Here is a 141316-nt window from a genome sequence, read left to right as displayed (position 1 = left end):
CAGCATGAAGGATAAAGAGAAGAAAAATGAGAAGAGATGATATGGGATACTTTTGCTTTTGAAGAAGTAACTTTCCACAAGCTTATTCTTGAACCGGGCTGGAGGGTTTTCTGGTTTCCTCCAGAGTATAAGGCCGACTGAAGAATTTGAGGGTCAAAACAAGTCCATCAAATCTAGAGTACGTTCGACCCTGCTGATATGGGATACTTTTGCTTTTGACAGAGTAGTGGATGTATCGGCACGTGTGCTGTTACGCTTGTCTCCACATGCTTCCTTGTATCCTTCTCACTTGCCCTATTTGTTCCTCAGGCAGATGCGGTATCTTCCCTGGAAGCATAAGATGTTGAAGATGAGTACTCGAGAGCAATGCCAGGTAAGTAATCAGGTAAGGGGTTCCAGGCAGTCAGTTCCTGGCTGGAAGCTTGATTCCAAGTGCTGACTGATTGCTCTCTTTCTCCTTGTCTTGCAGGTAAGAACAAGGCCAAAGGAAAAGACAGGGAAAAAGCATGATATGGGATACTCTTGCTTTTAACCCTGATGATATGAGATATTCTTGCTCTAGTATAGCTTGTTTACAGAGGTATTATCGGGGGGAAAGAAAGCTGAATATTTCGAAAGGCTTCGTTGGGAGTGCCCTCTCAGATAAGAGAAAGGGTTGAGCATTTTTGCAGGTCTGCCTGTCCGTTAAGGATGGAGGTCGACATATATAGGAGTCTCCCTAACATCAAGTAATAATGCTATTCCTTTACCCTGCTTGGTCATAGCACGGTAGTGGGAGCTGCCAGCTTCACATGTTTTAACTCTGTCAGAGCACTTTGAAAAAGTGGTCTGTGGTATCTGGAAAGCTGATGTTGCGTGTGAAGATTACAGATAAGCTTTATCCAAGGAGATCCAGCTCTTGAAGTTGGGAAAGTGGTGCCTCTTCGGTTTTCGAACAAGCAATCCTGTCGAGGATCTGGCTCTCGAGATTCGGAGAACGATGCCTCTTCGATTTTTGAGAAAGCAATCTTGCTGGGGGTCTGGCTCTCGAGATTCGGAGAGCGGTGTCTCTTCGATTTTTGAGAAAGTAATCATGGGGAGTCTGGCTCTCGAGATTCAGAGGGCGGTGCCTCTTCGATTTTGGAGCAAGCAATCTTGTTGGGAGTGTTTTCTCGAATGTGAGTAAAGGTTGGGCATGTTTGCTAGTCTACCTTGCCACGAAGCATAGAGGTTGACACACAGGGACTTTCCAATTATCCAGCAGTGGTACTGTTCCTTTACCCTCTCTTCGATTTTTGAGAAAGTAATCATGTTGGGAGTGTTTTCTCGAATGTGAGTAAAGGTTGGGCATGTTTGCTAGTCTACCTTGCCACGAAGCACAAAGGTTGACACACAGGGACTTTCCAATTATCCAGCAGTGGTATTGTTCCTTTACCCTCTCTTCGATTTTTGAGAAAGTAATCATGTTAGGAGTCTGGCTCTCGAGATTCGGAGGGCGGTGCCTCTTCGTTTTGGAGCAAGCAATCCTGTTGGGAGTGTTTTCTCGAATGTGAGTAAAGGTTGGGCATGTTTGCTAGTCTACCTTGCCACGAAGCACAGAGGTTGACACACCGGGACTTTCCAATTATCCAGCAGTGGTACTGTTCCTTTACCCTTGTGGGTAATAATATGGTAGCTAAACCTTCAAAATTTATGTGTCTAAACTTTGTTAGTGTTGTTTCTTTGCAATTCTTTTACCCTTCTTGGTCAGAGCGATGTAGCGGGAGCTGCAAGCTTCACGTGTCTCAACTTTGTCAGAGAACTTTGGTACCCATGAGTTACTGTTGCGTGTGGGAAGTGAGTGATTGAACAGTACGATTCATGTGCTTTCTACTTCGCCAGAAATCTTTGACAGAATGCCCATAATTTCCGCAAAGCTGAGTGTGCGTGTGACAGGTGCTGACAAGGCTGGAAAAGTAGGTGCCTCTTCGATTTCTGAGATCGGCCCTCGTGGTCTCTTAGCAACCCAGCTTTTGAGAAAGCAAGCCTCTTCGATTTCTGAGATCGGCCTTCGTGGTCTTTGAGCAGCCCAGCTTTTGAGAAAGCAAACGCCTCTTTGATTTCTGAGATCGACCCTCGTGGTCTCTGAGCAGCTCAGCTTTTGAGAAAGCAAACGCCTCTTCGATTTCTGAGCAGGCGCTTCTTCGATTTCTGAAGCTTCGTCGAGTGCAGATTTTTATAGGGGCTGACATTAAGTTCCAAAGCACACTTGAATATCCACCAGTAGAAGCTCCATTCTTGCACTTCTAAGATCTTGATTTGTCCGACCTCTTCTCTCTTCAACACCTTTGAAAATGTCTGGCCCCTCCGACCGTCGTTTTGACTTGAACCTTGTTGAAGAGGCAGCCCCGCTTTCTCCAGACAACATATGGCGCCCATCCTTCGTCTCCCCTACTGGTCCTCTTACCGTTGGGGATTCCGTGATGAAGAATGATATGACCGCTGCGGTAGTGGCCAGGAACCTTCTCATTCCCAAAGATAACAGACTACTTTCCAAACGGTCTGATGAGTTGGCTGTTAAGGATTCTCTGGCTCTCAGTGTTCAGTGTGCAGGTTCTGTGTCTAATATGGCCCAACGCCTATTTGCTCGAACCCGCCAAGTTGAATCATTGGCGGCTGAAGTGATGAGTCTCAAACAGGAGATTAGATGGCTCAAGCATGAGAATAAACAGTTGCACCGGCTCGCACATGACTATGCTACAAACATGAAGAGGAAGCTTGACCAGATGAAGGAATCTGATGGTCAGGTTTTACTTGATCATCAGAGATTTGTGGGTTTGTTCCAAAGGAATTTATTGCCTTCGTCTTCTGGGGCTGTACCGCGTAATGAAGCTCCAAATGATCAACCTCTGATGCCTCCTCCTTCTAGGGTTTTGTCCAGTACTGAGGCTCCGAATGATCCCCCTCCGGTGCCTTCTCTTTCTGGGGCTCTACCGACTGCTGAGACTTCTCCTAAGCAACCTTTGTGAAGGCTCCCTCTTGTTTGTTTATTTTAACTCAAGTATATGTACATATTTGTAACTTATCAGGGATATCAATAAATAAGCTTTCCTTCATTTCAACGTATTGTGTTAAATACACCAAAGTCTTCTTCGCTAAGTTCTTTGAATTTTCTTTTGTTGAAGCTTGTATGTTGAAGCTTTGTGAATGGAGCATGTAGGTTGAGGTAATGTTTCCTTAATTTCCCGAGTGAGGAAAACTTCTCGGTTGGAGACTTGGAAAATCCAAGTCACTGAGTGGGATCGGCTATATGAATCTTAGAACGCCATTGTGTTCTGTCCTGTGTCATGTCCTCCGTTAGATCCAAGTACTCTAAGTCTTTTCTTAGGGTCTCTTCCAAAGTTTTCCTAGGTCTTCCTCTACCCCTTCGGCCCTGAACCTCTGTCCTATAGTCGCATCTTCTAATCGGAGCGTCAGTAGGCCTTCTTTGCAATGCAATTTCTTAAAAACATTATTTTCCCTCAGACTGAACTACAATTCAGTAAAAACCTAATCATTTGCAGGATCCTATCAAAATTTATATCTAATAATAAGAGCAGATTAAATGTTCAGCAAAACCTCACATATAGTTGAGAATGCAAAGGTGAGGAAGTAGAAAATGTATTACTATTTGTCACAGGAACTTGTTTCATTAGCTGAATCTAAATAAGCTGAGCCAAAATCTCTGCAGATTTGTCTACTCTAAACAATAAAAACCTACTTCCAAAAACCATTGAAAACATAAGGATTAGCCAGTCAGAGTTCTAATGCTTCTAATATAATTACACACCTCCTAGATACAATTAAAACCTACTTCCTAAAACCATTGAAAACAGATATGTGGTCTACCAGATTTGGGAAAAATCCAATTGTGGGATTTTATCAAACAGTTGGGGGATGATAAAACACATGTCTCAAAAACCCTATTCAATCTGCAAGTAGCACATGGACTTTGGAGGAAGAGGGAAGAAGGAGAGGGAGCAGAGCTCCAAAATGTTTTTTGTATTGATTTCTTTCCTATAAAACTGATCTTTTCTTTACATCCAGAGCATGAGCTCATATATAAGATTCCACTTAAACAAATTGCCAGCCGGCAATAACTAATCACTCCCTAATACTCATATTTAATCTGCTAATACATCACTAATTGTGATCAAGGGAGGCAATTACTTTGTCCAGAAAGCCAAAATCTTATCTACCTACAAAAAGCCGAAAATAAAATAACATGAAAATTATCCAAATCCATATACCCTTCCAAAACCCTAGTCTAAGACCAACCCATATAAATTTGGAAAAAAAAAAGGAAAATTAATAAATAATCAAATTTACGTGAGGAGGAGGTGAAGAGGGTAACCTACCTTGGCTACGTCTAAGTTTGAAGCTTCTTCGAAATCAGACGACGTCGTGTCGAATGGTGTTCGGGCGAGCAGACCGGTTGATATTTTCGGCGGCGTTAGGATTTCTGCTGAAAAAGTACGGAAAAAGGAAGACGTCGACAGAAAGCTTGAGCGGCGCGCGCCAAGACGTTGGGACCGAAATTACAAAAAGAACTATTATTTCCACTCCACATATTAAAGGCTCTTTTTAGGGAATTTTACCAAAATATTACCAATTGTTTAAAAAAAAAAAAAACTTGTCTCGAAGCATGCCTAGGCGGCCCTGGAGGCTGGACGGCTGGATTTTCGTCTTTGTTTTGTGGGGTGGGAGTAGGGCAGCGTTGTGCCACGCCTAGGTGATTGAGGCATGCCCAAGCTTTAAACTTGAGCCTTTTTTTTTCCTTCAAAATCCATGTTTGTTTTTAAAATAAACGAGACTTCTAGTTTCAATGAAGAAGAAAGAGAGAGTTTCTCTCTCCAAATCCTACGTGACAAAGTCCAACTCTAACTTTTTTTTTTTAAATTGTTGCACATTCAAATTCCGGTACCTAGCATTTTGATTAGCAAAGTTTTATTTCTCTTTCAATTCCCTATAACTACTCCACTCAACCTTTATTTTCCTTTAAATGCCTCATGTTACTAAGTCTTTATTTCCTTTTAAAATTTCCTATAATTGCTTCAATCAATCTTCATTTCATTTTAGATTCCCTATAATTACTCCACTCAACCTTTATTTCCTTTTGAATTTCCCTATAATTGTGACAACCTTTATTTTCCTTGAAATTCCCTATAATTGTGGTCACTCGCCCTTATTTCTCTTGAAGTTCTCTATAATTGCTTACAATAAAATAAATAATTATAACATTTAAGACTTTTTGACATAGTTTCTAAGTACAACTAGACTTACTAATGAAAAAGATGATATTAACTTTGATTTGGCTATAATTATATTTGTTTTACAAAGTATTATATTTTATAAATATAATTATATATATAGTATATGTTAAAATCTTAGGTACCGTGAGGCTTCGCTTCACGCCTAGGAGGGGTTATTCATAGAACGCCTTCACCTTTTTATACATCGATATTACCTTAACTTGAAAGCATGTGCGCCAATACTACCTGAACTTTTTTTTTTTTTACTACTTGAGCTCTCTTAGATGCTAGAATTGACCACCTGCGTTAATTTTCATTCATTTTTATGTTAAAACATCTCAATTGTAAGGATATTTTAGTCAATTAACCTCATAGGGCTAGCTAGAATAAAGTGGCTCCAAAATAAAGCTACCCAAGTCAATATGACGACAAAATTGGGAGTTTGTATAGCCCAAATTCAGCAATTCCTTCCATGAAAGTTTGAAAAAATTAATATTTTAATAAAGTAAGGTGAAATATACACCCATTTGTTGGCCTAAAAAAAACAAACAAATATAGTAAACTCACTGTAAAAGAAATACCATATTTTTGCATAATTTCTACGCATGGTCTTTGTAATTCCATAAAGCATAAAACCAATTTAAAACACACAAATCAAACTTGTGCTTCATCAATTATAACATATAAGTTCTAGGAAATCAAGGCATATACCAAAATACCAAAATAAGCTTAGAATTCATGTTTGCAACATCTACAATGGGCAAAACAAGTCTTTATCTTGCTTAAATCCAAGTCTCAAAACACGAGCATTTCTTATATGGACATGCTCATATTAAACCCCAAATCTATTACATCAAGTACTTAAATCCTCGAGGATTTCCAAACCTTTCTCATCTTGGCAGAAGATCACCAAAGCCTACATTTCTTGGTTGTCTTCATTGTCCTAGAAGAAATGGGTTCATCGGGTTGTGACTCCATTGGCATGCTAGAGCTTGGGTGCACTTGTAAAGCATGGTTGGCTTCTTGGTGCACTATCAGTTAAATTTGCCTCATTGTTGCTTGAATTCTCATGGGAGTGTTCGTACAACAAGTCAATACATATGTAAATAATAATGCATAATCTGAGTCCCAAAATTTAACCAAGTCACTAATTAACTTAAGCAGTCCATAGGATGCAGATTAAAATTAATCATTGTTTTCTTAAATTACTTGGTACTACTGTTGGCATCTTCTTTTTTTTTTTTTTATGACGCAACCTGTTGCGTCCTTTCCCACAAACTTGCATCTTAATTTGACATTGAATGATCTTGAAAGCTTCGTTCTTATAGGTGTCGCCGGTTTCTCATCTGGTTCCATTCCCCTTACTTTCTTAGGCCTACTTGGTTGTTTATGATAAACAGAAGGCAAAATAGGAGGTAAGTTGGTGTGTCCATGACTCTTCATTAGCCATAGGGCGAATGAAAGGTCCATAAGCCCTCTTCCATGATCCCTGCCTTCATATAGTGACAGGATTTCATTTCTTCTACAAATGCAAGTTATTGCATGCCCACAAGGAATTTCAGTCAAGTTCCACCTTCAACATGTGCATATGAATAGGGTTTAGTTTGCACTCAGATGCTTGGGGTTCAGTTTCCATAGTATGGTTGGTGCATATGAGTGGGGTTCAGTCAAGTTCCACCTAGAACAACTGCAAATTGAACCCCACTCATATGCCTCACGTAAGTTGTTCATGAAAATGTCACATTTTGGATCCTCTGTGAAATGTTGTCTGCTTGTTTAAGCCATTTGTATGCTTCATCATCCAATTTTTGCAAATTGCTCGTCTCAGCATCAAATCAAGGGACGGTTATATCCGTCGCGACTGCTCACAATCTATTCTTCAATTATAAGCCATTGCATAGTGCATTGAAGTTGTTGTAAAGGTGCTTAACTAACACAATGTCGACTTCACTTATTTGAGATAGAAACTTTATTGTACCTATGGAATCACCACTTTGATTTTCATCAAGGTCAATCATCCGAAGGGAGGGCCTTCTTCCTTTGCATGCATGCTCCATCTCTAAAGACCAAGAACAACCTTTGTAGGTTTTGGTTACACCTAGTCATCGCATCAGTAGGTTGCCTACGTACTCCGTTTCCAATGAACATCAAGCCGCCGTAGTTGACCTTTGGAACTACGATGAGTATGGATGATGTGCTAGAGTGTTGGCCAAAACACTCTGAGGTGGTGGTGGTGCTTCTCTCTTTTCTACCTTTTTGTCTTGTAAAGACTTAAAGGGATAAAACACTAACTTTTTATCCTTAAAGCAAGTTCATCCCTAAAAATGTGCCCAGCCTATTTAATCCACTCAAATGAATAGTGATTGACCTCAATGACCAGTAATTAGTCAAATGTATCTCCATCCTTAAAAAATGTGCTGGCACAAATACATCTCCACCCCTAAAAAATACTCTGGCACCCAACCCATTAAAATATTATTAATTTTTTTTTTTTAAAATAATTATAAAAAAATTTAGTTTTAATTTGAACCCAACATTGACACAACGTAATATCTTCGATGAGCTTCCACGTAGCCATTTTTCACATAAAAGTATATGAAAGCTTTGGTTGAAAGTGTTGAAAATATTGAAATGTCGTGTAAGGTGGAAGATGATGGTTAGGTATTTATAGAAAAAATAATAACTTTATTTTTTATTTTTTTTGTATTTTAATAAATTTTTATTAAGTTAATTAATCTAGACTGCTGGATTTGAAAAAGATTCAAATCCAACAGCCCAGATTTGGATACGTGGCCAACGTTCATAATTCTAACCTTTCTTTTTTTTTTTACACTTTATGGGCGAAAATCATGGATCGTTGATCTTGGGATCGAACGGCCCAGAACACACCACGTCACTAACAGCTGGGTTTGAATTTCAATTTTTTTTAGCGTTGGAAATCCAACGGCCCAGAATGAGCCGTGTGGCTTCTTCCGCTCCTCTTTATTGTGCTTGCAACGGTGGGCCTTGCTGCCTTTTTTCTGTTGGGAACACGCGCCCACACACCTAGCGCAAAAAAATCAGCAGTACCTTGTGACATCATGTTGACGCCAGTGTGACGTCACATAGGTCGGGACATTGCTCAGCACGTTTTGGCCCGGCCTACAAGCTGGCTTGGGCTGGGTGCCAATCTATTTGGCTCGGCTGGAGTGGATTTTAGTAGTGCCAACCTATTTTTCGCAATTTGAACCAACCTATGTGCTTCAGCTAGAGTTGCTCTTAAAAGAGAATGCATGTAAAAGCGATTCCATCCCTAAAACTTTACGCCAGCACCTAGCCCATTTATCCACTCAAGTGAAAATTAATATACCCTAATGAACAGTAATACGCCAAAACATTTCCACCCCTAAAAAAATGCGCTGGCACCCAGCCCATTTAAAATACTTTATATTTTTTTTAAATAATAAATAAATAAAATAGTTTTAATTTCGAATAGGATTTTTAACCAATCTCGTCACGCCACGTGTCATTATCCGAACGTACTATTTTGTGAATAGATTTCCGCTAAGATTTTCAACCAATCCTGACACGCCACGTGTCACTTCCTGTTTACAATAATTTAGCCAATATTTCGATAAGATTTTCAACTAATCTTGTCACGCCACGTGTCATTATCCGAACGTGCTATTTTGTGGATAGATTTCTGATAAGATTTTCACCTAATCCCGACGCGCCACGTGTCACTTCCTGTTTACAATAATTTAGTCAAGATTTTGATAAGATTTTCAACCAATCACGTAGTGCCACGTGGCATTGTCCAGAACCTCATCCTTTATTTTTTTGTCCATATAAACCTTACATCCTCACACCAAACTTAATTCTTTTTTTTTAGCTTAGAATCATTCTTCATCGTTTCCAAATCTTGAGTTCTTACAATGTCTTCTTCAAGGAAAATGTATAAACAATTGCAGGAGCAACAGAAAAGGTTGTTGGCACAACAGGAAGAATTGGTCAATCTCGAGGAAGGTGGAGGTGGAGATGAGACTTTCGCAATGAAGGAGGATGAGGATGATCACCATAAAAGGCAGAGGGCCTCACATTCCTGTTGTGTCATGGAAGCTGTGGGTCAGATAGCCAACTCAGACGTGCTACAAAAATCGATAGAATAAGGGAAAGACGAGGTAAAGATCTATTGGAAGATTATTTTATTCCCAAAAGCGTATTCCTTGATCATGTTTTTAGACGTCGATTTAGAATGCAACGAAGTTTATTCAACAAAATTGTGAGTGCTGTTTGCAACCATGATCCATACTTTGTGCAAAAAGGGGATGCTTTTCATGTTTTAGGTCTTCTTCCCGAGCAAAAAATTACGGCTGCCTTGTGAATGCTTGCATATGGAGCATCTACATATCAAGTGGATGAGATCGTGAGGATGGGAAAAACAACTGTTCTGAAGTCCCTAATGCGGTTTTACTTTGCAATTAAAGCCCTATACACTAATGAGTACCTCCGAAAACCCACGCCAAGGGACATGCGAAGGCTTCTGAGAAAGGGTAAGATGCGAGACTTCCCTAGCATGATTGGAAGCATCGACTGCATGCACTGGCTTGGAAAAACTATCCAAGTGCGTGGCAAGGAGCTTATGGCGACAGAAAATGAGCCAAAAGCATCATTTTGGAAGCGGTGGCTTCATTTGATACGTGGATTTGGCAAGTTTTTTTGGTGTTCCACGAGCTTAGAATGACTTAAATGTCCTTACCCAATCTCCAGTGTTCGATGAACTGCTGTAAGGAAAATCGCTGAGATGCACATATTGGGTTAATGGTAATAAATACGAGGGACCATACTACCTTGCAGATGGCATTTACCCAAGGTGGTCAACGTTTTTCAAAACAGTGCCACATCCACAGAGTGAAAAAGAAAAACACTTCGCAAAATGTCAAAAGGGGTGTAGGAAGGATGTCGAGCGTTGTTTTGGTATCCTGTAAGCTCGTTGGGCGATTGTCAGGGCTACAGCTAGAATGTTTGATGTCAAGGCTCTTCAATCCATCATGATGACGTGTATTATTCTCCACAACATGATTGTTGAAGATGAATATGATTATGATGCCGTCAATGAATACGAGCCGGATCTGATGAACAACTCAAGAACACAAATCTACTGTGCTCATGATCGGACCGAAGATCCCGTGCAACACGAGCCGTTGGAACGGGATGGACGTTACAATGAATTGATTGTTCAGCAATACACTTCATTGCAAGAGCCATATTGGCACGTAACCCACCAGAATGACTTGATTGAGCACCAGCGAGGATTGCACGAAGAAACTTGCCAAGATAACTAAAATGAGGCTTGTGGTTGAAGAATGAAGTGTGTGTTTTTTTAAGTAATCTTATTTAGTGTGTTTTTTTTAAGTTTATATGGTGAGGTTATGTAATTTTATTTGGTGTTTTTTTAAGTTTATTTGGTGAGTTTATGTAATCTTATTTGATATGTTTAAATAAAGTACAAAAATAAATTTGAAATTGCATAAAGTTCTAAAAATAAATAAAAAATTACATAAGAAATTAAATAAAGTTCTAAAAATAAATAAGAAATTAAATAAAGTTCTAAAAATAAATAACAAATTACATAACAAATTAAATAAAGTACTACAAATAAATACGAAAGTATACAAAGTCTGTGGAGCTAGGATGTATGGTGTTAGGATCTTTGTTGCTAGGATTTCTATAGCTAGAACCCCTCAACTTGTTTCGGCATCTCTTGCACGCCTCCTTCGCACGACCTCTTTTTTTTCCGATGTCCAAAAATATTTTGAATTCAGAGATAGTCCTACTAGAGGCTTGTTCATAGTGTCACGATCTGCTTGAGCCATCATTTCTTCTGTAAGCATCTCATTTTCTTGATGAAGTGCTTCTCTAATCATCTCGTTCTCTCGATTAACTATTTCTCTTTGTCTCTCAACCGCCGCATCATGGGCCTCAGTAGCTGCTATTATTGCTGCCATAACAGCAGTCTTTTACTCATCTCTAGCCTTTTCCCACGCCATGTTTAGTTCACCTTGGTGAGCAAGTTCCTCCATATATTTAGTGTAGTCAGTTTTGGAAGAACTACCTTTTTTCTTTTATGCCTTTTGTTTGTACCATACTTAACCAATCCCGAAATTACCGAGCACCGGTCAACGTTATACCGTCAAGGACCCATAAGAGTTTCCCTCCAACCAGGAGGCCAATCACAGCGCGACACGTGCTGACATCAGAAGCCAATCATAATGCGACATATGTCAACATCAGAAGCCAATCACAACACGACACGTGTCAATGTCAGAACAAAGCTAGAAACTCTCTTTTATAAAAGGAGATCATTCTCCCACAATATTTCCTAATGTCATTTGTACTAAATCATTCACTAGTACTCACTAAAAGAGAGCTTGAATCTATGTACTCATGTAAACCCTTCACAATTAATGAGAACTCCTTTACTCCATGGACGTAGCCAATCTGGGTGAACCACGTACATCTTGTGCTTGCTTCCCTGTCTCTATCCATTTACATACTTATCCACACTAGCGACTGGAGCAATCTAGCGAAGGTCACAAACTTAACATTTTCTGTTGTACCAAAGTCCTTGCCGATTTTGTGCATCAACACCTTTTTACCTTAAGGCCTAAGGGACTGACGAGTCAGTTGGGTCTCCGGCACTTGTTCAGGCGTCCCTTCCGTGTCTTCATGTCAACTTCTTGTTTAGCTGTGTCTGCTTCTGGCGAAATGTGTAGACTCATGCCGTGGATGACAACTTCTGGACCGATTGCCACAATTTTGTATTTAGGGCAATCTTTGACAATTTGCCAACATTCCCATTTGTTGAATTATTTGTTCTGGTTCTTTGTATTGTAGAATGTTTGTGCTTGTAGTGTCTATAAAAATGTGGGATAAGATAGTATTAAAAAATGCGGGTGTAACACAAATAAATAAATTAAAATATTGATACGGGTAGAATGCATATAAATTACATAAGAAATTAAATAAATTAAAATATTGATGTGAGTGGAATGCATATAAATAAATAAAAATATTGTCACCTGATTCGCTACACTTGTCCTACTACGCAGATTACTGGAAGCATGAGAGATGGCGTTTTTCCAACAAGTAAAGGATGCGTTGAGTTTTTTCCAACGACCTTGACTAGTTCTGGCGTCTTTTCCATGTACATCGCAAAACGCTTTCGTAATTTGACTCCACATTTCTCGCTTATCCATCTCATTACCCGTAATCGGGTCATGAGTAGTGTGAACCCAACATTCACACAACATAACATCTTCAATGTGCATCCACGAAGACATTTTTTTTCTCTCAAAGTGTCATGCCCCAATCCCGACATACGTCCAGAATCGACACGTGACGTCATCAAATACTCGTATATCTCACATACCCCGCCTCTGGGATATGGCAAATTACAACTCGAGAATCAAATTGCAAAGTAATTTTTCGTTTACTTTATGGCTGCATCTAACCTTCTTGTTAGACTGCCTACGTACCCTCAATAGGGATCAAGTCATTCGTAGTTCACTATTTCACTACAATCGAATATTCATCACATAAATCGTTATGCCTCAACCATATATCACAAAGCATATCATAATTACAATAACCATAACCAACATCATTCCGTAATCACATCAAACAATAATGCCAACCATCATAATCATTAACATCACATACCACTCATCGAAATGCAAGGCTAGAGCGACATAGTTAGGCCGAAGCCTACGTCTCTAAAGCTATCTCAATCCAAACTCAATAAAACCCAAGGTGAATACGATCCCGGACCATCACTCAACGGAATCGCGAAGTAGGAGGGATTCCAGACTATCTCTCAACAGAATCTGAGTGGATACGATTCCGGACCATCACTCAATGGAATCGCAGAGTACAATGCATAACAACCACTAAATGAAACCCAAATTATATACGATTTCGGAACATCACTTAACGAAATCGCGGAGTAGAAGGGATTCCAGACCATCTCTCAACAGAATTCAAGTGGATACGATTCCGGACCATCACTTAACGGAATCGCGGAGTACAATGCATAACAACCACTAAATGAAACCCAAATTAGATACGATTCCGGAACATCACTCAACGAAATCGCATAGTAGAAAGGATTTTGGACCATCTCTCAACATAATTCGAGTGTATACGATTCCGGACCATCACTCAACGGAATTGCGGAAGGCCAACACCATAATGTACGACGGCTCAAAGAAATGAGACAAGCACAGGTTACTTAATTTACAAAAGCTCAACAAAGGGAAATTAGGCACAATTACTAAATTTAGAACTAATCAACGTAGTGGAAAATGAAACAATATCGAAGGAACAAATCCCCATCCCAATGGTTAACGGTCCACTTCTAGTCCTCATATTTCATCACACCATACCAATCATGTGAATCAAACAACATTTCAAATATGCACGTCAAATCACATTTCATCAAACAATTCAACATGCACTTCACAACAAGTTCAATACACATCCAAATATACATTTTGCCGATTCCTCTTGACTACCAATATCTAGTCACCCTTACATTTGAACGAGTACAATTTTTGTAGCATGGAAAATGTAAAAGTCAGATAAAAGTATGCTATCCTTTGAAATTAATTAAATGATAACCATATGTCTTATACATCCTTTTGTATCTCGACCTCCAAACATAAAAACCAAGAGGTATATACTCCTTACTGTAAATACCTATTATACTAATCACCTATCATGTTGTATATATATAAAGCAATGAACAAAAATAGGAGGAGCCATCGGGTTTCGCTCTAATTCAGGCTTTCTACTTTTCTGAACCATAAACCATATTAATTCTGTATATAACAACCTATATTCAGTCATTAGAAGAATAAAGAAATTTGAAATGTTTACCCCTATATGCAAGCTACAGGTTGACCACAAGTGAAGTAGTTATTCCTTGATCCTTTCTTCCATTTGAAATAAATCAACCAGCAGCCAAAGTAATATCATATATCCATTTGTTTACCACGTAACATAGACATTATTTTAGTATAATATATACTTCAAATAACGATACTAGTACAAAGCAAAAGCACTTTAAAGGAAAAACTCGGAGAAGAATTGGATAATGTAGAAATAAACACTCATTTTCTCCACAAAAGTTGCATAAAAACTGCTTCGATCAACCAAGTTTAGGCTCACTTTGAAAGCTCAAACCTGAACCAAATGGTACAAACTTCAATGGTTTTTGGAGGCTTGTTTTGTGCACTTTGAAATCATATAATATTGGTAGCGAACGGAACTCTGAATGGTAAGTTATTCCAACTATGAAATGGAGTTCCAAAACTGGAATTACAGAACTTGTTGCTGCCTAGCAGCCCTGTGACTCAACTTTGGACATGACTTTAATCTATCAAGACTCAACGCGGTTAAGTGAAATCATATGGGTTTTGATCATGGACATGTTTATTTCCAAAACACATAATATTAGATCAAAAGGAACTCACAAGGACATGGAAATCAAGTGCCAAAGTAGGCTACATGAAACATAGTTTCTCTCCGCAAAATGAATAAGTTTCCTGTAATTTAGAACCCATACTCGTTTAATCAAATTGACAATTTCAGAGCACTTCCCAAACTATCAAGGAATCATATTTAACTTCTATTTCAATGTGTTAGTGTGCCTATAACATGCCTAATTCTTACCTTTTTAACCAAGACTACAAACAATTCAATAAAATAAGTATGTACCTTTTCTCGTGTCTATACATTAATAAGGAAAGAATAGGACATATTACAAAGATAAGGAAATGAAAGGAGAATGGGCTCACCATCTTGCAAATGACCTCGTTGTTCCTTTGTTTGCAAGCACAACTTCAATCATTGTTCCAGTTCGCCCATTTGTATCTCGCTGCACAAGAGTCAATCGAACAGACAAGGATGTTGCTTCTATTTGCAACGTCTGGACATCATGTTCTCTATTCCTCAACCAAAACACACATGCTTCGCTGGAAAATGGTAGAAACTCGCCGGAAAAGTCAGGCCTCATTGGAGCTTCTCGATTCGTCATCACAATTTCATTTTTCAAAAATAGAGACAAGGAAGAAGTTCATGACGAGATGGGAATTACGGTGATGATAGTTTGGTGATTTGGGTTTACCCGCTCGTGCGGCTTTGACTCCCTGTCGGCCTTCTCTGTTGTATGAGGAAGGGAAGAGAATGATGGGTTGGGAGAGTTCTGGAGAGTTCCCCAAATGAGTGGGAGAGTCGAGAAGAGGTCAGAGAGTGCTTCCCCAAAACCCCACCACCAGAAAAATTAAAATCCTCTCCATCTTTTTAACTAATTGGTCCTTAACCCAAATATCTAATTGGTCTCTTACCCAAAAAGTGGGAGTTAAATAATTCCTACACTTTATAGCATCACAACTTCAAACGTTCGTAACTATATCGTTATAATTCGAACTCGCAAACGGCTTTCGCCTATGCGTTCGTGGTTTCGAGATCTATCCGAAAATATAAATTGTGACCTCAAAAGCTCAACGAGTTTTAGATAATTACTTTCCAAACTTCAAACTTAGTAACTAATTTAATTAAAATCTAAATCCAAATAATTTAATATAAATTCTCGAAAAATAATATAAAGTCTCAATAATACAAATACGTAGATTATAACAGTGAAATCTGAAAACGGGATTTCACACAAAGTGTAGGAAATATTGAAATGTAGATAGTGTAGAAAGTGTATAAAATATTGAAATGCGGTGTAAGGTGGAAGATGAGGGTTAGCTATTTATAGAATTTCTTTTTTAAATTTTTATGTATTTTTTTTTTAAATTTAAAAACAAATTAATTAATTTTAATGTAGTTAATTAATCTGGACCCTTGGATTTGAAAAATATTCAAATCCAACAGCCAACGAGCTGCCACGTGGCCAATGGTCATAATTCTGACTGTCGGGCCCTTTTTTTTTGTTGGGGAAAAAACATGGACCGTCCGATCTGAATGGTGAGTGCGCCTGCCAGCGAGCCCCGTCGGTGACTTTCTTGTCTCCTACCTGCGCCAATGCGTGAGTGAATGCCACGTGCCAACCAAATAGGCTGGTCCCTTGGTCAGTCAAAAATGGACTGGTCTGTTGCTTGGTTTGGGCTGGGTACCAGGCAAGTTGGTGGGTTGGAGTGGATTGACTGACCTCCAACCTAGTTTTTTGACTGGGTGCTGGCACACTTCCCCTTCGGTGGAAGTGCTAGTGGAAGACAACTCTTTCTTTTTAAGAATAAGAGACAACCCCTTACACATGCATGTGAAGCTTGCATATGTGTAAAGAAGGCCTTAAACTTCTTGTGGAAGTTTCAACCTTTTCACTCTTTCTCCACACACCACCACATAAAAGCAAGTTGCCTTTATCACCTTTTTGTATGTTATTTTCCGTCCAAAATGCGTATTAGGCAATTTTGAGCCATTAGTTTCACTCTAAATTATCTTAACTTGAAATAAGCTCAATGGGTTTGGGGCCCGTGGAGCCGGCACCCCCAAAAATTATTTCGAGACTCATTTTAAACATATTAGCATATGAAAGAATGTTAGAATTTTTTTTATTTTATTTTTAAAATAGAAGAAGAGATGAAGAGAGTAATAGAGAATGTAAGGGTGAGAAGTTTTTTTTTTTTAATTTTTTTTAATTTTTTTAATTAGAGATATGTTAGGATTACATGTAGGTGGAGTTTTGAAAAAAAAACAGCAAAATTTGATTGTGTTAAATTACATTTCTACCCCATATTTCTTATTCATGTTCTATTTTAATTAGAGGGTTAAACTGGTAATTTCATAGAGTTTTGGTTGACAATGAGGATTTTATTAATTAGTAGAGATAACCATCGTAATAATTAATTAAATAATTTAATTAACAGCTATTTTCCTAAACTAATTAATCTAATTAGTTAATTCCATCACCATAATCCTAGAATAGGATGTGGGATCTTTTAGGATCTCATTAATGAGGTTGTGAAATGAATTAGATTTTACTAATTCTTTTTTTGGACCAAAATATTTATCTTTTAATTTACCTCTTTGTAAAGACAACAATGTTCGTCTTTAAAGATCTTATAGATCATGAGAGATGCATATTCGCATGTCATTGACACACCCCGTCCTGGAGGAAGGCATGCTGGCCGTCACGTGAGAGTGACGTAACCATTTACACAGTTCGGAAGCTTTAAAGATACAATTACTAAGATATAACACCCGAGGGTGAATCCTACTTTTGTGAATTCTGTCAGAACACCGTTGGATTCCTCGTGGCCACCACAGCTCTGCTAACTTGAACCTGGAGGGGCGCAAAACAAAATTGAGTGGGTCAGTAAAACAAGGTTTTTCGAAAACATTTCATTTAAAACGTTTCTAACCCCTCGCGGTAAAACCTGTATACTTTCCCAGAAAATAACATAATAGTATATAAATCCTCATATGTCACAAATCATCAATCTATCACAAATCCAGAAATATGCCATGTCATAAATGTCAATAACGAAACATGGATGCATCAAAATAACAGGTGACATAATGAATCAACCGGAGACCCTGCAGTTGGTCCTGTACAGTTAATTCCATAGCTCAATATCCAACCCAGCCGGAGTCACCACGGTGACTTGTATGGCACTACTCTGCACATAAATCGGAACTACCTAAAGTAGTCTGTACGATAAGAAAGGTGTAAGAATACGCTCTAGTGCTTCTCTCATCAATCATCTGCGCGCATAATCTAAGGTCACCTACTAGTCGGAACCACCTCTAGTGGTCTGTACGACTAGCATGTCGGAACCCTCTCATGGTCTGTACGACATGCACCTACTTGGATCCAAGGTGAGCGTGCGGTGCGGTGAATAATATAAGCACTAACACCAGGGGTGCTGGTTATGAGCTTTCAACACAATTCACATCATCAATGATTCACATGAATAACATAAACTCACCTGATACTCACAAGTGCGTCCACAACACCAATTCACATATATATATGCATCAATTATCAATTCATATAACTCATAATATGCATGCATGGCATTTGAAACATACTTTCATATAAATTCAATTTCTGGGAAAATCAATAATATATAGGTATATACGGAAAACAAAACTACCCACTCACCTGGAGTTCACCCTACAACTCCCTAGCGCAACACATCAAGGTGTCATGACGATCGGCGCCTAGAACAATAATCAAATCAAACCTCAGAAATCATATCAGTATGACTTATATAAAATACGTCACTACGTAGTTTGATCCGGAAGGTCTGCAACTCAAATTTCCAATCCGTAACTTCCAGAGGTCCACAATATGTCTCTAGAATAATATCCTAAAATTTCATTACCATCCAACGGTCGGATCTCCGTCAATTGTCAAAACCAAGTGACGGTTAACATTCTATTTTATGAACTTATAACTCCAATTCCGGAAGATCCGTAAATCGGATTCCCAATAAGTTCCTATAATCCTCAAATATTACTTATTACAACGTATTAAAGTTTGGTGACGATCCAACGGTCGGATCGTCAACTCACAGTTTCACCTAACCACAAATCGTAACGAACTTAGGTTCAATTACTCAATTTACGTAAATCAATTATCAAAACTGAGCCTAAAACGTTAAACACATGTTAAGAATGACATTGGCGGGCCACTGGCCATGCACCGCCGCACGAGCCGCCGCGGGTGGCGGTTGGCCGCCCCGGCTCGCAGGAAAATCCAACTATTTCCAAAAATTCTCAAAAAATACAGAATTGAAGATCTCAAAGAGTAGAGCAAACTTTATACCTGTGGCCAAGGCCAATTTGTCCTGGAAACACTTCAATTTCATCAAACCCGTACGAAACCCTATATGTGGTGTTCTTCAATTCGTCCTCAATTCAACTCCGCTGCTCCAACCAACAATTGGGCATTGTTCTAGGCCTCAAGGGAAGTGTATGTGTAGTGCCAATTGGAAGAAATTGTTTCAGAATGGGAGAATCGACGCAAGACCCGCCGGAGTCACCATCGCCAAATGTCGCGGATTTGGCCCAATTTCTATCGAGTCTTGAGAGAAGAATGAAGGAGAAGAGATGTGGTGATGCTTGCAGGTGGAGATGGGACGAAAATCGCCTGAAAAACGGCTCAGAACCGTCGAAATTTCGCTGGGTCGGCGGGTTGGGTGCGCGCGGGTCGCCAGGATCCGGCCGATCCTCTCATTTCCTTTCTTCCTCCTTTCTCTCCTTTCCTTCTTCTGGTTGGCCAATCAGCTTCCTCTCTCATCTCCCCATTCGGCCTCTCCTTCTTCTTCTCGGGCAGCTTTGCCCAATCTCTCTTTCTCTCTTTCCTCTGTTCTTTCCTCCCGATGCCTTCTTCTTTCTTTTCCCCATTCTAATAATCAACTAATAAAAAAAATAATAATAACACATAAATATATAAGTATATATTAACCAAAGTAAAAGTACTTCTCACTATACGTTAGTCAACGAAAGTCAAAATTCCTTCACCTCTAGCGCATTTTTGTAAAAATCAGGGACGGGCTGTGACATCATGGTCCCCTAGTCAATGTACTAATTACAAGAGGATCTAGTTATTCCGTTGCAACTACAATACAATATGGTCATTCTCTAATATAATGCTCTCGATCACATTGGTTAGGCTATTTCATGTCAAGTGCCTAAGTGATCAACTAAAGATTCAACTCGATATATTTGGAACTTCATTCCAAATCACGATGCTCTGGCCGAAGACTTTTGAATCTTGTCGATGAGCATTCTCCTTCAATTGTGAAGGTTCGAGATTCTTTGTTGTACATTCACTTGCCTCTATGATTAGGTAGCTTTAACCCCAATGATGTCGTGGACACCCTCTCCTATCGGAGTTCCTTTAACATAATATAAAATTAAGAACCTAACTACAAGACAAATGTAACGCCTCAAGTTTAAGGACTAATTTACATTATTGCAATGATTGAGGTCTTATTGGCATGAGTATGTATCTAGTATACATACATAATATATAAAGACTTGATCACATTACCTACACACTTGTCTTAATGATTCTTGCTAATAGCTTAAGACTAACAATAAACGCAATCAAGTAATGATTGTATTAAATATAGTGAAGTATTGTAGCTGGCCACGACCATTAGCACCAACATTAAAATCTAGGTAGTAGGTTTTCAAATGTTTTTCTTTGAGTGTCAAATGCAAACCCTGCCACTTGGTATTACGGTCTGATAGTATTCCTCTTTATTTGTAAGTAAGAGGTCTTATATTTGATTCTCGCCAAAGACGAATTTGAACCACATTATTAGGGTTGGCCACTCCCCCACCCCTTAGTGTGGATACTATTGTTTGTAAAAAAAAAAAAAAGCAAACACCACTAAAAGTCCAAGGGGTCTATATGCAAATGGGTAATGATATGAAACTAAATTTGTAGACAAAAAATTATAAACTAAATAAAACGAAAGTTAATGATTGAATTATTATTAAGTGTTAATAAACGTGCTCATTTCTATTGGTGTGACATCATTTAATTTGTAAAATTTTATATTTCCGATATTACCCTAGGCAAATTACTCAAACAATACATTTTTCATGATTTGATTCACGAAGGGCTATCAGCTCTATACTCGCGTCCTTTCAGAAACCTTGTCAAGATAAACACCGTTGGATGAGACTAAATGGTTTGGGAAACATAACTTTGACCCGAACTAACGGTTTAGATCAAACAGAGCATAAAAGATTAAAGAGGTATTTGTTGATTTGCTACCAAACTTGTATGCAGTTGTCAACTTTAATTTTAACCAATTACTATTTTAAAGTTCAAAGAAAAAATTAGCAGCTCAATACAAATTTAAACGACAAATCGACAAATATGTCAAAATTAAAAAGCACATTCCCATGTCACATGGGCCCCTCTATGTGCACTGAAAACCGCCAATTCCAGGTCGACAGTGTGCGCAGCCACGCCGGACACACACCACTCGAGCCGGTTGCCAGCCGTTAAAAGCACGGCGTAGCAGCTGATGACGTGGAAAAATCCCAACCGTCATTTCCCGCTTCACACCAAAATGGGACCTCATCGACGGCTCTCGTCTTCGACTCTTCATCTTCAACCTAAAGCACCGAAAAGCGCTTTTCCGTATAAGTGCTTGCAGAAAACCAGCTATGGCGAAGGGCGGACGAGAACTGAACAAGTCAATTCCAATAAAAAGTTGAATGATTGAGATCAGAATTTTCAGAGAAGCAACGGTTTCAGTGTTGGGGAAAGCAAAAGCTAAAACGCCGCTGAGCTGATGTGAGCAGTGGAGAGGCGCTTTTGGCTTTTTCTTTTTAATGCATTGAGTATTTATAATTTCTTTTACTTTTTCTGTGTTGGTTTTCGATTCGTTTTTAATGGTGGTCGGTTCGGCTTTCTTCTTTTTTTTAGCAAAATTAGGAATAAACAAATCAAGCTTGAATTTCACGTTTGGAAAGTTGCAGTTTTGACATCATTGCCTCTGCAATTCTCTCTCTCTCTCTCTCTCTCTCTCTCTCTCTATATATATATATATATATATATATAAGCACATAGCTTTTACTCTCCATTGAAGCTTCTCGATGATTCTGATCTCTCACTCTCACTCTCAGTAGACTGTGTTTTCAAATTTCAGCGAAATGTCGAAGGTGAGAGGATCGAGCTCGTGGCGGGACGAGCTGGCGAGTCTGGTGAGTGACTCGGGGATAAGATTCTCGGCTTCCGATCCTATTGAGGTCTCCACGGCGTCGTTTGAGGCCGGTTTCGCCTCCGGCGGAGAATTGGAGCAATCGGAGAGCTTCAAGGATCAGATTAAGGGATTCGCGATCGCTTGGGGCGAAATACTTGTGGATTTGGCAAGAGGCTGTAAGGACATTGTGGAGCAGAACGTTCTGACTGAGGACTCGTACATTGTACGAAAGCTTCGGAAGCCCTGCGCCAAGGCGTGGGCGAAATTGAGATACTTGAATGAGTTTTTGCCGGAGGATCGCGATCCTGCTCACGCGTGGCCGGTGATATTGTTCGTGTTCATTCTTGCGCTTACAGGTATTTTGTGTTGCATTTGTTACATGCTGAAAGTTTGTTGGATTGATTGTGATAACTAAATAAGGGATTTGTTACTCAGAAGACTATTAATTTACTGTTTAAGTGTTCTTTTGTGATGAATGTTTTTTATATGTTAAGGAATGTTTAGGGAGGCGCTACACTTCTGATCTACATACTTTTTTCGGATAAAGCTTTCTCATTTTTCACGTTATATTTTTGCTCCTGATGTTTTTGAGTTAGTGGCTCGAGTTTTGTCTTTTGATACATCTTATTCAACCGTTGAACGATGAGCTCTTCTTGAGCTCGAGTCTATCCTCGCTTGATCATGGATCATGTGTGGCAACATTTTATAATATTTAGAGTAGTCGTCGTGTAGTTAGCAGAAAGTTGATGCTTAAGATGGCATAATTAAACTTTGGATGAAACCTTACTTCGATTTTTTAGTCCGTGATGCTATCATAGGGTTGCCATTTTTCTTTCTTTAATCCGCGATGCATACTTGCAAGTTTTGCCTCTGTGCATGCTCTCAAGTCTCAATTGTTTCTAGGTGATGCAACTTTGCTCTGTTGCATTACATTAAATCTTATGAGGAGTTAACGAGAAAGGTGCTCTGCGGTGCCTGGTCCAGCCTGGAGCCATGCTGCTATGTATTGGAAATCCTCTGGATATGGCGTGACTATATGAGTGGTGATATTAGCACTTAGGAGATCAACTTTGGTCTCATCTTTAACACAGTCTGGCTATATTAGTCTGCTGATTGATGCTAGATTTGGTGCAATGAGTAAATAAAAGAAAAAATTATCTTAATCAGTCCCAAACTGTTCATATGGGAGCGGTATAGATCTTCACTTGAATTCCTTGATGGAGTGGCTACAATATTCTTATTTGGCCTTTTGTATGTATTAGAATTATGATTTCATTAATATACAACTGTCCTGTAAAAGTTGTTCTAGATTGGTCATTGTTTTTCTATGAACTAAGAAAGTTTTTTTACTAGGATCTCCAAAATGTGAATTTGATCGCAGTATACATTTGTGTTCCTTCGTGATAGAAGCATGATATGATGTGTGTACATTTTTAAACATGTGCAGCTATGAATCTCAATACCAAGAATGACAGCTTGGTCCGATCAGTGAAGAAAGTACAAATACATCCTCCTAGTGCTAGTCATGTACTACTTCCAGATGGGAGACGATTGGCCTATCAAGAACAAGGAGTCCCAGCAAAGAGCACTCGATTTTTACTGATTGCTCCACATTCTTTTCTTTCATCCCGACTTGCAGGTAAATAAATCACTTGTACTGCTAAATTATTTTAGACGGTTAGAATCTTGGAAGCCATAATATATGCTCTTGCTGAAGATTATATGGACTTAATTCCCCCTTTTTTTTTCCAATTTCCTTTTCTTTTTTCTCAAAAGGTATACCAGGAATAAGGATATCATTGCTTGAAGAGTTTGGTATCCGCTTGGTCACATATGATCTTCCTGGTTTTGGGGAGAGTGATCCTCATCCCAGCAGGAATCTTAACTCATCGGCATCGGATATGCTATACTTAGCCAACGCGATTGGTGTTGATGAAAAGTTCTGGGTGCTGGGACACTCAAGTGGAGCCATGCATGCTTGGGCTTCTCTCAGATACATTCCTGACAGAGTTGCAGGTATATTACTCGTTTCTGAAAATGTATGATCATGGTTTAGATTCTATTTGTGTAAGATCCCACATTGCCCAGGGGAGTGATCCTTATATGTATATTCTCATCCCTACCTAGCACGAGGCCTTTTGGGTGCTCACTGGATTCGGAGTTCATCGGAACTCCGAAGTTAAGCGAGTAGCGCATGAGAGCACTCCCATGATGGGTGACCCACTGGGAGCTCTTGTGTGAGTTCCTAGAAACAAAACTGTGAGGGCGTGGTCGGGGTCCAAAACGGACAATATCATGCTACGACGGTGGAGCGGGCCCGGGATGTGGTGGACCCCGGGTTGGGATGTGACAATTTGGGTTCTGTAGATGCTGAACATAATTATGTTTAATCCAAACCTTATTTTATGCTCATCCTTATATTCCCACCATTTTTTTTTTTGGTGAAGTTATATTCCCACCACTTCTCTAAAGAGTTTATCAGGAATAACTTCTTGTGTTATGAATCTTGTGTGAACTTGCAGGTGCAGCCATGGTGGCCCCAATAATTAATCCCTATGAACCGGGCATGACTAAAGAGGAGATGAAAAAGACTTGGGAACCATGGGTTCTGCGAAGGAGAGTGATGTTTTTTTTAGCTCGTAGATTTCCAACATTTCTCTCCTCTTTTTATCGCCGAAGCTTCCTATCAGGAAAACACGACAGAATTGATAAGTGGTTGTCTCTCTCACTGGGGAAGAAGGTGAGCTCATTGTCATCTATCTTGAAATAGTCTGCAAGGTTGCAAACTTTTTTCTTCCCCGCAGTCGGTGCCAGCTTTAAACAGATTTCTCTGTTTCTCATTTTCCTTAGGCATGATCATGCATGCCAATATGTTTTTGTGTTGATAATAAGACTGCCTTGGATAGAGTAAAATTTTTGTATTTTTAGTCACTTTTTAAATCTGTACTTCCAGACCGTTTCGCATATGTTCAGGTATGTTCATTCCAAGATGTCAACTTTCATAATTATGTGCAGGATGAAGTTCTAATTGAAGATCCAAAAATTGAGGAATATTTGCAAAGGGATATAGAGGAGTCGATCCGCCAAGGGAGTATGAAACCCTTTATAGAGGAAGCTGTCCTACAAGTATCACGGTGGGGTTTTAGTCTGGCAGATCTGCAGGCACGGAAACAGTGTCAACGAAGAGGATTTCTTGCTTGGCTCTCGAACAGTGAAGCAGAATGCATGCTGACTGGATTTCTAGGCCAGATACACATATGGCAGGTTGGTGCATATATTTTTTCCTCGTCTCGCTTAATTTCCCATCCAATGTTCACTGCTCTGGCGTTTCTATTATGAATCTTGTGGCATTTCACTTTTGTATGCCGTTGGTTTTGCATGAGTCAGTTATATCTTATGCTGAAATTCATAAGTGAGGACTTAGAACTACTATGAACAATTCGACTTGGCCTGAGAATTTTGTTAATGACACTATGTCTAATGAATATTGTACAGGGGATGGATGATATGGTAATCCCACAATCAGTGACCGACTATATAGCACGGGTTTTGCCTGGATCTTACGTGCATAAGCTCCCAAATGAAGGCCACTTCTCGTACTTATACTTCTGTGATGAATGCCACAGACAGATGTTCACTACCCTTTTTGGAAGCCCTCAAGGTCCAGTAGTCAAAAAAGTGGATATAGATACAACGCCATCGAAAGGCAACTCAGAAGAGATATCAATGAATGCTTGATTCTCTCGCGACTTACACATCGTTTCTGATAATCGCTTCTTATTACCTAGAATTCTAATGTAAATACCATAGAATAACCGTAGGATGCTCCTCGTCTCCGTGGAGCGTGAAGTTAAGAGTTTGAAAAGTTTTGGAGGATTAGCTCAAATGCCATGCTCAATGTGTAATTTTCAACAGCAAATGAGAGTAATTGAACTCACTCGATGCCACAACATCCACTTGAATGAATGTAATGGACACACTGTTTCCGGTGTCTTAAGCCAATTTTATGCGTGTTTTGGTGGCACTCGTCTCTTCCAACAGTTGTCGATTCTCACAATCGATTTTTCTTCGGTGCCTATTTGCTAGTTCTCATACCTCTCTTTATTTCTGGTCATTGGGTTGAATACTTTAAAATAGAAACAACATAGATTATTAAACAAGGACGTGTTAATCATCTCCTAAATCACTTTAAAATCCTCTGTTTAAAATGACTCCCAGGGGAAATGGTTATATCGATAGGATGGTGTAGGAGGAGAATAATTGTATGTACCAGTAATCTAATTGATGGCTATGGGGTGCATTCACTCTTAAGAGAGGTTGTGTCTTAAAACAAATGCATGTTATGTAATCGCATCATTGGTCAATTAAATGTTTGCCCAACATTCAAAATTATCTTAATTGTTTAATAAATATTTGTCATGTAACGTCACTGGTCACCCCTTCCATGAGAGCGTATCTCTCCCACCATCTTAATTGTTTAATAAATATTTGTCATGTAATGTCACTGGTCTTCCATGAGAGCGTATCTCTCCCACCACATGCTAGAAGACGAGAAAGTATCCCAGAATTACCAAAGGAAATACGGTTGTTTAGTCTTTCAATTAAGAAGGGTTTATAGTGCATTCCATAGCTTATTCCATGATAAATGGTTTGTTTAGAAAACAAAATAAAATTGACACAAGTGTCATAGCCTCACAGCAAAGAATACGTGTCCTATTGAGGAATTCCTCCTTTGTTTACTTAAGCGAAGCAAACTAGCAAAGATCTCAGAAAAATGACTTCAATGCTTCAGAAATTTCATGAAGTTAAACGTACAAGAGTTCCGATTAGGGTCCAACTACGGGAACCTCAAATTATAATTTCCCTGCTATAGAAACTGCCTCGTTCATATACACCGAAATTTTTTGATCCAAAACAGGGATGACCCTCCTAAAACTCACTATGCGAAACCTTCGCCAAGAATGGAGACAAGTCAATACAATCAAAAAGCAGAGCCGGTACCCTTGGTTCTTCCAAGCATCATTTCTTTAGCTTCGTTAATTTTGGATGCAAGGTAGTGGCTACCCCCTGCATCTGGATGGTTAGCAACCATCACCCTCCGATGAGCTTCCCGGACCTTGTCTGTAGGAGTAGTCTCCCTGAGAAAATAAAGAATATATATGTACATCAGGTCTAGCGGATATATGCAAAAAGACATAAAACAGCACCCCAGAGCTTGCACTGTCTCAGTTTTACAGCTCGAGACTTGTTCCAATTGACCAGGACCGAGTGTGAACTGGTTCAGCCCATGTCAGGCGTAAAGATACGCAAGTTCGAAATTTTGATGAAAGAATGAACTTCCGAGCTCAATATCAAGACATGAAAAATTCACTAAAAACTAACATAGCTAATAGCTTTAAGCTATTGAAGACGATAATAGGAAACATGATAATATTATAGAGATAACGTTCTGAGGGATGTCAGAAACATGGCACAAGTTAAGCTTCCTGTCATTTACGCCAATAAAGAAATTTCTTGTGAAGAATCAAAGGACCTAGAACAGACAACCAATTTTGTGCTAGGCACCCACAAGCTTTCCAAAATTCTATTTGAGCAGAACCTAAAATCCATTGGATGCTAATAAGCTAATCTCAAGGCTCAAGTATACCATCACCACAAAGGTTAAAGGATCAGTAACAGGACGAACATTTTGACACATATATGCCTATAGAAAAGAAGAAAAAGTAATAAATTTCACAATTCTAAATAACTGAACTATGAAAAGAGGCAAGGCCCAAGGTTCTGAAAGAAGCGAGGAATATCAATAGGTACAATACAAAATAGAAAGACCCGGTTTCCACAACTACAACTAGGGGAAGAACTGCTAGTTACATAGTGGGTTCTAAAAGAAAATAAGCTCCTTCAGACTTGCTTACGGCTTAACCAGTCCAATGATCAAATAATCCTAACCTCATCCATCTATTCCATTCTAGATATGTAAGGAAGTAGAGCTGCAATTGCTTGAAAAACTCCACACCCCAATAACAGACCCATAGTTGGGGAAACATTAGCAACGGAAACATTTCAAAGAAATTTTTGTCATCATCGCCATAAAGAACATCAAACACCGTTTCTAGCATATAATATGTCACAATATAGATTTCATGACTCAAACAGAAGACAGCTTTATACATATTTCAAAAAGAGGCCAGGTGGTACCTCACTCCAAGTATGAGAGCGGCTTCCCTTTTGGTCATGGTAGACTGAAAACCACCCTCGTAGAATTTCCGCAGTCTAGCAGTAGGTGGTCTTGCTTTAAACGCTTGCCAAGCCTGAATGCCATATCTGCCAGCATAAGCAGCAGCAGCCACAGCAACTCCTCCTATCAACGCCGTGACCTGTTGCAAATATTACATAAGCATCACCGGTAGCATGTGCAACATTGTTAATAAAAAATAAATTTTGCAACTACGAGCGGTTAACTCTTCGCCGAACACTAATCAAAGTACATAGCTGTGAATTCAAACATAAAGGCTCAATCGGATACAATCTTTCATTGTTGCAGTCAGAGTTACAAAAAGCACAAAATTCCCTACTCAAATACGGACAGTAGACGCGTAAATTCTAACGAATCAAAACGAAAAACGACAGAAGTGTTGGATGATCGATGCCCAGGATACACCAAAATTAAAATTCTTAGAAATCGTCGTTCATTAGGCAATAACAAAGCAAATAATCCATAGAAATTAACTTATTGTTCTAACTTAGACAAAAGATTCTAAATTTTTCGGGTCCTATATCTTTTCATCTGAATTTAGAACAGACGCTGACGATAAACCCTAAATTTAGAATCTTCCGCATAATCCCAATCTATAAAATTACTACCCTGTTGGATATCAAGAAATTTGAGAGAGAGAGAGAGAGAGAGAGAATATATGTAGGAGAAAGATTGAGCGTGTTGGAAATAGGTCTCACCATTTCTGTAACTCTTTGGAGGTCGGAGAAACAGTTCCGTCTGCCTCAGCCAAACTAGGGTTTATGGTGTTTTGGTTTAGGAATTGATTTCTTGCAACAAAAATAATGTTTGGTGGTTAAATAAACGTAATTGCAAACGAGAAGACCGCCGACAACCACAACCGACTACTTGTAGAAGAAGCCAAAGGAAACACTTGTTTTTTATTTTATTTTGAAATCCAACTTATAAATTTTTTATTTTGAAATCTCTGTTTTACCCCATACAAAATGATTCAGAAAAATAAAAACGAAAATAGTGATTTAGTATTACGGTCTTGTGATATTTTTTTTCACTTATTTGTAAGTGAAATATTTTAGATTCGATTCTCGCCAAATGTAAGGTTAAACTACGTCATTATGCCGAGTTCATTGTACCTGACTTGGTATTGCATCTCCATTTAGGTTGAGGGGTGTGTCTTGTGTAGGAGCCATCCTTAAAAGAATGGTTGTTAACCCGCTGAGGAACAGATTGTGGAAGATATTGAATGCTTGGATTTGGGATGGTTCCTTTCCAAATCTGCAGAATATTGCTTAAAGTGTCTTGAATTGGTACCGCAGGGCGAATTCTACGGTGGCATCGCATTAGCTATAATGCTGTTCGATAACTATTTCATTTTCAGTTTAGAGTAGTTTTCAATTTTTTTTTTTTGAAAACTAGAAGTAATAACCAAGAGGATTTTCAGTATTCAATTTAGGCAATTGAAAATAATACAAAAGGGAACTGTCTACACCAAATAATGAAACAATAATCCATAAATTAAATACATATACATATATTTTATAATCACCAACCCGAGGAAACAAGAAATTCAACAGAACAGTCTTGGTCTTCTAAGAATTGGGTTCTGACAATGGCAAGAACCCAGATAAGAGATGTAATTATATCAGATACAAGTAAACAAATATGAAAAAATAACAACAAATGCCCATAGCTTGCAGCATAAGCAAACTCCTGGGATTAATTTTACCCCACACCACCGACTTTCGAGGAACAATTAATTAAAGAAATCAAACAATTCACGGATGGAATAAACCTTTATTTCTTTCCCTTTGGGTCCATGAAACAGCTTTTCTTCCACTCTTCTTTCTGTGCTGGAAATAATTAGCTTTCGACTCCAATATCACTCACTTTGTTTGCTGTAATTATACTGCTGTCAACCCTTGGTGGACCAGAATGCCGCCTTGGTCGCGCGGGGGAGGCTGGGAATGACAGCCGTTTCTTAGCTGACTCAGGCATCAAGTCCTTCTCGGTGATCCCATTCTTCTCTGCTGGGCTCTGCAGCCTGGACTTAGCTCTTGCGGATTTTGTTGGTACCATGTAACTTGGAACTGCTGGAGAACTATCTAGGCTTTCGTCATCCCTCACAGAGGAGCCAGCAATGCTGTGCCTCCTTAACTGAGTTGATTGCACACTGACCATGCTTTTCGTGTCAGAATCTGGGACCCTACTACCCCTTGGGCTTGCTGCTGGCTTTAATTTTCGAGCCACTTTCGAAGCTGGCCTAGAAGGACTTGAAGGGGACCGAAATCCAGGATGGCTTGGCTTTTCACTGGCTGTTGGGGATTGCTTGTCGGAATTGAGGAGGTAGCGAGCATAGGACTTGTTAATTTCTCCAGCAGAAATGCCGCGACTTGCACTCTTTACAGATGCATGGTCATCCTGCATGTCTTTATCTGTCATGCCACGACTCTCCCAAGGCCGGGCAGCCATCCACCTTTCCAACCAGCTCCAACCCCATGTGGGATTGCTTGGATCCATGAACATTGGGTTTACAGATTTTGTAGTATTCTTCCCATTTTTCTGTGGAGTGATACAGGGGTTAGACCCAGAATGAGGTGAATTCAAGATTCACGAAAACTTAAAATTAAATAAGCGGCTGAAATTCTTTTGGTTTCATAAATGGTAACCACGGACCAAGCAGTTTATATTCACCATATGTAATTCGTAAACATAGACACAGACACACACACACACACAATGACATGCACAAGGAAATGACCAATCAACTAAGAGCACAGATAAGCAAACTATACTAAAGGAAACCAAGTTATTTTTTCTTCAAAATGATTTTCCTAACCTTCGACTCTATAAATCTTAACTTAGCTGATTTAATTGCAATTGTGAGCTCTTTACGTCACCTGATCATGCATGTACCATATCATTCGACAAGACCAATAATGACCAAGATTACACCTTTCTCACTCCAAGTATGGAAATGATGTGATCTCAACCTAGTTAATAGTAATGAAATGAAGAAAGAATCCCAAAGGAATCAAGGCTGGAGAATATTGCTGAATTGTAAACAAGGGTTTGTTGCATACTAAAATATTTGGTTTCAGGCTTGGAAAATAAAACCTACAGGCTAACAAAACTCACTATAACTAATCAAATAGCATAGTGGTAACTAGTTGAATGTTCCCATGGCTTTCATCATTACATCATAATTTGGCACAGGAGAGGAGACTGCATAAGCTATTCCTAATCCTTTCAATTCATTTATGTTATGTAATATAATAGATTAGAATACCTGATGAGAGAATGCATAAGCGAGTGCTCTTTCCCTTCTCATTGCTGCCTCGTGTTTGCTTAATAGGTTTGCTTCAACTTGCTCCTTTGACTGTATGCTATCATCCCATTCATCCCCAAGCTGTATCAATTTTCAAAATGAGTTAACCGCTGAGGTTCATCTGGATGAAAAGTTATCTCAATAAAACTCCAAATATGTATCTGTTTGGGAATCTTTGCTTTGATTTCAACCTTTGTAATTGTCCCATTTGACTTGGCTGAGTCAACAATGCAATAATTCTAACTTGCATTTCTCACACCAGCATGAGAAAAAACTTTAAACCCGTACTTTTTAGTTTATTCACAAAGAAGCGTTTAGAAATTAGGTTCAAATGAAAACCTAGCCAGTATAACTTGTCTCCCAAACAGTTCATATGTTTAATTACTACGAAAATGAAATGTTAAATCCAAAGGAGAACTTAGACTTTGCAATCTAAAGGATTATAACAAACTAAGAGTGATAAAACAGACCCGCAATGTCTCAAGCTCTTTTGCATGTTTTAGTAGGAGTTGCCTTTGCAGAGCCTGATTCTCTTCTAACATCCTAATCCTCCTGGAACGTATCTGAGACTGCACACGAGATAGAGTCTGCATGCATCGGAGGGTATTTGTGGCTTGCCGTTTCACAACAGATCCCTCTATCAATGATTTCAGCCTAACAAGCCCTCTTAACGCCCTCAACGCCCTTCTTGCCTGGAAAGTTTGGAAAACAACTCAGGTTAATTCCAAAAATAAAAGGTTATATTTTAGCATCCATTTATAAACTTATGAACACTGCCATCAAGGATGTCAAAGGCCAAAATATAAATTTCTAAAATCATACCAGGTATCCTCGAAATGCCGTTTGAATCTTGATTGCTGCCACTTCCTCCCTTGATTTTCCAGCATACTGAGTAGTTGTAGGGAGTCTGACAACCTCCACAACAGCTTGAGTTGGAGGAGCCACAGAAACTGCAGCCTCAGCCACTGCGGTAGGGGTGACTGTGGTGGTGACTGGAACAGAGTAAGCATCATTGTTGTGCTCATTCTCCACATTGGTTAATTTCACCTCTTCTCGTGGTGGAAGAGGTGGCAATATAATGGACGGTTGATAAGAAGTAGACTCAAACTCTGGGTACTTTTGTTTCCCAAACCATTTCTTTTTTGATTGATCTGATCTCTGGAGAAAAGAAGTGACAAAAAACATCAAAGACTCGTATCGGAATATACAACTATACAACTAAACACAACGTTAGCTGAATTCGAACATCTTCAAACCTGCTCTTTCTTCTTAGAATCAGGGCTCAGAGCTTTCTTTACTGAAGAAAACCAACCTTTCTTCCCCATCTCCTTAACATTCCTCGAACTAATCCCTGTGAGAAACAAATCAAAGTTAACTTCCAAATTTCAATGGCATAAAAATTATGACTGCATCTAGTACATATTATCAGAAATTGTACAAGGAGGCACATCCATAACAAAATCAGCAATTTTAATGATCAAATCGATTATCGAATAAATCCAAGGGGAGCAAAAAAGGGAAGAAAATCAATTAATTAAGCTAGACAATGACTTTCCATGGCAGAATAGAAGTTTTCTGCGAAATGTCAGTAAAATTTAAGCAATCAAAGATGAAAATTTATAAAAATTATCCAGTTCAACAAGCAACTGGGTAACTTCGAAATAAAAAAACGAAGAAAACCCAGATGCCAAAATTGCCTATTTTTTTCCAAAAAGGAAAATTCACAACAATTATCAAGTCCAACTAGCAACTGGGTTATCTTCCAAATCAAAATTAAACAACACCGAGATATTAAAAATTGCTTCTTTTATCCAAAAATAGCAACCCAAACGCCAACAATCCAAGAAATACAACGAAAAAAACAGCGTTCAAACAGCATCACATCACATAGTGAATTCATAAAACAAAATCTACAATTGGGTCCAAATTAAAGAGCAAGTCAAAAGCATTACCCTGTAAGCAAAGTGGCAGATCTCAAATGGGAAGAGACCGGCCCTCCTCTTTCTCCTCTCACTATTTCCCCACCAACCAAAGAAAGTATTGCAAGAAACTTGAAAGCAATGAGCAACAGCCAATAGCCCTCCACCGGCCCTCCTGTCTTTCACTTAAAGGGAAAATAAAGTCAGATCTTGACAAGGAAAATTTCAAGGATTGAGAAGCAGAATATGATATGAAGAAGACCAGCTGGGTTCTGCTCTTGTGGGTCCTACGTTTTGGTTCGGGCAAAGTGGGCCCCAATTATTTAAGAATGGACCAGATGCCATCGTTACCGTCACGGTAACAACTAAGGACCCTACCGGAGGTCAATTTGTCCGTCTTTCACCGTTAGCTTATTTCTCTCGCTTCTCTCACACACAATACTTTACTGCGTAGTGGTCGGATTTTTGTATAGCTTTGGATAAAATCACGATCATTGTCAAACATGAGAGAATGTTGGATTCAAATTATCGAAGCTTCGTTGTGTATATAAATGTAAGCGTAATGTTGAGTACAGTAAAAAGATCGTTCATAATCCAATATTGTAAAGTTCGTGAAATAAAATAAGCTAAAAATACATTAAACATAAATTGCATACATACTTTGACTTCAAATGAACAAAGATATGTGTATGATGGGATCTTAGGCGAACTGTAAGCGTAGAGAAAATATTTTTTCTCTAACGTTTTGCACATTAAAATCCTAATATGTTAATATGCAAACCGATTTTGTAGTGTAAATGTAAATTATTATCACATGCGACAATAGACTAAAACGAAAACTATTTCTCTTGATATGATCAATAAGATAATACGGATACAATGCAAGGAGAATGTTGTATGTAATTAGTAAAGTTAGCTGAACTTAGATTTAATTAAACATGTCATATGCAATTGAATGTTTTTTTTTTTTTGAACAAACGATATTATTTACACTAAGGAGTAAGAGAATGGGTTAATGTGGGTCAAATTTGTCTTTGATGAAAATCGAACCTAAAACTTTTCATTTATAAATAATAAAAAATCACTAGACCATAGCATTAAGTGATGGATGAGTTTAATTTAATCGAGTTACGATTCATCAATTTTGATTGCTAACCTCTCACATTTGTTGTCACATAAGGAAAAATAGGAATTAAGATGAACGTACATATACCAAATTGTGGTTGCACGGTGAATGTCAGATGCGTTTAAAACGTTACCCCGAGTAGTTTACGTGTTTAAAACTCATAACTAACGTATTATTGAGGCAGGTTCAAGATTGGACCCCCAATCCATTTGCTTTTGATTTAATTAATTTGACTTAGAAAGTGACCTGTTCGTTAGCAACCCAACATGCTCATCATGCTCATCATGCTCATCATGCTCTATAACGCGTTTAGGAAGTGCATCCAAATTAATGCCTTCCATGTCTACTTTCAAACGTAAGACGTATTTAAGCATTAACTCTCAGGACTCGTTTTAAAAACATGACTATTTCAATTAAGCTGAACTTCAACTAATGTTTTAGTTGACGACTTGTGCGTTACAATATTATTTCCTTTTATTTTTAGGTGTGAGATTTGAAGTTTGCTTTTCGTGAACGACGAGTTTAATATCAATTTTTTGCGTTGACTTATTATATTGCTTATTACAAAACCAGCATTTTATGTAAGACATTATTGTATATCAAATATTATAGTTGGCGTTTAGTGTACCAGTAAAGATTGTTGATTCGACTCAGATGGTGGACTAGTGTCCAAACTCAAACACAAATTCTCCCTCAAATCAACCACGTCGACATTCAATCAAGGTTGGCCTGCCAAAATATGGCTTGAATAGGTTAAATTGTATACATATCAGGTCATCTCCAACCAAAAACGTTAAAAATAGCCTCGATCAGAAGTATAGTCAGTGGCGGAGCTAGAAATCGAGGTTAGGAGGGACCTTTAAGTTAGGTCATATTAAAGGAATTAAGCACAATATGAGTATAATGTGAGAAACTTTGGGGGTTGTATTGGCATGGATAATTATTTTGATACAAAGATATTTTACATTAAGAATGGAAGATTGAGCTAAGCCACAACAATTTAGCATCGCACTCATCATAATTGAACTTAAAATCACCTACTTATAAGTAGAGAAGAACACATGCAGTGCTAGTGACATTGTCATGAATAATTATAAACTAAAGAGAAATTATGAAGATTTAGAGATTTCATAGTGGTATTACAAAAATGTAGCATAAATGCAGAACCAATTGTTGAAAACATCGTGGCTTAAGTTAAAACTACCATGGCAACAACACACTATAGTAGACCTTATTTTATAATATTAAAAAATTTCAGCACCTTCATGCATTAAAACGGTGGCTTATAAAAGTCTTGTAAACCAACATACTAATGCTATGGTGAGAGCTGCAGAAGAGCCCTGGGCCTATCCAGGCTCTCGTGTGGCTTCGCCACTGAGTATAGTTTTGCAAAAAAGTTATTATTAAATGAAAAGTGTTAGGTCATACTGTGGATGTAAATTTCCGTCGTATTCTCCTTTGACTAAAATGCACCTGCAAAATAATAACTTTTAAGATTAAGGCCAAAAGCCTCATGCACCCACGATGAATGGAAGGGCTTTGGCCTAAGAATCTCATATGCCAAAGTTAGAATTTTGAAAAGAATGTGTTTAGGAGTTTGTCGTTAGCAAATGACTTAGCTTTTTGGTGGGATAATAAGGCTATTCATAAGGGAGTGGTCGTCCCTATTTGGAGAATAGTGGCCGGCCACATATGGTGAAATTGTGTGAATAATTGCAAGATATTATGTGAAATAACATCTTGCAATTAACATGACAATTAATCCTAAATTAAATAGGAAAATTGGGAGTTACCTTTTGAATAAGATTTGATGAGGAGTGATGAGAGAGATTTGAATAAATACCATTTTGATCACCTTTGACTCTTCCTTGATTAAGTCGTTATTGTCTGTTGTATGCGTGTGGAAATCCTGGTGTGTCTTGAGGGTAATTTTGTCATTTTCACACAAAGTCCATGTGTCACCTCTATAATTTTCTTGATTTTGCTCCATAAATGCCCCCACACATGTTGGGCCGCTTGTAGGAAATGGCAGTAGATGTAGAGATCTTCCCTTGCTTTAGGAAACATAAGATTGTTTCTTATTTTGATGTAGATTCCCAAATTAATTGGAAATTATATCCTTCTAGGCAAGGGAAATAAATTACTTCCAAAGTCTATTTAAGTCTACCTTAAGTAGATGATTAAATCAACTTCAGAGAGCAATTTATTCTACCTTACAAGAGAGAGAAAGCTAGAGCATATTTGTTCCCCCTCCCCTAGCAATCTTCTACACTTGCCCATGTAAATGACTGTCTTTCTTTACTTTATTCGTCTTCACGCCGCACCAAGGTAAGAAAAAATTAATTTTCCTTGTCTTCTAAATTTTTAGGAGCCTTGACGAGGGTCGAGGATGTGTGAAAAAATGGTTGGGGAGGCCACGGCATGGCTGCTGCCGTGGGTGGCTATTATCGGCTTGGTGCGATGGCGGCTCGACGTGGGCCGAGGTTTGGGTGCAGCAGCATAGACTGTGGAGACGAGCTGGGGCTCGGCTAGTATAGGCCAAGGGCCACTTGGCTTGGGCCAAGGCTGGTGGGCGCTAGTGCACGAGGTGTGGGTTGTTGGGCTCTGGCCCATGCAATTGGGCCATACTCCATTAGGCTGGCTCACATGAGAAATGATAGAGGGAGGCGCGGGGTGCCAGCCCTTTTCAATTGGGTTAGGCCGTGAGGCCTGCTGGACCGAGAAAGAGAATCGGTAACTAACACAGGCTGGGGCTCTCTTGGTTGCTGCCTTTAGGCCGTGGGGCCTACTGCAATTATTTTTTAATGCAGCCGTCTAACAATTCTTCCTTGCGTCTTTGTAGAATTTCTTCGAGCATGTCTTCTTTAAGCCACAAGAGTGATGATGGTGTGCCGCTGTTGTATCGTCAACATGGGTTTTTGAGTAAAGTGGGCTACTTCAAGGCTGCTCACTTCAAAATTAATTTTGATGACTCGTTCAAGATTTCCTTGAAGCATATAAGCATGTCATTCCGTCTGGGATGCGTGTGAAGCGTGTCAATGAGGGTAGCAGCAGTGAGCCATATAGTGAGGCTCGGAGAGTTATCAAGTTTCACCCCTACTACTTCATGTTGGGATTTACTTTTCCCATGCCGCGTTTCTTCCAAAAAGTGTTTTGCTCCATGAACTGCGCCCCCGCTCAATGTTCTCTAAATGCAGTTCGTGTGATGGTAGGATTCCTCAATCTAAGCCAATTCTTTGACTTGGATCTGACCGTCAATGAATTTTTGTACTTTTTTTACATATGCCATATTGATAGAGTTGGGCAACTGCAATCACACCATAGGCTCTTCGATCATTCGAGCAAGAGAGATCATGACTGAACCAATGAGACTTTGGAGATAAGTGGAGAATGAGAGTATGATTTTTCCCCTGAGCTACATGTTCCAACGATTTTCATCACTAGTAAGTAGACTGCTTAGTCTCTAGGCTGCTTTGTGCTTTTGCTAAGCTGCTTTATGATTTGTTAACTATCCTTCTCTATCTATGTAGATTCATAATTTGGCTCAATTCGTAAGACTTTTTCAGATATGAAGAAGGTGCACGTTGCTCTAAGTATCTCTGTTAAGTATCATGAATGGCGTTGGCTGCTTAGTCATCTTCGCTAGGAGAAATGTGGGTGCCCTTAAAAGATGAGATAAAGCTAATCAAGGCAGAGACATTGGCTTGTCTGATCACTATCATGCTGCCTACTGTGAATAAGGGTGGAAAGAAGAGATATTCCCCTCTCCCCACTCAAGAGATGACGGTTAAGTAAAAACCAAAGACTTTCTCCGCTGCTCGTGAGGGTCCGCCTGCTGCCAAGAGGCTTGTGATTGACTTAACTTCTTCCAAAGGAAAGAAATATGAAGCTACTAGATCTGAGCCGGTGACACTTGCCATGCTGAAGACAACTAGTACGATTGCTGATAGGATTGTTTTGCATAGAGGTTTCATCGTGCCCACAATGCCAAAGACTGTGCCAAGACATCTGTTGGGAGCTAAGTCCAGTTCACCTTTGGAGATGCTTACTACTATGAAGAGTGATAAGGTGGACTCTGCTGCTAAATTGGCGTCAAGGCCTATTCCTCTTGCTACTAAGACTGGTTTACCTGCTGAGAAAGAGAAGACTGCTCATGTGGGCAGTTGTGAGAAATCCACCAAGCCTGTTTCTGGAGAGGCTGCTGAGATCTGTACGTTTTTTAATCTAGATCTGCTTGAAGACATGGACACGTGTGCCAAGCTTGTTAATTGCGTTAGATGGGTTGTTTGCCCAAGTTCCTTTGTGAAGCATACGACCCAATATAAGAGGACTGCTCTGCTTGCCATGATGCAGAAAACGACGATTCTGGCAGCCGAGTCTATGCTTATTAACCAAGAGGATACCAAGGTTGCCCAGGAGATGACAATGACTATGGAAGCTGATGTTTATTCTTCTGGCTAGAAGATCAAGAGGTTGGAGTCTGAGCTCATTGCTTTGAAGGGGTCCAATAGCTCTGCCCCCACTTCTCTGCAGCTTGAGACCACTCGCTAAGAGATCATTAACTTAAAGACTAGGTTTGACGCAATCCAAGTTAAGGATGAAAGTGCAGAGAAAAAGATTAGCTATTACATACCTCAGATTCAAGATCTTAAGCGTGTCGTTTCTGAGCTTCGTTCTGCTGCTTATGCAAAGGATGATGAGTTTATTGTTGTTTATAATCAAGTAATCCAATAACCCACTTCAAGGAAGTCATTAATAGGTTTAAACCCCAAGTGTTGGAACTCCAAGGTGCACTGTAGATCAAAAAAAAAATTGAAGAAGCAAATGGATGAGCTGCAGCACGTCGGTATTGATCTGCTCGAGGAGAATGAGCAGTTGAAGGATGAGAAATATGGACTTGAGGCTTCGCTTCTTCAGAGTCAGGCCGATTTCTACAAGCTGGGTTACGTAGATCATCTCTTTGGTAGGCCGTTTGACTTTGAGTTTGCTGGGAAAGACTTCGAGACATTATCTATTTCTCCAAAAGACTTGCTTGCCTTTACTTTTGAGTTTGCTATTTGTTTATCAATTTTGCTAGAAAATTTAATAAACTTTTTTCCTTCACCTTTCTTCATCTTCGTTTCTTTTGTTTAAGCCCAACCTTTGTCTTTTAGACCAGCGGTATGCATGCTGTTTTTCTATAAGTAGACATACTTATGTAGCCTATGCAGCCGTAGGTGTCGGTGTAGAACTTTTGCAAAGTTCTTAGCTATAGGGCCGGCTGCCGAACGCTTTACTTACAGAAGTAGACGAGTCTGCGTGACCTTGGCTGTTAAGTTTGGCTTTCTTCAATCCTTTGAGCTATGTAGCCTGCATCACAACATACTAAAGATTTCTGGGTCATGAAATTCGCCAACCTTTTGTACCAAAAGTATACGATTGTATAGAATTTGGTAGGCAAAGGTCTGAGAGAACTTTTTACTCTTTATGTATCCAATTTTGTGGGCTGCATAGCAAATATCACAACACTTTAGGAATTAGTGTAGATTTGAACGATCATTTCACGCTTGGCAAATGTGAAGCTTATCGACTACGTAGCATGTCGACAATGGATATAGCTTTATACATGCATGTTAACTGTTTAACCTTTCACAAAAATGTATGGTTGTATAAATTTAGCTCTGCTTAGTGCTCGAAAAGATAGTTATAGGCAGTCTTCTGGAAACCGTAGGCTACCTTAGTGCACTCGGTAGCAGGGCAGTCATCCATAAAACATACTATATAATGTGCCTCATCCATCTCTAAGGTCCGGTTCCTCGCAGACTAGGCCAAGAAGCAAAAAATCCTTCAGTTAGCTAAGCCTTGAAAAAGACCATTATGGCTACTTCTAGGAATCCCAGCGCAAGCCATCGTGCACCTAGTTACACTAGGGCAGCTCGACTCATCCACATTTGGAAATTCGGAGTGTATAGTTTATCCTCTCGCATTTGAGAGCAAACCCATATGGGTGTTAGAGAAATTGTTTACCCTTTTTCACTGGAGAGTATGGTTGGTCCCTAGGGGGTGCAATTCCAGCGATAAGTCTCTAAGAAGGGCACAATTTTCTTTTGAAGTGCATGAGTGATCAGTTGTTGTAAGCATGCAGCTGAGCCAAATTGTAAATTACTTCTAAATTCCTTAGTGAAAAACGAGTGAAACGAACGAAAGCTTCACTGTAAGGTAGGAATTGCATAACAACTGGATAATCATCAGATTGCGATGTGGTGCCCATCGAGCTACTTAAGTTTTCGAGCTTTAATATAGCGAGAGGTCATGCATGGTACTTTCTCAAATTGTAGGCGTTCCACTACTTTTCGATCTCTTTGTCATTCATGATGTGAGGGTGTAGCTACTCTTGTCGCCTACTCTGCTAATCTGTACGGACTTTCTCAGATGGGATCCATCTCTTTGGAGCCTTCTCTGCGGGCAGCCGGGCTAAAACTGTCGAATCTTGTCCTTTTTGTTGTAGTTGGAGAGAAGTTGTTGCTGGTAGGCTGCGATGTAGGTGATGACCTTCTCGCATTCCTTCTCTACCAGATCTAAGTTTGTGGCCATCTTTTTTCTATTATGCTCGATGCTTGGCAGTAGAGTGCTGATACTTGGTATGATAACATTGAGAGAAATGATTACTTCTTAACCAAATGCCAAAGAGAAATGAGTCTCCCCGGTTGCTCGTCTTTTGGTTGTGCGATACGCCCATAGACATCCAGGAAGTTCGTTTAGCCATTTTCCCTTCTTGTTGGAGAGGTATTTCTTAAGGCATTCGAGAATCATCTTGTTGGATGCTTCGGCCTACCCATTGCCTTGAAGATACCTCGGCGTGGACATGCGCTGCTTGATGCCATATTTTTTGAAAAACTTTTCCAAATATTTGCCTACGAACTGCGAGCTGTTGTCTATGACGATGGATTAAGGAATGCCAAATCGACATATGATGCTCCTCCATATGAAACACTCTATGTCCGCTTGAGTAGTGGTTGTCATGGGCTCTGCTTCTACCCACTTGGTGAAGTAGTCAGTTGCCATGATCATCATGTTCTTACCCCCAGTAGCGGGTATCATTTGCCCAATTAGGCCGATTGCCTACTGCATAAACGGCCAATAACTCGTTTGCAGGTGTAGTTCGCTGGTAGACAGTGTTGGTACTAGCTTGTAGACATCCGGGAAGTTCGTCTGGCCATTTTCAATTGTTGTCGAAGAGGGATTTCTTGAGGTAGTCGAGAATCGTATTGTTGGATGCTTCAGCCTACCTATTGTCTTAAGGATTCCTGGGCTTGGACATGTGTTGCCTGATGCCATATTTTTTAAAGAACTTTGCCAAATCTTTGCCTACAAATTACAGGTCGTTGTTTGTGACGATGGATTGAGGGATGCCAAATTGACAGATGACGTTGCTCCATATGAAGTGTTATATGTCCGCTTGAGTAGTAGTTGTCATAGGCTCTACTTCCACCCACTTGGTGAAGTAGTCAATCGCCACGATCATCATGCCCATGCCCTTAATAGCAGGCAACATTGGAATAACCAAGTCGATTGCCCACTGCATGAACGGCCAATGATTTGTCTGCAGATGTAGTTTGTTGGCAAGTAGTGCTGGTACCGACTTGTAGCGTTGGCAGCTGTCACACTTTTATACTAACTCCTTAGCGTCTTGATGCATAGTAGGCTAATAATAGCTTGCGTTAAGAGCTTTCTGTGTTAAGGATCGGCCTCCAAAGTGATTTCCACAAACGCTTTCCTGGATTGAACTTAGAACTTTTAGGTTATTGGAATGCGCTTGGCATCAGAGATGTGGTCCAGTGTAGGATCTTCGGATAAGAATGTCATTCTACATGTAGTAGTGTGATGCCTTCTTTTGGAGTTTTCTAGACTCTAATCTTTCTGTAAGGGGTGCCATTAACTAAGTAGTCTATAATGGAATCTTGAAAATTTGGAGTTGTACTAACTTGTGACACCTTGGCTGCTAACTCCGCCTCTATGCTTGGTTTTTCCAGATACTTCATTAGAATAGAGCGTTTAGTTGGTGGTCAAGGGCAGAGTCTAGGCATGCTAGAGCGTTTACATGGGCGTTGTCTGCCCTTGAAACTTGAGTGAGAGTGTAAGTCTGAAACGTCTCAAGCTGCTTTCATACCTTCTTTAGGTATTGTGTCATCTTTGGATGTTTGTCCATGTACTCCCCGTTAGTTTAGCTGGTGATTATCTGAGAATCAAAATGAATTGTAAGCTTTTTCATCGCCATGTCTTTCGCCATTCAGAGGCCTGCTAGTAGAGCTTTGTACTCTGCTTTGTAGTTGGATGATTTGAAGCCTAGAGTAATCTCCTGTTCAAGCATCGAATCGTCTGGGGTGATAAGGACCAGGCCTGCTCTCAAGCCTTTGTAGTTGGATGCGTTGTCGACATGCAAATGCCAGAAGTCTCCATTGGGTGAGGCAAGTTTGGTTAGGGTGTGCTTGGTTGCCTTCAGGTTTTCGTTAGGCCGCGCTGTTATGTTACCTAGGCTAAGCGTGAATTCTACTATGAAGTCTGCTAAGGCTTGGGCCTTTATCGCCATGCGAGGTCGGTAAACTAAGCCATATTGGCCAAGTTTCAACACTCATTCATTACTCGTTGAGAAGCATCTAGACTATGTAGGATTGATCGTAAACGATACTGGGTCATGACGATGACTATATGAGCTTGAAAATATGGTCTAAGCTTTCGAGCAGTAACAACTAGCGCTAAAATCAATTTCTCGATCTTCGGATACTTGGTTTATGCATCGAGAAGAGCTTTAGAAGTGTAAAATACAGGTAGTTGGGCCATCATCTCTTCTCATATGAGGGCAAAGCTCACTGCTACTTCTGAGATTGCCAAATAGATGTATAAGTCATCCATTACTTTCGGCTTGGATAATAAGGGAGGTGATGTGAAATATTTCTTCAAGTCTTGGAAAGCTCTTTAGCACTCATCATCCCATTTATCTTGTTATGCCCTATTGATTGCTTTGAAAAAAGGCTTGCATCGATCAGTAGACCACGAGATGAAGCGGTTGAGCGTGGCTACTCGTCCGGTTAAGCCTTGGATCTCCGTCAAGGTAGTTAGAGATTTCATCTCTATGATTGCTCAGATTTTCTTGGGATGTGCTTTGATTCCTCGTTGGGTTGCTAGGTATCTTAAGAATCTGCCTGAAAATACTCCAAATGTGCATTTAGCGGAATTGAGATTCATCTTGTACTTTTTAAGGATGTCGAAAGTCTTCGCCAAGTTGCAAATGTGGTCTGATCGCTACATGCCCTTCACCATGATGTCATCGATGTAGACCTCCATGATTACTCTGATTTGCTTTTTGAACATCATGTTTACCAATCGTTGGTAAGTAGTTATCGTATTCTTGATGCCAAAAGCCATGACTTTGTAGCAGTATGTGTTTCATTCGATCACGAACGTGATTTTCTCCATGTCGGGCTCGTGCATGGCTATTTGGTTGTAGCAAGAGTATGCATACAAGAAACTGAGCAGCTAGTTCCTGGAAGTTGAATCAACAAGTAGATCGATTCAGGGAAATGGGTAAGGATTTTTCGAGCATGCTTTGTTGAGGTCGGTATAGTCTACGTAAACCTTTTATTTGCCATTCTCTTTCTTCATTACTAGCACGACGTTAGCAAGCCATGCTGAGTGCGCTACTTTTTATGTGAATTTGGCCTCTAATATCTTGTCGATTTGCGCTTCAATGATTGTCACTCATTCGGGTGTGAAATATCTTCTCTTTTGGATCATCGGTTGTGGCAAGCTATCTTAGGGTCGATGTCAGGCATGTTGAAAGGTGACCATGCGAAGATGTTATGATTTTCCCTAAGGAAGGCTGTGAGTTCCTCATTTTCTTTTGGGCTCAGACTTAAGCCTATTCTAGTAGTCTTCCCCGGCAGAGGTTCAAGAATTATGTTTTCGGCATCCTCTTCGGGTTTCCATCTCGTGTTGTATGCTGGCGCGTTAATTTGGACACCATCTTCTTAATCTGTCTGTTGTGATTGCAATTTGGTAGATTCATCGCCTTTTTGGACCTTAGTAGCCTCTATTAGGGTAAAGATATTCTTCTTTGTTTCATTCAGTACTTGTATAGTGCATCGTCGTGATGTGGACTAGTCAAACTTGATTTCTCCGACTATTTCTCCCAGGATGCGGAATCAAATTTTTTTATACTTGATGGAGATTACGCCATCCATCTTTATCAGCCAAAGCCACCTTAGAATCCCATTGTAGGGAGATGGGTCGCTTACTATTGCCATCTATCATTTTATCGACTATAGCATGGGCTAGTTGGACAAATATCACTAGTGCGTTGTCGTGTGGGAAATCGACGCATTCGCCATCCTGCTCGGTGAAGCCAACGATGGGTCCAGGGAAGGTGTCAACTGCCTAAACTTGGGAAACTAATAGAGCCTGTTGGATCTTCATTTTCTTGGAGTTGTTGGTGGCCCTCAATTGCTCGGACTCGGTAAAAATGTCATTGATCCGAATTATCTTGGTTGGCGACTCTTCATTGGCGTTTGTGTTCCTTCTAGGCTACGTAGCTGACTTGTCTAAATATATGTCGACCTTGCCTTCTTTCACCAGCTTCTATAGGTAAATCCTCTAAATGTAGCAGTCATCGGTTGTATGTCCAGGACCTCGATGGAATGCGTAGTACTTGGTATGGTCCAACTTGGAGGTATCTCCCTTCGATTCCTTCAGCAACTTAAACCATGCTTCGCTCTTGATGTCACAGAGGATTTGATATATTATGATCGAGAACTTTGAGTAGTTTTTAGGCGTCGAGCCTCCTTTAGTTCGAGATCAGTCTCTGCACTTGGCTTTCTGCCTGCTTTTGTTGTTATATTGTTTCTCATCCTCCTTCTTTTGAGTTACTGTCGATTCTTTTTTAGGTTGCTCAAGTGTCTTGTTTGCGTGTCTAGCCTATTCTTAAACTGCATGTTTCTCTGCCAAAGCTCAAGAGTCTGCCAGAGTTAGATCTTCTTTCATGATCAATTCTCCAAACAGCGGATGGTTTGCTAGGAGTCATTTTCGAATGATGCACTAGTTATTGAGTCGTTGCATCCTATTTCCTTTGTCTTCTCTACTTTGAACCTCTTCACATAGTTATGGAGCGACTCCTTTGGGTTCTTTTTGACGTTGAATAGGTGGTCAGACTTCTTCTTAATTGAGCGATAGGAGGAATAATCTTTGGTGAAAACCAAAGAAAACTCATCAAAACTACGGCTGGATTATGGCGGCAGGGTGTGGAACATCTCGTGCCTCGCCTTGTAAAGTGGTGGCAAATATCTTGCACATGATAGCGTCGTTGTTCCGATAGAGGATCATTAGGCCTTAGTAGTGCTTTAGGTGCCTCTCTGGGTCTCCATCTCATTTGAAGAATGTGAACTGTGGCATGCTGAATTTGCGTGGAGGCTTTGCCTGTTGGATTTTGTTCGTGAAGGGTGACCTACTTATGATGGTCATGTCCCATCGTAGAGCCTCGTCAATGACCTCGTTGCATTGGAAATCATGCAATCGCTCGGTCAGGAACCTCTCTACTTCTTCCTGAATTTACCTTTGTTGGGGGTAGCAGAGCTTTCGGTTACCCCAAATTATGACATGCTGGTCTAGGCTGATCTTCCATATGCTCAGCTCGTTTATGTCGCGGATGCAATGCATATTCCTAGTAAACAAGTGAGTTACTCGAAAGATACTGGTTGAACTTGAGCCGAATTGTATGATTGCTTCTATCCATCCTCGTGCTGCCTAATTCGATGTGAGGTGGAGGATACTCCTTGCAAGCCTAACTACGAATGAACATTTTGCCTAGAAGGTTGCTCATGTTGATTATTGAAGTGTGGCCCTAACCGTGAGTGTATGCTTATCCATAGGCCTAATCGAGAGTGCACACTTCTCCGTGCACTAAGATGAGAGTTTACGCTATTTCATGGGCCCAGTCGAGAATGTACACTACTCGAACACTCGGTTCGTGGCTGGTCGAGGGGCTATTTACCAGGATGTTGTTGAAGAGGTTCGTCGTCTACCCTTATTCTACTTCTAGACACTTCGTCTAGGGCACGTTGCATCTCGATACGCTGCAAGAGTTGATTTACCAAGGGCGTATACTGCGCGAGGGCGATTCTCAACTGTATGACTTCTTGGGACAAGTGTTGTTCACCATTTAGGTTGGAAAAGCTTGGACGGTATACGTCTTCTTGAGTAGTGGAAGTGTAATAAACTCCAGGCGCGAGATTTGAGTTGGGATATGTCAAATCTATGGAGAAATAGGGTAAAAATACCCTTGGTTCAATCATCAGTTCAGAAATATAAAGCTAGGGCGGTTGGATTGCTAGGTGGGCCATGTGTGTGGGCACTGGGCTTAGGCTCGGCTTTGGAGCACACTGGGTTTGCGCTGGCCTTGGGCCCCACGAACGCTGGTCTTGGACAGCTTGGGTCGTGCGCTGGGTGGATCAAAAATTCTAGGAATAAGAGCATATGAAAAATTTATGAACGAATGATAAATGAGAAACTTTGAATGTGAGAGTCTTCTTCGAGCATGTGAATCAAACTCTCGATGAAAGCACTAATTTGTGGATGCAAATTTCCGTCGTTTTCTCCTTTGACGAAAATGCACCTGCAAAATACTAACACCTAAGATTAAGGCCAAAAGCCTCACGCACCCACAATGAATTTGGGGGTGGGGGACTTTGGCCGAACAATCTTGATGCTAAAGTTAGAATTCTAACAATAATGTGTTTAGGAGTTTGTGGGTAGCAAATGCCTTATCTTTTTGGTGGGATAATATGACTATTTATAGGGGAGTGGCCATCCTTATTTGGAGAATAGTGGCAAGCCATATATGGTGAAATTGTGTGAATAATTGCAAGATATTATGTGAAATAATATCTTGCAATTAACATGGCAATTAATCCTAAATTAAATATGAAAATTGGAAGTTACCTTTTGAATAAGGATTTGATGAGGAGTGATGAGAGGTATTTGAATAAATATCATTTTGATCACCTTTGACTCTTCCTTGATTAAGCCATTATTGTCCATTGCATGTGCATGGGAATTCTGGTATGTCTCGAGGGTAATTTTGTCTTTTTACCCAAAAGTCCACGTGTCACCTCCATAATTTTCTTGATTATTTTTTGCTCCACAAATACTTATATGTCATCTCTAACCGAAGTAACCCTCTCAATAATTTAATAGTTTTAAATTTATTGGTTAATTTTGTTAACCTACAGTTGGATGTTTTCAAATGTAGTCGTTGAATTGGAATCAATTATTGCAACTAAGGAGTTGAGTCCCAAAAAAGGTACTAAGAGTGGGCTGCATTTGGCCAGCCTAATGACCATTTGGCCAAATAAGGCCTGATTGACTTTATAGAATTATAGCCTAGACATTGGTTAGAGATAAGGCTTTAGGCAAATCAGATCATTTTGACTTTTGAACCTTTAACCCTCTCGATTGGAGATGACCTTAAAATTTAATTCTATCAACCACTGTTTATAAGCACATCGGAATGAATGCCTTATTTTACTGTTCCTCACTTTCCACTGGCACAGTATAATGACAAAAATGACCCTGTAATTTTTTTTTTGCTTTTCCTTTTTTGCCCATGTCTTTTTGACTTAGTTTGGCTACCATTGGTTCTAATGTCTATTGTGTAAATTTGAGCACTCATTAATGACATTTTCATAAATTAGACAAACCTATATATATTATTTTTATGGAGAAGGAAACCCTAGTCTCTCATTTTCATCTATCCCCTTCTCTGTTATGATGCTGCCATATGGCATCATCCTTTAGGGACTAATGTACAATGGATGCTATAAGTTAGTTACAAGTTGTTAGAGTTAGTGGATTACTACAAATAAAAGCTTGTAAGAGAAGAAAGGAAGTGAATGAAATATTGTTGGTATTCTGTTTAGTTAGTAAGGTTCTAACATTCTCTCTCCAAACTAGATCTTCTCACTCTAGATACTAACTCAGTATCCAACCATCCACAATTTATAAACAGAGTAACATGACGAAATGACCCTTTAAATTTATTCTGCTTTTCCTTTTTTGCCCATGTCTCCCACTGATCTCTCACACTTGTCTCTCACAAAAAGCCTTGTGCAGAGGTCGAAAGTTTGAAACCCCCCACTGTCATCCTCTTTCACCTCTCCATAGGCCAAGATAACAATATCCTTCTCCACATTTCCTTGCAATATGAGCCAAAACCCTCTATAGATTTGTCCAAAATTTGACCATTATCTTCAATTGCATTCCTCATGATAGCAAACAATGTCATACACAGACATGTCTTCGACTGTGATGAAATTTATAAAATGAATATATTCTCTCCAGAATTGGTCATGGACAGTGACTGTCGATGCAAATTTCCGCTGTCTTCATTCTTGACAAAAATGCATCTGCAAAACAATTAACACATTTGATCAATGACCTAAGCCTCACGCACTCACGAGGTGGGGGGGGGGGGGGGGTTAGGCCAATGGATCTCTGATGCCTAAATTAGTTTTTTTGAAAAGAGTAAAGTGTTTAGGGCTTTTCAGGATAGCAAAAGCTTCTCAAATTTGGTAGAATATGGGGTATATATAGGGAAAAGGGTCAGCCATAGTGTTAGGGTTTTACCTTATGGAGAAATATTCCCAAGATATTAAATAAGAAATAATATCTTGAGATAATGGAGTAATTATCCCTAATTGATTTAAATTGGGATTACTTACTGAATTAGAGTCAATCTTCAATTGGGAATGTATTAAAAATAGGATTTGGGTAATTAATCATTATCTTTAATGCTCTGACTTTTCTTTGCCAATGGCATGTGAGTTGTGGGTAGTCATATTCAGCTGATGAGACCTTCAGGGGTGTGAGTTGTGTGTGGGAGTATCTGAGGAGCCTGACCATTTATTGAGGGCAATCTTGTCTCTCTTGAGCAAAAGTCCACGTGTCGCTTCTAGAATTTTGGGGATTATTTTAGGCTCCACAGTGACCATTGGTGTGAGGAAGGTGAGTGGTGTTTGAGGAATACTCGAAACATTGTTTCAAGTCCCATCTCATTCGTGTGTGTGTGTGTTTTTTTTTCTTTTTTTAGGAGAACTGGTGTTTATGTTTTGGGGAGTGTATGGAAATAATTTGTCCCACCGTCGTCTACGCGTAGACATATTCATGGAGACTCATCTCTCATATATGCCTAAACAAAGATTCCTTCATCAAGAATTGTTCAATGTGCATCACACATCATTCCTTATAACTACCCTCGTGATTTGATTCTCCACGCCAAGAGATATGTAGGGAATCCAACACAAATTCAGTCATACACCCCAATCAATCTCATTATCTCTCCCCATGTCCAACGTTAATGGATGATTCCGACGAGTATTGTCACCATTTGCAGTTGTGCACGAATTTAATTCCAACATGATGTAGGGATCATTAGAAATAATAAACCTAAGTTTAAGTAGAATATTTCGTAAACAACATGTAGTGTAAGGAAATGAAGCACAATTGAATTTTGAAGCACAACAAATAATGACTCAAAACGTATTAAAGAAATAAGAAGAAAGTATGCCGCATGATTGACTATTTGTTCATAATGACTAGAAAACTAATTAAGAAACAGTGACAAGTCAAAATGTATTGTAACGTAACTGAGTGATATCAATAACTAAAAATCTGGAAAATTAAAATCTTTGACATTCATCCCCATGAATACATTGATTTGGACGGGAGCATTTTTGCTCACCACCATAATTATGGTGTATGCTCACCATACACTTAATCAATTGACACATGTCATTTCACTTAACTCTAGTTAACTTTCACATTAAATGTTAGTTTTTCAATTTTGAAAAAAAATAACCAAGATTAAGTGAAATGACACGTGTCAATTGATTAGATGTATGGTGAGCATACACCATAGTTTATGGTGGTGAGCAAAAATGCTCAAAAATAGTCCAAGGATATAAACCGCAATAAAAAAATAAAAAAAAAGCAAATCGCAAGCTTTAAAGGTATGTGACTCGTCATTACACAAAAGGAAGGTTTTTTTATTTTTATTTTTTTACAAATAATAGATTTTGTTTAGATTAAATGTTAGACTAATCATCGACGGGATTCAAACACACGCCGTCATGTAAAGGCTCAACACCTTTCCACCATTAGACCATCTCCAACCCTTGGGCTAAAAGCCAAATTTTTTAGCCCGGAAAATTTAGCTTTTAGCCTAGAAACATCTTTTCTGCTCCAACCCTTCTACTCTAAAATTTTAGCCCGGAATTATTAAAGAATGAAATTAGACTAAATTTTTTTCTTAAATCAATTTTTTTTAAAAAATAAATATGTAGATTATTGTAAATTAATTTTATGAACATTTTAATCTAAAAAAATTTAAATTCCGATAAACATTTCGCATTTAGCCCGGGGGGAAAGCTAGGGGGTATTTGGCACAGAAATAGCATTTGGCATTTAGCCTAAAATTTTAGCATGGGTTGGAGAATGTTTGGGGGGGATAATTTGACTTTTAGCCCAGGATTGGAGATGGTCTTGTAGTAAAAGACAACTTGCCAAAAGGAAGGTTGTTTAGATCAATAGCTGGTCAACGGCAATCTATAAACAAAATCTTCAATATTAAATCTAATAATTAAGTGTGAAAATGATCCTAAATCTAATTATCTCTATATTTTTGTTCAAAAAAATTATCTCTATATTTTATGGCCAAAGTTATAATTTACATTTTTCATTGGGTTAGAGTACACGTAAAGCATTGAAGATTCTACTTTATTTTTGGTGGGTGATGCTTCCTATATTATCATGTTTTTAAATTTTGCTTTTGAAGAATTGTGTTTACGTTTTTTTTTCTTGTAAGTTTACATTGGTTATCTTCAAATTGACTCAAAAGTGATGAATTACTCTGGTGGTTCGGTCTTCCTCTTCAATCTACTTTCGCCTCCAAACATTGTAACATCTCACATCGACCAACAAATAGGGGATGATACGCCTTATATGTACATCCCCACTTCCATATAGCACGAGGCTTTTTGGGAACTCACTGGTTTCGGATTCCATCGAAACTCTGAAGTTAAGCGAGTTTGGGCAAGAGCAATCCTAGGATGAGTGACCCACTGGGAAGTTGCTCGTGAGTTCCAAAAAACAAAACCATGAGGGCGTGGCCCAAAGCAGACAATATCGTGTTACGACGAAGCCGAGACTGGAATGTGACAATTTGGTATCAGAGTCACTCTGTCGTGTGGTGCAAGTGTGCCGATGAGGACGTTGAGCCTCTGAGGGAGGTGGATTGTAATATCCCACATCGACCAACGGAGAGGGTACATGCCCACCTCCATATAGCATGAGACCTTTTGGGAACTCACTGGTTTCGGATTCCATCGGAACTCCGAAATTAAGCAAGTTTGGGCAAGAGCAATCCTAGGATGGGTAACTCATTGGGAAGTTGCTCGTGAGTTCCCAAAAACAAAACCGTGAGGGCGTTGCCCAAAACGGACAATATCGTGCTACGGCAGAGCAGAGACTGGGGATGTGACAAACACTCCCCTTAGCATAAATTAGTGTAGAATATCACTTGTAAAAAAAAAAAACAAAAACACCTTCAAATTCACCCCTTTTTAAGACGTGATAGATATTATGTCACCCATTCTTATTTTGTTTGTACATAAACTGCAACCGTGATCTTCCAACCAAGTTCAAATAATAAAAATGAAATGAAAATGGTGTTTTATATGATTATCTTAAAATACGCTTTATTGTGTGAAAATGTGCTGCCAAGTTCGAAATTTTGTTATTATAGTAAATATCTTGGGTTCGGTATTGAGCTTGAATCTTTTAAGCTCAACGAAGATTAACTTGTATAAAAAGTAAGTCAAGCTTAATTTGAGCTTGAAAATATTTAACAAGCCAAATTTGAACATTGATATATGATTTGGCTCGACTTGTTTATAGACAATATACGTGAGTCCACTACTATATTTTTTAACCAATAAACAATATACTTGGGCCTACTCGCGTCTCTGTCTACTTGATTGTAATTAAGATTCTTCGTTAAAAGGCCTTAGCGCAATTATAAATGTGCTTTATATATCAAACTCATAATAAGTTTTTGGTATTATATATAAATATAAACACCTAACAAAAGAGTAATTATCCTATTTTATTGTAAGTAGGCAAAGTTGTAATTCGTGTGATAGGGATCCTTCAAAGATTTAAGCTATTGAATTAAGTATACTGGGGGAGTAAAATCTACTACAAAAATTTAGGGAAAAAACAATAAAGAGAGAACAAATAAAATTATAAAGAATTACATGCATGATAAAAGAAAATAAAACAAAATGATCGAGTAATATCTCTATTTGGTACGTAATTATTTTGCCAACGAATTAATTTTCCATTTTTCATTGATTGATTTGGTGTGGTGCAGTGGCTCCTCCTGCAGCATGAAGACGAAGACACCAAAGCATGATCTTGGAGCATTCTTCTGGTGGGATTCCCTTTAGTTTTGTTTCGTCTTCAAGAACCACTTCCTTTACAAATTTGATTGAATTCTGTTGCCAAAACAGCAATTAAAAAACCATGCTGTTAAACTTAAAAAATATATAAACATATATTCAAAAGCAAAACAAGCATCCACATGCTTATATAATTCAAATAATAATTGAAAGAGAGTAACCTAATTATATATAAATACAATTAGTTCTGATATGGTATTTACTTTTATAATTTTTTTTTTGTCAATTCCATCTTTTTATCTTTGCAATAGTTTTTATATTTATGTTTTTTTCAAAGGCGTTGTTAGTTGAATGATTTTAAAATGGTTGGAGCATGCCAACCTCTACTAAAACATTTTACTTATAATATTTAAAAGCATAAAATACTCTAACAGGTTGGTGCGACAGGACCCCAGCGACACCTACACCAACTTAAATAATTTTATTTTCTTCCATATATCTTTTTTCTTAGGGAATTTTAACAAAAAGTTTTCAATATTGTTCACTTTAACGAAAAATTATATTTTTACACTAAAAAAATCAATCATGGTACTATTTACTTTATCCTTTATTTTGTCCTTATTGTTAAAACTCAAATTTTCAAATTCTTTTCATTAGTTTTCCTTTTTTCTTAATGATACTTTCCCTTTTATTGTAATTTAAATTTTTTTTCAGAAAAGTTATGAAATATGCGTTTGCATGGAAGCATGTCTATCATCGATGGGTGCATATTAAATTTCACACAGCTCCACTTTCATGAGGCATATAAGAGGAAAGAATGACAAATATGTGAGATGCATGTTATAGTATCAAATTATGAATTGAGACGTTATCCTAAAAAATATGATTCTACATATTTAGCAGTCGTAGTTTTGAAACATGATAGCAGACAATTCATGTACCTGATAGGAGCTTTGAAGAGATGAAGTGCGACCCCATCTCTCGGGATCCCAAAGAATTGAACTATTGAAAGCAAAACTTGAGATATGAATGGGAGGCCTAGTCTCTGTTTCATTGTTCATTTGCTTCAAATGCCATCCTATGACTTGTGAAGAATCACATACAGGTCCTTCAATGATCACCTTCTTTCTGTTTGCTGCAAGTATAGCCATTGGCCATGTCCCAAAAACCCTGCAAATTAATAGACAAATGAAGCACTTGACAAAAGATTCTTTCCTTCAACAAATTTCCGTTTAGATATTACAATGTATCCATTTGTATATAGTGATAAATAAATCAAAGTTAAATTATACGTAGTTGTTTTTATTCATAAATTTTGAATGAAAAATTATACATATATAATAGTCAAATGCACGCACCTAAACAAATGTTTGCTATTGATGTGTGTATATCCCACTGCAAGACTTACAATTGTTTCAAAAATTCAGACTTACATATGCACTTTAGAATATTGGCATATGCACTTTAGAATATTGGCAAAGTCCAACAAAATTCACTACTCACAACCTTTTTAGTCCAAATAAGCAATAAGGGACACTTCTTTTTTTCCCCTTCCAGCAATCACACCTTTCTTAAAAACTACTCGAACTTTGAAACCTCCATCCCTCCAGCTAAATTACCATAGGTTCTTACGTTCAAAGAAATAAAAAAAAAAGGAAATTTTCAAGATATCATGATCTATTTCTAACAGCATAATACTAGGTAAAATTAATTTTACAACATAATATTCAAAGTTAAAATTTCAATCGAATGAAAAAAAATAAGGAATTAAGGAATATTTACGTACTCAATTTCTCTGAGTCGGTCGAAGAAGCCAAGATCGTAAACATTAGAAAGCCCTGCAAAGTGGACAATCCCACTAATCCTGTGCTTCTCAATGTGCTTAAGAGCAATGTTCCTCTGGCGATCCCTTTCAGCTTCTGCGTCTGTGAAATTCATTCTCGAAACCAAATGCCTGTACATAATCCCCGTTCCCCTCAGCACTTCAGACACTTCATTCGACTCCGTTTTCGGCGCCACCACGATCCAAAGCAACGGCTGAGGAACCAACCTTATAGTATTGGCTAGTCTTCTCAAAAACACACTTTTAAACTTAATGTCTTTCGTGCTCGTTGCTGTTGCAGTGACTATGATTATGAACCTTCTCGGAGTCACCTCGGGTTCTTTCTTTTCCTCTGCTTCTTCTTCTTGTGTGAACCTCGAGTTTTCGGAGCTCTCTTTATGCCTTGCAGGTTCTGCTGCTGCTGCTATTGACACATTTGGTGTCTCTGCAGCTATCAAACTTCTATTAATAACATCCGGTGCTATTTCTTGCGGCGGTTCTACTGACTGCGGCGGAAAGTCCAGTGATTTATTGGAGGAAACCACGGCATCGGTTCTAGCGAAAAGCGAAGCCTTATCCGTTGGGGCAAAACCTGAGAAGAACCCCATAACAAAACACAAAGCAAAATGGACGGCAGCTTTCTTCCATAATTGGACCCTCTTCTTTGTTCTTTCCGTTGTACCCATTTCTTTGAAAAATCTATTAAATTTGGAATTAGGGTAACAGGGTTTTTTGGTGGGTTTTGGCCAGTATAATATATATAATGTAGGAATTTGTATGAGAAATTTTATGTCAGATTGGTTTATGCTTAAAGGTGTTAATTTATTAAAAAAAAGGTGGAGCTAGCTAACATGGTTATGATTGGTACTGGCAAACTCAAAGAACATTTGTTTTTGTTATGAGGTGCTTCTTCTGGTGAGTAGTTTTTCTTTTTGGTAGTTGTTGCTTCAAGTAAAAGGAAGTTGGAGAGAAATGGGAAGGACTTGAGTTGCTGTCTCCGCACCCAATAGTTGTTGGGATAGAAACCCATCAACTAATGGCATCAAAATTCAACCGATTGCTAGATGGTGTTTGTTTTATAATATGGAGTCAACCAAACTTTATATATAGAAAGAAAGGAAAAGAAGGATAGAGTATATAAAACTCGTTCAAATTACTGGGAGAGTCTGCAATAATTTTAGAGTTACCAAGCAATGTTCTTATGGCTTTTTACACATAAAAATGGAATTAGGAGGGAGTGTAAGTTATGTTTGATTTAGAGATTTTTAATTCTTGAAAGGGGTTCTTTCTCAAAAAAGAAAAAGAAAAAAAGAGTCTTAAGATTTGCCAAAAAAAAAAAAAAAGAGTCTTAAGGGGTTGACAAGAGATGTTAAAAAAAAAAGAATGAGGATCCTCTCCTGATCCTCTTTGTGAGGATCTCAGGAATCCTCCAATCACGTCCGTTCATCGTGCAATCAGAAATCATTGTAAATTTTTTTACTTAAATTTTAATATAAACAATATCGAACTTTAATGATTCGAATTGTCAATTTTGTAAGTGTTGATTCATAGATCATCCTTGCAAAAATTTAATTCAATCCGAAATCATTTGCTTATTTAATTGTCACAATGAAAGTTCAACGTTTCTTAGAATATAATGTTCGTCAATTTCTTTGAACTCAATTATAAACTTCAAATATTTCCGACTTTACTAATATTTTGCAAAAATGATCTATGAAGTGCAACTTGAAAAATAAATAGGTCGAATCGTTGAAATTCGATGTGGTGTGGATCTCACAACTAATCCTTTTTTTTCAAAAAATAAGAATTATCGCTATTATTTATTAAAAGACTCTGATCAGTTTCATTCGTGTAAACTTCTGTAAACTTAATTTAGTTATCTTTATTCTACTAGTTTGGGATGTCAGAGAAAATTTTAGAAAGAAAATAATATTAATTTGGTTGCCATCATCATGATTCACGAGTCACAAATCATAAGGTTGATAAGAACATTTTGGACTAACATAATATCCAAAGTAACACGTGTGTCTTGCAAAGATAGTGTTATCTACACACTTGTTTTTACTTCTCACACATTTTACTTAACTTTTAATGTCAGATCAAATGAACGGAAAAATATCAATGACAAAAAATTAATAAGAGGGTGTGAGAGATCAAAATGGATGTGTGAATAAGATTATATTTTTTTTATTTTTTTTATAAATAAAATTATCTACCCTAAAGGTGAGAGGTAGACTTAGTTTCACAATGAGCTAGCAATAATGTGGTTTAAATTCGCCTTTGGCGAGAATCAAACATAAATCATCTTACTTACAAATAAAGAAAAATATCACTAAACCATAGTTTTAAATGACAACACTGTCCTATTAAAACATTAAAAAATTCAACCGATGCTAGCTAGGGTATAGAATTTGGAATTTCACTTCAAACATCATATGTTATTAAATAAATGCATGTATTGTAGCTAGTCTCATATTTAAATTTAGTCTAAGTTGTAGCAAAGCTCTCATCTATACCACGAGCTTAGTTTTTGTCATTGAACTCTACTAATTGTTTCTCTCGTCCTTGAATTATGGCATTTGTTGCACTAGTAGTCATTTTCATTAACTCCGTCAACTTTACTGTTAAGTTGAGGGATAAAATACTAATTCATCCAAAAAATAAGAAAATAAATTTTAAAGAGAAAAACTTGGCTCCTCAAGAATTGAGGAGGAACCCCTCCTTAAAATACTTTGTGACTTATTCATAGAACTTTGTGCTTATGATCGCAACTCCTTAAGGATTGACTATACTATATCTTAGTTTTAATTGATTTTTTACAGAGATGATCTTTACATAGTGATTTATAATAAGAACGGTGCTAAAAGCAAAATTCTTTGAATAGGCCACAAAGTATTTTGAGAAAGAACTCCTCCTTAACCTTAAGGAGCTCATCTTCTTCTTCTTTTTTTTCAAATAAATTAGTGTTTTTTTTTTTCATATGAAAAGAATACTATACCCTCAAATTTGACGGAAAAGAGAGTAGATTCGACGAAAGGACCATTCATGTAACGGAGAGGTAAGTTGAAGGATGAAAGAAACTAACATAAGAATTCACAGACAAAAACTAAATATGAGCTAAAGTTCAGGAATATTTGCTAGCACACCCCCTTAAACCTATTGATTGATTGTTGATGTAGATTTAGCTGAAAGCTAAAACTTAACAACTCACTCATTTTTCATAAGCACAGTGCATTAGTGGCCTCTTGTTAAGCTAAACCTACCACGTACCCATTCCTCATATTTGAAGGAACCGTTAAACTAAAACATCATCTCAATCCTTATATACGTTTTGATTGAAAGCAACAAACATTGATGCCACCACACATTGAATACCATACAAACGACTTCAAACTCATGGAAGACTTTTTTTTCTTTTTTAGTTAGTACAATTATTCTTAATTTGAAGAGTTTAATCTTTTAATAAGCAAGACTCGATTTGAGTGTTAAGGGGCATAGATGTCATTAAGCTAAAAATGAATGAGTACTAGTTATACCTGGTTTAGTAGGAGTTGGAGTTTGAATTAGTGAACTAGACTGAATCAAACCGAATAAATAAACTGGAAAAGTTGATTTTAGCTTTAACCAGTTCAGTTCTCAATTTTGTTATATAAAAACAACGTGGTCTAGTTTATGACTAATTTTTTTTATGTATGGTCACACTTATAGGCTATTCTTCAGTTTTGCAACCAGAAGTTGCTGGTCTTAAACAAGGTCTTTTATGGGCATCAAGATTGAGTAGAGCGATAGTGTTAGTGAGTTAGATAGTTAGTTATTTGCCAACCTTTACAAACAAATCAAATTTCATCTTAAATTAACCGAATCTCATCCTTCATTCAAATCGAGAAAATCCATTTAAAACCAACTAAACCAATTTGACTCCAAGCACCATTCATGGCAGCATCCTATTGGCCCAAGTGTGTCATCCGTTGGATGAATAGTGATAAAAAATTTGCAAGATATTAATTAGGAGATAATACGTGGAATGATGATGTAAGTATTCATGATTGATTGTGTAGGGATTTCCTACTTGATAGAGTTAATCTTCATTTAAGAAAGTATTAAAGATAGGATTTAGTAATTAATCCTATCTTTAATGCATTTGACTTTTCAACACCACGAGGAGGGAAGCCTTGAGCAGTCATAATCAGCTGCAGAAATGCTGAGCCGTGCGTGAGAGTATTTGAGAGCTCTGCCCATTTTTGTCTTTCTTGAGAAAAAACTCACTGTCATCTTCTACATTTTTGGGATTATTTTGTGCTTCACATCAAGCACAGTAAAAAAAAAAAAAAAAAAAAAAAAAAAACTCTCTGGCTAAACTTGTGGATGCTAGATTTAAGCCAGTCATTAAGGTCATCTCCAACCGAAGGGTCCAGAGGGCCGAAAATAGCTTGAAAACTGTCTCCAACAGAGGGCTAGGCCAGAGGGCTGTGGAATCTGAGAGGGCCACACAGAATCGGAAAGGGCTGGAGGGCTGGCTGCATGCAGCCAGCCAGCCAGCCCGGGGATGGCCAGAAAAAATGGAAATCCTGTCGGTTCTAACCGATAGGAATACGTTCATATTACTTAATATAAATGTATTACTTAACAGTTTTATTATTATTTTTTATTTACAAAATTTTCCCTATAACTTCTATTTTTCATATTTTTTTTAAATTCTATTTTTTCCCTATAACTTTTATTTTACAAAATTTGTTTCATATATTTTTTTTTAAATTTCATTTTTTCCTATAATATATTTTTTAATTCTATTCTTTTTCTATAACTTCCTAAGCCATTATACAACATTAAATAATTAAATTAAGTAACATGAAACAACATTAAACAATATGAAACAACATTAAATAACATTAACCAACATAAAAATTATACAACATAAAAAAAAAATTTAACAACATGAAACTTAAACAACATTTAAGTTGTAGTTTTTAAATAATAAATTATGTTTGGCCCTATGACCATTTGACCCTCGGTTGGACATAGTTTTTTGTGATAGGGTTAAAACGAGTCATCTGGCCCTTTGGCCATCGGTTAGAGACGGAGGCAAATATAGTCTTGTACTGTTCATTAAAATATTAATATCTTGGAGGACCAGATGACTAAAACGAGCCATTTGGCCAACCCTTGTTTAGAGATGACCTAAATATGAATTTTGAGGCATATTTAAACCGTATTTTGTAAATCATATAACGTGGCTATTGATGATTAGATTATTATTTAATTGTGAATTAACGTGATTATTACCTATTGACGACACATTCCATGATTTGTAAATGTGGTCTAAAAAATTAATTTACCTAGCATTACTTGTAAATTCGTGTAGGAGAGTTGATTTTTAAGTTTAGGCTTCAAGTGAATAGAACAAACCCAACAAAAAAAAATCAAATGGGTTAAAGCCTAAGTCGAGTACAACTCGTCAAGCCGAACTAAAACCAAGCCAAACCGGTCATTTCATTCAGCTCACTATCGGTTTTATTTACCAGCAAACCGAACCGAATTGAATTAGATCGTACATACCCAACAGTCCAGCCCAAGTACGACCTCCTTGACTATTTTTCCTTTTTGGGTAAATAAGTGGAGCTTCCACCACCCCAAAAAAATCAAAAATCAAATGGACTGGAACTATATCGGTCTCAACAAAAAAAAGTAGGATTATCTTCGTTGTTAATCTCTTTTATTTTTTCTTTTTTATTTAAACAATTACAATTAAATCATCATTTTTTTTTATTTAAATAATTACAAATAAATCACGTCAATGATATCATCCGTCCAAAAATAGAGCCTAACCCAGTTGGGCCACATGATTTTCTGGGCCTAACCATTTCAGTTTCCCCCCTCTACATTTTCACTTCACGTTTTTGCACCATCTTCCTTCTCTCTCTCTCTGCAGTCGTTTGCCGGCTACCGCTACTTCTTCCCCAAATTCGGAAATCCTGAAAAGTCAAAGCAGACAACAATCCCAGCTCAGAGCTGAGTGACCGTCATCTGGTTCTAGTCAAATGTCGTCGTTTTTGCACTTCCCTGCCGTTTCTACGCTCCCCTCTTCTTTTCCCGGGGCTTTCTTCCCCGCCCGGCCCAAACCCACCTCGCTTTTCCACCACCGGTCCTCTCTCCCTCCCTCTCTCTCTAGAATTCGGTTGTATAAACTGTGATTAATATTTGCTTTATCTTCAGTGTTAAATGCAGATATGGAGAGGTGAATGTAAAGACGGATTTCAATTCCGCCACAATAGACGTTGTGGCCGATGTTAAACCTGAACGGGTAAGCCTAAGACATTGCTTTTTAATTTTCAATTCCTCAGCTTTAATTTCATGTTGTGATATGTATTTGCGGGCGTAGCCACATCGGTTAAAGCGGATATGCTCCCGCTATGCATTCGAGTTCAAATTCCCCTCCAGCGGTTTAGATTAGTTTAAAGTAGAATAATCTTAAATAAAAGTAAAGTAGGTTGCAATTATTTAGAAACAAAGAAAGTACATGTTGTGATATATTCTTGTCTTAGTAGGTTGTTGTGTTAGGAGGCACCGGTTTTGTTGGTTCTGCTATATGCAAGGCTGCGGTATCCAGAGGAATAGAGGTTGTTGGCGTGAGCAGGTGCTGAAAATTGATTCTTTTTTTTTTTTTTTTTTTTGTCACTTGGCCTGCATCTATTCATTTCTGGTTGATTTTTTTGTGTCTGAAATGTTTGCTTGGTTTAACAGGTCAGGGCGTCCTACTTACTCCGGTGCGTGGATAGATCAGGTTAACTGGGTGCCAGGTATGTCACGTTCTATAACCTTCATTTTTCTATTGCTTGCTTGCCATGTAATGCTGTAATCAAGTTTTCTGCTTTCAAACTTCATTTTGCTGCTGTAGAAATGCAAAAATCAGGTCTGCCTTTTGCGATTAGGATTTCCGAAAGGGAAAAAACAATTATATGATTGGAAGTATTGCAATATCGGGGTTTTTGTTTTGTTCTATGGTCTTTCGTTAAATTTTGAGCTTAAAACCGTTGTGTTCCTACGACATTGCTTTTACTGATTTTGCATTCAGTGACTAAGATTCTATCAGCTGTGATTTGAAAGTTATTATTAGAAACTGCAATTAAACAAAAAATGTGAAAATTCCATTTTTAATTGCCATTGATAAGAAAAAAGAAACTTATTGATGTTAATGATAAAGATAAATGGAGAAAAGAACTGATGCATGTAAAACTGTCGGTCTGGAAATTTAAAATGTGCTTGAAGTGAATATGATATGAGACTTGAGAAGGATGTGGCCTTATTCTTTTTGAAGAAGCCATTGGTTCTGTTTTAGAGTTTTTGAGCGTCGTTTATCTGCATGTCACATATGTGTTGCTTCAAGCTGATGAAAATCTTGGACTGGCTGGTAGTATTGGTACATATATCTGCAGTTTCAATGGATGCATATATTGAAGTAAGTTTTGTTATGCAGGAGATGTTTTCTATGTAAACTGGGATGAAGTACTTATCGGGGCCACCGCTGTGGTTTCAACCATTGGTGGTTTTGGCAGCGAGGAACAGATGCAAAGGATTAATGGGGAGGCAAATGTTGTTGCTGTTAATGCTGCGAAGGATTACGGTAGCAATGTCAATTATCACATTGCAGTAAATTAGCCCTTTGCTTTCTTTTCATATTTTTATTATTTGATTCACTCGTCTTTGTAATGAAGCTTCTATCTCACCCCTCCCTTCCTTTTCTCTTTTGTTCATTCCATCTCATTAGTACCCTTTGGTATCACTTCTCCGTGACAAGGCACTGGATCTATCAGTTGCAGTAATATTTCTTCAGTTTTTGTTAGAATTGAGGACTTTGAGTTTTTGTTTGTAAGTCAAAATAGAGAGGATGACATAGGGCTATCAAAAATTGAAGAGAAATTTGTAAGATACCTTGCCTACGGCCCTTGTATTCCCATGAGAGCTAGCACTCCAATAGGAATGTCTAAAGGAAGCTTAGAAATTCTTCTTATCAATTTCTGTGAAAGCAGGATTATTTGAATCAGGGAGACTGTCAAAGTTTGAGGTCTGACTTTGGTCAAGTGCTAGGTCAAAGTATATGTTGGGAAATTCTCAAATGCACAGAACTATGACCTAATACATACTGAATAAATCAAATCATTTGTGTTAACCCCATATCGGGTTCCAGGCTCCATACTACGAACGGTTTAGGTCCCCCAAGGTTATGCATGCTAAAGATCGAAAAAATAAAAAAAAATTCAATTAGCCATGTAACACTATTCAAATGATCAGATGAAACTATATTTTTTTGGTAAAAACACTGAAGTGATCATGATGATAATCAAATGGCTAATCGATCTTCGATTTTGTTGATTTTTGCATGGACTATTTGAATGAAAACTTAAATGAACACTTAAATGAACCATCATATTGTCTGGTGGACCCAAAAGAGTAGTTTTTCTATAAGTTACATATCGGTGCGTTTGAAAAATTCTCGTTAGATGTAAATGTATCAGTATATTCCTGACTAGAACAATGATGTTAATTTCTCATTATGTATATCATGGTCGCTTTATGCTACTCTTTCTTCAATTGTTTGCAGAGGACGGCTGAGATATATGGCTTTCATTTTCTTGTTCTTTTCCTTTGGCAGGAGTTCCCAAGTTTGTCTTGATCTCAGTGCATGATTACAATCTACCTCCATTTTTGCTTTCATCTGGGTACTTCACAGGAAAGAGAAAAGCTGAATCAGAGGTTCTCTCCAAATATCCCAATTCTGGTAATACCTAACTCTCGTCTTTCCTTTTCATTTTTCAGAAATTTTAGGAGACTAAATGTGAGGACTGTCTAGAATAGGCTATTTATTATCTTTACTAAAGAAGCGAGGGAGATGAGTGATTTAAATAATTGGAATATATTATTATTTTGAAGCCATTCGGCCCATTCGATTAGGATGATAAGGAATTCTCAGCTATATTGGATCAACTAGCAAAATGAGGTAGTAGTTTTTTTAATTTAATACTCACTAATTTTCTGGCAAACCTAATTAAACATACTTTTTCTGGATTTGATCACTTCTATTTCATTGACTCCCATTTTATTGGCTGAAGTAAGATATATAATTCCAACTTTGCCACGTCCCCTCATATTTATTTGTTTCCTGTATTTCTCTCCCAACATTTCTTTGTAATTCCAACTTCTGCAGGTATCGTGCTTAGACCTGGTTTCATATACGGGAAACGGAGGGTGGATGGTTTTGAGATTCCTTTGGATTTGATAGGTGAACCATTGGAAAGATTTATTAATGCTACCGAAAACTTTACCAAACCGTTGAGTTCTCTTCCAGCATCTGATCTGCTCTTGGCTCCACCTGTTAGTGTCGATGATGTTGCACTTGCCGCAATCAATGGAATCAGAGATGATGATTTCTTCGGCATTTTTACCATTGCACAAATTAAGGAAGCTGCGGAGAAGGTGAGGGTGTAAGAATATCTTTTGGTATAGGAAATTAACAGGTGACAGTAACGCAAACAGGTCCGAGTATAAATAACACCTGGTTCTGAAACCCCTTCTTGGTGGAGGATAAATTACGTTTTGCTATTTTGTAAAGACGAACAAGTTTTTTGTATGACTATCTGAATCAAATTTCATCTGAACATCGTTAGCAATTCGAATTCCTTGAAATCCATTATAATTTTTGTAGTTTTTGTATTTCAAATGTGACTTGCATCGACACTTCATCACCGGAAGGCCATTCGTTGAGGCCTTTACTGTTTGGAAATGTGAATATGGCTCATTCTCAAGCTTCTGGAACTGGTTTGGTAAAAGATTTAAAGAAAACTAATGAAAAGGGCTTGAAAACTTTGAGTTTTAACGATAAAGACAAAATAAAGGGTAAAGTGAATAGTATCAGGATTGACTTTTTAGTGTAAAAATATGGTTTTTCGTTAGAATGAACAGTACCAGGAGTTTTTCGATAAAGTTCCCAAGATTAAAACCCCCACTGCCGTTGACCTTCTATAAAAGTCAACCAAGTCAACCTCCACCATCTCTTTCACCAAACCTCAAAAACCAAAAGTTCAGCAACGACTACATAATCTCCTTGTGCAAGCAAAAGCTTTACAGAGAAGCCATTGAAGCGTTTAAGTTTTTGCAAACGAACACGAACCTCCCAATATTTCCCACCAACTACACAAATTTGGTTTCTGCTTGCTCGTCTCTCAGGTCTCTCGAACACGGCAGGAAAATCCACGGCCATATTTTGGCTTCCAATGACCACCCGGACATTATTTTCCAGATCCACATTCCTAACATGTATGGAAAATGTGGGTCGTTCGCGGATGCATGTAAGGTTTTCGATGCAATGTAGTAGAGAAATGTGGTTTCTTGGACTTCACTGATTTCTGGGTACTCTCAGAATAGTCAAGAGGATAAAGCCATTGAATATTACTTCCAAATGCTGAGGTCGGGTTGTATGCCTGATCATTTCACCTTTGGAAGCGTCGTAAAAGCTTGTTCGGGTCTGGGGAATGAACTGTTGGGGAGACAGCTGCCTGCCCATGTTATAAAATCAGAGACTGGTTCTCACCCTATTGCACAGAATGCCCTTACTTCAATGTACACAAAGTTTGGTCTAATTGCGGACGCCTTTGATGTATTTTCTCGTGTTCCGACTAAGGACTTGATTTCTTGGGGTTCGATGATTGCAGGGTTTTCTCAGCTTGGTTTTGACAAAGAAGCTTTGGATCATTTCAAAGAAATGCTCCGTCAGGGAGCTTACCAGCCGAATGAGTTTATATTTGGGAGTGCTTTCAGTGCGTGTGGCCGCCTTCTTAAACCAGAATTTGGAAAGCAAATACATGGGATGTGCACAAAATTTGGTTTAGGGAGAGACATATTTGCCGGATGCTCACTCTGTGACATGTAGGCAAAATGTGGGCATTTAGAATCTGCAAGAACAGTGTTTTATTGGATAGACAGGCTCGATTTAGTGTCATGGAATGCAATTATTTCAGGATTCTCGAATGCTGGAGATTCTGATGAAGCATTATCATTCTTTTCTCAGATGCGGCATAAGGGACTGATCCCCGATGAAGTTAGTGTTCTCCCAATACTTACTGCTTGCACAAGCCCTTCAACGCTCTATCAGGGTATGCAGATCCACTCCTACATTATCAAGGGGGCCTTTGATTCTATCGTTATTGTGTCCAACGCTTTACTAACAATGTATGCAAAGTGTTCAAATCTCTATGATGCATTTCTTGTGTTTGAAGATATAAGAAGTCACGCTGATTCAGTTTCTTGGAATGCTATTATTACCGCATGCATGCAGCACAACCAGGTCGGGGGAGGTTTTCCATTTACGAAATTTAATGCGTATTTCTGAAACTATGCCTGATCATATTACTTTGGGTAATGTAATTGGAGCTTGTGCAAATATAGCATCTCTAGAGGTTGGGAATCAGATTCGTTGCCTTACTGTAAAAAGTGGGATTGTGCTTGATGTTACTGTCAGCAATGGATTAATTGACATGTATACAAAATGTGGATCAATTGGAAGTGTGCAAAAGCTCTTCGGCTGGATGGAGGATCCAGATGTTGTCTCGTGGAGTAGTTTAACGTGGGTTACGCTTAGTTTGGATATGGAGAGGAAGCTCTTGACATTTTCAAAAGAATGAAGGAATTGGGCATAAAACCCAATGAAGTTACACTGGTAGGTGTCCTTACTGCTTGCAGTCATATCGAACTGGTAGAGGAAGCGTGGAAAGTATATAAAACCATGGAATCCGAGCATGGGATTGTACCGACAATAGAGCATTGTTCTTGCATGGTTGACTTACTTGCACGTTCCGGATGCTTACATGAAGCAGAGGCATTCATCAAGCAAATGGCATTTGAACCGGACGTTGTGGTATGTATGACTCTACTCGCTGCCTGCAGAACCCGTGGGAACGTTGAGATTGGAAAACGGGCAGCAGAGAATATACTAAAATTAGATCCTACCCATTCTGCTGCTCTTGTGTTGCTTTGCAACATCCATGCTTCTTCTGGCAGTTGGGATGATGTTGCAAGGTTAAGGAACTTGATGAGAGAAAGGGATGTCAGGAAAGTTCCTGGGCAGAGTTGGATTGAGGTTAAGAATAGGACCCATTTATTTTTTTGTTGAAGATTGCCTGCATCCTGAGAAAGGTAAAATATATGCAATGCTAGAGGAGTTGTGGTTGCAGATGCTGGATGATAGTTATGAACCACTTCAGGCATAGGCTTCTATTAGCAATGTTGAATTATAGTTTCCGGAACAAGAGGAAAGCGATACCAGGATCATCTAAAAGTTCTATTCTAAACAAGATTGCATCAGTAAGTTATGATCTAAGCCCCCATTTCGATCAGAAGGTAGGGAGGCACAGTCCCCACCTAAGGGAGTGGTTGTGTCCAGTGTGTCCTCAGAACCTGAGGAAATCCTTAGACCCTTAACAATGATTGGAGCAGCTGGAGAACAAGGTAGCAGTCAGACCTGCAGCACCAGGTAGTACACAGCGGCACTCTTTCACGTTCCAAAGTTTTGAGGCTTAAAACTATGAACTATAAAAAGATACGTGATGACAGGACGGGCATCGAACTCCGGCAGGTAAAGTTATCATTGGAGCGAGAAGTCCGCTTAAGGCTTCAATTTTTTTGCCCTGTTGTATCGACCATCTCACTTGTGTTAGTTCTTCTACAACTGTGTAATGGGTGTACTAGGCTACTAGCGACCAAAGGACACGCTACCTTTAGTGGAGGATGTTTCGTTGTTGAATTCTAGACCTGCCGGCATACATTTGACTGCAAAAACTCAAACTAGCATGGACTTGGGACGCAGTTATGGACTTCTGAAACTAACTTGGACCGTTCAGATGGATGCTAGTAAGAAAAACGAAAACATTATGACGACGAAACGACATTTTCCCTCACATCCACAACATTCAAACTGGGTTTCTAAATTACGAACAGCTTATTGATGGCTAAAAAGATAAAGGAGCTTTGGGTTGTTTCATAACTTGAATAAAATAGATGTTACTCTGTTTTCGACTTCAATTTGTAAATATAATTCTTGTACATTCGATCCGTACACCATCCCAAACTCTTCAGTTTGTAAATATAACTCATCGATAACAAATGATTGCTTTGAGGACTTCCAAATCAAAATTGCAAAATCTGGTTGCCGATATGACAATTGCTTTACTCCTTCTCATCTTTCGGTTGGGTTGATATCGATTCTCTTCCGGGTCGGTGTTTTTTCCACTTCTGTTTGCGCAAGGCCATGATCCAAGACGGAACTTCACAACCTGATGTTGACATCACATTAGCTATATTCCGTAGATATGGAATATCTGCCTCTGTGTAGAAAGTAATAGCTTCTCCCCTCCTCCCTGCTCGTCCACACCGACCTTCACAGAAAAATTACAAACATAGATTCAGTGAGCTCGTGAAATCATTCCCCGAAAACCAATTCAAATGGTTATAGCAATAACGTGAAGAAACTTGTCTGATACAATCAATGACTACGTAAATCACATACACCGTAATACAATTTTCCACAGGCATCAAACGAGCAATTGAAAGCCCTAAACATAATCATTAGGAACGATAAAAGACAGTTGCAAAAGATGCACAACAAATATTCATGCATAAATTTGCAGAGTTCAAGATCTGGTTAACAACAAAAGTACTTCAATTTGACAAAAATAAGTCTTATGAAACAAACCCAAAAACCAATGTCATATTTGTTCGATAGTCTTCCAAATTAATCACGGATTGAAGTTTCTATTAATACATTCCCTTAAACCATATACGATATTTCTTGTATAGAATTCTTTTTTGAAAGAAACTACTGACCATTATATCTTTTGTTTAACATATCCCATATTTCATGTACATAGGTTACAATCATAGGGACAAGGAGAGGCATACCAATCCTGTGAATGTACGCAGCCGCAGAATCTGGAAAATCATAATTAATTACACAGTTGACACCTTTGAAATCCATACCCCGAGCAATAACATCAGTGGCAATTAAAACCCATGTTTTTCCAGCTCTGAAGTCATCTACAGCATTTTCTCGCTGCATTCCAATTTATAATTAGTATAAAGGAGATTGAAATTACTGTTCAAGTACATAGAAATAATAACGCATATAACATGGGGAATCAAGCATGATCGTAGTAGTGGAATCTAATGTTAAATGAAGTGCGCCCAAGTATTAATTATGGAATTCCAATCCACTGTAAAATAGCAAGAAAATGTCAAAATTCAAGTTCGTTCTTATTTCCATGCAAACCTCCTCAGAACACACAGATATCCAGACCCGGCCTTTTTCATGATACCATGAAAACAAGTGCATAATCAAGTTTTAACATCAGTTAAAGGTTTCCTTTATGTCGAGTGGAATGGTAGAGTGCCGACATAAGTAGACTATATAAGGCTTAAGGTTGATCATCTGATAACAATTGGGAACAAATTACCTGTGTTTGTGACAGATCAGAATGTATGGCACCAACTCTTACATTCTCAAACAACAGTTCTCCGTAGAGTTCCTTAGCTCGCTCCTTGCTTTGTAAAAATATCAGCACTGGTGGATTCAGACTCTACTAACAAGATAAAAGCATAACAAGAAATTGGTCAACACATCAAACCGATCCAGCTGAAAGTCTGGAAATGTTTAACTAACAAAACATAAATGCCAATTACAAAGATTAAATTTTCTAAGAACTTAGATAATTGGTGGATATTAAATAACATTTGGTTAACTTCACATAATTCCTTGTTTCGCCGTTATCTAGATAGATCTTGTAGCATTTTCAAAATTGCCTCTCCTGTGCTTTACTATCAATTGTGTATTTCCAGGACAGGACCTACAGTAGATAATGGCCTTATTCAATTAACACAAGGTCAGAAACTGTATGAAGTGCCCTTGGAATACTATTTGATACACAAGGACTTGTATTCCATATCATCTTTGAACTCGATCCTGAAGCAGTTATTTAGAAGAGGTTGTAAATATAACCAATCTTTCTTAAAAGCAAAATGTTGCCTCTATCACCAACAAAGCATACCTCCTTAAAGCTTTGACGAAGTGCTAATAGCTTCCCTTCTTCACTTCCAGCAAAGACCAGTTTTTGCTTGATAGTGTCAGAAGCAGTATTTCTGTATGGAAACATACAAAGAAAAGATGCAAGTCAATGGAACCACTGATGCAATTAAAGGGAACCACTTCGTGATTTTCAACAAGATAAAGTCAAACTCACTTCCTGCCAATGATAACTCGAACAGCATCATGCATTATGGTGCGGGCAAGCTCCTCAACGAAATCAGGTAAAGTAGCACTAAATAAGGAGCGAATAATTGAAGGGTTCGAACATGCTTTGACCACAGAATCAATCTGCTTTAACAAGCCAAGCTCAAAAAGCTTATCAGACTCATCCAATACCAGATACTCAACCCTGTACAACACAAAAAAATTATGAGGAGAAAATACCAATGAGCCACTATAAGAATGATCGTTTTTACTGCAAAAATCTTCATTTGTACACAATGATTTCTTGTTTCTACCAGCATCTTTTAGTTTCAAACTTTCTATGAACAAAAGATGAATATATGCATCATACGCACCTGCTTAAATCAACCTTCTTTTTCCGGATAGCCAACCGTAACCGAAGTGGAGTAGAAATGAGTATATCACAGCGTATTTTTGAAAAATCGGCATTTCTTGCAAGCTCTTTGGTCATTAACTTGATGTAGAATTTATTTCCCTTTGCCATCTTTTTGCACTCTCTGGTTGTCTGAGCAGCTAACTCACGTGTTGGACAAAGAATAACAGCTCGGATACCATCCTTAGATGTATGCTAGTTATATGAAAAAATTTCATCAGAAAATCTCAGCCATCAACATTTGCAGAAAGAAACAGTTGAATGCATGAGCAATACCTTAAGTTTCATTAGCATGGGAGAAACAAAAGCAAGAGTTTTTCCAGATCCAGTTGGAGCACAAGCAAAGCATTCTCGACCCTAATAAAAAACGATGACAAAGGCGATGAGGACATCTTTCAAAACCAAAAGTCAACCCGTGCTGAAGTACTGTTGAAACTGAAGCCTTATATAACCCGGTGATCTCTTACAAAACAATGTAAAATTTAGCAGATAGCATAAGTAAGAGACCATACAGATAAGAGGACTGGAATAGCCTGCCTTTGGATTGGCGTTGGTTCTTTAAATCCAAGTTCTGCCAAATTCTGAAGTAAATATGGCTCGCATCCATATCTGGAAATAATCAAAGATTAAAAACTCTCATTTTTATCATGCTCCTAAGGAAAATATCAAGCTCGTAAATGAGAACTTATAAAAAAAATCCATCCAGGCATTCACAAAACCAACAATATCCACATATGAATCCTCGGTGTTCGAGATCAAAGGCAATACTTATACATATCCTACCTAAGAAACACTAAAATAAAAAGAAAATAAGGAATACCTTGAGGATAAGTCTGCAAAATTATCAAGTGGTGAAGGGATGTTATTCCCGGACACATGAATGTTATACTTCTTTCGCGTCAGCGAATCCCGCTGAATCATATAAAATCAACTTTAATTTAAGCACAAGGAAACTGACAAACACGAAAAAGATGAAGGAACAAGAAGCAGAACCTCGAGTTGCCGATTCAACTTCTTCTTCTGCTCCGTGATTTCATTGCCAGGCTTCTCTTTCCCCGCTTTCGCTGCCTTCGCCGATTTTGAGGTCTTAAAGACACTAATCCCCTCCACACCCTCTATGCCATCACAAAGTCAAACAAATCATATGAAAAAAAATAAATCTTTTTAGGTTTCAAAGCATACAAATTCAACACCAAAAACAATGAAATTACCGGAAACCTCCCCCTTCCGCTTCCTCTTCTTAACCGGCACTACTGGCTCCTCCTTCTCTGCCTCCACCTCCGCCTCAGATTTTGGAATTTCCAACAAGCTCGAATCTTCTACCACTTTCTCGCTCTCTTTGTTCTTCTTAATCAAATTTCAAAATTTTAATTTGACAAATAACAGAAAAATAAATAACGTGATACGCTTTTCTGAGAAGAGAAGATTCGGACCTGGAATCTGGAGAAGTCCGTGGCAAACTTTTTCCGGTTGAAGTTGACGCCGGAGAACAAAAATGAAGTGCCTTCTTCCATGACTGGCGGCGGGTGACAGGCGACGGGTGACAGGCGGCGAATTGGCAGCGGTGAAGTGGAAGCTCTGTTACAATTTGCGGGTTTATGAGTCGCTCGTTAAACCCTTTGGCTTTTGCTCTTCCCCGCGAGTGCTTCCTTAACCGCTGTTTTAGGTAAATTACATGGACATCCTTTAACGTTTTAAAAATGATATCTCTGCCCATATAGTTACTTTAAATTGCATTAACGTAATTTTATTTTGGGGGATTTTATTATAGGTCACAAAATATTATGAATATTAGAATTGAGTCAGTCAATATTCGCGCTTTTTTATTGGGGTCTAAAGAGAAACATAAAGAAGGGGGAATTCACCTTTAGTTGCAAGGGCAAATGTATACTGAGATCAAGGTGATCCCAAAACCACCCAGAGGCCGGGAAACACACATGTAAAGTTTTTGTAGGACACTCCGAATATTTGGTATGGATTCCTTTTGTGTTCACTAAGTGATTTATATAATGTTCATTAAGCATATTTCGACATCACTCCATAAAAAGCTCTTGATAACACTTATCATATTGTTTCGGTAATGTCAATATTTGTTGACATATGCATAACATGGTTCGACTTACAACAACAAGACCACCAAGCATTCGATGAAATACCTAAATTAATAAACTGATTTTTTTGTGAGCTTTGTGCTCTATTTCTATCTAAAAAATTTGAACTTTAACATTAGGCCTCCCAAAGGTGGAATCCTAGATTTGTCACTCCTTAGTTGGAGAGGAAATTGTTTTTATTAACCTTAGTTGTATAGGATAATTGTTTTTATTAACCTTAGTTGTAGAGGATAATTGTTTTTATTAGCCTATACTAGAAAATAAAAGGGAGTTTTAACGAAACACTCTCGGTACAGTCCCCTTTTAATGAAAAACCCAATTTTTACCTTTCCCTGATACTATTCACTACACCTTTATTTGTCATTTTTCATTAAAACTATAGTTTTTTAAAACTTTTTTGTTAATTTTCCTAAAATAAAATGATCATTCACTTATACTGAAATATGAAAATATTTATTGACTTAAATCAAATTTCTCATTTTTTTGGTATGAACTGGTATGTTGCATGGACATGGGACGACAAGGATACGACAACTAAAATAATATATAAACTATATATATTCTTTCATATCATCAGATGGAAATTGAAATAAGATGTTATGTTTGGAGGAGTGATTTCCAAGTCATAAAGAATTTAGATAAGTGACGAAGAAATACATTACAAAGTGGCATTAAAATGCACCACATACTTATTGCAAAAACATGCATTAGGGTTTTGTAAATGACTTAGTCCAAAACTTATTATTTGCAAATATATCTCGCATGTCTTTGCAATGCTCATGAAGTGCCTTTTAGTCTTCTATATCTAACATAGTTACATTTTGTAGTTTATTTCTTACAATTTGAAGACATCAATCCCTTTGGACTTGGAAGTCCCCCTCCCAAACAAAGCCTAAAGCATGCCCATTCCATTATAAGTTCATGCTTTCATCGTGAAACAAAATAGAAGAGAAAAATGTGCATAATTAATATTTTCTTTGGGAACAATAAGAATTGTTGTGGACAAAATTGTAAGAATCTCTTCAATCATGTACGAGAATTTGAAATCTCTATAACCAAAGGACAAATCATAAATTGTATTCCATTCCTCACATTTAACGAGAAGCCACTTGATCATCAAAATTGTACATCTCTTACAACAATACATCATCCATGGCATACAAGCATGGAAAGATGCAAGATAAAAGCCACTGGAAACTCCTACATCAGTCCGCCTATTCATTAAGCCCATAGTCATCTCCAAAGTACTTATCCACCAGACTGTTCGCCATGTTTCTCAACTCCTCGTTTTTGTGAAACTGAAACCTTTCCATTGCATCGATCCCATTTTCTTTCTCAACAAGCTTTAGGCCCTCACCGTTCGGCATCCCTCTCAAAACCTGCATGAACAAGCAATATAGAGGATTTATACTGTGGTTTAGTTGTCAAGGAGTTCCATTATTCATTCGGGAGTGGCAAACTTTGATTTACGGTGCACCACTTCATAACATTTATGACAACAACAAATGTACCTAATGAACCATTCGGTAGTCACATAATCAATTTTTCTATGAACCGTATTCTATAGATGTTTGCTTACCAGTTCCGTGAATTGTAGTCCTAGTCTTGCAGCTTCAGTATCAGCCGAGTTAACCAAATCAATGAAACCAGCGAGGCATCCTCTACCAACAAGTGAAACCAAGTGCTCCAGAATCAAGCTTGGTTTTCCATCACCTTCTGTAGGTGAAATAGGAGACACACAGAGGTTGCCTAGTACATACGCTACTTCCCTTCTTATATCAAATGGTGCTGTAGAAAGGAGGCGTAATAGCACCGGCACCGCCTCACTTGAATATATCAACTGCTTGTGCTCTACAGAACCAGCCGCAATATTAGATAGCACCCAAGCTGCTTCCTACATAAATGGTTGAACTTTGAATAAGCATGGGTGAGTTAAAGATCCACCTCATAACATTAACAACAAGCTTATATACCTTATTCAAAACCCGGTGCTCACTATTCAAACATTTTACCAGGACTTCGATTATGTTTCCTGAAAATTTCATCATCATAAATCAATGAAATTGTCTTATATTTCTAAAGGAAAAACAAAAAGGCAACGAAAATGGTCTTGTATATATATGTGATCACAATTACAGTTTCCCATCAAAGGAGTAGTGCACTAGCCTGTGATTTCATGTCCAGGAACAATAACAGCTTGGGTTGTCTATGAATCACCAGCTATAAGATTGCCTAAACTTCTTAGCACCTTGATGGAGCCCATTTGTCAGTATGATCCATATACAATAAAATATTAAAAACATCTAAAATCTATCTACTCCGAAAGCAATTACAGTGTCATCTACTTATGAAAGGATCAACTTAAGATAGTACATCAAACATCACATAAACTCTGAGTTATGATACATGATAACTACAAGACCACAATTTTAGCTCAACAATGGAACCATGTCATACTTCTCTAAATTGCCTTGTCAATTTAGTTTTCCTATAAAAATATGTAAAATTTAGAATTTAAATGTTCGCCTAGATTTTATCATCAGGATAAAATCCAGCAACATCTTATAGGTCAAGAAATACTTAGAAACTTATTTTCTTTTTGATTAAGGCACAGAAGGGGATATTAGGACCCGACACACAACTCACATACGGTACAAAATTTCCAAAGAAATATGGCCAGGGGGAGGCTTCTGCAATGGGAACATGTACAACCATATAGATAAGATAAAACATAAGATGTACGGAATGAAAACTTGAACTAGTACAACCACTCTGTAAATGAAGCATTAAAAACAGTAAACCATTTTAACCTTCAATTAAATACATATACAAAAAGTTGCTCCACGAGGCATTATCTAAAGAAAGAGAAGGTCAATAAAGAGCTTATATATACAGTTAGATTCCACCTTACCAGAATAAGCAACTGCAAACTATTGGACATAGCCAATCTTTGCACAAGCAATTGAAGGACATCACTCTCCACTAGCATTCTGGTGGCAAGATTTGAAAAGGCTGAGAGATACACAACCACCCATGCTACTTCAGTTGCTAACTCATCATCTCTGAATTTAAGAAACGAGTTTATGTTACACTATCATCATAAGGAAAGGCAATCCAAAAGTTTAATGGCAAGAAATCATGATGACAAAACTTTAGTGCAATCTATTTAGATTTATGAAACATAACTTACGCTTTTCTTAAGTGTCGAACAAGTGCATCCAATAACCCATCAACCCTAATGAGCTCCGTTGCAGCCTTTGGATTAGGTCCCTGCATTGATGGTGATACGTTATGTTGCAAGTTCTTCTCAAAGATGATGTGTAAGTCCACATTGATGGTGATACGTTATTAAGAACCAAAATAAAACACAGTGTGTTGATGCACAAAACCGGAGGTCTTGGTACAACGTGAATCCGACCGTGAATCTGCAAGTAATGTAAATGACACAAGATGTATCGTGGTTCACCCCAAGGTTTGGGCTACGTCCACACTGATTGTATTATATTTCTCTGAGAAGTGAGGGAGAGAGAGAGAGCTCTGAGAGTGAGAGCGTTGAGAGGGTGAGGAGCCTTAGGAATTGGCCCCTTCTAATTGTGAGGGTGAGGAGTCATTTTATAGAATAAGGACTCCTCACTTATTACATATTTACCCGTTCCTTTATCACATAATTACATTTAAGTCCCCCGAGTATTTATACAAGGTCTAAATACGTGGCCCTAAATATGGTATAAACAGTAGTCCCCCAAGTCTTCAGTCAACAGAGTCTTTTGGCTGGAGACTTAAAATTCAGTCCATGTGTGGGCCAAAGTAACTAGATGTTGTCTTGAACTGATGCTCGATATGAGGCAGTGCTCAATCTGAAATGATGCTCAACTAGAAGTAGCATACACTGCGAGGCTACTTGGCTCGTGGCTTATGTTGCCTTGGTTGGCTCGGTTTGTGGCGTTTGAAGGTGAGAGAGTCCCTTTTATAGAATAAGGGCTCGCTCCTCAATACATGAATGATGGGCTAGAGTTAATGCTCTCTAATGATGGTGAGGGAGTCCCTTTTATAGAATAAGGGCTCGTTCCTCAATACATAAATGATGGGCTAGAGTTGATGCTCGTGGCGAGGCGGTTGCTCAGTAGGCGGCGATGCTCTCTAATGGTGGTGAGGGAGTCCCTTTTATAGAATAAGGGCTCGCTCCTTAATACATAAATGATGGGCTAGAGTTCCCCAAGTATTTTTCATGAGCCCCAGTTGAGGACCAATATATGGTACATAATGTAGTCCCTCAAGTCTTCGGTCAATAGAGTCTGTTGGCTGGAGACTTCAAATTGAATCCATGTATGGGCCGAAGTGGCGGTTGTTCGGAGATGGTATTTGTATACCCTGCATTGAAGATTTGTAGGTGAAGCTTTGCAAGTGAAGCTTTAAAGCTAGAGTTCTGTAAATGAAGCTTTCGAAGCTGGAGCTTTTGTAAATGAAGCTTTTGAAGCTAGAGCTCTGTAAATGAAGCTTTTGAAGCTGATTGACATGAGTGATGCTCATGAATGTTTATGTTGATTGACATGAGTGATGCTCATGGATGTTGTCATGAGTGATGCTCGTGGATGTTTTCATGAGTGATGCTCATGAATGTTGTCATGAGTGATGCTCATGAATGTTGACATGAATGCTGGTCATGAATGTTTATGTATGATTGTCATGAGTGATGCTCATGAATGTTTATGTATGAATGACATGAGTAATGCTCATGTATAATTTGGAGTACTGGGCGTACTTTTGATCACTTGGTTGGTGGCATGAATGGCTAGTTGCCAAATTAGAGCACGGGTTGTATATCTCATCACCTGGTTGGTGGCAATAGCCGCGGGTTGCCGAATAATTTTGGAGTACTGGGCGTACTTTTGGTCACCTGGTTGGTGGTAATAGCGGCGGGTTGCCGAATAATTGTGAAGTACTGGGCGTACTTTTGATCACCTGGTTGGTGGTAATAGCGGCGAGTTGCCGAATAATTGGGGAGTATCGGGCGTACTTTTGATGACCTGGTTTGTGCTATTTTGGGCTTATGGGCCTTTGCTCTCCACAACATGCCAGCCCATTATTTTGGGCTTTTTTTTTTTACCATCTGATGGGTTTATACAGATGTCTCCGAAAGATAAGAAAAATAAATCACATCATACATCTACCAAGAAAAGTAAATCACATCATTTTGGTGGGGTGTTTATTCCTTGCTTTTGCTTTCTCTTTTCCTTTTTGGCAGATGGCAGACAACACTTCCGTATTGGTTGAGGAAGTGCACAGGCAATTATCAGCTATCACAGTTGGGTTTCTTGGGTCATCCTCGAGAATATTTCTTTCAACCTTGCCGATAAGATCTGCACCGACATAAGCAGCTTTGGTATATATGCTTCCTCATTTTTCTTTTTCTTTTCTTGGCAGATGGTAGACATCATCATGGCCTCAAAGCACGAAGCCGCATCTGAGCATCCAGCAGGAAGTCCTAGCAGGCCACGCCCTACAGCTTTGAAGTAAGAGCATTGTTCATGGTCCTTCCTATACTTGCTGTAAAGAAGAATCACAGCTAGGCATTCGAAAATCCAGATCAAACGAAGCTCCTGCTAGGAAGGCAAGTTTGTACTAAACCCAGATCACAGCAAGTTTGTACTAAACCCAAATCAAATGAGCCTTCAGCAGGTCGTGTACCGTGGCAACGAAGCTCCTGCCCTTTGAGCAATTTCCTACAAGAGGTTCTTGTAAACCCCCGTCTCATCCAGAATCCTAGCGGCAAGAGAGTGAGATGGGCCACGATTGGAGAGGTAGTTGAGGGCGACCTCGGCGGCGGAGCGCTCAGCCTTAAACTGTTAGAGAAATCATAGAGCTTGCCAAGACCAAGGAAAATAATGAGGACAGCCTTAGCATCACAGAGAACTGATAGCTCAAAAGCTTCATTGAGCAACCCATTTCTTCTCTTGGAAAAAGTCACTTGCCTGTTACTTTTATTCTCTATCCTTTTCAGCTCAACTTTACCTATGCCCATCTCTCTCTCTCTTCCTGAAAAATACTGGACGGTAACTCTTTCTTTGGTTTTTCAGAACCAAGCTCCTTGACTGGAAAACTAGCACACCAGAAAAGCCATCATCATCAGAAGTTCCAACCTTTTCCCTCTTCTTAAGCGCATTCTTGACTTGAGAATACTCAGGAATCAAACTGAAGGCTACCTAATCGACCTTGAGCTGAAAAGAAAAAAAAAACTTTATTTAAAGCCACTGCCACCACTTTCGACCCGCTTCGCATTCCGGGGTCCATGATCCTATTATGCTCAAGAGAATTCCTAGTGAAAGCAACAGAAAACAACACGAATTCCTCCGAGGCATTGCTGAGAGCATAAATCGGCACCCCGGCAAGCCGATCTTCGATGTACTCGGTGGACATGGCGGCTTTAGCCCCGTCACCAGAGGAATTGGCGACCTAGGCTTTGTTACTCACCCCAATTCGACCCTAAACTAGGTTCTTGCCAGAAGAATGCACCGGATTGAAGCTCGAAAACCCAGAATCAAATGCATGTTTTGCTTGATTCTGGAGGTTGGAGAAGGTGGATTGAAGGTGGGTTTGGAGGGAAGAAAGGTTGGGGTTGAAGAGGGGAAGGCGGGAGAGGTGGTGGAGGAAACCGGAGCAATGGTTTTGGAGGTTGGTGAAGGCCTGTTGGAGGCTGAGTTGGGGTGGATTGTGTGTCGGTGGTGAGAAAGTTTTCGGGTTATTGGAGTTTTTTTGTAGATTTTGCAGATTCACGGTGGAGGTGAAAAAATAAAAGAAAACCGACACAACTTTTCGTATCGATTCCCACAGACGGCACCAAATGTTGATGCACAAAACCGGAGGTCTTGGAACAACGTAAATCCGACCGTGAATCTGCATGTAATGTAAATAACACAAGATGTATCGTGGTTCACCCCAAGGTTTGGGCTACATCCACACTGAATATGTATTTATCTGAGGGAGAGAGAGAGAGAGAAGGAGCTCTGTAATATGAGAGCTTTGAGAAGGGGTGAGAGGCTTAGGGTTTGTGAGGGTGAGGAGACCTTTTTATAGAATAAGGGCTCTTCCCCTAATTGCATATTTGCCCCTTCCTTTATTACATAATTACATTTAAGTCCCCCGAGTATTTGTACGAGATCTAAATACGAGGCCCTAAATATAGTATAAACACAGTGAAATATAAAATGAAAAACACATTAATGGTGCAAAAGAAAGGAACCCTGAATGTCACACTAATTTCCAAGTAAGAATGGTGGCAAGTGGGGCAAAAAGGCCACCAAAATCCAAACAAGTTTGACTTATGAAGAAAATGTGCATGTTGTTATAAAATTATTCACGAGGCAAGTAATCTAGCACCTTGATTAGGTTTGATAGTGCCCAAGCAGCTGTTCGCACGGTTGAACCCGTGTTTGGAAGCATCATTCTTGCAAGAGGTAACAATGCACCTTGAGATAGCAAAATATTTCTCAGCTCTTTCCCTTCACCAGCAACGTTTCCCAATGCCCATGCACATTGCTCAGCAACAGGCAAGGAACTATTTTCTACAAAAGACGTGCAATTATAGATGAAATATCAAAAGCAGCCATCTGATCAGATAGCTTAAACTTCTGCACTAAGTATCGCATGCCATGATCTCAGCTTTGAAGTGGTACTTCAAAGGTTAGGTCCTTACAACCACCACCTACGCCAATATCACATTACAAATGCAAAGTGTAGAGCCAAAAATTTTGGTATAACATATGCACAGAGATAAAGAAACTTAAACAGGAGAAAGAAATTGTTACTGGGATCTAAAAGGAGCACATAAGACATTACCAACCTCCAAGATGAGCAATAAGCAACGGTAAAGCAGGCAACAAAGCTTTTGTTTCCTCAGGTTTCCCTGCTGCTATGTTCGTGAGGCACCAAGCCGCCTCAAGCAACTGCATTATATAAAAATTTAAATTTAAAAAAAAGGTGAAGAGATAGAATATATCCTCAAGTATTTCTCAAGAAGTTTATTAATTCCAAATCATTTCTGAAAACATTCTCTGGTGTGTGATACTTTCGTGCCCAAACTCCATAGGTGTGTTTGATGGGTTTTTAGAAACCCGAAATTCTGAAAGCTGCTAATTACTTAATGGAAGCTAACAGAAAATAACATCAAAGTTCCTTCTTTCCTTTTTTTTCTTGAAAAAAAGTTCCATAAAAGCACTACTTATCAACAGTCTCTGCTGAATATACAAATTAGAATTTATAAAACCAAAAAAAACCATATTATGCAAAAAATTGGCTGGACTTGCTCATCTGGAGAGCCAAATGAAAAACATTGCACTAATAAAGGTATTGCTCCAGCTTGAGGGACAGCTTCAACAGGAGGGAATTTTGACCTTGACAGTAAGCGTCTGAGTTCACGAAGGGCACTCACCTTTTTTTCCAATGCACCTTTTCCCCTATAAAGTACACAAATGGTGTTGAATGGATTTACAGAAACCATTGAACGACTCCATGTTTCGTATCTTTTGATGAAGATTTCCATGTTTTCATATCTTATGTTTTCACAAAATAGAGCCTGATGTTCTTTTAAAATTCTCACAATATTTGTGTAGACGAACTAGATTCACATACTGATATGCAACAGCAGACTTCAACCCTTCCACTGCTGAAGAAGTTTGAGCCTCCAAGATGGATTGCTCTTCATCAATGATCATTTCACCGTCAACTGTATCATCACTATCCCTGCTAATCCCTACTCTGCACAAACGCTTCGCACGCACCAGCGATTCTCTTCTTTCCTTTCCTACAGAAACTGCTTGTTACCACCTTCGCTGTCCGGCAACATTGGCAACTAAATTTTCCACACAATCAGAATTATACACATAACAACTTAATACAGCTCCAACAAAATTAACAAAAATTACATGTAGTCCGCTCGCAAGGCCAATGATAAAAAGTTGAAAACTTTTGTATCTAATTAATTGTTAAGTGGTTTAGGACCCCCAAAGAACAGAACCCAATTCAAGTAATCCCCTCTTTGTTCTTACTTAGCATCTAATTGCTTGATTTTCCGTTTGGATAACGAGAAAAAAAGGTGGAAAAATTACAGAATCAAACTTTGAATTGAATTGAACCCACAAATCACAGAGACCCAATCCAGAATTCAACATAAATTCCATTGAAATTTTGATTTTCCCATCCATTTCCCGAATTTTATAAGTAACCCAATAGCGTAGAGGAACTTACCTGAGGACTTGATATGGTCTCTTCTATGAGAAGCCATATTATCATCTGCCATTAGAGATGTAGAAGAGAGCTTCGAAACTAGCTTAAAGCCTAAGAGCAGAGAAATGTACGAAAGGAGGATTTTGAATTGTATTTAGAAGGTGATGATGACGTGGTCAAAACATCATTGTTTGGATGTAAAAGAAAAAGAGAATTTTGCACAAGTACCACCTGAACTTAAAAGCAGGTATGCAAATACTATCTTAACTTTTAATTTTGTATTTTTACCACATGAATTTTATTAGTTGTTGAAATCTACCACCTACCGTTACTTTCTGTTGATGCACAAAATCGGAGGTCTTGGAACAACGTAAATCTGACCGTGAATCTGCATGTAATGTAAATAACACAAGATGTATTGTGGTTCACTCCAAGGTTTGGGCTACGTGCACACTGAATATGTATTTATTTGAGGGAGAGAGAGAGAGAATAAGCTCTGTAATGTGAGAGCTTTGAGAGGGGGTGAGAGGATTAGGGTTTGTGAGGGTGAGGAGGCCCTTTTATAGAATAATGGCTCATCCCCTAATTACATATTTGCCCCTTCCTTTATTACATAATTACATTTAAGTCCTCCGAGTATTTGTACGAGATCTAAATACGAGGCCCTAAATATGGTATAAACAGTAGCCCCCCAAGTCTTCAGTCAAGAGAGTCTTTTGGCTGGAGACATAAAATTCAGTCCATGTGTGGGCCGCAGTAACTAAATGTTGTCTTGAACTGATGTTCGATATGAGGCAGTGCTCAATCTGAAATGATGCTCAACTAGAAGTAGCATACACTGCGAGGCTGCTTGGCTCGTGGCTTATATTGCCTTGGTTGGCTCGGTTTGTGGCGTTTGAAGGTGAGAGAGTCCCTTTTATAGAATAAGGGCTCGCTCCTCAATACATGAATGATAGGCTAAAGTTGATGCTCTCTAATGATGGTGAGGGAGTCCCTTTTATAGAATAAGGGCTCGTTCCTTAATACATAAATGATGGGCTAAAGTTGGTGCTCGCAGCGAGGCGGTTGCTCAGCTGGCGGCGTTGTTCTCTAATGAAGGTGAGGGAGTCCCTTTTATAAATAAGGGCTCGCTCCTCAGTACATGAATAATGGGTGCTCTCTAATAAAAGAGAGGGAGTCTCTTTTATAGAATAAGAGCTCGCTTCTTAATACATGAATAATGGGCTAAATCCCCCAAGTATTTTTTATGAGGCCCAGTTGAGGCCCAATATATGGTACATAATGTAGTCCCCCAAGTCTTCGGTAAATAGAGTCTGTTGGTTGGAGACTTTAAATTGAATCTATGTATGGGCCGAAATGGCGGTTGTTCGGAGACGGTATTTGTATACCCTGCATTGAAGCTTTGTAGGTGAAGCTTTGCAAGTGAAGCTTTGAAGCTAAAGCTCTGTAAATGAAGCTTTCGAAGCTGGAGCTTTTTTAAATGAAGCTTTTGAAGCTAGAGCTTTGTAAATGAAGCTTTTGAAGCTAATTGACATGAGTGATGCTCATGAATGTTTATGTTGATTGACATGAGTGATGCTCATGGATGTTGTCATAAGTGATGCTTATGAATGTTAACATGAGTAATGCTCATGAATGTTGACATGAATGATGGTCATGAATGTTTATGTATGATTGTCATGAGTGATGCTCATGAATGTTTATGTATGAATGACATGAGTAATGCTCATGTACAATTTGGAGTACTAGGCGTACTTTTGATCACCTAGTTGGTGGCATGAAGGAGAGTACGGGTTGTACATTTCATCACTTGGTTGGTGGTAATAGCGGCAGGTTACCAAATAATTTTGGAGTACTTGGCGTACTTTTGATCACCTAGTTGGTGGCTAAATAATTGTGGAGTACTGGGCGTACTTTTGATCACCTGGTTGGTGGTAATAGAGGCGGGTTGCCGAATAATTGTGGAGTACTAGGCGTACTTTTGATGACCTGGTTGGTGCTATTTCGGGCTTATGGGCTTTCGCCCTTCACAACATGCCAGCCCATTTGTTTTGGGTTTTGTCGTTTTTTTTTTACCCTCTGATGGGGTTTATACAGATGTCTCCGAAAGATAAGAAAAATAAATTACATCATACAAAAACCAGAAAAATGAATCACATCATTCTGAAGGGGTGTTTATTCCTTGCTTTTGCTTTCTGCTTTTGTTGATTTCCCCACTCCTTCTCTGTCCACCCATGTTGCTTTTCAAGGTATCTTTTGCTTTTCCTGATTTCTTTCCACTACGCCTCTGTCTCTCCACCTCCACCCTCTCTGGCAGATTTGCTATTGCTTTTGCAGACTTACTTTACTTTTTCTTTTCTGTTCCTTTATCCAGCATGCCCACTTGACAGCGGATTGCACGTTACTCTCCAGCTCTTTCCTCTTTCTTTTATCCCACTTTTGCTTTCTCAGAGCTGGTTGATGATTTTCTTGCTTCTGTGCATTGAAGGCAATGATTAAAGGAGATGGGGAACCTTGGTGGGCATCTTCTGCGCTGTCATCGTGCCAAGTTGATCCTCATCCTCTTACATGAGTCGGTAAACATTTCCCAAGGAACACCAACTAGCATTCGATCATCATCCTTGTCTAAGGAGTTGAAAGCACTAAGACAGACGACACCTTGCTATTTGAATGTAAACCCTTGTGGAGGGGGCTGTCAATTTTGATCCTAGAACTTTAAGCAAGAAACCCATCATCAAAAAACACCTCGAAAGTTGAAACTGAGCTTTGTTCAGTTTTACTGCAGTAACATGTGTGATGAACTGAATGCCGTTAAAAGGACAAGGATGAGGCGGTGTTGGCTAGGTAATGTTGGAATTTGGATAAAATCTTCTACTCTTACTACCCTGCACACCGGAGGTATAAGGAAGGAATGAAGGATGTTGTCGTTGTTGCTGAAGATGCCTTATTCATGGCAGGGAAATTCAATCGTCGCGTACTGGAATTGAATTGCTACTGCTACTGTTGCCTTTTCTGGATCATTACCAAAATCTTAATCTTCTGATTGAATTTGTGCTTAAATCTCGGAGACCTTGTATTTCTTGAACCCACTGAGCTTGTTGAGCTAGACAACAATGTTGGCCGTAAACCCATGCGAGTCCCATTTTTGGGACTGAGGCTCGTCCGCAACGACCGTCTGTGACCAAAACAACAGCCTCTTCAAAAACCCACCAAACCCATCTCCCCTTCCACCTCCACCACAGCCGGAATTTCCGTTCCTGGAAAAAGATTGCAAATTTAAGATGAGGGTGATGGTAGAGGCGGTTGCGAGAGCTTTGGAGGGGAGCACCGTGGGCTTGGGGTTGAGGTAGGCGGAGGAGGGCGCCGCTGCGAACGTTGTGTTACTTTTGAGACAAGGCTGGGAAGTAGGTGGTTGTGGATTCGCAGGAGGGCTCGTCTTCGAGATGGGAGCACAAGGATGTGATGTCGAAGTCCTCGCAGCAATATGGGCACGGGAAGTCAGGTCGGACCTCGTCTTCTACCTCAAAATCATCGATGATGAATTGATCGAAGTGGTTAAGACAAGGCTGAGCAGTAAGTGGTTGTGGATTTGTAAGAGGGCTTGTCTTCGAGATGGGAGCATAAGGACGCGATGTCGAAGTCCTTGCAACAATACGGGAACGGGAAGTCGGGTTTGACCTCGTCTTCTACCTCGAAATCATCGATGCTGAAAGTGGGAGCCTTGGTGGGTACACTCACAGAGAGACAGAGAGATAGAGAGAGACTGACATAGTGTGTTGGAGGGAGGTGGAGATCCGAGGTTCAGAGTGGGAATGTGGAGCGACTTCGTTGAGATCGATGGTAGCAGGTGATCAAGTGCAGGCGGTGTTGCTGCGACCTTGTGGTCGCTCATTTTGTAGTCATTGGGACATTGCAATTTCTATTTTGTTGGGGAATTCAAGCGGCTTGTTCTTTGGTGGAGTCTCTGAGAAGACCACTAGTGCGACAAGATTTATTTGGGATTTTGGTTTTTAACGATTTTTGCAGATCCATGGCGGAGGTGAAAAAAATGAAAGACAACCGACATAGCTTTTCGTGTCATTTCCTACAGACGGCGCCAAATGTTGATGCACAAAACTGGAGGTCTTGGTACAATGTGAATCCAACCGTGAATCTGCAAGTAATGTAAATGACACAAGATGTATCGTGGTTCACCCCAAGGTTTGGGCTACGTCTACACTAATTGTATTATATTTCTCTGAGAAGTGAGGGAGAGAGAGAGCTCTGAGAGTGAGAGCGTTGAGAGGGTGAGGAGCCTTAGGAATTGGCCCCTTCTAATTGTGAGGATGAGGGGTCATTTTATAGAATAAGGACTTCTTACTTATTACATATTTGCCCATTCCTTTATAACATAATTACATTTAAGTCCCCCGAGTATTTATACGAGGTCTAAATACGAGGCCCTAAATATGGTATAAACACTTTCCATCCATTTTGCTGAAAAAAAAACATATCGCTTGTGGGGGCATTTTTGTCAATTAACTTTTAAAACTTCTTGAAATCACTTTATACGAAGGAAACTGATAAAGGGTTTCAAAGAGTTTCATGGAGAGAAAGGAAACCAAGTAGTTTGATTTTGGCAGGGGTTGTTGTAAAAGAAAAAGGAAATTTTGCACAAGTACCACCTAAACTTGAAAGCACGTGCGCAAATACCATCTAAATTTTCAATTTTGTATTTTTATCACCTGAACTTTATTAATTGTTGGAATCTACCACATACCGATACCATTACTTTCCATCCATTTTGCTGAAAAAAAAACATATCGCTTGTGGGGGCATTTTTGTCAATTAACTTTTTAAATTTCTTGAAATCACTTTATGAAGGAAACTTGTTGATGCACAAAATCAGTGGGGACTTTGGTACAACAAAAAAGTGTTAAGTTTGTGACCTTCACTAGATTGCTCCGGTCACTAGTGTGGATAAGTATGTAGATGGATAGGAACAAGGAAGCAAACACAAGATGTACGTGGTTCACTCAGATTGGCTACGTCCACGGAGTAGAGGAGTTCTTATTAATTGTGAAGAGTTTACACAAGTACATAGGTTCAAGCTCTCCTTTAGTGAGTACTAGTGAATGATTTAGTACAAATGACATTAGGAAATATTGTGAGAAAATGATCTCTATTTATAGAAGAGAGTTTCTAGTTTCATTATGACATTGACACATGTTGTGTTGCGATTGGCTTCTGATGTTGACACGTGTCGCGCTATGATTGGCTTCTGATGTCGACACGTGTCGCGCTGTGATTGGCCTCCTAGTTAGAGGGAAACTCTTCTGGGTCTTTGACGGTATAACGTTGACCGGTGCTCAGTAGTTTCGGGATTGGTCAAGTATGGTACAAACAAAACTGATAAAGGGTTTCAAAGAGTTTCATGGAGAGAAAGGAAACCAAGTATGTTTGATATTGGTAGGGGTTGTTGAAGAATTGAAGAAAAAATTGATTGTTGGCATCTATTTTGGTGTCAAGTAAAGAGGGATTGAGGGTCCAGATTTGTTGGGGAAGCCCCAAATTATGGTAAATATTACATCTTTCTTTGGTCTATAATTAGAGTTTAATTTCATAACTTGGTTTGTCAAATTTACAGATTTGCTAGGTTTGTTATATTTTTCATTTGAGGTCAATGCGAAGACATGAATTTCGTTGTGATTTGAGTTCATTTCTGTTAAATTTATTAAAGGTTAAAATGAAGGCATGGATTGCAATCAGTAACTGCAATTTATTTGAGCTCATTTTCATAGCTTGCAATATGTACTAGTTTCATTGAGTGCAATCTCTAATTGCATTTTGAACTAGTTTTGTAGGTTGCAATCTCCAATTGTAATAGACAAATATATCAAAACTTGAATTTCATTTTAATCATTTTGTTTAGTTTTTTTTAGACTATTTCGTTGTAATAACTTGCGTCGTTTGATTGGAAAATACACACCCAACCTTATGGACTGCTGAAAATACATCATGGCACAAGATATATTCTGGTGCTAGTGTGGTTTTTGATGACTGCTAAAGCACTAGGATACCGAGAACCTCTTGATTATTGCTATAGATTGTCAGGTAAAAAGTGCAAAACAGAGGAAGCTATGCTCAACCATATAATTCAGAAACTAATTTGGTGGATGTGGATGTACAAGAGGTGGAAGCAGTGGAAGAGCCTGACGATAAGCTTGTTGATTCAGATTATGAGTAGCATGATCAAGAACCACATCCTGATGGGTATAACGAAGATGTACATTCTCAAATTGGAGTAGAAGAACCAGAGTTTGATGGGTACAACTCAGAAAAACTTACAAGCTTATTTGAAAACTCATCTGGTGATGAAGAACCGGATCTAATGAGAAGGAATAGGAGGAAGAAGAAACGACCCAAGTTTAAACAATATAGAAGAGAAACAGATGTCTGAACTACAGAGTTTGATTTGGGGATGGCTTTTCCAAGTTCCAAGGAATTCAAAGAAGCTGTGAGATGGAATTTTAGTAATAATTACAAGTCTTACAAGTATACCATAAATTATTGGTACAAGGTTAAGGCTATTTGCCACAACTTATTTGTTACAGTTGATGAAGCACAAGTTTATTATGGGTGAATTATGTTGTTTTTAAACTTTATGGAATTACAAAAATCATGAATCTATTGCTATGATGAAGAAACTAGTTTTACATGCCATGAAAAACACCGGATAGTCATCATTTCCCCACCACACTAATTATTTTACCCTCTCTAAGAAGAGCAGCAACCAGAATTTTAGTTCACAAGTTGTCCCCTAATTTGCACAATTGGAGGCCTGTCATTGTTCATCAGTTGGCTTGCCATTAAATTGTTTTAGGACTATGCAATCATAACTATAGCATACTCAATGGATTTATGCAAAAATCTAGTAACTTTTTTTTATAGAATTGGGGGTTTGACTTATGGTTCCAATTTTGGTGCCATATTTACCTGGATAGTTTTTATAAAAGCTATTTTATTCTAACCAGCCCTATGAAGTTTATTGACAAAGATTACCCCCCCCACAAGTGACATGCTTTAACGGAATAATGGATGGAAAACAACGGTAGGCGGTACATTCCAACAACTAAGAGAGTTTAGGTGGTAAAAACCTACAATTGAAAGTTCAGGTGGTATTCGCGCACATGCTTTGAAGTTCAGGTGGTACTTGTATAAAATTCCCAAATAAGAAAATACTCTTGAGTCTTTTGTGCCTGTTATTACTAGGAGTGCAACTTAGGTTGGAAACTCGAATCTGTCCATACCCAACTCTGTTTCAAACCCGATCGAGTGGGTTAGAATGAAGTAAAACTATGTTCAAACCCAACTCAACCTCAATCCGATTATTTATTGGGTTAGGTTGGGTTGATGCTTTGCCCGTCCTTGTCAACCCAAACCCAACATGACCTCAATCCAATTATTTATTATTATGGGAGTATTCAGATTAGGATTTGATAAAATTCTAATAGACTTTAAAACTAGGGTGTAGTCAATTAGGATTTTAAAAGAGGATGAAAGTGGAAGAAGATGTGGAAGAAATGGAAGTGGATGAGAAGGAGGAAGAAAGGAAGTAGGGCAAATAGAGAAGGAAGAAATTGAAGAAAAAGACAAGGAAACTGATAATCAATCTTTTTCGTCTCCATCACTGCCAATTTTAAAAAAGGATCTTGAACAAGATTTTCAAACTCAAGGAGAAATTCGGGGTGGGCAAACAGGTATAGCAACTGTGGGTCGGGGCGGGTAATCTAGGTTTGGGACAGGAAAGGGTTCGTTCCAATTTTTCAAGAGGGAAAACGGGGCAGGGCAATGGCATTTTAGGAGCGGGTCGAGTCCAGATATATAGAAAAACGTGGCCCTAAACTGGCTCGTTTGTAATTGTAATGAACGGACGAGATTGAAGAGTAACATACCATCAAATCTTAACCGTCATTTTTTGACCCTATGTCTTAATCAAACTCGAGTGACCGACTCTCTCACTTTCTCTGGTTACAGACTCAACTCGTCTCTCTCAGCTTCTCTTGCGTGTGTCCCTTCTTTTCCACCCACACTCTCTGTCAGTCATCTCCTCCATTACCCAGAACATCACCGCCATCGCGAGTTTGGTGACCATGACGACGACCGATCTTCTCGATTGTCCTCCCCGACGACATCCCAGACTCAGAGAACTCAGGCACCAACAATCTTCTCGATTCTCATTCTATCTTCTTTGACAACATCACCACAGTCGTGACCACCAACACTCTATCACCGCTACCAGTTCATGTAAATTCTTTAACTTATGATGTTAATTGATGCTTAAACCTGCCTAATCTAAACCTATTCCTTCCCATATTTTGCATAATTTGAGCATATTCAAGTTAATCTATGTTTATGTGTTCTATTTGGATATTTTCAACAAATTCATTCCTATACTCAGTGACCAATTGATTTTTGTTTTGTGGAAATCTTCATCAGTAAACAAGGTATGTGTTCTAATTGGGAAATTTGAAATCCAAATTATACTCTCACTTGAGTTTTGTTCTGTAGAATATATTTGAGAGAACATATTTGTAAGGATTTTGTGCTTTCCTCTATTTGTCATTATGGGTTTTGATTATTGTCAATACTCATTATGGATTTTGTGCTTTCCTCTGTCTATCATTATGGGTTTTGATTATTGTCAAAACTCATTATTATGGTCATCTTTGTTTTGTTACCTCTTACTATCTGATTTGTAAAAACATGGTATTATTATCATTCTGGATTTTGATTTTGTTTTTGTAACCTTTGTGATAAATCATGTAAGTTTTTATTGCTCAGTTGTGTTCGTAACCTTTGTGTTCAATCTATGCATATGCTATGCAGCTACTGTGTTGTTGTTTTTTTTTTTCTCTTCAATTTGTGCAACTGTTGTGCTACTATTTTGATGCGCAATTGCTGTAAAAAAACATCAGTTTTTTTCTTCAATCTGTGCTACTGATGTGCTACTGTAATATGTGTTGCAGTGTCGTTGTGCATTGCAGTGCAATGATTGCAACCTCATTTTATAAAAAAATGATGTATTTTTCTTTAAAAATGCTTCTTTTAAATTCAAGATGTACTTGTCATTGAGTTCATGTGGTTCTCTTATTTCAGCGAGAATATGAAGAAAGAATTGATTGTAGCCTTATTTATACACTTGAAACATAAAGAGCATTTGAATTATACTAGCTTACAGCTGTGAACCCTCGTATTTTGCTCTATGGTCCTTTAGGTATGGATATAACAAGCTTTAAATTTAAAATAAGGCATTTATGATACATAGGTTTTGTTCCCGCAATTAAGAATGTTTGTTTCGGAACAGGCTAGATTATTAAGCAAATGACCTCTCAAGATTTCTACTTTGTTTCCTTCCTGGAGGATTAATATTTTGTGGTAATTTCATGAAATTGGTGTGCATTTTTCTCTATTTATTCGATTAATGAATATACTTTCATTATATAATTTTTACAGATTTCTACATTATGCAACAATGTATCAATCAAATGCCAGATGCATTTAATGATGCAACGAAAATGATGAAACCACATATATTTGCTGCAAATGTGCCTACAAGAATTGATATCCTTGTTGGACAATATAATGAGGCAGTAAATGATTTCTCTGTTGCACGCCTGAAGCGTGGTAGACTTTTAGACTCAAAAGGTTTAGTCATTTGAAAGAAGAATAATATGGCACTACTGAACTATTGCATTCCCGAAGCATAACTGTTGCATGCCAGAAGCATGACAGTCACCGTATGGATACACGTCCCAGAAAGGACGATCCGCGGACATGGGAATATTGATGTCTCATGCATGAAGCATGATAGACGTATAGGTTCCAATGACTCAACTCCTGGAAGTGGAGATTAAAATTCAAGCTCTATAACGCTCAAGAAGAGGTTATGATCCGCATTCTCCAAATTATGACTATCCTGGAAGAGATAGTGTAATGCCCTTGAAGAGGCAATGGATATCCAAATAAATAAAGAGCTTTTATGCATGCCCATGCACATGAGAATATGGAATCATAGATTGATGAGAACCAATGGTAATTTTGGTTGTTATAAGTAGCTACTAAATTCCAAGGTTCTAAAAAACGTTAGGCGCTAGTCGGGCGGCGAGCTAGCGCCTAGTGCCTAAGCGGCCTAGGCAGATTTAGGTAAATTTCTTGTAAATAAGTGCATATTGACACCTAAAAAAAAACTATACTTGTATGGATAATAAAACAATGATAAAATGCAAATTAGGTACACTATTTCCACAAGTATTGGATGAACTTGTAGTAAATCCATCATTTGCAAATTAGATACACCATTTCCATAAGTATACCACCATGAAACCAAAAAGGAAAAAAGCACGCAATTAATAAAAAATAAATAAAAAAAAACCTCCTAGGACCGCCTAAGGCTGCCTAGGACCACCTAGGACCGCCTAGCCCGCCTAGCCCGCCTAGCTGCCCAGCCCACCTAGGCCCAACCCGATTTTTCCTCCCGATTTGCCCAAAAACGCCTTGGTTGCTAGACGTCCAGCACTTATGCGGCCGCCTAGGACTTTTTTTTAGAACATTGCTAAATTCATCAATGAGCTGTGTTGATATTGAGTCCCGTTCTTTTTCGTTAACAAAATTTATTGGCCAAAAATGAAGAAAGGCAATTCCATTACAATTTTGTAAGAACGTGGAAAAATGGACCTATATACTTGAACATAAATAGCCAAAAGATGTTGAACTAAGGAGGTTACATTGGGCATTTGTAATATAGTGAAATACACTCACATGATATGACACAAGGTATTGAAACCTGAAATTATACTCTAGTAAATAAGTTCATATGAATGGAGAATTATATACGAAGGGTTGTGAGTCGCCCACATCATATCTCCATAAGTAAATCCCTCAAGTATACATGGGAGCAAATTGCTCTGTATAAATTCCAAAGGAAAATGTATCATGAAGTGTAGAAAATCCTTGAAGAATTCAAATTGCTTGAAGTAAACCCCAGAAGGGAAAGCATAAAATATATACTCAATACCAATGGATGGTATAAATTGTCTTAGTGAGTACTATCATTATGATATTGTTGCAACATACTAAAATCTCTTGCAAGAAGTTGATGATATTAAATTAGAACTCCTGAAGAGTTGAATTGAAACTCCCGAAGAGTTTAGAAAAAATATAAAGTGTTAAGAGAAATATTGTCTCGAACTGCATATCGAACAATATGCCAACACAAATCTCATCCATAATGTTTATGATATTAAAAAATCATATGGATTGAAGATTATGAGTTAAATATTCAAATGATGTAGACACTAAGAAAGATCATTTATCTTCGTGAGGGTAAAGATAAATTGATATTTAGTCCAGAAGTACCACATCTTAGTAAAGTATATGCTTTATTGTATTTAGCACAATACATTGAATGAAATAAAGCTTATCTATTAATATCTCCGAGAAATTACAGATATGTACATACACATGAGTTAAAAACAAACAAACAGGATGGAGCCTTTACAAAGGTTGCTCATGTGAAGCCTCAGTACTCGGAAGTACCCCAGAAGGGGGAGGCACTGGAGATTGATCATGTGGCACCCTAGTACTTAGCAAAACACCAGAAGGGGAAGGCATCAGTTGCTTTCAAAATCTAGCAACGAACCTCTGCTGATCGATTTGAATCCGACTTTCGAACTTTCGGATTCTTGCAGCTGGTCGAGCTTTCTTTTCATGCTCATCGAGTAATTATTTGCAAGCACGTGTAACACTCTATTCTCGTGCTTGAGCCCTCTGATATCTTGTTTAAGACTTGCCACCTCAGTCATTAATGATTCAACTTGGCGAGTTTGAACAAGTAGGCGTTAGCCCATATTGGATACAGAGCCCACACACTAAATACTGAGATCCAATGAGTCTTGAACGGCCAACTCGTCAGACCGTTTTGAAAGGATTCTGTTATCCTTTAGAGTGAGAAGATTCCTAGTTATCACAATAGCGGTTATGTTATTCTTCATCACAGATTTCCCAACCGTAAAAGGACCATTAGAAGATAAGAAGGACGGGCGCCATATGTTATCCTGACGCTGCTGGTCTGTATCACTCTTAAGACTCAAATCTAAGCAAATGTTAGATGGGCAAGTCCTTCAGAAATGATGAAGGAAAAAGGAGGTCAAGTAAAATTTCAGAAGTGCAAGAAGAGGGAAATTTCTACAGGCAACAACTTTCTGAGCATACTCTTAAACACAATTGATGTCTGTATAAAAGAAGAGGCAACATAGCCACTCGTTCAGAGATCGAAGTGGCACCGCTCTCCGAATTTCAAAAGCCAGATTTTCCTGAATAAAGTTCGTTGGCATTTTTCAGACGCAATCTCAGCTTTTTTGGATATCGCGTGCAACTTTGTCAAAGATCTCTGACAAAGTTGAAAACGCGTAAATCTTACTGTTCTAATTATACCACAGTTGCTGACAAGAGTAAAGAAACAGCACCACCACTTGTTATTGGGAAATCTCTATATATGTCGACTTCCGTTCTCTTTAACAAGGCAAACCTGCAAGAATGTCCAACTCTTCCTCATCTCCGAGAATGCATCTTGTTTGTACCATACTTGACCAATCCCGAAACTACCGAGCACCGGCCAACGCTATACTGTCAAGGACCCAGAAGAGTTCCCCTCCGACCAGGAGGCCAATCACTACTCGACACGTGTCAAGATTAGAAGCCAATCAGAGCGCAGCACGTGTCAACATCAAGAACCAATCATAACATGACACATGTCAATGTGACAAAGCTACAAGTTTTTCTATAAATAGGGGTCATTCCCCCACAATATTGCCTAATGCCATTTGTGTTAAATCATTCACAAGAACTCACTAAATTGAGAGCTTGATCCTTTGTACTTGTGTAAGCCCTTCACTACTAATAAGAACTCCTCTACTCCGTGGACGTAGCCAATCTGGGTGAACCACGTACATCCTGTGTTTGCTTCTCTGTCTCTATTCATTTACGTACTTATCCTCACTAGTGACCGAAGCAACCAAGCGAAGGTCACAAAACCTGACACTTTCTGTTGTACCAAAGTCTTCGCTGATTTTGTGCATCAACATTTGGCGCCGTCTGTGGGAACGACACTTATTCCTACTCTCTTCAGCTGTGTCAAGCTGGTTTCTATCATTCGTACACTTTCTTTTGACCAGGCATCCCTCTCCAACATGGGAAGCGAAGGAAGCCACAACACACAGAATGACACCCCCCTTGCACATAGTGCGAAGCAACGAAAGAAGGAAGGAAAACGAGTTCTTCTTCAAGCTAAAGTCGATGAGTTGGAAGCTCAGAACAACAAGATAGCAATGAGGAATGAGGTCCTCCAGGAGCAATATGAGAAGCTCTTCGAGACACTCCACGAAGCTAGGCAAGCTCAGACACGCGAGCTTGTTGCCCCCGTGGAAGTCAACCATCAACTGGGTGCCTTCCAACATGGAGGGTCACATGCATTCGACATAGATATCCCTGATAGGGAACAGATTACCCCTCGACTTGATAATCAACATGAGGCTTCTCTTAACCCGGTTGCTTCGACCCGAACCAAGAGAAGTGGATGGAGACACCTCTTTGCTGAAGGGGCAGAAGGATCGAAAGCCGTCTTTCGCGATTGTCGGGATTTCCTGAAGCAACGTCGAGAGAATTCCATCCATATAAGCTCAAAGATCAATGACCCAAGGATTTCTGAAAGACTCGGTCCCCTGCCACGGCCCAAGCCGGCCACCAATTTGGGGAAGGGGCAACAAGTCCTAGAGAGACACGAGGGTACAGGGGACTCAGAGGTGTTCCGACAGACATACCCTGGAAGCCAGTACAGCGAGTCTAGGGAAAAATCACATGCCCTTGATCAAACCTTCCTAATTCCAATAGGAGATGGAGATTTACGAAAGAAAGCTCCAGTGACACATAACTCCGCTCAGGACCCCCTTGTCCTACAACTTCTTGAGGAAGTAAACAAGTTGAAGGCTGAACGTCAGGCTGAAATACCTGACTGGAACCAACCCAGGCCTGGCCCTCTTACAAGGAGGATCCTCAACACCCCCCTTCAAGCAAAGACAAAGCAAAAGCTTGGCTTGCAACTTTATACTGGAAAAGAGGACCCGATTGAGCACCTTAACCTCTTTGAGTCCACCATGGCATACCGGATGCACATCGACGAAGAGCGATGTCTTCTCTTCCCCTCCACCCTCTCTGGCGGAGCTCTAAATTGGTATTGTCGTCTTACACCTGAGACGGTAGACTCATTTGAGGAATTGAGGAAACTATTTGTTTCCCAACACATTTTCCAAACCGATCGCTTGCACTCTGCAGATGACCTGTACACTATCCGCCAGAAGCCAGACGAGTCATTACGTATGTATGCTGGCCGCTTCAGCCATGAATACTCCCGGTGTGCCGAGGCAGACGACAAGACTGCCCTCAAAGCCTTCACGGCAGGCCTACGTGATTGTTTCTTTAAATACATGATCAATGCCAATACTTGGAAGACTTACTCTGAGGTGATGGCGCAGGCTTATAACCATGCCTCCGCCGAGGCAAAGACATATCAGGAGAAACCCCCTACAACCATCCTTTATCAACAAGTGGGAGGTGGAAGCCAGACTCACCTAAATGAGAAGACCTCGACTTTCCAAACAGCAGTGGCACCTCCCCATGCCTTGCATAATGCTTCGCCGAATCAACAGACATATCAATTTCAAGGCAAGAGGAAGGATTTCCATCCTCACCACTCTCATTTCAGTAAAAAGAGTAAGGGACACTATCCCGATAACCAAGGGTATCGCCACAATAACGCTCGCCCCCAGGCAGTCAATGCAGTGGGTCAAACCCGCGTCAAGATACCCCCTACCCCAAGGTATGAGACATACACGCCCTTGAATGCCACATGCGCGGCCATTTACCCCAGCATAGCTCACCTGATACCAAAGCCAAAGCCGAGGCACCCAGATTACACGCCCCCGAATAACGCAGGCATGTTTTGTTGCTACCATGAGCATAACGGCCATGATAGCGAGAAATGTATCATCCTCCGTGATCGTATTGAAGCTTTGGCACGAGAAGGAAAAATTGATCAATTCCTCCTTCACCCTCAAAGGGATAACCGTAACCAACGCCAGGTGAATGTCATATATTCCATAAGCGGCGGCACACCCATATCTGAATCTTCCAATAGGGCCATGAAAAACAGTGAACGAATTCTGAGGCCTGGTCACCAAGTGTTTCACGTGGAAGACATCAGGGGAGGGAAGTATCAAAAGCCTAACTGGGATCCGATATGTTTCTACCCTGAGGAAGAAAGAGGCATCATCTACCCTCATAACGACCCATTGATCGTGGAGGCTCACATAGCCAACTTTGATGTTCGACGAATCCTCGTAGACACAGGGGCTTCGGTCAATATCATGTTTTCCGAAGCTTTCAGGGCACTCAGTGTAGCTGAACACTTGCTCGATCGCTCGATTTCTCCTCTGATAAGCTTCTCCGGTGATATCGTGCAACCCTTAGGGAGCATACATTTACCCTTTACTATTGGTACAGGCCCTTACACGGCTACCATTACCACTAACTTCCTAGTGGTTGACTGCCCAACGGCATACAATGTCATCTTTGGGCGCACAGGCATCAATGATCTCAAGGCTATGGTATCCACGCATATGCTGTTGATGAAATTTCCAACCCCCCATGGCAACGGCTACATCAGAGGAGATCAGCTTAGTGCACGATCATGTTACAACACTTCAGTTAAGCAACAACACTAGGGTCAAGCCTCGTTCTTTCAAAATAGGAGACTGGGTCTTAAAGAAAAGATTACTCTGCGACAGAGTCCCGAGTGAAGGCACACTTAGTCTAAACTGGGATGGACCGTATGAAGTCATTGGCATCAGTCGCCCTGGCTCTTACACACTTAGAAGCTCCGATGGCAAGACCCTTGGCCATCCATGGAACGCTGATCACTTGAAGTACTACTACAAATAGACTCACGATGTACAAGTGTTGAGCTATAGCCGTTCGGCATCCTATGTAATGAAGGCCATTTGGCAATGAATTCAATAAAGAGGTAATTTAGCCAACTCAGCCCTCACTCTTTTACATTCATAGCAAGCGATGCCGGAACCCTTCTCAATCAGAAAGCAATCCGTCTTCCACAGTCACTACAAAACAAGCAAATGAAGACCGTGTCAAGCGCCAAAAAAAAAAAAAAAAAAAAAACAGCTTCATCCAAAAATCTTCACCCGAAAAGCTTCACCTCCAAAGCTTCACCCACAAAGCTTCACCTAAAAAGCTTCACCCAAAAAGCTTCACCCGAAAAGCTTCACCTCCAAAGCTTCACCCAAAAAAAAAACTTCACCCGAAAAGCTTCACCTAGAAAGCTTCATCTACAAAGCTTCACCATCAAAGCTTCACCTAGAAAGCTTCATCTACAAAGCTTCATCTACAAAGCTTCACCATCAAAGCTTCACCTAGAAAGCTTCAACACCAAAGCTTCACCTACAAAGCTTCAACACAAAACCTTGCTCCAAATAAACAAATTTTGTTCACAAAACCCAAGATGCCCTTGAACTTGTACAAAAACACTTGGGTAAACATAAACATTTTTTGTTTTACACCCACAAGGGCCCAAAATTTTCCTTCTTATTTATTCACTTATATATGTTCCCAAACATATTATAATAGATCCAACAACAAGCCAAAGTCCCAAGTTTCATAATGGACAAAAGTACAAGCAATTCATCAATAATGAAGGTGCTACAAAAATTGGAATCTGCCCCAAAATAGAAATCCAACCCAAGAGACTTTTTCTCTCTCTCCCTCTTCCGCCTCCTTTCATCTATCAAATTTCTGCAACCTCTGCTCTTCTCCAATGGAGCTGAATTTTAGACACCCTATAGTTCTTGAGCATATGAACAACTTTCAAGAAGGAACCATTTCTGTTTGAGCGACGGAAATTACAGTGTTGAAGCTCCAAACATGATAGTCGGCTTCTTGCAGATTTCGAAGCTGTTGTGATGTTTCGAAGATCTGGAAATATTTAACCGTTAGTTCATCCTGAATTTTTGATATGTTATGAAAGAGTCGATGAGGAACAACTTCAATGAAGAAAGCATACCGATCTGAACAAGAGAAAATGGAGTTTCGAAGCTCACAACAAATCTGACGGGTTGACAGAAAAATAATAACCAGTCATTCATCATACCTGGATTTCTGGAGTTATACTGCTCCGAGGGATCTCAAATTTGGATATGTTGTAGTTCACAAGCTGAGGAACAACTTCAATGAAGAAAGCATGCTGATCTGAGCAAGAGAACATAGAGTTTCAAAGCTCACAACAAATCTGACGGGTTGACAGACAAATGATAAACAGTCACTCATCATACCTGGATTTCTGGAGTTATACTGCTCCGAGGGACCTCAAATTTGGATATGTTGTAGTTCACAAGTTAAGGAACAACTTCGATGAAGAAAGTATGTTGATCTGAACAAGAGAAAATGGAGTTTCGAAGCTCACAACAAGTCTGACGGATTAACAGAACATTGATGAACAGTTACTCATCATACTTGAATCTCTGAAGTTGTACTACTCCGATGGATCTCAAATTTGGATATGTTGTAGTTCACAAGATAAGGAAAAACTTTCATGAAGACGACTTTGCAATCTGAGCTATAGAGAAAGGTGTTATCTTGCATCCACTCAGGCTGTTAGGGGAAATGAAAAACAATTCCACCAAAGAAACATCATTATGATGTTTCATCATTATGGTGTTTTCATCATTATGATGCTTTCATCATTGTGATGCTTCCATCATTGTGATGCTTCCATTATGATTGTAATGCACCAACGGTTACACCCTCTATCATAGCAGTATGTGTGTGTATCTCCCTATAGTCATCCTGTGCAAGACTATCGTAGTCAGATGGCTTTCCATAAAACAGCTACCAACCGTTACACCTTCTGCAATTCCACTTATTCGGGCCTAGCAACCTTCATAAACAAAATATATGAAGAAAAAAGTCCGGGGCTACCACTTAGAAAACAAAAGAATGAAGTTTTGGTACTTACGACATGGACTATTAGCAAGACACCTCATTCGTCCACTCCCTCGACTAGAGACTTGGGGGACTCCCACCATATGCTACTGCACCTTGATACTCGGCAGTCTCACAACCACTCAGTGACTTGGATTTTTCAAGTCTCCAACCGAGAAGTTTTCCTCACTCGGGAAATTAAGGGAACACTACCTCAAACTACATGCTTCACTCACAAAGCTTCAACAATACAGGTTTCAACAAAAGCAAAAATTCAAAGAACTTTATGAAGAAGGCTTTGGTGTATTTAACACAATATGTTGAAATGAAGCAAAGCTTATTTATTAATATTTTCGATAAGCCACAAATATGTACATATACATGAGTCAAAATAAACAAACAAAAGGGAGCCTTCACAAAGGTTGCTTAGGGGAAGTCTCAGCAGTCGGTAGAGCCCCAGAAAGAGAAAGCACCGGAGGGTGGTTATCCGGAGCCTCAGTACTTGACAAAACCCTAGAAGGAGGAGGCATTGGAGGTTCATCATTTGAAGCTTCATTACCAGGTACAACCCTAGAGGACGAAGGCAATAAATGCCTTTGGAACAAACCCACAAACCGCTGATGATCAAGTAAAACCTTACCATCAGATTCCTTCATCTGGTCAAGCTTCCTCTTCATGTTTGTAGCATAGTCATGGGCGAGCCGGTGCAACTGCTTACTCTCATGCTTGAGCCCTCTAATCTCCTGTTTGAGACTCATCACTTCAGCAGCCAATGATTCAACTTGGCGGGTTCTAGCAAATAGGCGTTGGGCCATATTAGACACAGAACCTGCACACTGAACACTAAGAGCCAGAGAGTCCTTAACAGCCAACTCATCAGACCGTTTGGAAAGTAGTCTGTTATCTTTGGGAGTGAGAAGGTTCCTGGCCACCACTGCAGCGGTCATATCATTCTTCATCACAGAATCCCCAACGGTAAGAGGACCAGTAGGGGATATGAAGGATGGGCGCCATATGTTGTCTGAAGAAGGCGTGGCTGTCTCTTCTCCAAGGTTCAAGTCAAAACGACGGTCGGAGGGTCCAGACATTTTCAAATGTGTTGAAGAAGGAAGAGGTCAGACAAATCAAGATCTTAGAAGTGCAAGAAATGAGCTTCTACTGGTAGAGATTCAAGTGTGCTGTGGAACTTAATGCCAGCCTCTATAAAAATCTGCACTCGACGGAGCTTCAGAAATCGAAGAGGCGTTTGCTTTCTCAAAAGCTGGGCTGCTCAGAGACCACGAGGGCCGATCTCAGAAATCGAAGAGGCGTTTGCTTTCTCAAAAGCTGGGCTGCTCAGAGACCACGAGGGCCGATCTCAGAAATCGAAGAAGCACCTGCTTTTTCAGCCTCGTCAGCACCTGTCACATGCACACTCAGCTTTGCAGAAATTACGGGCAATCTGTCGAAGATTTCTGGTGAAGTAGAAAGCACGTGAATCTTACTGTTCAATCACCGCTCTCCATATGCACCATCAACTCCTCGGGTACCACATATAACTTTGTCAAAGATCTCTGACAAAGTTTAGGCACGAGAATTTCGAAGTTCCAGCTACCCTACTATTACCCATAAGGGTAAAGGAACAGCACCACTGCTTGACAACTGGAAAGTCCCTATGTGTGTCGACCTCCGTGTTTTGCGGCAAGACAAGTTGGCAAGAACGTCCAACCTTTACTCACATTCGAGAAAAGACTCTCAACATAATTACTTTCTCAAAAACCGGAGCAGCACCGCTTTCCGAATCTCGAGAGTCAGATCCTCGACGGGATTGCTTGTTCGAAAACCGAAGAGGCACAACTCTCAGAACTTCGAGAGCCAGATTTCCTTAGATAAAGCTTGTCTGTAATCTTCACACGTAATATCAGCTTTCCAGATACCACATACCACTTTTTCAAAGTGCTCTGACAAAATTAAAACACGTGAAGCTGGCAGCTCCCACTACATTGCTGTGACCAAGAAGGGTAAAGGAATAGCATTACTACTTGTTATTGGGAAATCCCTATATACATTGACCTCCCTCCTCAACGGACAGGCAAACCTGCAAAAATGCTCAACCCTTTCTCGCATTCGAAAAGGCACCCTCAACATAACCTCTCGAAATACTCAGCTTTATTTCCCCCCGATAATACCTCAGCAAATAAGCCACACCAAGAACAAGAGTATCTCATATCATCAGGGTCGAAAGCAAGAGTATCCCATATCATGCTTTCTCCCTGTCTTTGTCTTTGTCCTTGTCCACACCTGCAGGACAAGGAGAAAGAGAGCAGTCAGTCGGAACCTGAAATCAAACCTCCAATTTGGAACTGACTGCCTGGAGCCTTTGCCTGGTTGCTTACTTAGCATTGCTCTCGAGTACTCATCCTCAACTGCTGTCAAGGTCACGAATTCCACCGGCAAATACCTCATGACAGTTGATCAGATATTGGCTCTTTACACTGAAGCTGCCAAGCGTGGATGAGTCACTATGAAGGAATGTTCTGAAGGACCATTTAAATGCAAAGGTTGCACACCACTTCTGCCATGCAAAAGATTGAAGCAGAAGGTTCAACGGTGAGCTGAAACAGATCACTACAGCACGACACCTTTCCATACCACATTCATTATTCCGTCAACAGCAAAAGTATCCCATATCATCAAGGTCGAACGTACTCTAGATTTGATGGACTTGTTTTGACCCTCAAATTTTTGAGTCGGCCTTATACTCTGAAGGGCACCAGAAAACCCTCCAGCACAGTTCAAGAATAAGCATGTGGAAAGTTACTTCTTCAAAAGCAAAAGTATCTCATATCATCTCTTATCCATTTGCTTCTCCTTATCCTGGCAGTTGAATGAGAGACAAGGAGAATGAGAACAATCAACCGGAAGCCGAAGTCAAACCTCTGATCCTGGGTTGCTTACTTGGAAGTTTGACTGCTTACCTTGTCTGTCACCTCTTTCGGCAGATCTCCTAGCTCGGCGACTTGGGGGACTCCTACTATAGGGTTTGTATCACACTTGACTAAGCCCAAAACTACAACTAAGCTTCAAGTGAAATTGATACATTACCTTGTGCGTCAACATCAGCTAAATACACCATTCCCGGATGGAGGAAAAATACTTCCAGAGAAGGGCAGATGAAGATCAGACCACACTTCGGTACTTAGAAGTTTCGTGATTACTCAAGGGATTGGATCTTGCAAGTCCCCAACCGAGGAGTTTCCCTCACTCGGGAACTTAGGGGAGCACTGTTTGTACCATACTTGACCAATCCCGAAACTACCGAGCACCGGCCAACGCTATACTGTCAAGGACCCAGAAGAGTTCCCCTCCGACCAGGAGGCCAATCACTACTCGACACGTGTCAAGATTAGAAGCCAATCAGAGCGCAGCACGTGTCAACATCAAGAACCAATCATAACATGACACATGTCAATGTGACAAAGCTACAAGTTTTTCTATAAATAGGGGTCATTCCCCCACAATATTGCCTAATGCCATTTGTGTTAAATCATTCACAAGAACTCACTAAATTGAGAGCTTGATCCTTTGTACTTGTGTAAGCCCTTCACTACTAATAAGAACTCCTCTACTCCGTGGACGTAGCCAATCTGGGTGAACCACGTACATCCTGTGTTTGCTTCTCTGTCTCTATTCATTTACGTAATTATCCTCACTAGTGACCGAAGCAACCAAGCGAAGGTCACAAAACCTGACACTTTCTGTTGTACCAAAGTCTTCGCTGATTTTGTGCATCAACACATCTTCAACACAGCATCTCGAAATACTTAGTTTTCTTTCTTTCCGAGAATACCTCTTCAAAACAAGTCACACCAGAGCAAGAGTACCTCATATCATCAGGGACGAGAGCAAGAGTATCTTATATCATGCAATCTCCCTGTCTTTTCCTTTGTCCTTGTTCTTACCTGCAAAGGTGAGGATAAAGAAAGCAATATGTCGGAACCTCCACTCAAACTCCCGGTAAGGAACCGACTGCCTGGAACCTTTCCTGATTGCTTACCTAGTATTGCTCTCGAGTAGCCATCTTCAACTGTTGTTAGAGCTGGGTCTTCAGTCACTAAGAAGTGATTAACCATCCAAATGCAAGGGTTGCATTCCACTCCTGCATCAGAAGGAAAATACTATAGGAGAAGATGCCACACATGCATGGGGGAAAAGCAAGGAAAATACCACTTTTACAAGGGGAACAAGTAAGGCAAGTGAAAATGATATATTGAAGCATTTGGAGACAAGCATAATGAACACGTGCTGATTCATCCCCGACTAAGCCGAATATCACTTGCCACGTAAAGCTCCTTATGGTCCAATTTCATTCAAGATCAAGCCTCGAAGGTCCTTAAAGAAATCACAAGTCCGACTCTAGATAAAAGAAGTAAATTCAGACATTTGGAGGAAGTCTAGCAGAAGGCCCTCCAACCCAGTTCAAGAACTAGCTTATGGAAAGTTAACAACAAGTAAAACACCTATTTCGACAACTCTTCTTACTAAGAGACTGAAGCAGAATGATCAACGATTAGCCTAAATGATTTGAAATCAGGGAGAGATACTCATCAGGGGAAGCATTCAAAACAGATCAAGATTTTAAAGAGTTAATCGAAGACTTGTGGCCATCCAAGGGGGATTGTTGTGAATAATATGTGGATGGCCCACATGAATAGTTTGTTACTATTTATGCACAGTTTTTCACTATTTATTTGTGGAAAATTTGTAAAGTGAATAGTGTTCTCTTTTGTTTATAAAATGAATGAAAGGTGAAGAAGGTTGTGAGACTCACGGGAGAGATAGGAAGGAAGAGAGGAAGAGAGAAAAGAGAGGAAGAGAGAGTTATCTTTGTACTCCTATTATTCCAAATTATAATGAAAGCACCACTGCTGCCCCGAGGATGTACTCCAGTCACATTGACTGTAGAGGAACCTCGTAAATTTTGTGTCTTGTTTATTTATTCCACTACACACACCGTTGATTTTAAACACAAATTTTTATTTTTTTTTATTAATGGACCGGCTACTATAAGTGGAATTAGGCATTTTAGGTGGTGGAAAAAGGTTAGTCAGCAACCTAAAAAGGGGACACAACAAATTTTTTTAAAGGATGAGAAAGGACCAATAGGAAGAAATGGAGGTTGACATTTTCTTTTCCCATTTGGTGAACCCACACCATCAACCCTTTTTATTTTCGAACCGACCAATTTTAGGCCAATTCTTACCATTTCTCTTCTGATTTTTCCTATCTCTTTCACCTGCAACTTGCTTAACTACCTTCCTCCTTCCCTCTCTACCAAAAATTAAGGATTTTTAAGGTCTATTTCATGTAGAACTTCATAGGAGAACCCAGGGGTTTTTGACGACGAATTGCCATTCCGGAGAGTATCACCATTCACCATCACCCTTAATCAACTTCCCTTGGACCCAAGAACAAGACCCAACTGGTGGTTGGGGCGTTGGAACACCAAGGAAGCCGAATTGAAGAACACCCACCTTAGGGTTTCGTTGGGTGCGAGCCAATTTGAGGGCCTTCCTGGCCAAATTGGACTCGGCCACAGGTATAAAGTTTACTCTACTTGTTGAAATCTTCATTCTTGTCAAATTTGAGACTTTTTGGAAAAAGTCGAATTTTCCGATATGTGACATTCGATTTATGAAAATGCTGTTGATTGTATATTTTATCGATAAGGTCTGCCACTTGATTATTCTAACAATTGACAATCTTATCATTGAATTGAGACAAGATTTTAATATGCTATTGTAGATATTGTTTAAGGACCTTAGGGACTTATAAGTGAAAATCTAGTGATTGGATTGTACGAAGCAAATGACGTAAGATCATGGACCCTACATTAGAACGACAGTTCAATTCCTCATTAAATGTTGTTGTGGGAGACATATGAGAATTTTTGAGTATGTGAATTATCAAAGGAAATCTAAATGTGAACTTGTGCTTTGTTAGGTGGTGATAGAACGTGATGCCTTGACTATCGTGCTAGGATACATTAGCACGGACTCCAGGTGAGTGACTTTAATATATGTGATATTGGTAATTACCAGGTTGTAATAATTATGATCCTGTATGGATATGAATTGGTTTTATGAATATGTCCTATTGAATTGTTATTCCAACACTTCGACATCAATTTATGTTTATGAAATGCGGTGTGGCATGTATATTGGAAATGTGGTTTGATTTGTATGATTGGCATGTTGAGATTAATGTGAGGACTAGTAATGACCGTTAACCATTATGATGGGGATTTGTTGCTTCGATATTGTTTCACCTTCCGCTTCGGTGATTGGTTTTAAATTTTGTAATTGTGCCTAATCTCCCTTTGTGGAGTTTTTGTAAATTAAGTAGCCTGTGCTTGTCTCATTTCTTTGAGCCGCCATACATTCTGATTGTTGGTCTTCTGCGATTCCGTTGAGTGATAATCCGGAATCATACCATTCGGATTCCGTTGAGAGATGGTCTGGAATCCCTTCTATTCCACGATTCCGTTGAGTGATGTTTCGGAATCGTATCTAAATTGGGTTTCATTTAGTTATTGTTACGTATTGTATTTAGCGATTCCGTTGAGTGAGGGTCCGGAATCGTATCCACTTGGATTCCGTTGAAAGATGGTCCGGAATCCCTCCTATTTCGCGATTCCGTTGAGTGGTGCTCTGAGATCGTACTCACCTTGGGATTTATTGAATTTGAATTGTGATGACTTCAAAGGTGTAGGCTTAGGCCACACTGTGTCACTTTAACTCTACTTTTCATTGTGTTGTATGAAAAGATGGTTGTGAGATGTTGTGATTGGTTTCAGACGAATCGTTGGATGTCTGGGTGACTCCTTCAAGGTTTACAAAAGTTGGTATTGATTTCTTATGAATAATTTATATTCAAGATATGTAAACTGTGTTTGATGATTGGCATTAACATTATTATCACATACTTGATATTATTGTCACTCTCCTAGGCTTCGCAACTTATCCAGGTTGTTGTTTGCCTGGTGCACCATTCCGATGGTGTAGGCACTGATCGTACAGGTGACAGGTTTGAGTAGACTCCGAGAAGTTTGTAGGTGGGGGTAGCAATGCAGTTATCAGAGACTTGGAGCGTTAGGTTACCCTTGTTTCACTATTGTACTTTATCTTTTGGGACTTTCTTTTGAGCACCTCATACTTGTTCTTAGTAAAGCAAAGATTATGCTTCTTTCTAGGATGTACATATTTGTAAATATTTTGTGGAGAATTTAGCCACCTTCACATTATTTTGGGTTATCAGTTAAAGTATTTCATTCTGTATCTTATACCGTATTCAACGAACATTATTTTCCTTGTCACATGTCGATTTTTGATGTATGTTGGAATCGGGACGTGACATATGGACTTGGATGTTGGACTATGTAATGTCTGGATGTGTTGTTGTGCAAACTGTAAATTTGTGCTGCACAGTAGCACGATGAACATAGCAATGAAAATCTGTATTCTATGCAGCTGTAAATTTTTTGTTTTTCAAAAAAAAAAAACAAAAAACAAAAAAGAGGACCCATGGACCTGGCCTGAATTGACCCATTTCAAACGGACTGGGTTAGGTCCTGTTTCTGTTATACAGTTTGTTGTACTTGCTACGGCTCGTCTCATTTCTACTCGGGTCCCGTTCGGTCCCTTCAAATTTGGGCCTGGCTCGACCCATGCCCAGCCCTAGGAACAACGAAATATTGCTATTGAATGGAGATATAATATAACTTTGAATATGTGGAGAGATGCCCAGAATGATAACAATATGAATGAAGGATAATGAGTCATGAATAATGCTAGTGTTGTGACTGTTAGGAGCACCATCTGTTGGGCAAGGGAGCAAAATGAGCGATAAAGCTACATCATTATCTTGTTTTCGTTGAAACCATCTATTTTTTTCTTAAAATTTGATTTATGTACTTGTTAGCTTTGATTATAAGATATATCAGTTGAAAAAAATCACAAATTCAAATGAGAAAATGGAAAGACATATTTGATTCGTTTGTAATTCCATATCAGTATATATGAGCCTATAAAGGAAGAGATCTCCATTTTTTGAAAAAACAGGGATTAGTTCCACACCACATCGAACTTCAACGATTCAAACTGTTTACTTTTCAAGTTCCACCTCATAGATCCTATTTGCAAAATATTAGCCGAATCAGAAATATTTGAGGCATATAAATGGATTCAAAGAAACTGACAAACACTTTGTTCTAATAAACAGTGAAATTTTTTATCGTGACAATTAAATGGGAACATAGTTTCGGATTGAATTGAATTTTTGTAAAGATAATCTATAAATCGAGACATACAAAATAGAGGTTCAGATTGTGCCTTGGGAAAGAAATTCATTTTATGTTGTAGGAGTCAATTAAATCCTAAGAAATTCATGAAAGAAGTCCATACAAAAAATCTATACAAATCTGCCAAAATTCACATAGAATTGTGAGTCTATTAAAATTCTTTAAAAGCTGTCATTTAAAAAATGTCATTTAAAATCATCTGAAATCCAAATTGATTACACTCACTAAAATCCTTACAACTCTGACACTTACAAAAAAAGTCTATTAAAATTATTTGAAATTCAAATTGATTACATCCCCTTAGTTCTGTGCCATCAACCTCGGAAGATCAACGTGATTACATCATCTGCAATCCTTACAGCAATAAGAGCATCACCAATGGTACCCTATATTTAGGGTCTACCACCGTATGATCTTATACATGAGGACCAAGGCCCATTGTAGTATAGGGCTTTGCCAGAGTGTGTACAAAAATCCCTACATTTGAGGACTTATAGAAATTGGAGTGGAGTGGGCTCGGTGAAAATTTTAACGAAAACGCTAACCCTTCTTTCTTGCAATCAATTTATAATCTAAGTGAATTGGTTGTGATTTAGCATGTAATCGATTAATGTTATTGGCTAAAAAAGTGAACCACCCGTTTGAAATATTTTTGTCACATGGTGAATTGGTAACAAGAAAATAGAAAGACCTAGTATTACGTACTTTCATGGGCTGGGTCCAAGGGTCTATTACGGGCCTAATCTCTTGGGCCTTCCAGTTTCTACCCTACCAAGTCCATCTGCACCCGACAGAGCCCAACATTTCTTGGCGGTTCTTTCCCAACCGTTTTATAAAAATATAAAAAAAATAAAAATGAATTTCACGCGTCAACGTGTTTTTCAACTTTCTCCATATACGAAACAGTTTCACTCCAACCCATCGCAAAAATCCTTTCCCTCACAACCTAGATCCGGCGAGACGCCATTCGCAATCCCCAACTCCCACAACCTCGGATTCAATCCAGAACCCAAACGCAGAATCCTCCGCCATGGTTTCGGCGTCTCTCAAAGCCGTGACGCTGACTTACGTCCAGTACCAGAGAGGCGACCAACTGGGTCACTTCCTCGCTTGGATTTCCCTCGTCCCAGTATTCATCAACTTCGGCGGCTTCTTCTGCCACTTCTTCTTCCGCCGTGAACTCCAGGGCATGTTCTTCTTCGTCGGCCTTGTAATCTCCCAGATCATCAACGAGCTCATCAAGGATTTCTTCCAGCAAGCTCGGCCGGAAACCTGCGCTATACTCGAGATGTGCGATTCGCACGGGTGGCCGTCGAGTCACTCGCAGTACATGTTCTTCTTCGCCACATACTTCACCCTCTTGACTTACAAGGGGATTGGGCTCTGGGACACCAAGAACAAGTTGGCGGTGGTTTTTCTTCCATGGGTTCTGGCTTTGCTGACTATGTATTCGAGGGTTTATTTGGGTTACCACACGGTGGCTCAGGTGTTTGCGGGATCGGCTTTTGGAGTGTTTCTGGGGGCGGTGTGGTTCTGGGTTGTGAACTCTGTGCTTTACCGTAGCTTTCCGATGATCGAAGAGAGCTGGTTTGGGAGGTATTTTTATATCAAGGATACTTCTCATATACCCAATGTGTTGAAGTTTGAGTATGATAATGCGCGGGATGCGAGGAGCAAACTGGCTGCCAAGATTAACTGAATTGATGAAAGCTCATTCGGGTATGTGCGATGTAACCATTTCTGTGCGTTTTTAGTTCCTGAATTGAGCTATGGAAGTTATGCTAGAGATGCTAGATATATTCGTTTGGTATATGTTTTGGTGAGCTATGATTGAACGGAATGTCATTGCATTATCTTAATTGAGTGTTGCATTTTTATTGATTAGTTGATCAAGTAGTGATTTGGGTAAGATTAGGGAAGAGGGGCTCACAGGTTTCTAGCATTTTGTTGTTGCTATGGACTGCACCTGAATTTTTGTGGCTTTGTTGCTTGAACGCTATGCTGTCCATTTTTCAAGTGCAAACCTTGTCGGTTTTGGTGTTAATTTAAGTCGAAGTAAGTTTCAAAGGATATTCCTAGAGTTTTGAGGAAGTTGGAATCATAACCGTTCAGGGGAGGGGGGACTTTAGGTAGGGAAGTTATGACGATACACAATATAATTATTTGTAATCTAATCCCATAGAAATTGTGACAAAATACTTAGTGAATGCGTTATCTATGTGGTTATAAAGATAAGCTTCAGAGAAGACCCTGTTGGGGTTATAAAGATAAGCTTCAGAGAACACCCTTCAGCCCTTTAGCTTTAGAGGGTGTCTAGCTGCAAAGCTGACATGAAATGCGTATTTAGATCTTAAAATTATTACCCACAGTTGACTTAATGACTTAGTATTTATAACTGTTCATGGGATAGTAGGGTTGGGGGAAGAGTGTATATTTTTTCAATTGGCGGAGGCAGTTTCTCTATACCTCTATATAGACTTATAACTGCAAGATATTGTAGCTTTAGTTTTTCGTTCTTGTCCTCTGTATTTTGGTTTTCTTTTTCCTGAAGGAGGTCTTTGTCTTGAGGAAATTGGTTCACTTTGTCATAACTCGTGAGATCATAGTTATAAATGTGCTTAATCATGGCTGTTCGATATAGTTTGTATGCTGTAATGGGGCTTCAACTTCACCCATTCTCATGCTCTTTTCTAAACTTTAATGGAGATTCTTTACTTGGATTGAGTGCATGTGTTTATTGTTCAAAGATTGGTTCCAAGCAATTTAACAGAGTTGGATAAAGAATCTTTATTATCATCTACCTTTCTATCCCACCCACCGCCCTGATCCTCAATCTACTTTAGACTAGCTTTCCGAAGTTTCACTTATGGTGTAGGGTTTAGGGTAAGAGTGCTGAAAGTTATGTTCCATAATCCATTAAGAAACTACATTTGTCCGAACAGTGAAATGCTGTAGTACAGCCCATTTTGTTTGTTTATTTATTAAGGTGTTTACTAAAGAAATTTGTCAGTGCTGCTTTCTTTCCAATGGCATCCCACAATCCAGATAATTTTGTGACGAGGTAGGTCTGTATCAACGACATAATGGCGGAACTTTAAATTTTTTCCATGGTCATCTGTAACGATGAGAAACAGTGACATCAGAAAATCCAAGTTGAAGAAACTTTAGGTTTTGTTGAGAATGACAATGTGTTGATGCCTAATAAATATATACTTGCGTATCTTACATAGTAAGTAACATATATCACAGACTAGCAAATTGGAAGTTGTTGAGTCCCCCCCTATCCATTCGATTCCATAGTTTAAATTTTGCTTTCTTGTGCCATGGATGACAAAGCAATATTATGTTATTCCCTTTCGATCATGTGGACAATTGCCCTTCATGTTACAGAACTCTCCATCATTTTACAAATGTTTGCTCTGCGTCTCTGTGTTGTGGTTAAAATTTAAACCTTTTGATATTCACATTTATATTATTAAATGCTCTTTTTTTTTCTCTTTTCCAGGTAAGTTGCTCAAGATTTCTGTCCAATTATTCGGATTTTACTTGTATGGAGGAGATACTATTCCGTTTGTATTGCTTGATTCGAAAAATAATTAAACTAGAAGCCAGTTGGACGGATCATTTGGAGTTTAGACTGCTCTTATGTATTAGAAAAGAGAGTGCGTTGTGAACGGACTGTTATAGTTGAGATTCTTACCCTATGTTGACAATTTTTTACAATGTTTGTTCAGCACACAATATTCAATAGAAGTTGCGTAAATTGTTCAGGACACTTTTCCAATTGCATGGCTCATGAATTTGTGAATGTTTTATGGTTCTCTAAGGATCATAATCTAGTTGCTTCACATGTAACTTGTAGGCTCAACAACACTATTTCACTTATCAGCACTACTGCAGTAATTTATGTTTTCAACTTCATACAACTCGGAACTCGGACTTCCGATGGAATTCCTTGGAAAACTTTTCTTTGTTCCTTCATCTGATAAACTTCATCATTGTGCCATGCCATGGAGGACAATGTCTTTCATGTTTAAGAAAAACTCAATCAACTGACAAATGTTTTACTCAGTGTCTCTTACTATAAGCTCGTTAGACGCATCGTTTGGGAGTTTAAACTGCTCTTCTGCATTAGGAAATATAGTAGGTTGTGATACTTGGAAGTTCAACGTACCAAACGAGGCCTGAGTTACTGTGTGCTGGTAATTTTTTGCATGTTTGTTCAGCACACAATATTCAATACAAGTTGCGTAAATTGTTAAGCACACTTTTCCAATTGCATGGTTCATGAATTTGTGAATGCTCTAGGAACCAATCGGCAGCCATATTCCCGTTAAACCAATTGGATCGTTGAAGTTCAATGTCGTGTGGGTTCCACAACTAATTTCCATTTAAAAAAAAAAGAGTATCCCTCTCCTTAAAAAGGTCTATAAAATATAATTTAAATAGATGGTTGGGTTGACATCTTAGTGCTGACTAATGACTACATTTAAATTTGAATAGATTGGAAAATTTTCAAAAAAGGAAACCAAATTAATTGTTTTCCCAAACTCGACAGCGGACAGCCCGTGAAAGCGGGAAGCACGTGGAGCACCAGAGAGGTCCGAAAGCGGACAGGGCAACGCTCCTCGTGGAGGTAGGTGCGACGCTGGGTAAATTGGTAATTACAATGTTTGCACCTGCAGAGAGAGAGAGAGAGAGAGAGAGAGAGAGATTTCTTCAGTTCCAGTGAGAGTGTGAGACACAGTGAAGACTGAAGTGCCTTTTTCAATGTGGCAATTATTCGCCGCAGCTGTTGCGGCCTCCACAGGGCTCCTCGCCGGAAAACACATCTTTTTCAAACCCACCGCCGATACCGATCCGCCCGCCGATCACAATGAGGACACTGCCTGCCCAGGCCCCTACAATTTCTCCGTCGCGTCGGCATTTCAGTCTGAGCCGCCCCCGTGGGAGACCAGCGACTTCGAGGAGCAACGAGAAGGGACGATCTTTAGGTTTTCGAGCGAGGCGGCGTCGGGTCGCGGCGGGAGTGGGACGCGGTTCCGGTTGAGGAAGAGAACCGGTTCGATCAAGAAGAAAGGGGTTGCTGCTGAGGCTGAGAGATCTAACGGTACAGAACAGAGGAGGACTGCTAGGAGAGGTGTTGGAGTTTGCTTGAAGAGGAGGAAGACTGGGAAGAATGTAGCTGCTACCAAATGTGGATCGTCTTCTTCCAAAGGTTAGCTTCGCGATTTTCCCTCTCTTTCTTGCTTCTGTTTGGTTGCTGAGAAAATCTCCCAATTGTTTATGATATTTCAATATCAGTGTCCACAATGTAGGCCCTGGATTGCTTTCTGGGTTTATTTTAATTTGGGATTTTATGAAAAGCTTTCTTTTGGAAAGTTTTTGTTGTTATATTTGATCGTTTTTGAAGTCATACTTTACAGCATATGTCATCCATCATTACCCAACAATCAACATTGGAAAAGTAGAGTTCTCTGAACTTGTATATCGGTTATCGGATTAGTGTTGAATATCGTTGATGAGCCTTAAAATTTTCATTTGACATCTAATCGCTTTTGAGAAAGCATTCGGTGGACCACGGTTGTTGTTTTGCTACAAAGCCTATCTAAACATATCGAAATCTCTCATGTGGTGATTTGTTTAGTATTTCACTTCAACATAAACATAGGGCTATGGTCTTGGAGGTTCTGTTTTGTTACATATTCGTATTTCCTGCAAAAAGGCGGTGATGCTGATTGTATATTATTGCAATTCTGTTTGTCATGTTCAGATAAGCTAATTGCACAAGTTCCAGTAGGTTACGTTCTGCAGGCTGGCTGCCGCAGCCTTATATGAATTCTTACTGATGGTGCTTAAGTTGTTGCCAAATGATTAAATAGGGTTTTATATTAACAGTTGAGTCCGAAGTAATTTCCAAATTCAAATGATTAGGTGGTCATAGTTGTCAGGTGATCCTTGAAGTTTGCTCCTGAAATTCTAATTAAAAGTTGAAACCATGAAAGCGTTTGATCTTTATATTGCGATTTTAACTCCACACATCCTCGAAATGCAAAATTGGTATCCAAGTTTTGATCAGCATTTTTGTAGTAGTCTTCTAGAAGCTTTTCCTTGGGCGTGAGCCTGTGATGATTTTGTTAAGTCTGTTTTTGTTTTAGAGTCACAATTTACAAACATAATATTCGTGATTCTAGGAGTTTAACATTTCAATCTACTTCTTGTTTTATACTATTCAGATTCAACATTATTTGGTTGGGGACTTAATGTTGGGATCATGTACATGATGTCTGCTGGAAAAGTTGAGATCAATAAGCTGAATACAGCTATGGATGAGACTGCAAGAATTGTGCAGGAGTTAAAATCTGAGCTTCATAAAAGAAAATCACCGCAAAATCTGCAAGTTTCGGGCTCTGCAGGTGAAGCCAATACAACTAGTTGCACGCTTACTCAGCCAGAACTCAACAAGTCAAGTACAGAAAACAGAGGCCCCAGTCATATGAAAATGTCCAGTTTTACTGTATCTGAGGATGGTGAATGTGCTAGTAGTGTTCTTACAGAAGAGCAGGAGCCACATCCTGAGGTTATGGACATGGATCAGTTGGAAGCAGAACTCGAGTCTGAACTACAAAAACTTCCATGGTGTGCCATGGATACTCCTCGCCATGATGGATTGAGTAATCTGGGCCAGGTCAGTCTTTTAAGGTCATTGTATTATTCTTCAAATAGGTTGATTTACCTTACAGAGGTGTGCCTTTTGCTGGTGCTAAAATCTACAGCTAACATTTGATGATCAAGTGTAGGTTATACAATTTAGTAGTGTTTTGAAAATGTTTGGATGCCAGTTTTGCATTCTGAGTTAAATATAATGGATTCTGAACCAACACTTTGTCCTAATTATTTACCAAGAACATAACAACTTTATCCTTATTGGATTGCACAATCTTCAAAACTAATCACCGCTATGATTTTAAGTAGCAAATTTGATGTAGCAAAATTTGGCAATCATACTCTCTGTATATGACTTGATCATTTTTTGATATAAGGATTGTAATTTTGTTCCCTTTGTTGGTCGACAAGTGAAAAGGCTAAATGCTATTGTTAATGCTTAAATGGTGAACTTCACGTTCAAACTCTCCATATTACGATTAGTTAAGGATTGTAATTTTGTTCGTTTTGTTGGTCTACGAATGAAATGGAAAATGCTGTTGTAAATGCCTAGATGGTGACATTCACGCTATGCCAGCCTACCTGATTTTCCCCTTCAAATACCATTTCAGGACATTGTCTCTGAAGTTACAGCTCAAGGGTTTCATGACCTAGAGGGACAGGGTTTGGATACTGAGCAGTTCCACGGAGTATTGCCAGCTCAACTAGATCAGAAACTATGCCATGTGCTCATTGAACAGCAGGAGAGCCAAATTGTGGAGCTGGAATCTGAACTGCATTCAGCCCAATCAAAACTCCAACAGAAAGAAACTGAACTTGAAACATTGAAGGACTGTGTTAAACGCCTAACCGAGTTATCTCTTGGAAATATCTCAGGCAAGAATTCATATTTGCCTTTCAAGACCTTTCCCATTTTCGTTAGTTAAATTTTCATGCTCTATTTGGTTATCCGGCAATGAAATATTTCTCCAGCACTCTTAACACAAAACATTGCTCCCCAGATGACGAAAACGAGACATGCATTGGACAAGAGCAGAGCATTGAATGGAACTGCAACATGGAGGGATGTGAGTCCACAAAACCAATGGTTGGGATGAAACGACCTATTGGTTCCGAATCCTGCAGTTACAATGCATGATGAAACTGTCTCGTATAAGACTTAATGCCGTTGTAGGTAAGTATCTTTTGTTGCATAGGGGTATGTGTGAAGGTATGAATTCACTAATTTTATCGTCGTGTAGGCCCTACCGATCTAAATCAACCGATCTAAATCGTAAGAGCCCTACATTTCCTGTGCTGTATGAAATGCTATAGTTATTAGTACAGATTGTGGCACCCTACATTTCCTGTGTTAACAGTCTCAAAACTTGGCAGTTGCTTTTTCTTGCATTCTGCAGCCACATGTAATATTAAGTTCTCAAATGCTTATATTAATAAAAATGATTTGAAAACTTTAAGTTTTAACAATAAAGATAAAATAAAGGGTAAAGTAAATGATATCATAATTGATTTTTAGTGTAAAAATGTGATTTTTCGTTAAAGTAAACAGTAAAATGAGCTTTTCGATAAAGTTCCTATTATTATTTTGGTAGGAGACCCAGTCACGTGGGAATTACTATATTGCACCTGATGAGACTATAGGGTGGTATGAACTGGGTAGGGGCAGAGATGGGAAAGTGAAAAAGTGTAGTGTGAGACTAATGAAAACTCTAGTGGCGGTGGTGGTCGCAGAGAGAGAATCGATAGGAAATGTAGTGGAGCCATTGAGTGGCGTGTTGGAAGAGTTTGCCTTTCCCTTTCCTATCGAAGATGATTTTTTTTGTGGAACAATGTTTGGCTACTTAAAGATGAGTAGAAATTCTTACATAAAACTCTTTGTGTTCGAATCATAGAGCTTTGTTCTTATAATCTGAGCCGTTTATATTATGAATCTTTTTGTAAAGATCATCCTTGCAAAAAAAAAAAAAAAAATTAAAACTAAAGTTGTTTGATCATTCTATTGTAGCAAATCCCTTTGACCAATTTCGTTTATCTGTTTTTATACAATTCGATGATTAAATAGCCTTAGTTTTAATTGATTTTTTTGTAGAAGCGATATTTATTGAGTGATTTATAACATGAACGGTTCTGATCATAAACACGAAGTTGTAAGAATCGACTACGAACCGTTTTGTATAGGAAGTCTTACTCATCGTTTGAGTAGTTAAATATTATTCTTTTTTGTGTGTACGTTTTGACTCTCTTGCAAAAAAAGTAGTGTCGGAGTGGCGGCTTTCGACACAATAATTATGATTCCCCATCAAGGAGATACATCTTTATGCAATCGGAATTCTAAGATAGCAGTATCTTAAGTTTATCGTGTATTGCTAGTCAGTCATGTGTTTTAACTTATTTAACATCGTGTGATTGGATTTATTGATTTCAAAAGAGCAATTTTCTTGAGTTTTCATTGTAGGTTACCGTATTGGAGTGATTTGTTTTGATTCATATGTTTGTCTTTATCTTTAATTGGAAAGGTTAAATAGCACAAATCCACCATAAGGTTTTGTCATAGATCAATATTACTTACTCAAGTGGTGACATTTTGTGGTTAAACTCGTTGTCAACCTCAATCTAATTCGAGCTTTACATCTTAATTCTCTCTAATTTGGACAAATATGCGCATCACTTACACGGATAATCGGGTTCCTATTAAAAATGATCAATTTAAAAAAATGAAATACAAATACCTGAAACACTATAGAATTTGAACGGAGACTTGTATTTAACTTGTTATTGGTTGAGCTTTAACTATATTGTCTTTTGCGTACGCGTTCTTACAACCAAAAATCCAACGTTCACACATAAATCTAATAGGTAATGATTTCTGCCTTGAAATATAGGCATATCATTATCGATCACTATTCAATAGTTTTGCTAAGCAAAAGTCATCTTAGTGGACAACCTCAGCATCAAGATCCAACGGTCCACGTTGCATCAAGATGTAGAGCACGTATGCACCATATTTCATTCACATGGCCACTGCACCGCGTACGCTTCCACAAAATCGAAAATCCCCAAAAAATAACAGTTAAAATAATAATAAATTAAAAAAAAAAAAAAAAAAAAAACTGGCCGAGAGAGAGTGAGAACCACTATTCACCCATCCGTTCAAAGATTAAAATACCAAATTTCAGACACAAAAAAAATTCAAAGAAAAAAAAACAAAAGTAATCGGAAGCTTACACACAGAGCTCTCCAGTCACCCATTCCCCAAAGAGAAAGAAAGAAAGCAGCTTTCTTTCTTCTGAATCTCAAAAGCCTGAGGAAGCAAATCAAATCCATCGTTCATTCGGATTGTTATTGGGTTCGGACGGAAATGAAGCTATCTGCAAAACCCATATCGAGTCCGGGGCGGACGGACAAGTTTCCGCCGCCGTTGGTGAGGTTTCTGAGGACCAACGTCGGGAGAAGAAGCAGAGGCCGGTTGCGTTCGAGCCCAATGTTCGTGAGGAAGAAGAACGCCGCCGCCGCCGCTGTCGAAACCCAAGAGCCGTCTTCTCCTAAAGTCACGTGCATGGGGCAAGTCCGAGTCCGGCGGTCATCTAAGCAAGGCGGTTCGCGGACCGGAGGAGCCAGACGGGCCACCGGAGCTCCGACCCGACGAAGGTGCAAATGGATCTCAAACGCCCTGTTTTGCCGCCATTTTTCCGGGATAATCAAGGCCAAGTCTTTTCGACCCGTTTGGCGCAAATGGGTACCGTTTTTTCAACTGGGTTTTTGTAGAAAAGGCGAAATCAAAGAGGACCCACCAAAGATTGAATCGAAATTTGAAGACCCAATTGAAGGTTGTTCAGATGAGGAAGATTTTATCGAAGAACAAGAAGACCAAGAATTCGAAAGAAAGGCCAAAGCTTTCGTCTATTCTTCTTCTGCCTCCACGCCGCCGAAGAACGCTTTGCTGTTAACCCGATGCAGATCTGCGCCGTACAGGACGTCGTCTCTGGCGAGCAGATTTTGGGGGTCGCCGGTGAGAGCCGAGGAAACAGAGGCACAACAAAAACCTACGTCAGAAGGGGAGTCGATTTCGGGTCAGGAATCGAGATTGGAATCGGAGAGCGAAGAAAAGTTGGAATTTTTCAGGGAATTGGAGAGCGAAATTCGAGAGAGAATGGCGAAATCGGCGAGCACCGAAGATAAAGACTGGGATTTCGTCGGGTCGGGTCGGCCGCTGATACTGACGAGGTGTAAATCGGAGCCGGCGAGAACGGCGGCGGAGAAGCTCGACCCGGAGTTGTGTTTCTGGAAGACGAGAAGGTTGGGAATAGTTGACTCATGCTCACCCAGTATTTTGTGATTAATTAATTATTAGTCTCACTTAATTCTTTTTTCTTTTTGGCAGCTGGATTAGTGAAAACAGGGTAAAACGATCAAAATTTTAAACTAAATTTGCAAACTAAATGATGCATTATCAATATAAGATAAGCATGTTAATTAATAATTAAGTAATAATTCAATCATAAATAATCACATCATTTGAATTGCACATTTAGTTTAAAATATTTAATCGCTCTAACTAATCTGTCAAAATATAATGTGATCCGTCAAAATTTATTGTTATGAACGTAGTAGTTTCTGAAAACGTAATTTTCAGGAAACACATCTATTTTTGGTTCAATAATGTAATATGAAGTAAATAAAAGCTTATAGGAAGTATAAATGTTTTTTTTATCATATTTTTTATATTATATTTGTAATATCTTTTTAATAGAAATGAAATCTACATGTACCGATGAACTTTAGTTTTATTAGAAGGGTGGTATGAACTGTAGTATGTATGTAGTAAGTGTAGCATTACACATATTTTATTACTGACCAAAAATGTCTTGATAACACGTCGTATAACACAAAACCATTTGTTTTTAGTTTTTCAGTGTCACATAATTGGTTTGAGATGCAGTAACTTTGGCCTTTTCGTTTCATGTAAGTTAGCTAACTACAAGTAAGTTGTAGAAGCTTTAGTAGTTAGAAACTTTTTCTTAAATCCGCTAATTTCCGAGTTTAAACAAATTTCCTTTCCAATTAGTGTAAAATGAGGGTTGTGCTTTAAAAAAAGAAGTTAAGCTGCCTACAAAATTTTATATAACCTTACGCATTAAACGGACATAAACCCTTAATATAAAACAAGTTAAGTACTTTTTATTGTCTGTGTAGCGTTCATCCAAATTAATTTTTGCAGGTTTTTTTGTATATTTATTGTCTGTTTAGTGTTTTTGTAGTTCTACTTGTGCGTATTTCTTGGTCATTAAGACTGATGAGGCATGAGTAATGAGCAACACCCCATGGACATGGTCCATTTGGACAGCTTTATTAGTAGCGTCTTTAACGCCAGCCAATGGATTGAATACAAAACTCAGTTTCTGTTCTCGAGTCTCGGTTCTCGGGTTTTTAAAGCAAACGCTCTAGTGAATGACGATCATCTCTGAATTTTCTTTGTAGGGATCTAGATGATCAATTGATTGTGTTTGTTTACATGGTGTTATTAATTTTCGTTAAATACTATTTGTGTTCAATTTTCAATAAAAAAAATTCAAAATAATTCTTGGTCGTACGATATATAATGAATGAATACGATTGATTGATCATTTAGATCCTCACAAAGAGAATCCAGATAGGATCCTAATCCGTTATCATGAAACCGGTTTCGAAGAGATTTTTTTTAGTGTCGTCGGAATATGGGATTGTACATTATGTATCGCTATACAAGTGATGAGATGTTTGTGTTAAAATATTAATAACTTAAATAATAAAACTTTCAACACTTATAAAACATGTGATATACTAATCGTGTTCCGAGTCATAACTATTCAATAGAGCTGTGCGAATTAGCAGAAGAAAGAAAGAGTTGAGAGAGAGTTTAGAGAAAGAGAAAGGAGGTAAAGCTTTTGATTTCTTGTATTGAATGCTAATAGACTCTTACACTATGGTTATATACTAACCATTGTTACAACTACAAATGTCTATGTTGCCCTTCAACTAACTACAATCACAACTAACTCAAACCATTACATATTGACAAGTGTCATCATCTTAGCATATCTATTGCTCCCACCTTAAACTTAACTAGGTGATCCTAGACTAAGTTTGTGACAGTGTCGAATAAAAACTGGGTTGTGAAGTCCCTTAGTAAAAACATTTGTCACTTGTTCTTCAGTTGAAATGTATTGAACTTTCAAATCACCCTTTTGAACTTTCTCTCGGACAAAATGATAATCCGTGTCAATATGTTTTATTCAAGAATGAAACACAGGATTCAAAGTCAATGCTAAGGCAGAAAAGCTATCACAATGCAGACATGGAGGTTCTAATATAAGTTGATGAATGTCTTTTAGTAATGACCTTATCTAATACACATCTGCAGCACAATGTGAAAGAGCTTTGTATTCTGCTTCTGTTGAGCTCCTGGAAACAATGGTTTGCTTCTTTGATTGCCACGAAATCGAATTAGAACCTAGGAATACCACAAAGCCAGTTATTGACCTTCTTGTGTTAACATCTGCAGCCCAACCTGAATAGGCTGAAATGTTGAACTCAGAAGACCTAGTATACCTCAATCCACAAGTCAAAGTTCCCTGTAAGTATCACAATATTTGTTTGACCAAATGATAATGAAGCTCTGTAGGATTGGTCATAAACTGACACACCATATTAACTGAATGTGCAATGTCAGGTCTAGTAAACGTGAAATATTGTAAAGCTCTTACAATACTCATGTAATGAGTTGGATTTGTAAATGGTGTGCCTTCATCTACAAGCAACTAATTATGTGGCTTAGCGGGTGTAGACGTAGGTTTGCAAGTCTCTATCTTGAGAAGTTCTTTTACATACTTCGATTGGTTAATTAACAACGAACAATCTGTTTCATATTGAATTTGTAGTCCCAACAAATATGTAAGTTGTCCCATATCCTTGAGATCAAATACTTTAGCAAGACTTGTAATTATGGACTGAACTTTTGTAGGATTAGACCCAGTTAGGATAATATCATCCACATATAACAATAGTAATATAATATCACCATTGTTAACTTTAATAAACAAACTGGAATCAAACATTCATGTAGTAAACCCAAGTGCAGGTAGGAAACTAGAAAACTTCGAATTCCAAGCTCTGGGAGCTTGTTTAAGGCCATATAGGGATTTAACAAGTCTGCAGACATAATTTGGGTACTTTGAATTGACAAAACCTTGTGGCTGCTTCATATAAATCTCTTCTTTAAGATCACCATGCAAAAATGCATTTTTAACATCTAATTGCCTAAGATTCCACCCATATTGAGCTACTAGTGCCAAGATTAACTTCACAGTTCTATGTCTCACCACAAGACTAAATGTTTCTAAGAAATCCAACCCTTGCTCTTGACTCAACCCTTGAGTAACCAGTCTTGCTTTGTATCTTGACACCATACCATCAAGATTCTTCTTAACATTGTACACCCACTTACTTCTAATAATTGCCCTATCACATGGTGGAGGTACCAGTCTCCAAGTTCCTTGTGCCTTCAAGGAATCAAACTCATCTTGTATAGCATGTTGCCATTGTTTAATCCCTGAAGTAATTCTATAACTCCTTGGTTCCTCAATCTCATGAACATCAGCCAAAAAAGAAAAACCATTGATCTGACATATAGGTTCTGTAGTATCCGTTATATCTGTCACCTGTAAAGAATGCAACTTTGGTAATGTAGCAAGTAGTGCTGCATAATTTTTCCTTGATATAGCACCTGTCTGTAGTCTTGTTTGTATACCTGTAGGTGTTGTGACATTACGAGATAGATCCACAACACTATGAGAACCACTATGTACGGAAGAACATTGAGATATAGGAAGTAAGACCTAAAGTTGAGATGGATCCATGACATGAAGCAAAGGAGATGTATCAATGTCTTGAGAAAGAGTATGGCTTGAAGAAGTCTTTTCTGCAATTGTACTTTGATCTCTCATAGTAAAATCTCTATCATTACCAAGACATGAAGAACTGCTACTGAGTTCATTCACTGAGTGAGTTGAACTTGTCCTTAAGTCAATGTGAGTATCTTCATTCACAGTATGATTAGAAAATGGAATAAACACAGTGGATGGTGCTGTTGACTGTCTCACTGTTTTATCACACTGTTTCAGAAGAAATGGAAAGACAATTTCATCGAAAATCACATGTCTTGGTATTTATATTGTAACAAATAACACCTTTATATCCCATATAATATCCCAGAAATACACATCTTTCAGTTCTCACCTGCAATTTATTTGAATTATATGGTCAAAGCCAAGGATAAATTGCACTACCAAAAATCTTTAATGCAGTTAAATCTGGAAATTTGTCATACAACAACTTGTATGGAGAATTCATTGATAAAGACTGACACGACATTTTATTGATTAAGAACACAGAATGAGCACAAGCTAAATACCAGAATTCAGGAGATAACCCAGCAATTGTCAACAATGTGAAAATTGTCTCAATAATATGTTTGTGTTTCCTCTTAGCAATTCCATTCTACTAAGGGGTGTAAGTACAAGAGATCATTTATTGTATTCCTTTAGATTTCAGAAAACCATTAGAAGAGTTGCTTGTATACTCTTCTCCACCATCACTTTGAAAACATTTGATTCTTATGCCAAACTGAGTGACTATCATATGATAAAACTGTACAAAAATTGTAAACACATCAAACTTATTGCATAGAGGATATATCCAAACAAATCTTGTATATTCATCCACAAATGTTACATAATATATGTACCCTTCTAGAGATTTTACAGGTGATGGACCCCAACCTTTGATGCCACACATTTGACTTGACTAGCTGACCAAGAAAAGCATTTGAATTCTGATAAACTAATTGCAAACCTTGAGACTAATGAACAACTGGTATATGAAACAATTCTTGTGGCCTATTCTTTCCTTGATACAATACCTCCCTTGTCTTATTGTCCTGCACAAAGAATCGAGTTTCATCACAAATGAACCAGCTTACATTATCAGCACACAATTGTTTAACAAATAACGGACTCTTAGCAATTTTAGGCACTTGTAATACATTCTTTAAAACAAGAGAATGAGAATTTGTGTTAAGAGATGTGGATCCAATATTTTTGATTGACAATTCAGAGCCATTGCCAATAATAATCTTGTTAGAACCTTCAAATGGTTGCACTTGAGTCAGAGAATTGATATCTGCAGTTATATGGTGAGATGCACCAGTATCCACAATCCAGGAATCATTTGGATAAGTCTATGATGTTTGATGTGCTGCCATGACATTTAGAGAAGGAGGTGGTGGTTGTCCTTGGTAGGAGTAATTGCCTTTGTGAAAACAATCCAGAGCTGAGTGTCCCCATCTTCCACAAATCTGACGTTCCAGCAAAAAACCCTGAGAAAAAGATCCATTGTTCCTTTGAAAATAATTGACTGTTGTATGACCCATTTTGTTGTGAATCTGACACTTAATAACAACATTAGTTTTATTCTGAGTGTTACCAGACCAAGTACTACCATTACTGCCCTTAAAACCTCCAGTATTAAACGTTTTTCCTTTGTAGCCACCAGTATTTCTAAAATTGTTATTTCCCTTATGTGTAGACCCATTTGTAGGAAATATCTGACCAGAATTATAGTTATTTCCCCTAACAAAACCATAACCATATGGCATTTGATTAAAAATTGGAGTTGGTTGAATCAGTGCAAAATCGAAAGGAACATAAGCTTCTGGAGGAAATGGCATTTGAACTTGAGGCATTGGAACCTGAGACATTGGAACAAGCGCAAAATTATAGTTATAAGCACCAGGAGTAATAATCCTTGCAATCACAGAAGGAATATGACTGTGCCCTTGAGGATTTGAAAATGAACCAGAAGATCGAGATGAAGTGTTTGTAGAACTAGAACCTGGACCATAAAGAGCAGACACATGTTGTGGAAACAAAGACAATTCCCTTTCAAGTTATTTCTCAGCCCCAAGAAGTTAAGCTCAAAATTCTTTCAAAGTAATTGATGATTCTCTTGCTAAAAGAACAGTCCTAATAATAGCATACTTTTTTGGTAAACCAGCTAAACCAGCTATCATTACATCATTGTCAGATACAAACTCCCCTGTAACACTGAGTTGTTCTCTTATACTTTTCAATTTCAACAAATACTTATCTATAGAATCATACCCTTTTTGAATTGTATGGAGCTCTGTCTTCAGATGATTCACCCTTGACTTAAACACAGACGCATACCTATCAACCAGATTAGACCAAGCTTCACATGTAGTTCTACAACCAAACACATATTCCATAGCTTCATCAGACCACGTTGCTAACAGCAAGCTAAGTAAAGCCATGTCAGTCGATTCCCAATCAAGAAAAGCTTGTGTTACTTCCTTAGTTACCCCAGTTTCTGTATTGATTTCATATCTCGATGGACACATAGTAGTACCATCAAAATGACCAAATAGCTTGTGACCTTTCAAAACAGCCATAAACTGAAAAGCCCACTTCAAGAAATTATCATCTTTTAATTTTATCGTAACCATACCCAACAAATTCTCCACCTTGACTACTGAACTAGACATTCTCACCAATATCCTAAAGAAAATACTCCAAGATTGTATTGTAATTATAACAACACCGTCCCTTAACACACTAGGACACCAATTTCAAGAAAGACTGAAACTTTCTTAATCTTCAAGAAAGAATGAAACTTCCTTGACAGTATTGTAGTCTGAATTCAACAAAAACTCCCAATTCGTTCAATTATTCAACACACAAAGATAACAACTTCAAGAAAGAATGACACTTTCTTAACAAAATTGCAGTTTAAATTCACAAAATCACAAAACTTTGAACAAATTCTCAAATCATTCAACTATTCACAGAAACCAACTATTTACAGAAAGCACACATCTCCAAATTCAACCACAAATTGCATACACCAATTACCCAAGATGCAATAAAATCCCATACTGAACTACGGACAAACAGCTGAATTACAGAATATGAAAGAAACAATACCACCTATGGCAATGATCTAAAAGGCCTTCAATAACTCAGATAATTCCCAAAAAATTCTTCACAGACAACCCCCACAACTTCTTCACAACTTCTTCACGAATAGAAAACCATAGAGGACCATCAGAGTAGTGGACGCACGCCAAGGGTCGGAATGGTGATGAACCGTTTCAACGATGATACCATCATAACTATTCAATAGAGCTATGCGAATTAGCAGAAGAAAGAAAGAGTTGAGAGAGAGAGTTTAGAGAGAAAGAGAGAGGAAGTTAAGCTTTTGATTTCTTGTATTGAATGCTAACAGACTCTTACACTATGGTTATATACTAACCATTATTACAACTACAAATGTCTATGTTGCCCTTCAACTAACTACAATCACAACTAACTCAAACCATTATATATTGACAAGTGTCATAATCTTAGCATATCTATTACCGAGTACAACCAAAAATTTCTTCTGTTTTTGGTGTTTTTTCCTGTCTTCTGATTTTTGTGGTAGTGTGGGGGCTTTTTTTTGTTACTATAACGCAAACCCATTGGATACTCTGACCTAATTTTTTATTTGGCATTGTTTTCAGAAGGTGGCTGCTTCTGCATTTTTGTTTTTGCTACGCCATTCTTATAATTCGTGCTATAGTTTAATATTGGTAATTGTTATTAGTATTTAAAAAAAATTTATTCTGTATTCTTCATAAGTGTATTTTTTTAATTATAAAAAGTTTATTGTGCAAAATAAAAATTTTCCTTTTATGTTTTGATATTTTAATCGTTAACTTTTTTATTGAGTAGTCAAAATCTCTTTGATACACCATAAAATTTTTGCTAGATGGATTCAATTGGACTTCTTAGTATATAAAATTGTTTTTAAGAATTGTTATTGATACTTCAAAAAGAAAAAGCAAAAAAAGAAAAAAGAAAAAAAAAAAAAACCCCACCTCCAAAAGACCCAAGCAAAATACTAACATAACCTTGGCCCATATACAATGCAAAAACACCCAACTGAAGGACCCGCCACTTAAACCCCATGTAAATCAGCCAGCGAACGCCCAAGGTCACCACAATCCATGCTTTCCTGACGAAGGCCGTACTACTAGGCGTGGTAATTCCTGACACGACCCGATAACCCGACACGACACGACACGAAATTAACAGCTGTTTGGGTCGACACGATAACGAAACGGGTCGTTATCGGATAACCCGATAAGCACCTGTTAAGATAACGGGTTGGTTTGGGTATACACGTGGGTAACACGATACACGATAAGCAGAATATTAATTTAATAATTTTATAACCCTTAAAAAATACTATAATTATTATATATATTAATTTAACAATTTTATACCCCTAAAAACTATAATAATTATATATATATATATATATATATTAAATTAACTATAATAATTATAATAATTATATATACTATAATAATTATAACCCCAAAATATTAACTATAATAGTTATATATATATATATATATATATATATATATATATATTAAATTTTAAAATAAATTTTATACCCCTAAAAACTATAATAATTATACATACAAAATAAATAGATTTAAATCTACTTAATAAATAAATAAATATATATACACACACCATTGAACTTCATGGGATACGAATTATACGAAACTAATTTCAACGATCCAACCGTCAAACTTGTCTGATCTCATGGTATAGATCCTGGTTGTTTTACATTGAAACAATATTATAACTTAGTCATGGAATTAATTTTGAAGTAACACGGGCAATGGCCCAAGCAACGCCATGCTCCAAGTGCGGTGCGACACCTGAAATGTAGTTTTTTTTTTTTTTGAAGAAACTGGAATCGATTAACCAGGGCACAGAAGCCACAAGAACAACAGAAGCCTACCCAAAGGCAAACAGCAGAGGAAACCTGGTAATGCAAGGGGATGAGAGACACAGACGCAACAAAACAACAACCAGCGTCCCCCCTCCCATTACCAAGCAAACTCAGGGAGGACAAGGGAGTCCATCATTACATAAAACATGAACCAAGGAAGATGGAGGCCTATTGACCCAAGTAAAATCACACATCTCCCTATTTCTACGCGACGCCAAACAATCAGCCGCCAAATTGGCTGATCTTGGAGTCCAAGACCAGCGACAGTCTTGAAAGGAATTTCCAAGCAGTTTACATTTCGTCAACACAGGAAAAGCCTCCCACCTGCCATTTGAAGAACTACTCGGATGAGGACATTATAGAGAATATAGCTCAAGTGAATACTTAAGTCCTTGTTCCAAAGGAAACATCATTATATTTAAAGTGACCCGACCTGTTAAGGACCCGTTAAGATAACAGGTGTGACACGACACGACTCGTTAAGATAACAGGTGTTACACGAACACGACTGACACGACCTGTTTGCCAAGCTTACGTACTACTAATCGAAACCCCGTCACCCAAGGATCTTCTAGATCGAAACTCTAACACATAGGAATTCAATCCCATTGGAGCAGTCGCAATGGAAGATGGCAGTACAAAGACCAAAACTGAAGTTCTTTGCACCTTCATGTGCATGAACAAACCTTCTTTTATGGAAAGTTCACTTTTGAAATGGATGTCGAAGGTACGTCTGATAAACTAGTTGTGTTCGTTTTTGAGTTATACCTATTATCTTAACGATTGTGTCGTGTCAAGCTCGTTATCTTAACGAGTTCTTAATGTGACCTAATAACGACTTGATTCGTTACAGGGTTATGTCGGGTTAATGAGTGATGCAAGAAATGATCTGTCTAATGTCTAGATCTGGCAAGTGATATCTTATCAGGTTCTTAACAGGTGACCCGATAATGACTCGAAATGTTATTGAGTTACACGATAACAACTAGACTCGTTAACAGGTTGATCCGAAACCCCTTATTTTCGTGTCCTTTCATGTCGGGTTAACGGGTCGTGTAAGAAATTACAAGGTCTAGTCGAAGGCATGGGTAGAATGGGAAGTCCAAGAGGAAATATCATAGATCTATATAGGGATACATCAGAGAAACAAGAACCATCCAAAAGGGATATAGAAAACAAGCCAAAGGAAAAAGGAGGAGGCACAGGGGTGCCACCGACCCAGGCTGCAGCTAGGGTTATTGGCAACTAGGGTGTGGAAAAACCTATGAACCAAATGAGAGAGAAACTGAAATTAGAAGTTTTGAGACTCTCACACAGTGGAGAGAAACGCTCTCAAGGAGAAAGAAGACCTCTCACCAAACGGGAGAATTTTATCCACTTTGGTTTCAAGGATTTGCTGTTAAAGTCGGGTTCTTCCTCTTCATTTGTTTCTAAACGGAAAATAAAGAAAAACAATCATTTGTGACTTAACAACAAGTTTTGTTTTGTTTGGATTGAACAAGGGCTCCAATTCTCAATTGAAACTGGAAAATTACATCACACTGTAAGAAATGTATGTGTGAAACATGAATTCAAACTTCATATGTGAAAATCCAACGCAATGCTCTTGGCACATACAAAAGTACCTCTTCTCGATCCCGTGCATTGCATGGACTCTTGTAAAGGAAAATACTTGTAAACATGAATTTCAAACTTTATGAATGAGAGTCTAACTCAATGCGCCTTACACATGCAAAAATCTCTTCTCAACTCCATTTAAGCTACAAATCTTATCCATGTTCAGTGACTCCAACTTAGTTCATAAACATGAAGTACTCAAACGAGTATGTTATAAATTGCTTTTATTACAATTGCACAAGTCGAGCCCGATTAACAACGGTTGCTTGAGTTGTGAGTAGATCAAAGTATAAAGCCACAAGAAGCAAGCATGCAAAGCAAAGAGCATAAGGTATTAACACTCAGTTTGTAAGGCTAGATTACTCGGTGCTATCCACAAAAAAAAAAAAAAAAAAATAGTTTGAAATACATAATTAAGGATAATCAGCTTAAACTGAACGTCACGGGTACATTTCCATGTCCTTATAGCACTCATCACGTGAGCATGTCGCTAACTTCTTCTAACCTATACTATGCCAAGTATGGGTATGTGCCAGCACTTAATCAAGGTGTTCAACCTTTAATAATAAGGTAAAGTACCGATTTAGTCTCTGAACTACCATTTTAGTTGAAAATTAGGTTCCTCAATTATTTTTTTCGGTAAAATAAGTCCCTAAATTCATTAAAAATTGCTAATTTCACCACTACTATTATATTCAAAGCTATTTTATCCAATTTTTCGTCAACTTAAATCACTTGACACACTTTAGAGTATAATACAATCATTTTCTCGCCTATAAGCCCTTAACATTTCATATAAGTTGCGAATCTAATGTCTAATTTACTCTCTAAAGTTAACTCCATACACTATTTTTTATGAAAAATTACCAATGTACCCTCCAATGTGTATCACATGCAACTAACGTGCTTTAAATTGACGAAAAATTAGGGATGTAATTGGTAGATTTTAATAATTCAAGGACTAATTTTTCTTAAAAAATAGGTTAGAGACCTAATTTTCACTCTGGTGATAATTTAGGAACTAAATTGACAATTCACGCCCTTAATTATAATATCTATACAACCAAGTGGTCAAGAATAATATTGATCACTAATCTCAGTCCCTTGTGCTTTTTAGCCCATTATATATGGTTGAAGACGGTTTTAGTACTTAAATATTGAACCCCATTGCGACTAGAAAGTGCTTTGATGCCTTTGCATCTTTGATGTTCAAGACTTACATAAAACGGATTTACTGTTATTGTGACATTCTTATCTCGATAAAACAATAACATGTGTAAGTTTCTCAACACAAATCATTGTATTATTGGAATATAGTTGGTGATAAATTCATTTCGTATAAATTGCCTTCCATTATGACCTGTATGACATATCTGAGTCCGCCACTGGACATATCCTGACAATAGGTGAGAATCTCCTCTCTTATGGCAGCTGTGCTTCGAACCAATAGATTTTGCTGTGAGAAATTATATTTTATGAGTACCACATCGATAAATCCAGTCATGGAATTGTAGCCATACAAAAGCTTTTGTTGTACTAACAAGAAGTATTGTTTCTACCTAGTTGTCATATAAACGAAGAGGAACTTTGTTTCATTTGACTGAACACTTTCATGAGTGGGGAGAAGATTCCAGAGTTTATGTACCTTGTTGACCAAAACCACTGGATATAAGTAAGCCTTCCTTACAAAGCTTTTTGTACTACTTCCCAGATATGGTGGGTTTAGAATTCAGATGACCTAAAATACACTTGAATTCCTGTCACATACTGCAGTTTGTTTGCTGCTTTGATCCTGTGGTTACTTCGTGTATTCAGGAATCAGAATTTAGACTGAAAAGCCCAGAAGGAATTTTCGGAACTGAAAACAAAAGAACCCAGGCCATCTAGATGCTTGAATTCACACGTCATTAGTACACCCCATTTTTCAAAGCGATTAAAGCTCAAACAATTAAGAGCATCACTATGTATTTCATAATTAATATTTATATTCGCTTCCCATCTTCTATTACTATTTTGTTGAGATAGGAAATATTTTCAGTTGAGTTTGTTCAATTACATTCAACCGAAACTGTCATTGAATTACAGTCAAACCATGGCATTATTTGCCATTTCTTTCTTAGCAACGGGGCTTTTTTTTTTTTTTTTTTTTTTCCCGCAGCAATATATAGGCTATAGCCATGCAGAGTGTCACCAAGTATTCTTAGATTATCTTCTGGAGACCGGACGCCGTAACTTACTGTCTCTACGGCACCGCAGTACGACTTTAGGGGGGAGATAACTCGGTTTTAAGAACAACGAACTACCGTGCTTTAGTGATTATTAATAAACTATTCTTATTTCATTATTCGAATTAATTTATAGCATAATTCTCGTTGTACTTGTTCGCGTTAGGAATTTCCGTCGGGGATGTTTCCTGGCCGACGAGCACACAGCTCCCCGGGAGGTTGGCGCCGGTTGAGGGCTGCTGTCGGGCTTCTGCTTCACTGTCGGGCTTTGTCGAGCAAGTCTCGTCAGGCAAGACTCTTTGGGCAAGGCTCGTCGGGCAAGGTTGAAAGAGAAGGACAGAGTTAACTTTGAGAGGTGCCTTTGTGGGGCCTTAGGTGTAGGCCTTGAGGCTCACAATCAAGGTTAACTTTTAAGTGCTCAGGCGTGCCACTGCCATCTTTAGTATGGCAGATGTGAAATGGATGTCGAGTTTTGGTTGTATATGTATATACCCGAGAAACCGTGTTAGTTATAACAGGTGCCTTTATGGGGCCTTAAGTGTAGGCCTTGAGGCTTCCTATCAATAACTAAACCAGTGCTTGAACACATCATATTTGTTCTTGTGAATGCATGAGTCTTATAACTATTATACTTCTGATTACCCGAGTTCGAGAGGTAGAATGAACCCAAATAGGTGCCTTTGTAGGGCCTTAGGTGTAGGCCTTAAGGCTTCCTATTAGAGTTCGTTCTTATACTCAAACGTTCTAGACCGTAGAACGGAATGAATCCAAATAGGTGCCTTCGTGGGGCCTTCAGTGTAGGCCTTGAGGCTTCCTATCAGAATCCTTCCCATGCTTAAGCGTTCTATGATAATCATAATGTAATAGAAATAAGACTAAGAGGTAGGTCGATTACTTGCGCCCCAAGTAACTTTGGACTTCTCGTTTATCAAGGATTGTCGTGGATGGGTTAAGTCCACATAAGGTTCTTTTTTTATGCCTTGAGGCCAAGGACTTTTAACTAATCAGATTTACATGCCTGAGGGCTTAGGACTTGGATCTGGTTTGAACACTGAAGATATATTCAAATCGGATCCATGTACTGAGAAAGCCTTTTAATAGTCATCTTGCTAGAAATAACTTGAATATAACTGGAAGTATACAACATATTGCTAGGCTAATGAATGAAAAGACAAAAACAAAGAAGGTCGGGCAAGGTTTAACCTTGTCGGGCAAGCCTGGTCGTCTTGCAGGTTCCTATCTTTGTGGTTTATCAAGGGTATGAAAGCTTCAGGGAGAGAGAGAGATTTACAAAAGATGAATCGATACTACAGCAATGTTGAACAAGGTAGCAGAGCTATTACAAGGGTTTAAATGAAGGTTTATCCTGCGAGGGATGAAGGCTTGTCCCGAGAGGGATGAAGGCTTGGGCTGACTACAGCTTCGTTTTGAAGGCAAATCTGGCTTTGAGCAGAGTTTGTGCTTGCATTTGTTTGTTTGATTGAGTGTCCTTATTCCTGGTTTTTCTTTCTTCTTATATAGAACTCTCGGCTTGGTCTCCTGTAGCAGCAACCTTGCCCGAATGCGGTTTGAAGGGTGATAACTCATCAGCTATTTTACATGTACTGCCATCATAAAGTACTTTATGGGCTGTGTAGCTGGTCAGTCTATACCACTTGGCCTTTGGGTAGGTAAGCAAGTGGTTTTCATGAGCTGCACCAAGTCAGAAAAGGCCCTTTCTGCTTTATGGGCTTTGACTGAGCTTCGGCTGTCTTTCCCTTCGGGCCTCCTTTTGGGCCAGCTTCTTTCTTGAGCCTAAAGTTCAAGTTTTGATCCAAACAGTGCCCCCTTCAATCAATATTTAGCCTGGAATTCCAGGCGCCAATATTAATTGAAAAAGCTCTTTTATTAAAACCCACGAATCCCTTGCGTTTGAACTCTCCAATCCCCTGTGTTTACAGCAAGAAATCCCTCTCTGAGGTTTCACCCTCATCATCTTCTTTGGTATCTCCTTCTCGAACTTCATCAAATGGCTTCGGAATCTAGCCAAACCCAACCCTCCTATGAATCTGGCGAAGGAATCGCCACTCTGCGTTGTCTACTCAACGGGCTGCATCGCCCTCGGGCAGGTTTATATTCCGAGCTTTTCTTTGAGGTGCATGGGGCACAATCATTGGGTCTCTCGCCTGGATCTCTCGGGACCCTTCAGTGGTAGAAAGCAACATGCCCAGGGATAATTGGTTTTCCCCAAATCCCTATTCGGCTAGGTCGGGCATCTCTTCATCCAAATGGTCATCATACCGACGAGGCTTTCCTCTGATGAACGACCCTGTCTGGGCTCAGTGGATTGATGAATTAGAGCCCACTTTTAAGAAGAGATGGATGGATAATGGTATTTACGAATTAATCATGCTTTCGAAGACTTCCATCACTCCCAAGCCCGAATTGCTTGTTTCTGCCCTCCTTTTCTGGAATTCGGGCACGAATACTTTCGACTTCCGTATGGGCCCCATGTGTCCAACCATCCTTGACATGGCCCAGGTTTTCGGTTTAAGGCCTTCGGGCATGATAGTGGACGTCACTTAAGACTGGGTCCCGTCCTCTACCACTGGAAGCTCAAGTTCATCTACTACCTTCCTTTCTTTGAACTATAACTCTGCAACTTTCAAGAGTTATGGGACCTCCTTCAAAGGATTCATTCCTTTTGTAAAGGAGAATTTTGGGGCGGGCTCTTCTCGGGTTGATAAAGATTAAGAGCACATGTATTTCCTCTTATACTGGCTCAACAAACATATCTTTCCCAACAAGTCTAAAGGGGTGAGGGTTGAATGGATCCCCTTAGTAGAAGCTCTTCATAACTTTGATGACGTAGCTACAGGTCCATTCCTCCTTTCCCATCTTTATCATCTCCTTTTTTAAATGACTCAAGGCGAGCCATTTGAAACCAACTTGAATGGGCCTATATGGATGATACAAACTTGGCTTCAATGGTACTTCCCAGAGTTTCGGGCTGCAAATTTGGAGTTCTCGGAGGGTGTGGCCCCTGCCCGAGTCTTGGCTGAAGCTGCCCCAATAGACCACTCCACCTTTGCCTGTTTCTACTTCTTCAGAGTTTGTAGGACTCGATCAGACTTAGAATGGGGTGCATCGGTCTTGAGGAGATATCCTTGGTTTTCTGACTAAGTTTTTCAAGATGCCCCTGGCGAAGATGCTACTCCATTTTGCAGGGAGAAATTCATTAGCTGCATTCAACCGAGAGACCTGGCCTGGGGTGTTCAGGGTAATAGATATGACCGAGGTTTGGAGGTGTACCATCCTAACTTTTGCAGCAGGCAGTTGGGATTTAGGCCATTCCTGTCCCGTTCTTCGACTCTATCCATTGTGGTACTTCATTCCGGTTACTAACTCCACCTGAGGTGACATTCCGAGCTGCCTGTCGCAGTCTCGACGTAATGAGTTAAGCGACCCGACAGTCCATCGTTCTTAATTTTGAATGTACTTCGCTCTTTTCTTCTTGGTGGGAAGACAAATGGACCAAGAAATATGGAGGAGATTTAAAAGAGACTCATGACCGCCTTTTCAACCAACTTTCTCTTAAGTCATACCCCAGCTCGGGCGAGCTTGAACATTGGAAGGAGATGATCCAAGAGAAGAATCGGTCACTTCTGATAGGTACTTTTCTTTCAACCTGATTCTGTTTCCCTTCTGAAGACTTTATATCCTTACTTTTGTTTGACCCTGCAGCCCCAAAGGATGTTGAATCAGAAGCCATTGAGTCCGAGGATGACTCAGCTGATGCTGCAGTTCTCTATGGGGCGGCCGCAGAGGCTGAAAGACAAGAAGCTGGGGAAGGTGTGGATGTCTCAGAATCCTTTGAGGATTCAGGAGTTGAAGAAACACCCGAGGCGATTATTAAAACACCCAAGCGAAAGAAAGCGGCTGTGATTAAGGCTTCAGATCCTGATCCTGCACTTCTACCCAAAACCACACGACCAACTCTTACTAGAAAGAGTAAGAGAGCAAAAACTATTGCCTCTCCTAAGTCATCAGCCCCATCTGCTCCAGTCCCTGAGGCAGGCAGAAAGAAGCAACAATTTTCCAGTAAGTTTATGCTTTCCTTTATCAAACTGCTACCTTTCTCCTCTATCTAACTGTTTCTTGTTTTCTTTGAAAAACAGGAACTCAAGCATCTAAAAGACCAATCATTGCTTCTAAGGAGGAACCATTAAGAGCTGCCATGCTAAAAAAGGCTGAAGAACTGCAAAGCGCCGTCCTCAAAGAACTCGAGGTATGATTTATATTTTTTATCCGCACATCCCTTCTTCATTTCACAGAACTCAAAATCTGTTTACTTTGAATCAGGACGCAAGAAAAGAAAAGCTCTCTCCGCCCGAGGCCTCTCCACAACTTGCCCGAGAGACAAGTTTCTCTCATTCCCAGGTTAACCCTTCAGAGGTGCTTTCTCTTCCTTGCTAATTCTTGGATAACTCTCAAATTTCTAGACCTAATGCCTGAATCTTTTCTCTTCTTCTATTTGTATTTAGGCTGGGGCATCTGCCTCCTTGCCTAGTCATGGCCCTCCTCTGAAGTCTGTGGTTTCTTCTACTGCTCTGGATGCAACTCCTTCCTCTTAATTTGATCCATCTACATGAGTTATGTTGCACTTCGTGGATGAGGACAGTAACTTGGTGAGCCATTCTTTTCACATTGAAATCCCGTATATTGCTTCCAAATTAACTCTCGCTCATGTTTTCTGCAGCCTTCTCCGGTATATGAGCCACCTCCTCCCTTAGTGGTATCAGATAATGAACTCATAGTTCCCGAGATTCCTGTAGCCTCAGAGGTAGCAATCTCGCGGGTATCTGTTTTCCCGACAGTTGATATTGATGAACCTCATTCTCCTCCTCATGACCAAACTCAGGTATAGGAATATTTTCTTCTTGTTTTCCTCTTACAATTTATTTACTAACAATTACTGCTGTCTCTGGATATCTCTAGGGCACTGGTACAGGTTCAGGTGCAGCTCGATCCTCTCTTGCTGGTGGTAAAGAATCTTCCCGCCAACAAGGAATTAGTACTCTTCCTGGTGAAACCCCAGGGCTGAGTCAGGTACATTTCTTCTCTCCAAGGCCTCTTTCTGCCTCTAACTGTATTTAGATTGTCTTGACCTGGTCTTTTGGTTTTTTGCAGCAAGTTCCAAAAGAAACTTCTCCCCCTCATTTGGTCCGTAAATCAAAACGCTCCCGTCTTCATTTATCTTCTGGAGGTACTAAGATTCCCCCTTCTGGAATTGAGAAGATCAGGCATACATAGATTGCCCCCCCAGTTGGCATTACTCCATTAGAGGGAGCCGCAGTGCAGGATCCTCCTCCTTTTGCATCCCCAAACCTTGCTAAGTTGCCCAGACTTTTTGAAGCACTTGGGCGGCTTGAGACAAGGTTGAGATCCTCAAGACATACTTCAGCGACCTCAAGTTCTTCAGAACAACAACAATTCTTCCAAGAATGGGCGAGGAAGGACTTCACTGCATTATTCAGCCTCAAGGCTCTTTGTGATTTAGAAAAGGTCACAACTGAGTATTTCCAAACTGGTCGACTATCAAAACCTCAGCATGATTCCTTTATCTCTTTCTTTGAGAGTTTGAGGGCTCTTAGGGAGCAATACCAGAGAGCTGATAGACAAGCTAATCGGGCAAGATGCTTTATGGAGAAAGAGTCAAGCGTCTCCACTCAAGTTGATCGGTTGATGGACGAAAGCTTGCGGACCAAAGAAAGGGTTAAAGTTGTTACTTCTGAAATTCAAAAGCTGGAGGAACAACTGGTTGCTCTTAAAGCTAAACAAGCAACTCTTATGGATACCCTTGAAAACCAAATTGAGGGAGTAGAGAAGTCAAACTCGGAGTAAGAGCATACTAGGTCCCAACTTGTAAATAGCCATACTGTTTTGGCCGAACCTAGTAGGATATTTGCTATTATGCAGACATATCATTCTCGAATAGTGACCCTGAGTGAAGATGTCAATTTTTTAGAATAGGATGATTTGTAACCCCTTTCTTATTGGAATGAACATGTGTTTTGTCCTCTGCTCTGCTCTTGGTACTGTTTGAATTGACTTCGGGCAACTCTTTGCCCCCTTTTTTCTTCTTTCTTCTACTTCCCTCGATAACACCAATCTTAGGACCTGATCTTGGTCCCCTTCATGGCACTTTTATTCATGCAGAGGTGTTGGGACAACCTGGGCCCTTTTCTTTCTCTGCAGTACCAAATGGTGACCCTGGCTCTTGTAAAATGAGGTTGATCATATTGATAAGAGCCTCAGGGAAAGGGTTAGTATCCACCATCATACTGGCTTGGGGCGAGTCAAGTAACAGCTTTCCCTTCACTATAAGATCTTGTATCCAATCTCTAAACTGGACACAATTAACTATGGAATGGTTGAAGGTATACTGCACCTTACAATACTTTTTCCCCTTGAGTTCTTCTGGATTGGGTATCTTTTTGGTATTGTCGGGCAAAATTACTCTTGCCCGTACCAGTTCTTCATAGATCTCAGATGCCTTGGCCAAATCGAACGAATAACTCTGGTACTTGGGTGGTTTCATGGGGACGAAACCACCATCGTTCATTACGACCTTCTGATCTTTGACAGGTTGGACTAGCCCCTTTACCGTCAGTGGTTTGAAAGGTGTAGTCATTTCAGCAGCACATACATCTATGTTTTCTTCATCATGGCCATCCTCACGCTCTGGCCTGGTTTCTCCCACTTCCACACGATGAATTGTAGCTTTGTTTTTGTAGAAGGGAGGGACCTTGGAAGTGTGCTTCACTTGTTGCTCTTCTTGCAACAGCCTCTCATACTTAGTGGCAGCAATTACCAATTCTTGCAGCTCGTTGAATTATGCATCATAAAACCTCTTCCTCAAAGGTAATTTTAGAGCCCTTTGAGCAATTGATATAAGCTGCGCTTGGTTGACGGGGAATTGGCATCTCATCCTTGTTTTCCTGAACCTCATCATGAAGTCCTCAGTAGATTCATGATCGTATTGTTTGACTTCAACAAGGTCATTGATAGTCAATTCTGGCTCTATTCTGTAAAACTGTTCGTGGAAAGCCATCTCCATTTGCCCCCAGTTGGCAATAGAATTAGGGGGTAATAGAGAGTACCACTGAGATGCTAAACTCGCCAATGAATTCCCAAACAACCTCAATTTATAATTTGGGTTGCCTTCATATGCCACACAATGATTGGAGAATTTGAAAATGTGGTCTTTGGAGGACACGCTACTGTCTTCACCTGTGAACGTTGGGAATGCAGGCATCTTGAAGTTGAGAGGGAATGGATTGAGCTCGTCAATATATTCAGGATAAGGCTTTTGGTAAGTGACCCTGAACACTGGGCGAGCCCGCGGCTGAGCATTTTGAGCTACTGTCCTTCTTAGCTCAGCCAATTCTTCCCTCAGCTACTGAGTAGCTGAATTATCATCATGACCGATGAGAGCAGTGTCGATCTTTGGGATCCGGTCATTGCCCGTACCTGCTTCTCTCCTTGGTTCGGGCTTTCTCCAGTTAGTTCCCACTCCCTTACTAGCCAACGGGGGTGGCCTGTAAGGTAGAGGTTTATCTGAAGTAGTGGTGCCTTCCTTTCTGCTAGTCTCCCCTATCATTATAGGCATCCCATACTTCGTTCTCTCTTGTTCGCTCTGCCTCCTATTATTAAAAGATAATAATGGGAAGCTGGGAGGCTCTTTTTCCAGAACTAGCTCTATCACAGGTTGATTCCCTTCAGGAACCACTTTATTCTTTCCCTTATCCTTTTCTTCTTCTAATAGTAGGAATAAGGGAATGATTGGTTCACTTCTCATGGTGACTTGGCTCATCCCACTTTGCTGAGCCCCTTTTGGAGTAGAAAACTCTAGATCAAGTCTTCTATGTAGATTCCCTGTTAATGTACAGAGCCTACTCACTTCTCCCTTGGTTTCCAAGGAGATTCTTTCATGCTTTTCAGTACTTGGATCATAGTAGCTTGTAGTTCTTCACTAGTTCCCTTTCCTTCCGATCTCTCAGATGCGGTTGGACTTTCTAAGACCACTCGTCCTGATGGGGAAGAAGGATCTCCTGATTGATCCGCCATTCGTAGGAAAAAAGGGAGAGAGAAACCCTCTGTCGGGCAAGATCACAAAGTGTATAGTCCCACCGGGCGTGCCAAAACTATGTTCGCGTCAGGAATTTTCGTCAGGGATGTTTCCTGGCCGATGAGCACACAGCTCCCCGGGAGGTTGGCGCCGGTTGAGGGCTGCTGTCGGGCTTCTGCTTCACTGTCGGGCTTTGTCGGGCAAGGCTCATCGGGCAAGGCTGAAAGAGAAGGGAATAGTTAACTTTGAGAGGTGCCTTTGTGGGGCCTTAGGTGTAGGCCTTGAGGCTCACAATCAAGGTTAACTTTTAAGTGCTCAGGCGTGCCACTGCCATCTTTAGTATGGCAGATGTGAAATGGATGTTGAGTTTTGGTTGTATATGTATATACCCGAGAAACTGTGTTAGTTATAACAGGTGCCTTTATGGGGCCTTAGGTGTAGGCCTTGAGGCTTCCTATCAATAACTAAACCAGTGCTCGAACACATCATATTTGTTCTTGTGAATGCATGAGTCTTATAACTATTATACTTATGATTACCCGAGTTCGAGAGGTAGAATGAACCCAAATAGGTGCCTTTGTAGGGCCTTAGGTGTAGGCCTTGAGGCTTCCTATTAGAGTTCGTTCTTATACTCAAACGTTCTAGACCGCAGAACGGAATGAATCCAAATAGGTGCCTTCGTGGGGCCTTAGGTGTAGGCCTTGATGCTTCCTATCAGAATCCTTCCCATGCTTAAGCGTTATATGATAATCATAATGTAATAGAAATAAGACTAAGAGGTAGGTCGATTACTTGCGCCCCAAGTAACTTCGGACTTCTCGTTTATCAAGGATTGTCGTGGATGGGTTAAGTCCACATAAGGTTCTTTTTTATGCCTTGAGGCCAAAGACTTTTAACTAATCAGATTTACATGCCTGAGGGCTTAGGACTTGGATCTGGTTTGAACACTGAAGATATATTCAAATCGGATCCAAGTACTGAGAAAGCCTTTTAATAGTCATCTTGCTGGAAATAACTTGAATATAACTGGAAGTATACAACATATTGCTAGGCTAATGAATGAAAAGACAAAAACAAAGAAGGTCGGGCAAGGTTTAACCTTGTCGGGCAAGCCTGGTCGTCTTGCAGGTTCCTATCTTTGTGGTTTATCAAGGGTATGAAAGCTTCAGGGAGAGAGAGAGATTTACAAAAGATGAATCGATACTACAGCAAGGTTGAACAAGGTAGCAGAGCTATTACAAGGGTTTAAATGAAGGTTTATCCCGCGAGGGATGAAGGCTTGTGCCGAGAGGGATGAAGGCTTGGGCTGACTACAGCTTCGTTTTGAAGGCAAATCTGGCTTTGAGCAGAGTTTGTGCTTGCATTTGTTTGTTTGATTGAGTGTCCTTATTCCTGGTTTTCTTTCTTCTTATATAGACAACTCGGCTTGGTCTCCTGTAGCAGCAACCTTGCCCGAATACGGTTTGAAGGGTGATAACTCA

At 39.1% G+C, this 141316-nt stretch overlaps 11 protein-coding genes, 2 long non-coding RNA genes and 3 pseudogenes across 27 annotated transcripts in view; 8 read left to right on the top strand and 8 right to left on the bottom strand.

The window, feature by feature from the left end:
• The window catches only part of LOC126619981 (ribonuclease MRP protein subunit POP4-like), a 10416-nt gene extending 5781 nt beyond the window's left edge, over nt 1-4635 (bottom strand). For 2 of the 6 annotated variants that reach the window (XM_050288431.1, XM_050288430.1), the window contains exon 1: nt 3847-4301. In XM_050288431.1, the coding sequence (XP_050144388.1) occupies nt 3847-4057 (211 nt within the window). In that variant the 5' untranslated portion in view covers nt 4058-4301. Of the gene's footprint in view, nt 1-3846; nt 4308-4355 lie in introns of those variants that run through there. The other 4 variants (XM_050288433.1, XM_050288434.1, XM_050288435.1 and 1 more) reach the window with 4 other exon arrangements.
• Nucleotides 4636-21371: 16736 nt separating this feature from the next.
• On the top strand, nt 21372-25969 carry LOC126619397 (uncharacterized). Of its 3 annotated transcripts, none has more exons than XM_050287757.1 (7): nt 21372-21558; nt 21891-22323; nt 23415-23606; nt 23744-23983; nt 24490-24707; nt 24983-25231; nt 25463-25969. In XM_050287757.1, exons 2-7 carry the CDS (start codon nt 21918-21920, stop codon nt 25703-25705), a joined length of 1548 nt encoding a protein of 515 aa, XP_050143714.1. In that variant the 5' UTR covers nt 21372-21558; nt 21891-21917; the 3' UTR covers nt 25706-25969. The 3 variants fall into 3 exon arrangements, with proteins under 3 accessions (XP_050143714.1, XP_050143712.1, XP_050143713.1); XM_050287755.1 differs by having other exon boundaries at nt 21373-21558; nt 21914-22323; XM_050287756.1 differs by having other exon boundaries at nt 21373-21558; nt 21894-22323.
• Nucleotides 25970-26733: 764 nt separating this feature from the next.
• Nucleotides 26734-29089, bottom strand: LOC126619398 (mitochondrial import inner membrane translocase subunit TIM14-2). The gene is made up of 3 exons (XM_050287758.1): nt 28922-29089; nt 28166-28344; nt 26734-27105 (listed from the first exon to the last, which is right to left on the bottom strand). The coding sequence occupies exons 1-3, from the start codon at nt 28922-28924 to the stop codon at nt 26949-26951; spliced, it is 339 nt and encodes a 112-aa protein (XP_050143715.1). The 5' UTR covers nt 28925-29089; the 3' UTR covers nt 26734-26948.
• A 624-nt stretch (nt 29090-29713) lies between these two features.
• On the bottom strand, nt 29714-33676 carry LOC126619399 (protein IQ-DOMAIN 2). Its single transcript, XM_050287759.1, has 6 exons — nt 33480-33676; nt 32784-32878; nt 32350-32685; nt 31998-32219; nt 31489-31608; nt 29714-30761 (listed from the first exon to the last, which is right to left on the bottom strand). Exons 2-6 carry the CDS (start codon nt 32850-32852, stop codon nt 30063-30065), a joined length of 1446 nt encoding a protein of 481 aa, XP_050143716.1. The 5' UTR covers nt 32853-32878; nt 33480-33676; the 3' UTR covers nt 29714-30062.
• Nucleotides 33677-52860: 19184 nt separating this feature from the next.
• LOC126617698 (beta-1,4-xylosyltransferase IRX9-like) lies at nt 52861-55807 on the bottom strand. Its single transcript, XM_050285739.1, has 3 exons — nt 54841-55807; nt 53996-54224; nt 52861-53150 (listed from the first exon to the last, which is right to left on the bottom strand). Exons 1-3 carry the CDS (start codon nt 55560-55562, stop codon nt 53001-53003), a joined length of 1101 nt encoding a protein of 366 aa, XP_050141696.1. The 5' UTR covers nt 55563-55807; the 3' UTR covers nt 52861-53000.
• Nucleotides 55808-60751: 4944 nt separating this feature from the next.
• Nucleotides 60752-64575, top strand: LOC126619463 (uncharacterized protein At1g32220, chloroplastic). Of its 2 annotated transcripts, none has more exons than XM_050287860.1 (7): nt 60752-61018; nt 61102-61177; nt 61422-61510; nt 61618-61673; nt 62351-62497; nt 63527-63652; nt 64079-64575. In XM_050287860.1, exons 1-7 carry the CDS (start codon nt 60915-60917, stop codon nt 64357-64359), a joined length of 879 nt encoding a protein of 292 aa, XP_050143817.1. In that variant the 5' UTR covers nt 60752-60914; the 3' UTR covers nt 64360-64575. The 2 variants fall into 2 exon arrangements, with proteins under 2 accessions (XP_050143817.1, XP_050143816.1); XM_050287859.1 differs by having other exon boundaries at nt 61090-61177.
• A 102-nt stretch (nt 64576-64677) lies between these two features.
• On the top strand, nt 64678-67852 carry LOC126619461 (pentatricopeptide repeat-containing protein At3g53360, mitochondrial-like; annotated as a pseudogene).
• Nucleotides 67853-67898: 46 nt separating this feature from the next.
• LOC126619462 (DEAD-box ATP-dependent RNA helicase 57-like) lies at nt 67899-72218 on the bottom strand. Of its 2 annotated transcripts, none has more exons than XM_050287857.1 (12): nt 71993-72218; nt 71771-71906; nt 71553-71674; nt 71380-71471; nt 71072-71168; nt 70836-70916; nt 70522-70754; nt 70158-70352; nt 69966-70056; nt 69375-69497; nt 68824-68974; nt 67899-68300 (listed from the first exon to the last, which is right to left on the bottom strand). In XM_050287857.1, the coding sequence occupies exons 1-12, from the start codon at nt 72071-72073 to the stop codon at nt 68092-68094; spliced, it is 1611 nt and encodes a 536-aa protein (XP_050143814.1). In that variant the 5' UTR covers nt 72074-72218; the 3' UTR covers nt 67899-68091. The 2 variants fall into 2 exon arrangements, with proteins under 2 accessions (XP_050143814.1, XP_050143815.1); XM_050287858.1 differs by having other exon boundaries at nt 71771-71903; nt 71993-72217.
• A 1517-nt stretch (nt 72219-73735) lies between these two features.
• LOC126618517 (importin subunit alpha-9-like) lies at nt 73736-81965 on the bottom strand (annotated as a pseudogene).
• Nucleotides 81966-98623: 16658 nt separating this feature from the next.
• Nucleotides 98624-99528, bottom strand: LOC126618521 (uncharacterized). 2 transcript variants are annotated; one of them, XR_007621741.1, is made up of 3 exons: nt 99328-99528; nt 99147-99244; nt 98624-98971 (listed from the first exon to the last, which is right to left on the bottom strand). It is a non-coding gene; the product is annotated as an uncharacterized LOC126618521 (long non-coding RNA). The 2 variants fall into 2 exon arrangements; XR_007621742.1 differs by lacking the exon at nt 98624-98971 and adding an exon at nt 99022-99063.
• A 5695-nt stretch (nt 99529-105223) lies between these two features.
• LOC126618522 (uncharacterized) lies at nt 105224-107277 on the top strand. Its single transcript, XR_007621743.1, has 2 exons — nt 105224-105554; nt 107020-107277. It is a non-coding gene; the product is annotated as an uncharacterized LOC126618522 (long non-coding RNA).
• A 1901-nt stretch (nt 107278-109178) lies between these two features.
• LOC126618520 (lipid phosphate phosphatase gamma-like) lies at nt 109179-112089 on the top strand. The gene is made up of 2 exons (XM_050286617.1): nt 109179-110033; nt 111820-112089. Exon 1 carries the CDS (start codon nt 109345-109347, stop codon nt 110011-110013), a length of 669 nt encoding a protein of 222 aa, XP_050142574.1. The 5' UTR covers nt 109179-109344; the 3' UTR covers nt 110014-110033; nt 111820-112089.
• A 763-nt stretch (nt 112090-112852) lies between these two features.
• Nucleotides 112853-117371, top strand: LOC126618518 (uncharacterized). 2 transcript variants are annotated; one of them, XM_050286613.1, is made up of 5 exons: nt 112853-113532; nt 114551-115002; nt 115592-115856; nt 115982-116154; nt 116573-117371. In XM_050286613.1, the coding sequence occupies exons 1-4, from the start codon at nt 113085-113087 to the stop codon at nt 116116-116118; spliced, it is 1302 nt and encodes a 433-aa protein (XP_050142570.1). In that variant the 5' UTR covers nt 112853-113084; the 3' UTR covers nt 116119-116154; nt 116573-117371. The 2 variants fall into 2 exon arrangements, with proteins under 2 accessions (XP_050142570.1, XP_050142569.1); XM_050286612.1 differs by lacking the exon at nt 116573-117371 and having other exon boundaries at nt 112854-113532; nt 115982-116431.
• Nucleotides 117372-117812: 441 nt separating this feature from the next.
• On the top strand, nt 117813-122809 carry LOC126618519 (uncharacterized). 4 transcript variants are annotated; one of them, XR_007621740.1, is made up of 3 exons: nt 117823-119276; nt 121522-121593; nt 121690-121790. XR_007621740.1 is itself a non-coding variant. In XM_050286614.1 (2 exons), the coding sequence occupies exons 1-2, from the start codon at nt 118339-118341 to the stop codon at nt 120282-120284; spliced, it is 984 nt and encodes a 327-aa protein (XP_050142571.1). In that variant the 5' UTR covers nt 117813-118338; the 3' UTR covers nt 120285-120558. The 4 variants fall into 4 exon arrangements, 3 of the variants coding, with proteins under 3 accessions (XP_050142571.1, XP_050142572.1, XP_050142573.1); XM_050286614.1 differs by lacking the exons at nt 121522-121593; nt 121690-121790 and adding an exon at nt 120239-120558 and having other exon boundaries at nt 117813-119276; XM_050286615.1 differs by lacking the exons at nt 121522-121593; nt 121690-121790 and adding an exon at nt 119362-119756 and having other exon boundaries at nt 117817-119276.
• Nucleotides 122810-135941: 13132 nt separating this feature from the next.
• LOC126618162 (uncharacterized) lies at nt 135942-137608 on the top strand (annotated as a pseudogene).
• Nucleotides 137609-137915: 307 nt separating this feature from the next.
• Nucleotides 137916-139834, bottom strand: LOC126618161 (uncharacterized). The gene is made up of 3 exons (XM_050286247.1): nt 139712-139834; nt 138712-139163; nt 137916-138552 (listed from the first exon to the last, which is right to left on the bottom strand). Exons 1-3 carry the CDS (start codon nt 139832-139834, stop codon nt 137916-137918), a joined length of 1212 nt encoding a protein of 403 aa, XP_050142204.1.
• Nucleotides 139835-141316: the final 1482 nt, after the last annotated feature.

Source organism: Malus sylvestris, chromosome 4 (assembly GCF_916048215.2).
Source record: "Malus sylvestris chromosome 4, drMalSylv7.2, whole genome shotgun sequence".
NCBI lineage: Eukaryota > Viridiplantae > Streptophyta > Magnoliopsida > Rosales > Rosaceae > Malus > Malus sylvestris.
This window is presented reverse-complemented; position numbering and strand designations above follow the sequence as displayed.

What these genes read in the sequence shown, in the direction of transcription:
- LOC126618520 (XM_050286617.1), top strand. Translation starts at nt 109,345, where the DNA reads ATGGTTTCGGCGTCTCTCAAAGCCGTGACGCTGACTTACGTCCAGTAC.
- LOC126619463 (XM_050287859.1), top strand. Translation starts at nt 60,915, where the DNA reads ATGTCGTCGTTTTTGCACTTCCCTGCCGTTTCTACGCTCCCCTCTTCT. An exon ending in ACCTCGCTTTTCCACCACCG is followed by an intron (nt 61,019 to 61,089) that starts GTCCTCTCTCCC and finishes CTTTATCTTCAG; the next exon opens with TGTTAAATGCAGATATGGAG. An exon ending in CTCCAAATATCCCAATTCTG is followed by an intron (nt 63,653 to 64,078) that starts GTAATACCTAAC and finishes CAACTTCTGCAG; the next exon opens with GTATCGTGCTTAGACCTGGT.
- LOC126618161 (XM_050286247.1), bottom strand. Translation starts at nt 139,834, where the DNA reads ATGGCGGATCAATCAGGAGATCCTTCTTCCCCATCAGGACGAGTGGTC. An exon ending in TACAAGCTACTATGATCCAA is followed by an intron (nt 139,164 to 139,711) that starts GTACTGAAAAGC and finishes GCTACTCAGTAG; the next exon opens with CTGAGGGAAGAATTGGCTGA. An exon ending in ACTGAGGACTTCATGATGAG is followed by an intron (nt 138,553 to 138,711) that starts GTTCAGGAAAAC and finishes TAAGTATGAGAG; the next exon opens with GCTGTTGCAAGAAGAGCAAC.
- LOC126619398 (XM_050287758.1), bottom strand. An exon ending in GCTCTCATACTTGGAGTGAG is followed by an intron (nt 27,106 to 28,165) that starts GTACCACCTGGC and finishes TTATTTTCTCAG; the next exon opens with GGAGACTACTCCTACAGACA.
- LOC126617698 (XM_050285739.1), bottom strand. Translation starts at nt 55,562, where the DNA reads ATGGGTACAACGGAAAGAACAAAGAAGAGGGTCCAATTATGGAAGAAA. An exon ending in GACCGACTCAGAGAAATTGA is followed by an intron (nt 54,225 to 54,840) that starts GTACGTAAATAT and finishes ATTAATTTGCAG; the next exon opens with GGTTTTTGGGACATGGCCAA. An exon ending in CTCTTCAAAGCTCCTATCAG is followed by an intron (nt 53,151 to 53,995) that starts GTACATGAATTG and finishes TTTTGGCAACAG; the next exon opens with AATTCAATCAAATTTGTAAA.
- LOC126618519 (XM_050286614.1), top strand. Translation starts at nt 118,339, where the DNA reads ATGAAGCTATCTGCAAAACCCATATCGAGTCCGGGGCGGACGGACAAG. An exon ending in TGTTTCTGGAAGACGAGAAG is followed by an intron (nt 119,277 to 120,238) that starts GTTGGGAATAGT and finishes GTGTTTTTGTAG; the next exon opens with TTCTACTTGTGCGTATTTCT.
- LOC126619462 (XM_050287857.1), bottom strand. Translation starts at nt 72,073, where the DNA reads ATGGAAGAAGGCACTTCATTTTTGTTCTCCGGCGTCAACTTCAACCGG. An exon ending in CGGACTTCTCCAGATTCCAG is followed by an intron (nt 71,907 to 71,992) that starts GTCCGAATCTTC and finishes AATTTGATTAAG; the next exon opens with AAGAACAAAGAGAGCGAGAA. An exon ending in AAGAAGGTTGATTTAAGCAG is followed by an intron (nt 70,353 to 70,521) that starts GTGCGTATGATG and finishes TGTGTTGTACAG; the next exon opens with GGTTGAGTATCTGGTATTGG.
- LOC126618518 (XM_050286613.1), top strand. Translation starts at nt 113,085, where the DNA reads ATGTGGCAATTATTCGCCGCAGCTGTTGCGGCCTCCACAGGGCTCCTC. An exon ending in GATTGAGTAATCTGGGCCAG is followed by an intron (nt 115,003 to 115,591) that starts GTCAGTCTTTTA and finishes ATACCATTTCAG; the next exon opens with GACATTGTCTCTGAAGTTAC. An exon ending in ATCTCTTGGAAATATCTCAG is followed by an intron (nt 115,857 to 115,981) that starts GCAAGAATTCAT and finishes ATTGCTCCCCAG; the next exon opens with ATGACGAAAACGAGACATGC.
- LOC126619399 (XM_050287759.1), bottom strand. Translation starts at nt 32,852, where the DNA reads ATGGGGAAGAAAGGTTGGTTTTCTTCAGTAAAGAAAGCTCTGAGCCCT. An exon ending in AAGAGCTTGAGACATTGCGG is followed by an intron (nt 31,609 to 31,997) that starts GTCTGTTTTATC and finishes AAATTGATACAG; the next exon opens with CTTGGGGATGAATGGGATGA. An exon ending in CTTATGCATTCTCTCATCAG is followed by an intron (nt 30,762 to 31,488) that starts GTATTCTAATCT and finishes ATCACTCCACAG; the next exon opens with AAAAATGGGAAGAATACTAC.
- LOC126619397 (XM_050287757.1), top strand. Translation starts at nt 21,918, where the DNA reads ATGTCGAAGGTGAGAGGATCGAGCTCGTGGCGGGACGAGCTGGCGAGT. An exon ending in CTCTCTCACTGGGGAAGAAG is followed by an intron (nt 24,708 to 24,982) that starts GTGAGCTCATTG and finishes AATTATGTGCAG; the next exon opens with GATGAAGTTCTAATTGAAGA. An exon ending in GCCAGATACACATATGGCAG is followed by an intron (nt 25,232 to 25,462) that starts GTTGGTGCATAT and finishes AATATTGTACAG; the next exon opens with GGGATGGATGATATGGTAAT.